Below are 144,179 nucleotides of genomic sequence, written 5' to 3'. Positions count from 1 at the left end.
TGGTGGGGCTACGACATAGCCCCTGGTATGTATACGACGCTTAGTGCCTTACATATGTTGATCTAAAAAAGGTCCCTCGTGTGACACGGAGAATCGCTAAAGATTCGAATAAGTCGTTAAGTGGTTGACCAGCTCTCGCCGCATCATGACAGTCAGTTTTCGGCTTTCTCTACTAAGGTGCTCATCCGGTCTAGGCCAGGGCACAATCGCAGTAGTTCTCCCTTTACTACCCTAGCCGATAGAGTGGAACGTAGGGTAGCAAGCACAAGAGCCGGGCAACCCAACTATTGACCAAAGACAATGATTCGGAGCTGATGCATATAAGGCCAAACTTGCGACGCCGAAGTACGCTATAGAGCTGTTCGAATTTTTACTGGCGGCTCGTTTGTTCCCATACCGGGCCCCTGGCAAGTTATGCCGAGGCGCGTCTTGTAAGGCTGCCGTTACGGCCGGACTCATTGTAGAAAGAGCATAAAAGATTAGTTCGGATAAAGTTTACTGGGAGCCGAGCAATATGCCAATGATAAATATATATATAAAGAGTAAAAACCATAACCCAGCTATTTGACATGCTCGGGGTTGGGAACAGAGGAAAAAGGGCATGGTACAGGCTCAAAAGAAAGAGTGCGGTCTACAAAAGCTTATTTTGGACCTCCTGTCGCACGTCTGCGCCGCCCGTCCTCGGGGAGGGGACTTGCTACCTCTTGAGCACTGCGTTGGTTTTCCCTTGAAGAGGAAAGGGTGATGTAGTAAAGCAGCGTAAGTATTTCCCTCAGTTTTTGAGAACCAAGGTATCAATCCAGTAGGAGACCACACACGAGTCCCTCGCACCTACACAAACAAATATATCCTTGCAACCAACGCAATAAAGGGGTTGTCAATCCCTTCACGGTCACTTACGAGAGTAAGATCTGATAGATATGATAAGATAATATTTTTGGTATTTTTATGATAAAGATGCAAAGTAAAATAAAAGGCAATAAAAATAGCTAAGTGTTGGAAGATTAATATGATGGAAAATAGACCCGGGGGCCATAGGTTTCACTAGTGGCTTCTCTCGAGAGCATAAGTATTACGGTGGGTGAACAAATTACTGTTGAGCAATTGACAGAATTGAGCATAGTTATGAGAATATCTAGGTATGATCATGTATATAGGCATCACGTCCGAGACAAGTAGACCAACTCCTTCCTGCATCTATTACTATTACTCCACACATCGACCGCTATCCAGCATGCATCTAGAGTATTAAGTTCATAAGAACAGAGTAACGCTTTCAGTAAGATGACATGATGTAGAGGGATAAACTCATGCAATATGATATAAACCCCATCTTGTTATCCTCGATGGCAACAATACAATACGTGCCTTGCTGCCCCTACTGTCACTGGGAAAGGACACCGCAAGATTGAACCCAAAGCTAAGCACTTCTCCCATTGCAAGAAAGATCAATCTAGTAGGCCAAACCAAACTGATAATTCGAAGAGACTTGCAAAGATAACCAATCATACATAAAAGAATTCAGAGAAGATTCAAATATTGTTCATAGATAAACTTGATCATAAACCCACAATTCATCGGTCTCAACAAACACACCGCAAAAGAAGATTACATCGAATAGATCTCCACAAGAGAGGGGGAGAACATTGTATTGAGATCCAAAAAGAGAGAAGAAGCCATCTAGCTAATAACTATGGACCCGAAGGTCTGAGGTAAACTACTCACACATCATCGGAGAGGCTATGGTGTTGATGTAGAAGCCCTCCGTGATCGATTCCCCCTCCAGCGGAGCTCCGGAAAAGGCCCCAAGATGGGATCTCACGGGTACAGAAGGTTGCGGCCGTGAAATTAGGTTTTTGGCTCCGTCTCTGGTAGTTTGGGGGTACGTAGGTATATATAGGAGGAAGAAGTACGTCGGTGGAGCAACATGGGGCCCACGAGGGTGGAGGGCGCGCCCAGGGGGGTAGGCGCGCCCCCTACCTCGTGCCTTCCTGGTTGATGTCTTGACGTAGGGTCCAAGTCCTCTGGATCACGTTCGTTCCGAAAATCACGTTCCCGAAGGTTTCATTCCGTTTGGACTCCATTTGATATTCTTTTTCTGCGAAACTCTGAAATAGGCAAAAAACAACAATTCTGGGCTGGGCCTCCGGTTAATAGGTTAGTCCCAAAAATAATATAAAAGTGTATAATAAAGCCCATTAATGTCCAAAACAAAATATAAGCATGGAACAATAAAAAATTATAGATACGTTGGAGACGTATCAAGCATCCCCAAGCTTAATTCCTGCTCGTCCTCGAGTAGGTAAATGATAAAAACAGAATTTTTGATGTGGAATGCTAGTTGGCATAATTTCAATGTAATTCTCTTAATTGTGGTATGAATATTCAGATCCGAAAGATTCAAGATAAAAGTTTAATATTGACATAAAAATAGTAATACTTCAAGCATACTAACTAAGCAATTATGCCCTCTCAAAATAACATGGCCAAAGAAAGTTCATCCCTACAAAATCATATAGTTTAGTCATGCTCCATTTTCGTCACACAAGAATGCTCTCATCATGCACAACCCCGATGACAAGCCAAGCAATTGTTTCATACTTTAGTAATCTCAAACTTTTTCAACCTCCACGCAATACATGAGCGTGAGCCATGGATATAGCACTATGGGTGGAATAGAATATAATGATGGGGGTTATGTGGAGAAGACAAAAAAGGAGAAAGTCTCACATCAACGCGGTTAATCAATGAGCTATGGAGATGCCCATCGATTGATGTTAATGCAAGGAGTAGCGATTGCCATGCAATGGATGCACTAGAGCTATAAATGCATGAAAGCTCAACAAAAGAAACTAAGTGGGTGTGCATCCAACTTGCTTGGTCACAAAGACCTAGGGCATTTGATGAAGCCCATTGTTGGAATATACAAGCCAAGTTCTATAATGAAAAATTCTCACTATTATATGAAAGTGACAAAACAAGAGACTCTCTATCATGAAGATCATGGTGTTACTTTGAAGCACAAGTGTGGAAAAAAGGATAGTAGCATTATCCCTTTTTATTTTCTTTTTTTGGGCCTTCTTTTTTTATTTGGCCTTTCTTTTTTTTCTTTTTCTTGGGACAATGCTCTATGAATGATGATAATCACACTTCTATTTATTTACAACTCAATTATTACAACTCGATACTAGAACAAAGTATGACTCTATATGAATGCCTCCGGCGGTATACCGGGATAGCAATGAATTAAGAGTGACATGTATGAAAAATTATGAACGGTGGCTTTGCCACAAATATGATGTCAACTACATGATCATGCAAAGCAATATGACAATGATGAGCGTGTCATAATAAATGGAACGGTGGAAAGTTGCATGGCAATATATCTCGGAATGGCTATGGAAATGCCATAATAGGTAGGTATGGTGGCTGTTTTGAGAAAGATATAAGGAGGTTTATGTGTGAAAGAGCGTATCATATCACGGGGTTTGGATGCACCGGCGAAGTTTGCACCAACTCTTAATGTGAGAAAGGGCAATGCACGGTACCGAAGAGGCTAGCAATGATGGAAGGGTAAGAGTGCGTATAATCCATGGACTCAACATTAGTCATAAAGAACTCACATACTTATTGCAAAAATCTACAAGTCATCAAAAACCAAGCACTACGCGCATGCTCCTAGGGGGATAGATTGGTAGGAAAAGACCATCGCTCGTCCCCGACCGCCACTCATAAGGAGGACAATCAAAGAACACCTCATGTTTCAAATTTGTTACATAACGTTTACCATACGTGCATGCTACGGGACTTGCAAACTTCAACACAAGTATTTCTCAAAGTCACAACTACTCAACTAGCACAACTTTAATATTACTACCTCCATATCTCAAAACAATCATCAAGCATCAAACTTCTCTTAGCATTCAACACACTCATAAGAAAGTTTTTTACTAGTCTTGAATACCTAACATATTAGGATCAATTCCCAATTTAAACAAATTACCATGCTGTTTAAGACTCTCAAAATAATATAAGTGAAGCATGAGAGAATAATAGTTTCTATAAAACAAAACCACCGCCGTGCTCTAAAAGATATAAGTGAAGCACTAGAGCAAAAACTATATAGCTCAAAAGATATAAGTGAAGCGCATAGAGTATTCTAATAAATTCCGAATCACGTGTGTCTCTCTCAAAAGGTGTGTACAGAAAAGATGATTGTGGTAAACTAAAAATCAAAGACTCAAATCATACAAGACGCTCCAAGCAAAACACATATCATGTGGTGAATAAAAATATAGCCCCAAGTGAAGTTACCGATGGAAGTAGACGAAAGAGGGGATGCCTTCCGGGGCATCCACAAGCTTTGGCTTTTTGGTGTCCTTAGATTATCTTGGGGTGCCATGGGCATCCCCAAGCTTAGGGTCTTGCCACTCCTTGTTCCATAATCCATCAAATCTTTAACCCAAAACTTGAAAACTTCACAACACAAAACTTAACAGAAAATCTCGTGAGCTCCGTTAGCGAAAGAAAACAAAACACCACTTCAAGGTACTGTAATGAACTCATTCTTTATTTATATTGGTGTTAAACCTACTGTATTACAACTTCTCTATGGCTTATAAACTATTTTACTAGCCATATATTCATCAAAATAAGCAAACAACACACGAAAAACAGAATCTGTCAAAAACAGAACAGCCTGTAGTAATCTGTAACTAACGCAAACTTCTGGAACTCCAAAAATTCAGCAAAAATAGGAAGACCTAGACAATTTGTTTATTGATCATCAGCAATTGGAATCAATATTTTACCACGTTCTGGTGATTTTTAACAATTATTTTCGTGAACAGAAAGTTTCTGGAATTTTCAGCAAGATCAAATAACTATCATCCAAGAAGATCCTATAGGTTTAACTTGGCACAAACACTAATTAAAACATAAAAACACATCTAACCAGAGGCTAGATCAAATATTTATTCCTCAACAGAAGCAAAAAGCAAAAAACTAAAAATAAAATTGGGTTGCCTCCCAACAAGCGTTATCGTTTAACGCCCCTAGCTAGGCATTGATAATTTCGATGATGCTCACATGAAAGACAAGAATTGATGCACAAAGAGAGCATCATAAAGCATATGCAAAACACATCTAAGTCTAACATAATTCCTATGCATAGGCATATTATAGGCAAACAAATTATCATAGCAAGCAAAAACTAACATATGCAAGGAAGAGGAAAGAAACAATAGCAATCTCAACATAACGAGAGGTAATTTAGCAACATGAAAATTTCTACAACCATATTTTCCTCTCTCATAATAATTAAATGTGGGATCATAAGCAAATTTAACAAAATAGCTATCACATAAAATATTTTCAACACGAGCCACATGCATGCGAAGTTGACACTCTTCCAAAATAGTGGGATCAACACTAACTAAAGGCATGACCTCTCCAAACCCACTTTTATCAAAAATTTCATAAGATTGAACATTTTACAAATATGTGGGATCTAAAGTTGACACTCTTCCAAACCCACTTTTAATAATATTGCAAACATTATTATCAATCTCATATTCATCATGGGGATTAAGTAAATTTTCAAGATCGTAAGAAGAATCACCCCAATCATGATCATTGCAACAAGTAGAGGACATAGCAAAACTAGCATCCCCAAGCTTAGGGTTTTGCATATTATTAGCACAATTGACATCAAGATAATTTATAGCAACATCATTGCAATAATGCTTTTCATCGAAGGAACTACCAAGTATGGGTGCAATAGCAACAATCTCATGTTTAACATATGGAACTATAGCAAATTCATCTTTATAAATATTGGCATCATGTCCACAAGAATAGCAAGCATCATGTTCATCAAGGGATATTTCAATCAAATCATCGGAATCATAATTATCTATAGATTCATGCATATCATTATTTTCTTCCTCCATGGACTCTTGCAAAATATTAGCCTCTTCTTGGACAGCGGAGGAGTCCTCAATATATGGTTTAACATAGGCATTGGAAGCATAATTATCATAACAATATTTAAGTATGGCAAAATTTTCCGATTTGTAAAGAGTAGCATCATACGTTTCAATCAAAGAAGCAATTTCATAAGCACCCTTAAAAGCAACAAATTCTTCAATTTGTTGAACATCGTAGTAATTATAAACACCCTTAGCATACGAAGATACAATTCCATTATCACTAAACTCACATTGATAGGGAAGGTGTTTCTTAAGGTTTTCAGAGCAGCAAGTAAAATCATAAATTTCACAAAGATTCCAAGCATAACACATCAATTTGCTTATTTGATTCCATAAGAGTCTCCCTTTTTCAGACAAACGATGACGCACAAAATGAGCATGCTCATCTAAAGATTTCCCATCAACTAGGCTAGTTGGGGTTTCAGCACGAGCGCATAAGGATCGAAGATGATCCAAGTAGAACATGTTAAGTGGATCCATAACAATAGATTTTTAGCAAGCAAAGATGCAAGCAAATAGAAGGCACATGGTAACACAAGCAAACAAGCAAAGAGGCAAACGGAAAGAGAGGGCGAATAAAACGGCAAGGGTGAAGTGGGGGAGGGGAAAACGAGAGGCAAATGGCAAATAATGTAATGCGGGAGATAAGGGTTTGTGATGGGTACTTGGTATGTTGACTTTTGCGTAGACTCCCCGGCAACGGCGCCAGAAATCCTTCTTGCTACCTCTTGAGCACTGCGTTGGTTTTCCCTTGAAGAGGAAAGGGTGATGTAGTAAAGCAGCGTAAGTATTTCCCTCAGTTTTTGAGAACCAAGGTATCAATCCAGTAGGAGGCCACGCACGAGTCCCTCGCACCTACACAAACAAATAAATCCTCGCAACCAACGCAATAAAGGGGTTGTCAATCCCTTCACGGTCACTTACGAGAGTGAGATATGATAGATATGATAAGATAATATTTTTGGTATTTTTATGATAAAGATGCAAAGTAAAATAAAAGGCAATAAAAATAGCTAAGTGTTGGAAGATAATATGATGGAAAATAGACCCGGGGGCCATAGGTTTCACTAGTGGCTTCTCTCGAGAGCATAAGTATTACGGTGGGTGAACAAATTACTGTTGAGCAATTGACAGAATTGAGCATAGTTATGAGAATATCTAGGTATGATCATGTATATAAGCATCACGTCCGAGACAAGTAGACCAACTCCTGCCTGCATCTACTACTATTACTCCACACATCGACCGCTATCCAGCATGCATCTAGAGTATTAAGTTCATAAGAACAGAGTAACGCTTTAAGTAAGATGACATGATGTAGAGGGATAAACTCATGCAATATGATATAAACCCCATCTTGTTATCCTCGATGGCAATAATACAATACGTGCCTTGTTGCCCCTACTGTCACTGGGAAAGGACACCGCAAGATTGAACCCAAAACTAAGCACTTCTCCCATTGCAAGAAAGATCAATCTAGTAGGCCAAACCAAACTGATAATTCGAAGCGACTTGCAAAGATAACCAATCATACATAAAAGAATTCAGAGAAGATTCAAATATTGTTCATAGATAAACTTGATCATAAACCCACAATTCATCGGTCTCAACAAACACACCGCAAAAGAAGATTACATCGAATAGATCTCCACAAGAGAGGGGAGAACATTGTATTGAGATCCAAAAAGAGAGAAGAAGCCATCTAGCTAATAACTATGGACCCGAAGGTCTGAGGTAAACTACTCACACATCATCGGAGAGGCTATGGTGTTGATGTAGAAGCCCTCCATGATTGATGCCCCTCCGCCGGAGCTCCGGAAAAGGCCCCAAGATGGGATCTCACAGGTAAAGAAGGCTGCAGCGGTGGAATTAGGATTTTGGCTCCGTCTCTGGTAGTTTGGGGGTACGTAGGTATATATAGGAGGAAGAAGTATGTCGGTGGAGCAACATGGGGCCCACGAGGGTGGAGGGCGCGCCCCCTACCTCGTGCGTTGCTGGTTGATGTCTTGACGTAGGGTCCAAGTCCTCTGGATCACGTTCGTTCCGAAAATCACGTTCCCGAAGGTTTCATTCCGTTTGGACTCTGTTTGATATTCTTTTTCTGCGAAACTCTGAAATAGGCAAAAAATAGCAATTCTGGGCTAGGCCTCCGGTTAATAGGTTAGTCCCAAAAATAATATAAAAGTGTATAATAAAGCCCATTAATGTCCAAAACAGAATATAATATTGCATGGAACAATAAAAAATTATAGATACGTTGGAGACGTATGAGGACTCCTTAACGGGAGTGGCCCCGTAGGTGAGTGTGCGGATCCGAACTTCAAGAGAGTCCGATGTAGATGCTGTCCTGATGGTCACCTGTTTTTAAGAAATGATACAGAAAAATAGGAAAGGCGGATAAGAACGTTACGGGGATTCTTGCAGGGTTGTCCATATTGTGCTTCCGCCGATGCCCATGGTATCTTGAGTGCATAGTGATGTATGCGTGGTGTGAACTTTGCCAGTACAGTAGGTGAGCGGCGGAAGCCGAACTGCTATTTCCATTCTGGGAGTGGTCGAACTTCAGAGGGAAAGTGTTTCTGGCCCTTGGTGTTCGGCTGGCGAGCCGATCCGTCGTCTCTATCGCCTGGTGGCCTCCTCCCCTTGTGATCGGCGTTGAGCTTGCCTGCCTGCTTGAGGACCCAACAGTTTCTGTTGGTATGATTAGCTGGCCTATGAGGGTGACCGTGAATCTGACAAGGTCGGTCCAATATCCTGTCAAGGGTGGATGGTCCATCCTAGTTTGCCTTTAGTGGCTTCTTTCGTTGACCGGGCTTCGGATTGTGAAATCCGGCTTTCACCGATGTGTCGCATATATTACTGCGACTGTTGTGTTCGGTTCATCGTGGCTTGCCGTTGCCGTCTCGAATTTCGGAAGTGACTGGGTCGCTGGCGTTGTTGCTTTTACGAGCAAGCCAGTTGTCTTCTCCCGCACAAAAGCGGGTCATTAGAGCGGTAAGGGCTGTCATGGACTTAGGTCCTTCCTGGCCGAGGTGACGCGCTAGCCATTCATCCCAGACGCCATGTTTGAAGGCTGCGAGGGCTTCTGCGTCTGGACAGTGGACAATTTGGTTCTTTTTGACTAAGAACCTAGTCCAGAGCTCCCTGGCTGACTCGCCGGGCTTCTGGACAACATGACTTAAGTCATCGGCATCTAGCAGCCGGACGTATGTTCCTTGGAAGTTGTCTCGAAAGGTGTCTTCCAAATCTTCCCAGCTACCAATAGAATTTTCTGGTAAACTGTTTAGCCAGTAGCGAGCTGGCCCTTTAAGCTTGAGAGGTATGTATTTAATGGCATGAAGGTCGTCTCCGCAAGCCATGTGAATATGGAGGAGGTAATCCTCAATCCATACCGCGGGATCTGTTTTTCCATCGTACGATTCGATGTTAATGGGTTTAAACCCGTCTGGAAATTCATGCTTCATTACATCGTCAGTGAAGCAGAGAGGGTGTGCGGCTCCTCTATGTTGAGCCACACTATGAAGCACTTTCGGCGGACTCCGTTTACGGAGTTCAGACCGGGCATGGTCGGCTCTGTAGTGTCCGAATGGGTGACCATCATCGTCGGTCGAGGTGTATCTCCGTGATCTGTACATCGATCTTGTGCACCCTGCTCTATCCTCCAGGTCTTGGTTGATGTCGCGAGTGTTCCCTCGAGCTGTTTTGCTCTTGATTTGACGCCCGGATGGGTTGGTATGTTGTTCTGCTTGGGCTACTGCTTTGTCTAGACCGAACTGTGGCCGGCCCGCCGCATTGTTCGATGGTGATGTGGGCCCCAATGTCCTGCCATCGTATCGAGTGAGCCACCTACTCTTGGGATGGCTTTCGTCTGGCCCGCTAAGGCCCTATTTCTTCGGCGGCCAGGACCTCAGTCCATCTGTCATTGAGCAAATCCTGGCTTGCTTGAAGCTTCAGCTGCTTCTTCCTTAGGCTCCTTGTAGTGGCTATAAGCCAGCGTTAAAAGCGTTCCTGCTCGAGAGGTTCCTTAGGCACGATAAAATCCTCGCTGCCGAGGATCTCCTCTTCCTCGGAGGGTGGGAGATAATTGCTGTCCTCTGAGTCTCCATATGTGGCCTATTCATCAGGCCTATCTGTCCCGCTTTCCTGTTCCTCCTGTTCGGATTCTACCTCAACAGGGTCTTCATTGTCCGGAGTGTTATATTTTCTGGTGCTAGCAGTGTTTTCTCTTGGGCGATGTGGCTTGGAGCGGCGCCGTGGGCGCCGCTGTTCGGACTGTGTACTAGGAGGTTTATTCTCGACTGGATCGTTCTCATCATCGGGTGTGTCTATCATACACACATCATACCAGGAAGTGGCCATCCCGTGTCTAGCGGGCAGCGAGCTCTGGCCCTGCCCCTTATCGTCGTCCATACCGGCGATTTCTTCGGAGCGGGGGTCAGGTGTGTTGGTTGGGTCTTCGACGGTGGCTATAAAGTGGGTGGTGGGTGGGAAGCAAAATTCTCCATCATCCGCCGTAAGTTCAAAACGAACATAGTTCGGCGATGAGCCATCTGCCAGGGATAGGTTTTTGAATGAGTTTAGTAGGTCGCCCATGGGCGAGTGTTGGAAGACATCTGCGGCGCTGAACTTGAATATCGATAACCGATCGAGTTCGGTATCCACGGGCTCGCAGGGTTCGGAACTCGATGCTGGAGAAGAGTCCGGGGTTCCGTTTATGTAGATGCCGTACGTAGTGGAATCTGTGAGCGGCTCCAATGCCGCAGAATTGGTATCCCCCGCGATGGGGTTATGCTTCCCATCTTCGGGGGACTTGATCTGCTCCGGATCTAAGGCCAGAGTTGCTGCAGGAGCTCTCTCCTGGATGCGGCCCGATGACAGGTTTAAGCCATGTCCATCGGGGCAGCGGGGAGAGATTGCCGCGGTCTCGAATCCATCGAAGATCAAGTACCCACGGGTGTCCGCAACGTAGTTCAAGCTTCCGAATCTGAACTGATGGCTAGGGGTGTAGCTGTCGATCTGCTCCAGACGGCCAAGCGAGTTGGCCCGCAGTACGAAGCCGCCGAACACGAAGATCTGTCCGGGGAGAAAGGTTTCCCCCTGGACAGCGTCATCATCGACGATTGAAGGGGCCATCAAACCTTTTGACGATGGCACAGTGGAACTCTCAATGAAAGCACCAATGTCGGTGTCAAAACCGGCGAATCTCGGGTAGGGGGTCCCGAACTGTGCGTCTAGGATCGATGGTAACAGGAGACGGGGGATACGATGTTTACCCAGGTTCGGGCCCTCTCTATGGAGGTAATACCCTACTTCCTGCTTGATTGATCTTGATGAATATGAGTGTTACAAGAGTTGATCTACCACGAGATCGTAATGGCTAAACCCTAGAAGTCTAGCCTATGTGTATATGGTAATGAATGTGTCCTATTCGGACTATGCTCTCCGGTTTATATCGACACCGGAGAGATCTAGGGTTACATGGAGCCAGTTACATAAGAAGGAATCTTCACAGCTGGTCGCCTAGCTTGCCTTCCACGCCAAGGAAAGTCCAATCCGGACATGAGTATGGTCTTCGGTCTTCATGTCTTCACAGGCCATCAGTCCGGCCCATGGATAGCAGGCCGGACGCCCGAGGACCCCTTAGTCCAGGACTCCCTCAATAGGGAATGACTTTCATTCTCTCTCTATCTTCTCCCGTGGTCGGGCTTTGAGTCTTACTCAACTTCACACCTTGTAATAGAGGCAAGAACCCTTTCTTAGACTGATTCCTTTTGAACTTCTTCAAAACTTTGCCAAGGTATGTGCTTTGTGTAAGTCCTATTAAGCGTCTCGATCTATCCCTATAGATCTTGACGCCCAATATGTAAGTAGCTTCACTGAGGTCTTTCATTGAAAAATTCTTATTCAAGTATCCTTTTATGCTATCCAGAAATTCTATATCATTTCCAATCAACAATATGTCATCCACATATAATATCAGAAATGCTACAGAGCTCCCAGCCACTTTCTTGTAAATACAGGCTTCATCGAAAGTCTGTATAGAACCATATGCTTTGATCACCTCATCAAAGCATATATTCCAACTTTGAGATGCTTGCACCAGTCCATAGATGGATTGCTGGAGCTTGCACACTTTGTTAGCACCTTTAGGATCGACAAAACCTTCTGGTTGCATCATATACAACTCTTATTTAAGAAATCCATTAAGGAATGCAGTTTTGACGTCCATTTGCCAGATTTCATAATCATAAAATGCGGCAATTGCTAACATGATTTAGACAGACTTAAGCATCGCTACGAGTGAGAAAGTCTCATTGTAGATAGTGAAATTACCATCAACGTCAGTCTTCTTCTTGAAGATCCATTTATTTTCTATGTCTTGCTGATCATCGGGCAAGTCCACCAAAGTCCATACTTCATTTTCATACATGGATCCTATCTCAGATTTCATGGCCTCAAGCCATCAGTCGGAATCTAGGCTCATCATAGCTTCTTCGTAGTTCATAGGTTCACCTTGGTCTAATAACATGACTTCCAGGACAGGATTACCGTACCACTCTGGTGCGGATCATGCTCTGGTTGATCTACGAGGTTCAGTAGCAACTTGATCTAAAGTTTCATGATCATTATCATTTGCTTCCTCTCTATTTGGTGTAGGCATCATGGGAACATATTTCTCTGATGTGCTACTTTCCAATTCGAGAGAAGGTACTACTGCCTCATCAAGTTCTACTTTCCTCCCACTCACTTCTTTCGAGAGAAACTCCTTCTCTAGAAAGGATCCATTCTTAGCAACAAAGATACTGCCTTTGGATCTGTGATAGAAGGTGTACCCAATTGTTTCCTTAGGGTATCCTATGAAGACGCACTTATCCAATTTGGGTTCGAGTTTATCAGGCTGAAGCCTTTTGACATAAGTGTCGCAACCCCAAACTTTAAGAAACGACAGCTTAGGTATCTTGCCAAACCATAGTTCATACGGTGTCGCCTCAACGGATTTAGATGATGCCCTATTTAACGTGAATGTGGCTGTCTCTAATGCATAAACCCAAAACGATAGTGGTAGATCGGTAAGAGACATCATAGAACGCACCATATCTAACAAAGTACAGTTACGACGTTCGGACACACCATTACGCTGTGGTGTTCCAGGTAGCGTGAGTTGTGAAATAATTCCACATTGTTTTAAATGAAGGCCAAACTCGTAACTCAAATATTCGCCTCCACGATTAGATCGTAGAAACTTTCTTTTCTTGTTACAATGATTCTCCACTTCCCTCTGAAATTCTTTGAATTTTTCAAATGTTTCAGACTTGTGTTTCATCAAGTAGATATACCCATACCTACTCAAATCATCTGTGAAGGTTAGAAAATAATGATACCCGCCGCGTGCCTCAACACTCATCGGACCGCATACATTGGTATGTATTATTTCCAGTAAGTCATTAGCTCGCTCCAGTGTTCCGATGAACAGAGTTTTAGTCATCTTGCCCATGAGGCATGGTTCGCAAGTATCAAATGATTCATAATCAAGTGATTCCAAAAGACCATCCGCATGGAGTTTCTTCATGCGCTTTACACCAATATGACCTAAACGGCAGTGCCACAAATATGTTGCACTATCATTATCAACTTTGCATATTTTGGCATCAATATTATGAATATGTGTATCACTACGATCGAGATTCAATAAAACATTTACATTGGGTGTATGACCATAGATGTTTTTATTCATGTAAACAGAACAACAATTATTCTCTGACTTAAATGAATATCCATATTGCAATAAACATGATCAAATCATATTCACGCTTAACGCAAACACCAAATAACATTTATTTAGGTTCAACACTAATCCTGTATGTAGAGGGAGTGTGCGATGGTGATCGTATCAACCTTGGAATCATTTCCAACACACATCGTCACCTCGCCCTTAACTAGTCTCTATTTATTCTGCAACTCCTGTTTCGAGTGACTAATCTTAGCAACTGAACCAGTATCAAATACCCAGGGGCTACTACGAATACTAGTAAGGTACACATCAATAACATGTATATCAAATATTCCTTTGTTCACTTTGCCATCCTTCTTATCTGTGGCACCCCGTCTCAGAGGAACCGGAACACCCCGCATTCCAGCCCAAAGATCAACTCTTCTGGAATATGGCACTACTTGACTTAGAACAAATCAGCTCCTATTACAAAGAATAAGGGATACAAAGGTCTGATCTTACAAAGGACCACATCAGCACAACGACACTACTCCTGCTAAAGTAGCTCTATGCTAGCAGCGAAACAACTCATGGCAGCAGAACAACGACAGCGGTGGAGAACTCCACCCTGCAGGGACTCTGGCTGGGACACGATCTAGCTCGCACGAACGGAAACCTCGACAAACAATCAATCACGGCATTGATACGTCTCCAACGTATCTATAATTTTTGATTGCTCCATGCTATTATATATTCTGTTTTGGATGTTTAATGGGCTTATTTATACACTTTTATATTATTTTTGGGACTAACCTATTAACCCAAGGCCCAGTGCAAATTGCTGTTTTTTGCCTATTTCAGTGTTTCGCAGAAAAGGAATATCAAACAGAGTCCAAACCGAATGAAACCTTCGGGAGCGTGATTTTTGGAACAAACGTGATCCAAAGGACTTGGAGTGGACGTCAAGCAATCAACAAGGAGGCCACGAGGCAGGGGGGCACACCTACCCCCTAGGCGCGCCCTCCACCCTCATGGGCCCCTCGTAGCTCCACCGACCTACTTCTTCCTCCTATATATACCTACGTACCCCGAAACCATCGAGGAGCACCACGAAAACCTAATTCCACCGCCGCAACCTTATGTACACGTGAGATCCCATCTTGGGGCCTTTTCCGGCGCTCTACCGGAGCGGGCATCGATCACGGAGGGCTTCTACATCAAAACCATAGCCTCTTCGATGATGTGTGAGTAGTTTACCACAGACCTTCGGGTCCATAGTTATTAGCTAGATGGCTTCTTCTCTCTCTTTGGATCTCAATACAAAGTTCTCCTCGATCTTCTTGGAGATCTATTTGATGTAACTCTTTTTGCGGTGTGTTTGTCGAGATCCGATGAATTGTGGGTTTATGATCAAGATTATCTATGAACAATATTTGAATCTTCTCTGAATTCTTTTATGTATGATTGGTTATCTTTGCAAGTCTCTTCGAATTATCAGTTTGGTTTGGCCTACTAGATTGATCTTTCTTGCAATGGGAGAAGTGCTTAGCTTTGGGTTCAATCATGCGGTGCTCGATCCCAGTGACAGTAGGGGAAACGACACGTATTGTATTGTTGCCATCGAGGATAAAAAGATGGGGTTTATATAATATTGCTTGAGTTTATCCCTCTACATCATGTCATCTTACCTAATGCGTTACTCTGTTCTTATGAACTTAATAATCTAGATGCATGCTGGATAGCGGTCGATGTGTGGAGTAATAGTAGTAGATGCAGGCAGGAGTCGGTCTACTTGTCGCGGACGTGATGCCTATATACATGATCATGCCTAGATATTCTCATAATTATGCACTTTTCTATCAATTGCTCGACAGTAATTTGTTCACCCACCGTAATACTTATGCTATCTCGAGAGAAGCCACTAGTGAAACCGATGGCCCCCGGGTCTATTTTCCATCATATTAATCTCCCGTCAATGAGCTATTTCTAGCACCGTTTATTTTGCAATCTTTACTTTTAATCTTTATCATAAAAATACCAAAAATATTATCTTATCATCTCTATCAGATCTCACTTTTGCAAGTGGTCGTGAAGGGATTGACAACCCCTTTATCGCGTTGGTTGCAAGGTTCTTATTTGTTTGTGTAGGTAGGAGGGACTTGCGTGTGGCCTCCTACTGGATTGATACCATGGTTCTCAAAAACTGAGGGCAATACTTACGCTACTTTGCTGCATCACCCTTTCCTCTTGAAGGGAAAACCAACGCAGTGCTCAAGAGGTAGCAAGAAGGATTTCTGGCGCCGTTGCAGGGGAGTCTACGCACAAGTGGAGACATACCAAGTACCCATCACAAACTCTTATCCCTCGCATTACATTATTTGCCATTTGCCTCTCGTTTTCCTCTCCCCCACTTCACCCTTGCCGTTTTATTCGCCCTCTTTTTCCGTTCACCTCTTTTTTGTTTGCCTCTTGTGTCCTGTGTGCCGTCATGGCTAGTCCTTTATCTACTCCTTTATCTCCCGAGAATGAAGTTCTTAATTTTAGACAAAGGGAGGGAGAAATTCTAAAAGATGCTTGGCACAGAATTTGCAATGCGCAAAATAGATCTACTAGGAAGCAATCTACTTCCGTTCTTCTTCGCAGTTTTTATGTAGGCATCACTCCTTGGAATAGATATATTCTTGATACCATTACCGGAGGGAATTTTTTGGGTAGCCATACTTTTGATTCTTACAATGCTATGATAGATTTGTTTGGGCCACCACCTCTTTTGGTTAATAGGACTATTTTAACTTTGGAACATGTGATGCAAAGGCTTGAAATTATTGAAAATAAAGTTGCCACCGTAGAGTTGATTGAAAATTTGGATAAAAAGATCCACAACCAATTTACCCAATATGGATCTAAGGTAGGAGTTGCTCTTAAAAATTTCAAAGAAAAGGAACCCGTGGTTAATGAAAAGATAGATCAAGATTCCACTCGAATCGATAAAATTGAGGATATTATTACCAACTTAGGGTCAGCCTTTTCTTCCGCGAAAAATACTCAAAAACCGCCTACTAAAATTTCCAAATTAATGTATGTTCCTAAAAATAAGGGTGAAACTTCTAGTAAGGAAGATGCGGATCTCAAATCCATAAGTGTTCACCCCAACTTTCTCGCTATCCTTAAGGAACCATTTGCTACAAATGATTTTCTCGATTTTATGCCTAGGAGTTTGATAATTAATAAAAATAAAGAAACTCCTAGGGGTTATAGGTGTCTTATTCAAGAATTGCCTACCAAAGATGGTAACACCTAGATCTATCCTTGCCTTTATGCCTAGCTAGGGGCGTTAAACGGTAGCGCTTGTTGGGAGGCAACCCAATTTTTTTAGTTTTTTGCTTTTTGGTCCTGTTTAGGAATAAATAATCCATCTAGCTTCTGTTTAGATGTGGTTTTGTGTTTTAATTATTGTTTGTGCCAAGTAGAACATTTGGGAAGACTTGGGGAAAGTCTTTGCGATCTTGCTGTAAAAAACACAAACTTTAGCGCTCACGAGATTAGCTACACCTTTTTACTGGAGAGTGATATTTAGTTGATTCTTTTTGCATATGATTAATAGATAAATGCCTCACGTCCAGCAATTTATTTTAGAATTTTTGGATTTCCAGAAGTTTGCGTTAGTTACATATTACTATAGACTGTTCTGTTTTTGACAGATTCTGTTTTTCGCGTGTTGTTTGCTTATTTTGATGAATCTATGGCTAGTAATGGAGTTTATGAACCATAGAAAAGTTGGAATACATTAGGTTTAACACCAATATAAATAAAGAATGATTTCATTACAGTACCTTGAAGTGGTGTTTTGTTTTCTTTCGCTAACGGAGCTCACGAGATTTTCTGTTAAGTTTTGTGTTGTGAAGTTTTCAAGTTTTGGGTAAAGATTTGATGGATTATGGGAAAAGGAGTGGAAAGATCCTAAGCTTGGGGATGCCCAAGGCATCCCAAGGTAAAATCTAAGGACAACCCAAAAAGCCTAAGCTTGGGGATGCCCCGGAAGGCATCCCCTCTTTTGTCTTCATCCATCGGTAACTTTACTTGGAGCTATATTTTTATTCACCACATGATATGTGTTTTGCTTGGAGCGTCTTGTATGATTTGAGTCTTTGCTTTTTAGTTCACCACAATCATCCTTTCTGTACACACCTTTTGAGAGAGACGCACATTATTCAGAATTTATTAGAATACTCTATGTGCTTCACTTATATCTTTTGAGCTAAACAATTTTGCTCTAGCGCTTCACTTATATCTTTTAGAGCATGGTGGTGGTTATATTTTATATAAATTATTGATCTCTCATGATTCACTTATATTATTTTGAGAGTCCTTTAGAACAACATGGTAATTTGCTTTGGTTATAAAATTAGTCCTAATATGATAGGCATCCAAGAGGGATAAAATAAAAACTTTCATATAAAGTGCGTTGAATACTATGAGAAGTTTGATTCCTTATGATCGTTTTGAGATATGAAGATGGTGATATTAGAGTCATGCTAGTGAGTAATTGTGAATTTGAGAAATACTTGTGTTAAAGTTTGTGATTCCTGTAGCATGCACGTATGGTGAATCGTTATGATGAAGTCGGAGCATGATTTATTTATTGATTGTCTTCCTTATGAGTGGCGGTCGGGGACGAGCGATGGTCTTTTCCTACCAATCTACCCCCTAGGAGCATGCACGTAGTACTTCATTTCGATAACTAAAATATTTTTGCAATAAGTATGTGAGTTCTTTATGACTAATGTTGAGTCCATGGATTATACGCACTCTCACCCTTCCACCATTGCTAGCCTCTCTAGTGCCGCGCAACTTTTGGTGGTACCATAAACCCACCATATACCTTCCTCAAAACAGCCACCATACCTACCTATTATGGCATTTCCATAGCCATTCCGAGATATATTGCCATGCAACTTTCCATCGCTCCGTTTATTATGACACACTTCATCATTGTCATATTGCTTTGCATGATCATGTAGTTGACATCGTATTTGTGGCAAAGCCACTGTTCATAATTCTTTCATACATGTCACTCTTGATTCATTGCACATCCCAGTACACCGCCGGAGGCATTCACATAGAGTCATATTTTGTTCTAAGTATCGGGTTGTAATTCTTGAGTTGTAAATAAATAAAAGTGTGATGATCTTCATTATTAGAGCATTGTCCCATGTGAGGAAAGGATGATGGAGACTATGATTCCCCCACAAGTCGGGATGAGACTCCGGACGAAAGAAAAGAGGCCAAAAAAATGAGAGAAGGCCCAAATAAAGAAATGAGAGAAAAGAGAGAAGGGGCAATGCTACTATCCTTTTACCACACTTATGCTTCAAAGTAGCACCATGATCTTCATGATAGAGAGTCTCCTATGCTATCACTTTCATATACTAGTGGGAATTTTCATTATAGAACTTGGCTTGTATATTCCAATGATGGGCTTCCTCAAATTGCCCTAGGTCTTCGTGAGCAAGCGAGTTGGATGCACACCCACTTAGCTTCTTTTTGAGCTTCCATAAACTTATAGCTCTAGTGCATCCGTTGCATGGCAATCCGTACTCACTCACATTGATATCTATTGATGGGCATCTCCATAGCCTTGTTGAGATGCCTAGTTGATCTGAACTATCTCCTTCATTTTGTCTTCTCCACAACCACCTTCAATTCCACCTATAGTGCTATGTCCATGGCTCACGCTCATGTATTGCGTGAAAGTTGAAAAAGTTTGAGAACATCAAAAGTATGAAACAATTGCTTGCCTTGTCATCGGGGTTGTGCATGATTTGAATATTTTGTGTGATGAAGATGGAGCATAGCCAGACTATATGATTTTGTAGGGATAAGCTTTCTTTGGCCATGTTATTTTGAGAAGACATAATTGCCTTGTTAGTATGCTTGAAGTATCATTGTTTTTATGTCAATATTAAACTTTTGTTTTGAATCTTACGGATCTGAACATTCATGCCACAATAAAGAAATTACATGGATAAATATGTTTGGTAGCATTCCACCTCAAAAATTATGTTTTAATCATTTACCTACTCGAGGATAAGCAGGAATTAAGCTTGGGGATGCTTGATATGTCTCCAATGTATCTATAATTTTTGATTGTTCCATGCTATTATATTATATGTTTTGGATGTTTATATGCATTAATATGCTATTTTATATTATTTCTGGGACTAACCTATTAACCTAGAGCCTAGTGCCAGTTCCTGTTTTTTTCCTTGTTTTTGAGTTTCGCAGAAAAGGAATACCGAACGGAGTCCAAATGGAATAAAACCTTCGTGATGATTTTTCTTGGACTAGAAGACAACCAGGAGACATGGAGATGAAGTCGGAGGAGCCACGAGGTGGTCACAAGGACGGAGGGCGCGCACAGGGAGTAGAGCGCGCCCCCACCCTTGTGGACCCCTCATGCACCTCCTGACCTAATTCTTTCGTCTATATATTCCCATATATCCCCAAACAACCAGAGGCATCCACGAAAACACTTTTCCACCGCTGCAACCTTCTGTACTCGTGAGATCCCATATAGGGACCTTTTTCGGCACCCTGCCGGAGGGGGATTCGATCACGGAGGGCTTCTACATCAACTCCATTGCCCTTCCGATGAAGCGTGAGTAGTGTACCACAGACCTACGGGTCAATAGCTAGTAGCTAGATGGCTTATTCTCTCTCTTTGATTCTCAATACCATGTTCTCCTTGATGTTCTTGGAGATCTATTCGATGTAATACTTTTTTGCGGTGTGTTTGCCGAGATCCGATGAATTGTGGATTTATGATCAGCTTATCTACGAATATTATTTGAATCTCCTCTAAATTCTTTTATGCATGATTTGATATCTTTGTAATTCTCTTTGAACTATCAGTTTGGTTTGGCCAACTAGATTGGTTTTTCTTGTAGTGGGAGAAGTGCTTAGCTTTGGGTTCAATCTTGCGGTGTCCTTTCCTAGTGATAGTAGGGGCAGCAAGGCACGTATTGTATTGTTGCTATCGAGGATAAAAAGATGGGGTTTTCATCATATTGCTTGAGTTAATTCCTCTACATCTTGTCATCTTGCTTAATGCGTTACTCTATTCTTTATGAACTTAATACTCTAGATGCATGCTGGATAGCGGTCGATGTGTGGAGTAATAGTAGTAGATGCACAATCATTTCGGCCTACTTGACACAAACGTGATGCCTATATTCATGATCATTGCCTTAGATATCGTCATAACTTTGCGCTTTTCTATCAATTGCTCGACAGTAATTTATTCACCCACCGTATTATTTTCTATCCTGAGAGAAGCCTCTAGTGAAACCTATGGCCCCCGGGTCTATTTTCCATCATATAAGTTTCCGATCTACAATATTAGTTTCCGATCTAATCTTTTTGCAATCTTTTACTTTCCGATCTATAAAGCAAAAATACCAAAAATATTTACTTTATCGTTTATCTATCTCTATCAGATCTCACTTTTGCAAGTAACCGTGAAGGGATTGACAACCCCTTTATCGCGTTGGGTGCAAGTTGTTTGATTGTTTGTGCAGGTATTCAGTGACTTGTGCATTGTCTCCTACTGGATTGATACCTTGGTTCTCAAATTGAGGGAAATACTTATCTCTACTTTGCTGCATCACCCTTTCCTCTTCAAGGGAAAAACCAACGCAAGGTCAAGAAGTAGCAGACACCATTCCAACTCGGGTATCCATACCCTTTGTATGTTGTTCCCTCAAGAATTTCATATGATTTTCTTACCTTGCTCTGGGGTGGTTTGCTTCACCTTTCCCAAATTCTGACAGGTTTTTGCTCATATACCAAACTCTCCTGCTGGCGTTGATTCTTTGATAGCTATGGTGATATCCAAGGGACCTAAGCATAAATTCACTTTTTGTCAAGAAAACTTTTGACTTCTACCATGGGGTTGCTCAGACAAACACATGTCTTTCGGGTTCAATCAATGCTGGGAATCATGGCCATTCTCCTGATGAGATCTGACTGCTCGTAGGTGGTATTGACTTATCTTGATTTGTTTCTTGGTCTCGAACAGGAGATACATACCAAAGATACGATTGCCTTCGTTAGTGAGCAATATAAACGGGTATGGACATATAGTTGTAGCATACCTCAAACATTAGCATCTTGAGACTGGTCTGAGAGGGGTGCTGACAGGAAGACACTTTTCATGACAAGCTATCCGTGTACTTGGTTCCGCCAGTGAGTATACCGGGTCTGAGCTGATTGTTCGACTTTTGACTTACCCATGTTGTCGGTATACCCATTTGTGGTAATAGGCTGTGAGATGCTTTACACTGTCTTTGAAGTCAGATTGTGGAGGTTGCAAAGAAATCTTGGATCCGACAGAACAGACTTGGATATTCCACACTAATCATCCTAGGCAAGTGCCATAGGACAAGCGGGTCGGCGGAATATGAAGTCCTTGAAGAATATAGCAGGCCTCTGAGAGTATGTCTTGGTGGATCCATAAGGAATAGTGGCCTCCGACTGACTTGGATATCCGGACCCTGATGGTCGCGCAAAAATCATCATACATTTGCGGTCAGTCTCATCCTTTGACGGTCATGATATTCTTTGTCAGTATACCTTACTGAAATAGCTTGGCCACATAGGTTCTTGATTCTTCGTACAACCATGGATGTCATTAGTGTAATATTTTTGGCATAATTCCTTGTGCTTGTTTTTCTGACCTGGGTCCGCACACATATGACATATGCTCTGGGCTTGTAGCTGTATAGAGCTCGCTGTTGAGGCTAATCGTACAAAAGGGTGACAAGAGTTCATGAGACCTCCTTGTCAAATGCAGAATATTGGCCTTAGTGACCATGGTCAAGACTGTTGATTCTGCGTTGTCAGCTCCCGAACTTGTCGATCCTTTCATTATATGAGGTGTATCTCTGCTTATCTTTATTTGCAAGACTCATGAGCTTGTTGGAGCCTTACCTTTCTTAGGTATATCTGCTTGATCGTTGTCGTATCTTCTATGAGCGACTAGTATGATCGGGGATGGATGCCCACCATATATATAAGAATCATATGCAACCGAACATTCGGTCTTTGCGGTAGGCATATGTCTTGACTGAATTGTAATTCTGACAATAATGTTGCGAGTCTGACCCTTGAGCTGCACTGTCATATACTGCCAACTTGTTGTGTCATATCTGTCTACTATGCGTAGTGTTGTACTGACGCAGGCTGGGTGTCTTATTGTTGGGGAACGTAGTAATTTCAAAAAAATTCCTACGCACACGCAAGATCATGGTCATGCATAGCAACGAGAGGGGAGAGTGTTGTCTACGTACCCTCGTAGGCCGTAAGCGGAAGCGTTTATCAATGCGGTTGATGTAGTCGTACACCTTCACGATCCGTCCCGATCAAGTACCGAACGTACGGCACCTCCGCGTTCAGCACACGTTCAGCTCAATGACGTCCTCGCCTTCTCGATCCAGCAAGAGGGGCGAAGTAGTAGATGAGTTCCGACAGCACAACGGCGTGGTGACGGTGTTGGTGAAGAACAATCTCCGCAGGGCTTCGCCTAAGCACTACGAGAACTATGACGGAGGATAAACTAGAGGGGACGGGGTTGCCGGCACACGGCTTGGTGTTTCTTGATGTGTCTTGGGTGCTACCCCTACCCCTCTATTTATATGTTGACCCTTGGGGTCGAAACTTGGAGTAAAAGCCTCCACAAAGTCGGTTTCACCCGAAAGGCAAGAGTCCTTATCGGACTCCAGGGCTAGACGCCAGGGTTCCCGGCGTCTGGACCCAGACGCCAGGGACCCCTGGACTCCGCAAAACTTCCTTTTGCGCTTTCCAAAAACCTTGTGGGCTTTCCCCTTTGGCCCAAATAAAGTGTTCTCGTTCCCAAACATTTCGGGAAACATCCGGAACCCTTCCGGAGACTAAACACTATTCTCCCATATATAATTCTTTATCTCTGGACCATTCCGGAGTTCCTAGTCATGTCCGTGATCTTATCTGGGACTCCGAACAACATTCGGTTGCCAACATACAAACTCATATAATACTATATCGTCAACGAACGTTAAGCGTGCGGACCCTACGGGTTCGAGAACTATGTAGACATGACCGAGACATCTCTCTGGTCAATAACCAATAGCGGAACCTGGATGCCCATATTGGCTCCTACATATTCTATGAAGATCTTTATCGGTCGAACCGCATAACAATATACGTTGTTCCCTTTGTCATCGGTATGTTACTTGCCCGAGATTCGATCGTCGGTATCTCAATACCTAGTTCAATCTCGTTACCGGCAAGTCTCTTTACTCGTTCTGTAATACATCATCCCGCAGCTAACTTATTAGTTACAATGCTTGCAAGGCCTATAGTGATGTGCATTACCGAGTGGGCCCAAAGATACCTCTCCGACAATCGGAGTGACAAATCCTAATCTCGAAATACGCCAACCCAACAAGTACCTTCGGAGACACCTGTAGAGCTCCTTTATAATCACCCAGTTACGTTGTGACGTTTGGTAGCACACAAAGTGTTCCTCCGGTAAATGGGAGTTGCATAATCTCATAGTCATAGGAACATGTATAAGTCATGAAGAAAGCAATAGCAGAATACTTAAACGATCAAGTGCTAAGCTAACGGAATGGGTCAAGTCAATCACATCATTCTCCTAATGATGTGATCCCGTTAATCAAATGACAACTCATGTCTATGGCCAGCAAACATAACCATCTTTGATGAACGAGCTAGTCAAGTAGAGGCATACTAGTGACACTCTATTTGTCTATGTATTCACACAAGTATTATGTTTTCGGTTAATACAATTCTAGCATGAATAATAAACATTTATCATGATATAAGGAAATAAATAATAACTTTATTATTGCCTCTAGGGCGTATTTCCTTCAGTCTCCCACTTGAACTAGAGTCAATAATCCAGATTACACAGTAATGATTCTAACACCCATGGAGCCTTGGTGCTGGTCATGTTTTGCTCGTGGAAGAGGCTTAGTCAATGGGTCTGCAACATTCAGATCCGTATGTATCTTGCAAATCTCTATGTCTCCCACCTGGACTTGATCCCGGATGGAGTTGAACCGCCTCTTGATGTGCTTGGTTCTCTTGTGAAATCTGGATTCCTTTGCAAAAGCAATTGCACCAGTATTGTCACAAAAGATTTTCATTGGACCCGATGCACTAGGTATAACACCTAGATCGGATATGAACTCCTTCATCCAGACTCCCTCATTTGCTGCTTCCGAAGCAGCTATGTACTCCGCTTCACATGTAGAACCCGTCACGACGCTTTGTTTAGAACTGCACCAACTGCCAGCTCCACCGTTCAATGTAAACACGTATCCAGTTTGTGATTTAGAATCGTCCAGATCAGTGTCAAAGCTTGCATCGACGTAACCATTTACGACTAGCTCTTTGTCACCTCCATAAACGAGAAACATATCCTTAGTCCTTTTCAGGTATTTTAGGATGTTCTTGATCGCTGTCCAGTGATCCACTCCTGGATTACTTTGGTACCTCCTTGCTAAACTTATAGCAAGGCACACATCAGGTCTGGTACACATCATTGCATACATGATAGAGCCTATGGCTGAAGCATAGGGAACATCTTTCATCTTCTCTCTATCTTCTGAAGTGGTTGGGCATTGAGTCTTACTCAACTTCACACCTTGCAACACAGGCAAGAACCCTTTCTTTGCCTAATCCATTTTGAACTTCTTCAAAACTTTATCAAGGTATGTGCTTTGTGAAAGTCCAATTAAGCGTCTTGATCTATCTCTATAGATCTTGATGCCCAATATATAAGCAGCTTCACCGAGGTCCTTCATTGAAAAACTCTTGTTCAAATATCCCTTTATACTATCCAGAAATTCTATATCATTTCCGATCAACAATATGTCATCCACATATAATATCAGAAATGCTACAGAGCTCCCACTCACTTTCTTGTAAATACATGCTTCTCCAAAAGTCTGTATAAATCCATATGCTTTGATCACACTATCAAAACGTTTATTCCATCTCCGAGAGGCCTGCACCAGTCCATAAATGGATCGCTGGAGCTTGCACACTTTGTTAGCTCCCTTTGGATCGACAAAACCTTCCGGTTGCATCATATACAACTCTTCTTCCAGAAATCCATTCAGGAATGCAGTTTTGACATCCATTTTCCAAATTTCATAATCATAAAATGCGGCAATTGCTAACATGATTCAGACAGATTTAACATCGCTATGGGTGAGAAAGTCTCATCGTAGTCAATCCCTTGAACTTGTCGAAAACCTTTTGCAACAGGTCAAGCTTTATAAACAGTAACATTACCGTCAGTGTCAGTCTTCTTCTTGAAGATCCATTTATTCTCAATGGCTTGCCGGTCATCGGGCAAGTCAACCAAAGTCCACACTTTGTTCTCATAGATGGATCCCATCTCAGATTTCATGGCTTCAAGCCATTTCGCAGAATCTGGGCTCACCACCGCTTCTTCATAGTTTGTAGGTTCATCATGGTCTAGTAACATAACCTCCAGAATAGGATTACCGTACCACTCGGGTGCGGATCTTACTCTGGTTGATCTATGAGGTTCAGTAGCAACTTGATCTGAAGTTTCATGATCATCATCATTAGCTTCCTCACTAATTGGTATAGATGTCACAAGAACCGGTTTCTGTGATGAACTACTTTCCAATAAGGGAGCAGGTACAGTTACATCATCAAGTTCTACTTTCCTCCCACTCACTTCTTTCGAGAGAAACTCCTTTTCTAGAAAGGATCCAAATTTAGCAACAAAAGTCTTGCCTTCGGATCTGTGATAGAAGGTGTACCCAACAGTCTCTTTTGGGTATCCTATGAAGACACATTTCTCCGATTTGGGTTCGAGCTTATCAGGTTGAAGCTTTTTCACATAAGCATCGCAGCCCCAAACTTTAAGAAACGACAACTTTGGTTTCTTGCCAAACCATAGTTCATAAGGCGTCGTCTCAACAGATTTCGATGGTGCCCTATTTAACGTGAATGTAGCTGTCTCTAGAGCATAACCCCAAAACGATAGCGGTAAATCAGTAAGAGACATCATAGATCGCACCATATCTAGTAAAGTACGATTACGACGTTCGGACACACCATTACACTGTGGTGTTCCAAGTGGCGTGAGTTGCGAAACTATTCCGCATTGTTTCAAATGTAGACCAAACTCGTAACTCAAATATTCTCCTCCACGGTCAGATCGTAGGAACTTTATTTTCTTGTTACGATGATTTTCAACTTCACTCTGAAATTCTTTGAACTTTTCAAATGTTCAGACTTATGTTTTATTAAGTAGATATACCCATATCTGCTTAAATCATCTGTGAAGGTGAGAAAATAACGATACCCGCCGCGAGCCTCAATATTCATCGGACCACATACATCTGTATGTATGATTTCCAACAAATCTGTTGCTCGCTCCATAGTTCCGGAGAACGGCGTTTTAGTCATCTTGCCCATGAGGCATGGTTCGCAAGTACCAAGTGAGTCATAATCAAGTGATTCGAAAATTCCATCGGAATGGAGTTTCTTCATGCGCTTTACACCAATATGACCTAAACGGCAGTGCCACAAAGAAGTTGCACTATCATTATCAACTCTGCATCTTTTGGCCTCAATATTATGAATATGTGTATCACTACTATCGAGATTTAATATAAATAGACCACTCCTCAAGGGTGCATGACCATAAAAGATATTACTCATATAAATAGAACAACCATTATTCTCTGATTTAAATGAATAACCGTCTCACATCAAACAAGATCCAGATATAATGTTGATGATCAACGCTGGCACCAAATAACAATTATTCAGGTCTAAAACTGATCCCGAAGGTAGATGTAGAGGTAGCGTGCCGACCGTGATCACATAGACTTTGGAACCATTTCCCACGCGCATCGTCACCTCGTCTGTTGAGGATATAGACTTTAGAGTCACCCGCCAGGAGGGGCCGGGTTACTCTAATAGTCATTACCAGAAGCCCGGCGCCAAGCTTGAAGATGGTGGGCCAGAGATGGGCTTAAGACCCGGATATGGCTTAAGGCCCGTAGCTACAATCATTATCATGGTAGAACTTGTAGTGCAAGGCAAGAATAGCTGAGAGTCCGAGCCGGACACTCTTATGAGCCGGCGAGGACTCTGAGAGCTGCTGGGCGTCAGCCTCCCTATATAAAGGGAGGACCCGGCAGCGGTTTAGGGACAAGAACAATCTCAACGAGAGCCGGGCATAGCAGTTTAGCTTCCTGGTGATCGTAACCCTAATCAATACCACCTCAAACTGGACGTAGGCTTTTACCTTCACCGTAAGGGGCCGAACCAGTATAAACCCTCGTGTTCCTTGTCCCACATTAACCCCTTCAAGCTTCCTAGCTGCGATGGCTCCACGACTAAGTCCTAGCTCGAGGACATCTGCCGTGACAATTCCACGACAGTTGGCGCCCACCATGGGGCCAGCGCACGGTGGATTTGAGTTCTTGAAGGGCAGCTTCGAAGGGCTCAAGGGATACGCTGTGGGCCGGATGACCAAGAGTCGTCGCGGCAAGCTCTACATCGACGATGCAAGCTGGGGCCCCGACGCCGGCTCAATTGAGTACGGGTACCAGGTCCCCTTCGGCGGAATTCATGTTTTCATTGGCAAGATTGGTGAGCCGGGCCCTGAGCCAGATCTCCGCGCCGATCTCATCGAGGTGGCCCAGCGTGCACGACCCGCCCGGGCCCGGCCTGCCTTAAGGCATGCTTTTGTGGGGTGTATCCATGGAGGACTCTCTGATCGATCTGGATCTGGTGATGAGACGGCCGCCGGCTCTGACGGCGAGTCGGCCACCGATGAGTCAAACTCGTTGTATCAACTTCAAGATGGCAGGCTCATGGGTTATTCCGATGGTGACAGTATTCCGGACCCGTTTGAGCCGCCAAGTCAGGTTGGGGTCTTTATGACCGGTGCACAGCTTGTTCAGAACCCTGCTGCTGGAGCGGGAAACCCGGTGCCCTCGCCGGCTCAGGTGCTAATGGATCTCACGAACAAGATGACGGCCCTGTTAACCGCCACGGTTGACCCGGCGGATCAAGCTCAGCATGATGCGGAGGTGGCACAGTTAAAATTGGATCTAGTGAAGGCTAAGGAGGATCTGGCAGCGGAAGGGATCAGGATGGCTACGGAGCGAGCGGCTCTCGATGCCCAAACCCAGTTAATTCAAGCGCAGTCCTTCCGGCTCACGATGGATCAAAACGCGGCCAATGAGGTCCTGAGAAGGAGGCATCAAAAGGCCCAATCTCGACTCCCTCCAGTTTACGATCCATGCAACCTCTTCAACACGCCAGGTGCAGGGTCTAGTAACCCGCTAGGGGTCATAGTACCCGGGTCGGGGACCCCTATTCAGCCACAAGTCATGGGGCCTCCCCAGATGCCCCCTGCCCCGCCTCAGTACGTGCCAATACCACCGGGTCATTATAATAACCCGCTGGAGAACATGGTTGCTGCGGCAGCACGGCTGGCAGCTCTCCCGGTCGACGGCGACTCTCCGACGGCTATTGAAACCCGCCGGGTCAGGGAACTCCTTCAGACGGCACTGGCACAGCAGTAGGCATACTCCTACAGCCGGGATAGGATCCACTCGACCCCTCGTCCGGGTCAGAGCCCGAGTTACAGCAGGCACATGGTCTCAGCGACCGGCTCAAGTAACGTCCGGCGCCATGACCCGCCCCCTGGCCATGGCCCGGTTCATAATGGAGCCTTCCACGCAGCAGACCAGGACAGAGCACGGCAAGAGGCGGAGCAGGTGCCTCAATTGACGGCTTACCAGACCCCCCCGGCTTATCCGACAACTTCCGTCGACGTGGGTATCCCTACCAGGACTGGGGGTGTCCCTTGTTTAGTGCCAGCTATCCGCAATGAGCGTCTACCCAAGGACTTCAAAGGCCCTAGGAAGGTGCCCAACTACACGGCTGACTTACAACCCGCAGCCTGAATCGAGAGTTACGAGATGGCCATGGAACTACTGGAGGTCAGTGAGGCGGCAATGGCCAAGTACTTCACCATGATGTTGGATGGGACTGCCCGCACTTGGTTAAAGGGGCTACCACCGAATTCCATCGGGTCTTGGGCTGAGCTGAAAGCCCAGTTCATCCAAAACTTCAAAGATACCTGTAGGCAGTCTATGTCAATTGTGGATTTGACTAACTGTAAGCAGCAGGAGGGTGAATCCACGACTCATTGGGTTCGCCGGGTCAAGGAGATCATACATTCATCAGATAAGATGGATGCCGGCTCTGCAGTCTTAATGTTGGAACAGAATTTTCGCTTCGTGCCCCTGAAGATGAAACTCGGGCGGCTTAAGCGCGACTGCAGTGATATGGGTACACTAATGGCGGCTCTTGTCAAGTATGCCGATTCTGATGGTACCAAGGATCCCCCTTCAGATGATGAAAGGACAGGGAAGGGAAAGAAGAACGGCAATGGCAAGGGTCCTCAGCATAACCCGGGGAACCAAGGAGGAGGCAAGCGCAAGGCCGACGGCAGCCTAGAGTTTGTGGCCAACGCCAGCTCACAAGGGAATAACCAGCGACGTAAGGGGAGGCCCCCTCCCCGAGGCGGCGGGTCAGGTCCGACGCTGGAGCAGCTGTTGAATGAGCCTTGTCCAAGGCATGGCTCTAGAGAGAAGCCAGCGACTCATCTGTGGAAAGATTGTGCAATCATGAAGGCCTTTAAGAATTACAATGGCCCGGGCGGCGGCTCAGGCGCCGGCGGCTTCCATGGCCCGGGCAACGGCTCAAATTCTAATCCTCAGAACGGTCAAGGGGGCTTTAATCAGCAGTCTGGCCAGGGTCATCAATAGCAGTAGGGGGGTTATCAGACCAACCCAAAGCAGCTTAGCGGTGGACAGTATCATGTGTTTACCACTAGTCTGTGCAAGCGAGATCAGAAGCTTCATAAGAGGGCTGTGAATGCTGTTGAGCCGGCGGTTCCACGCTACTTGCGGTGGTCTGAACAGCCTATAGTGTGGAGCAGGGAGGATCACCCTCCATGGGTGGATAATCCGGGTCACTTGGCCCTGGTGGTGGCTCCTCAGGTGGGAGGATATAAGTTCACTGAGGTACTCATGGATGGAGGCAACAGCATCAACATCCTCTATTATGAGACTTTTCGCCGTATGGGGTTGGTTGATAAGAACCTCAGCCAGTCAAACACTATCTTCCATGGTGTGGTACCTGGTAAGTCGGCTTATCCAGTCGGCAAGATCGAATTGGAAGTGGCCTTCGGAGATGAGAACAACTACAGGGTGGAAAAATTGACCTTTGAGGTGGTCAAGATAAGAAGTCCATACCATGCTATATTTGGACGGCCGGCTTACGCCAAGTTCATGGCACGGCCGTGTTATGTGTACTTACAACTCAAGATGCCAGGTCACAATGGGACCATTACGGTTCACGGCAGTCGGAAGGTGGCTCTGGAGTGTGAGGAAGGTGATGCGGCTTATGCAGAATCTGTTTGTGCAACAGAGGAGTTGAAGTTTTACAAAGACAATGTTGACCCAACAGATATGACCTCTCTGAAAAAGCCAACTACAGAGCATGAGCCGGCAATGAAATTTAAGTCGGCTGATGAGACTAAACTTGTTGATTTTGTTCCAGGTGACTCATCTCAGCAGTTTAGCATCAGTGCCAATCTGGATCCAAAATAGGAAAGCGCGCTCATCGAGTTCATCCGTGAGAATAGGGACATCTTCGCATGGAAACCTTCTGACATGCCAGGTGTACCTAGAGAACTCGCTGAGCACACTCTCAATGTTGATCCGAAATTTAAGCCGGTCAGGCAGTTCCTTCGGCGGTTTAATGAAGAGAGGCGGAAAGCTATTGGTGAAGAGGTGGCCCGGCTCTTGGCGGCCGGGTTTATTGTTGAAGTTTTTCACCCGGAGTGGTTGGCTAACCCGGTGCTCGTGCTCAAGAAGAACGGCACCTGGCGGATGTGTGTGGACTACACGGACTTAAATAAGGCGTGTCCGGCTGATCCTTTTGCCCTTCCCCGTATTGATCAAATTATTGATGCTACGGCTGGTTGTGCGCGCTTAAGTTTCTTGGACGCTTATTCTGGATATCATCAGATTAAAATGGCAGTTAAGGACCAGGAGAAGACGGCGTTCATCACTCCCTTTAGAGCCTTCTGCTATGTGTCTATGCCCTTTGGACTCAAGTGTGCACAGGCGACTTACCAGCATTGTGTACAGAACTGTCTTCATAAACAGATTGGGCGCAATGTTCATGCTTATGTGGACGATATTGTGGTTAAGTCCATAAAGGAGGAAACCCTGATAGATGATTTAAGGGAAACCTTTGATAATCTCCGGGTCTACAAGATGATGCTTAACCCGGCCAAGTGTGTTTTTGGTGTTCCTGCAGGCAAACTCTTGGGTTTTTTGGTTTCTGACAGAGGCATTGAAGCTAACCCGGAGAAGATCAAGGCCATCACCTCCCTGGCTAAGCCGGCGTGTATAAATGACGTTCAGCGCTTGGCGGGTCGCATCGCTGCTTTAAGCCGGTTTATAAGCCGTTTGGGTGAGAAGGCCATGCCATTATATCAGTTGATGAAGAAAACTGATAACTTTGTCTGGAATGATGCAGCTAATACTGCCTTTGAGGATTTGAAGAAGCAGCTGGCAGAGCCTCCAGTCCTTGCTGCTCCGGTTGATAAGGAGCCCTTATTATTATATGTGGCGGCAAACACACGAGCCGTCAGTGTGGCTATTGTGGTGGAGCGCAAGAAGGAGGGTAAGGAGCATCCGGTTCAGCGGCCGGTTTATTATGTCAGCGAGGTGCTCATTGAGTCCAAGCAGCGATACCCGCATTGGCAGAAGCTTGTTTATGGTGTGTTCATGGCGAGCCGGAAACTTAAGCATTATTTCCAGGGTCATCCCATAACTGTGGTCAGTTCTGCCCCTCTTGGTGATATCATTCAAAACAGAGAGGCCACAGGGAGAATTGCTAAGTGGGCTATAGAACTGGGGCCTCATGGTCTCAAGTACGTGCCACACACTGCTGTTAAATCTCAGGCCTTGGTGGATTTCATCAATGATTGGACAGAGTCACAAGTGCCCGAGCAAAAGCCGGATAACACGTATTGGACTATTCACTTCGATGGGTCCAGGCAGTTGGAGGGCTCGGGGGCTGGCGTTGTATTGGCTTCCCCTAAGGGTGACAAGTTCCATTATGTGCTACAGTTGATGCTTCCTTGCACTAACAATGCGGCTGAGTACGAGGCCTTGCTCCACGGTCTTCGGATGGCTAAGGAGATGAGCTTGAGCCGGGTAAGGTGTTTCGGTGACTCAGACTTGGTGGCTCAACAAGTATCAGGCAAGTGGGACTCTAAGGACCCTCTCATGGCGGCTTATCGCCGCGAAGTTGATGCCATTGCTGGGCACTTTCAGGGCTACCAAGTAGAGCACATTGATCGCAGGAAGAACGAGGCGGCTGATGCTCTAAGCCGGCTAGGCTCTCAGCGAAAGCCGGTGCCGCCCAACACTTTCCTGGACGTCCTGTATAGCCCTTCTGTTAAGTTGCCTACGGAGGAAGACTTGGCTGTCCCTGACCTGGAGGCACGACTGGTGGCGGCTCTCCATATCATACCAGACTGGACAATGCCGTATCTGGCTTACATGACCTGGGGCGAGTTGCCTGAGGATGAAACTTTGGCCAGGCAAATAACCCGGCGGGCTAAGTCAATGATCGTTATCGATGGCGAGTTGCATCATCGCAGTGTCACAGGGGCGTTTCAGCGTTGTGTCTCCCCTGAGGAAGGTCAAGAAATCTTGTGTGAGATCCATGAAGGGGATTGTGGCCATCACGCCGGCTCAAAGTCTCTTGTGGGCAAGGCCTTTCGTCATGGTTTCTATTGGTTGACGGCTCATGCTGATGCAGAGGACTTAGTCAGTAAGTGTGATGGTTGCCAAAGGTTCTCGCGACGGGCTCACGTACCGGCTCAAGAGCTGAGGATGATCCCAATTACATGGCCCTTTGCGGTCTGGGGGCTTGATATGGTTGGGCCTTTTAAAAGGTCCAAGGATAAGAAGACCCACCTTTTGGTGGCAGTTGACAAGTTCACAAAGTGGGTGGAAGCTGAGCCAGTTAGCAAGTGCGATGCCGCCACGGCGGTTCACTTTATGAAAAAGGTGATTTTCCGCTTTGGCTTCCCGCACAACATTATAACTGACAATGGCACCAATCTATCCAAAGGCGCCATGGAAGAGTTTTGTCAACGAGAGCATATCCGACTTGATGTCTCCTCACTTGCTCATCCTCAATCCAATGGTCAAGCTGAGAGAGCTAATCAGGAGATTCTGAAGGGCATCAAGCCCCGGCTTTTGGTCCCTTTGCAACGGACGCCGGGTTGTTGGGTGGAGGAGTTGCCCTCCGTGTTATGGAGCATCAACACTACTCCTAACAGGTCTACAGGCTTCACGCCTTTCTTCATGGTTTATGGGGCAGAGGCCGTCCTCCCCAGTGACATCCGTCATGACTCACCTCGAGTGGCGGCTTATGTTGAGGCGGATAATGAACAGGCGCGCCAAGATGCTCTTGACTTGTTGGACGAACAGCGTGATGTGGCAGCAGCCCGTTCAGCGATTTACCAACAAGACCTGCGCCGTTATCATAGCCGCCGGGTTAAATCCCGGGTCTTCCAGGAAGGCGATCTCGTGCTCCGGCTCATCCAGGATCAAACAGATGCACACAAGCTATCCCCGCCTTGGGAAGGGCCCTTTGTGGTCAGCAAGAACTTGCACAACGGGTCATATTACCTCATTGACATTCGGGAGCATAAAGATTCACGTAAGTCGGAGGAAGAGACCCGTCGGCCGTGGAACATAGCTCAGCTTCGGCCTTACTACACTTGAGCCACCGGCTCTCGTGATGTACATATTTCTCTAAGCCATGTATATATTATGATAAGCAATAAAGCAGGACCTCTGTCCTTTTTCTCCTCCAAATATGCACGTGTTGTTTTCATTGCAAGATTACATGATGACTTGAAGGAGGATCCGGCTTATGATCGTATTCGAATCTAGCCATAAGCAACAAGGTCACTTGGGGGCTTCCTGTTCAAACATGGGTCGTATTCGAACCAAAGAGAACATAGCTGTCGATACCCATTTGATTGGCAAAGTGCCGAGCTCATTGGGGAGTTTTCCTTGATCATATTTGAATCATGGTTTCACCCCTTTGGGAACCGACGTGGATCGTATTCGAATCAGCGTCATTAAACAATTCTTAAAATCACTTGGGGGCTTCCTGTTCAAACATGGGTCGTATTCGAACCAAAGAGAACATAGCTGTCGATACCCTCTTGATTGGCATCGCCACACCCGCCGGGGGCTATATGATCGTATTCGAATCTTAGCATAACCCCTTTGGGCCGGGTCTCTGGTCGTATTCGAACCGGAAGCCCCTAAGTTATTCCAGTTTATAGTCAGTTTTATCTGATTATTCCAAGTGTGTACGGCCGGGTCTTACTTTGCCGGCTTAACTTGGGTTTACAGTATTGCTGAACGCAATGGGTGTTATAAGACAGGTAAACTGGAGTTGTGGTACCAACCTTCTTATCCGGGTTATCTAACCCGGAAGTATGCTTGCAGGCGGTTAAGTATGTTCTTACGGCTGTATTCAGGATATTATTGAAGACAAGTCCTTTTTGATTCATATTCCGGGTTATCTAAAAACTTATGATTCTCAGGGCGGTAAGCCGCCTCGAGACTTGTGATTTGCCCTTCTATGCAGGATAATTAAAAGCACCTCTTTTGAGGCTAAGAAAAACAAAGGATTGATTATGACCCGGAGAAACATCAAAGAGAACTTCAAAAGACTTCAGCATTCAAGACGTGTGCGGTGACACGATAAAAATAAAGTGTTGGTCCTACTCTATTACAAGACTCGTTGAGTCCAAAAGAGTGAGGCATTGTTTGGTAAACCGCCCGCCGAGTTACGACACTTGCTGAGTTGAAGTCTCCGGCTCATTCCTGTCTTCTCCTCCGGCTGATCCCAAGACCTGGAAAGTTGATGACTTCCAGTCGATGCCGCTGAGCTTCGAATTGGGCTTCCTCGTCAATTAACCAGGCCGGGTCAATCTCCGGGGCGAAAGTGTTTTGACGAGCCGGCGGGATCAAGTTGAGGGCTTCATAGCGAGGGGTTGGAATCCTCTGATTCTCCGCATTGTAACCCGGCTGGTACTTGGTCAGATCTGTGTCGCTCCCGATAAGGGTGGCCACCGGGCGTACGGCCTTCACGCAAGCTGCGAAGTCCTTCTGATCAAAAGCTGAGCCGTCTTCCTTCAGGCTTGGATAGCCAAGGGCGATGTCCGCCGGGTCTAACTCCCGCAGGAATGCCTTGGCCCGGCTCAGCGCGGCGATCGCTCCGGCTCTTGCAGAGGCCCGTCGCAGCTCTTGGATCCGTTGAGGCAGTACAGCGAGCCGGCGAAGGACTTCTGCCAGGTGAGTCGGCACCTCGTTGGATAGGGCCACCACAGCTAAGGCACGCTGTGACCCGGTGTAGAGCTGCTCCACCAGGGTATACACGGCCTTCAGCTTGGTTACCACGCTCTGGTTGAGGTTGGCACTTCTGGGGCCTGTTTAACAGAGTCAGGTAAGCCGCCGACAAGGATGAAATTATGAGATATACACATTCTAAACTTGATGAAAGCCGGCGAGACGACTTACCGAAGACTGCGGCCACCATCTGGGACACTTGGCGCTTTAGGCCGGAGAGCTCGGCGGTCTTCTCGGAGAGAGCCTTCTCCGCCCGTTCAGCCCGGGTCACCAATGCGGCCTTTTCTTCGGCCCATGCCTTCCGCTCAGCATCGAACTCTGTCTTCAGCTTTTCTTGAGCGGCGATGCTGGACACGAACTTGGCGTTTGCCTTCCGGGTCTCCATTTCTTGCATCTTCAGCCGGCTCTTGACATCAGCAAGGTCAGCCTCAAGCTTTTTGCCAACAGCCTGTATAAACTTCCGGGTTATGGCATGAACAATTACTCTACAAATTTAAAGTCCCAAGCGCTTTCCAAGCAAAGACACTTGGCACTTGGGGGCTAATGCATATTGAACGTATCTATCTACAAGCTGCCGGCTCAATTGAGTAAGCCGGAACCTAAGTCTACAACATATTCAATCATAAGTCGTCGACTTGGGGGCTAGCATGGTAAAAGTAACTCTGCAGTAAGTAAGAGAACAGCAGAATAATACCTCAGACTTCTGCTGGATCTGGTTCACCATGGCAACCTCTGCGTCCCGGCTCTTGTGCACTTGGCTGATGTAGCCAGAGATGAGCTCTCCAATGCTCAGGTTGGTGTAGTCGGAGAGGGCCAGGTTCACCCGGTGGGGCTGCAGCAACTCCCCCTTAGCGGAGCACTTGGCCAGCACGGTAGGTCTCCCCGGCTCAACGAACTCCGTCCGGGTGATTACCACGTCCGGGTCGTCTGCTGGTGGAGCCGAGCTGGAGGCCTCCGGGTTAACAGAAGCTTCTGTAGTTGCCTTGGTAGTTGGGGCAGCGGCCTCAGGTGCCTTGTCGGTTGGAATGGTGGCTTCGGGGGCGGAGGCAGCTGGCGGTTCTTGAGCCGTCACCTCCGGTTCAGGTAAATCCGGCACTCCGGCTGACTTGGTCTTCTTCGCTCTCTTGGTGAGCTTTGCCTGGGCACTGAAAGGACAGAAACGTTAAGCACAAAAAGGGTAAGTACAGACAAGTATAATATGAGATGGTTGTCATTACCCGGGCGCGGTCTTGAAAGCCGGAAGACTCAACTGCATAGAGTCGCCCGAAGAGGGGGAGGTCTCCTGATAATTTGAATCAGAAGAATTGAGTGGCTGACGTATAACACCCGCCAACGGATGAAAAGGGTACAAGTGGGAAATAACCTCAGTTCGGCGCTTACTTGATGCGTCAGGTAACCCGGAGGAGAGATCGGTGTCCTTGCTGGTCCGGGTGTGACGCCGGCTCTCATGAACCTGTCGCTTCAAAATAAATTGGGGATCTTGATGAGCTAAAGGATGTGAAAAGCTTACTTTCCGGGTTACCCTTCAGACTTTCAGCCTTGGCAAGGGCTCCGAGTCGGAGGAAAGTGACATTACCTCTTCAACCACCGGGTTACTTGCGCCGGTGTCATCCTGTCAATGAACAAGTATTGATAAGGCGGATAGCAGCAAACAACAAATATAGCAAGGACTTAAAAGCTCAGGGGTTACCTCTGACTCGGAGATGTCGCTTAACTGCATCAGCTCTGAAGCAGTAGGCCTGCTTCCTTTCTTGCGAGGGGCGGCTTTCTTGGCGGCTTTCTTCGCCTTTCTGGCTTTCTTGGCCGCCTCATGGTCATATTTGACCCGCCAGAACTTATCATCAGCCTGAAAAATGCAATAAGGTTCTCTTAAAATGATTCAGATGAAAGTTATGTACAGATAAGATGTTCAGATCAGCGGCTTACCGCTGGGGCTGGGTTGGTCTTGCAGAAGGGGGCTAGCCCGGTCTTTCCACAGTCTGCCAGGTTCTCGTTCAAGAGAGCCTTGGTCATCTCCTCTGCGACGTCTTCAGGAAGATCGTTGCGGCTGTGTCTCTGAGGGTCGTCCTTTCGGCCTGTGTACTCACACATTAAGCCGGGGCGGCGGCTTAATGGGATCACCCGCCATGAGATCCAGACCCGGACCAGGTCGATCCCATTCAGACCATTGCCCAGGAGAGCCTTGATCTTGTTGATGGTGGGGAGCAGAGGTTGGCGCTCCGCTTGAGTCAGTTTGTCGGACAGTGGGTGAGTCGGCTCCAGACGCGAGGGGCGAAAGCTGGGCAATGGACTCTCATCAGCCGACGACGTGTCTTGGCAGTAAAACCACATCATATTCCAGTCCTTGGGGTGGCTGGGCGGCTCTGCGTAAGGGAAAAGGCAGTCCCTACGCCGCTGGATGGAGATGCCACCTAACTCCAGACTTGGCCCATTGGCGCACTCATTCTGACGATTCAAATAAAAAAGCTCTCTGAAGAGCAGCAGACTAGGTTCTTCTCCAAGGTAAACCTCGCAGAAGACTTGGAAGTTGCAGATGTTGGACACTGAGTTGGGTCCTATGTCCTGAGGCCGCAGATCGAAGAAGTTCAGAACGTCTCTGAAAAACTTTGAACCGGGCGGTGCGAAGCCCCGGCTCATATGATCCGCAAAAATCACTACCTCCCCGTCCTTTGGCTGTGGTCTCTCTTCTGACGGGTCAGGGGCACGGTAGGACATGACGTCCTTCTTGGGCAGATATTCAGACTTGACAAAATCTGCTAGGGTCTCATTGGTGACATTGGACCTCATCCAGTTGCAAGTAATGGGAGCTTTGGGAGGCATGGTGAAAGTCGGCAGTCTATGACAAAAAGGAAAAACGTCCGGGTTAATTATAAGCCGGAGGGGATCTACAGTTCAAGCTAAGGTGGCGGCTTATGAAGGGGACTAATGGTATATACCTAAGTACAACGGGTTATTTAAGCCGCAGGGGCATTCAGAATAAATTGATTATCTACGGCCTTATCACAGCTAAGCCGGAGGATTCTACGAAGCATGGTTTTCTTTAAGCCGGAAGGTTCTACGACGCGTGGTTTCTTTAAACCGGAAATGTAAACCGCCGAGGCTCAATGATTGCAGTTTTTTACTAAGTGTGGTAAAACAGGTTTCACACATCGCAGTAAATATTTTGGATCAAAATGGTCGGGTAAAAGAAAGGTTTCTAGACCTAGAAACAGACGCAGGGGAGTTCTTGAGCTCGAATGAGGCCTTTATGCAGTGAAAAGAGACCTACTGGCATTTGAAATGAGTGCTAAACAACCGCCGCACTAGTTCTATACAAGGCTAAGATTAAACAGGGGCAGTAACTATGAGAACTACCGAAGCTTGTGGGCGACGGCGACGAACACGGACGAACACGGATGAACCCTACTGCAAATCTGTTCTATGGGGTAGTGAGGACTTACCGGTGCTGAAGAGATGCGGGGGTCGCCGCCGTTTGTCTGGTCCGAGTCAGGGTGATGCAGCGGCCAAGGTTGACGAAGATCGGGGGCGAGGCGACGGCGGTAGAGTTCGAGCTCGGGTAGAGGGGCAGTGGCGCGAGGAGGAAGAAGGGTGACAGAGAAGCCCGTCGGGCCGGCCTATTTATAAGGGCGGGCTCATGAGTGGGCGCGAGGATTAAGGAGTCCACGGCGTGGTTATCTCCTCACGAAACGCCTCGATTTTCGGGATGACAGTAAATTCAAAGATCCGTTGCGGATCTGGCGGAGTAAAAAACGGGCTTAATGGAAGATGACGTCACGGCGGATTATCCGGAGTCCAGAGGATGACGTCACGCCGGGTTATGGCCTTCACACAATTGTAAGCCGGAGGTTTTCTGTCGAAGGAATGGAAGATTGACATGAGCCGGCTCAAATCAATCTGGGGCCTAATGTTGAGGATATAGACTTTAGAGTCACCCGCCAGGAGGGGCCGGTTTACTCTAATAGTCATTACCAGAAGCCCGGCGCCAAGCTTGAAGACGGTGGGCCAGAGATGGGCTTAAGACCCGGATATGGCTTAAGGCTCGTAGCTACAATCATTATCATGGTAGAACTTGTAGTGCAAGGCAAGAATAGCTGAGAGTCCGAGCCGGACACTCTTATGAGCCGGCGAGGACTCTGAGAGCTGCTGGGCGTCAGCCTCCCTATATAAAGGGAGGACCCGGCAGCGGTTTAGGGACAAGAACAATCTCAACGAGAGCCGGGCATAGCAGTTTAGCTTCCTGGTGATCGTAACCCTAATCAATACCACCTCAAACTGGACGTAGGCTTTTACCTTCACCGTAAGGGGCCGAACCAGTATAAACCCTCGTGTTCCTTGTCCCACATTAACCCCTTCAAGCTTCCTAGCTGCGATGGCTCCACGACTAAGTCCTAGCCAATCTTCGCTTAATCCGTAGTCCCTGTTTCGAGTTGCAAATATTAGCAACAAAACCAGTATCAAATACCCAGGTGCTACTGTGAGCATTAGTAAGGTACACATCAATAACATGTATATCACATATACCTTTGTTCACCTTTCCATCCTTCTTATCCGCCAAATACTTGGGGCAGTTCCGCTTCTAGTGACCAGTCTGTTTGCGGTAGAAGCACTCAGTCTCAGGCTTAGGTCCAAACTTGGGTTTCTTCTCCTGAGCAGCAACTTGTTTGTTGTTCTTCTTGAAGTTTCCCTTCTTCTTCCCTTTGCCCCTTTTCTTGAAACTGGTGGTCTTGTTGACCATCAACACTTGATGCTCCTTCTTGATTTCTACCTCCGCAGCCTTTAACATTGCGAAGAGCTCGGGAATCATCTTATCCATCCCTTGCATGTTATAGTTCATCACGAAGCTCTTATAGCTTGGTGGCAGTGATTGAAGAATTCTATCAATGACGCTATCATCCGGAAGATTAACTCCCAGTTGAATCAAGTGATTGTTATACCCAGACATTCTGAGTATATGCTCACTGACAGAACTATTCTCCTCCATCTTGCAGCTGTAGAACTTATTGGAGAATTCATATCCCTCAATCCGGGCATTTGCTTGAAATATTAACTTCAATTCCTGGAACATCTCATGTGCTCCATGATGTTCAAAACGTCGTTGAAGTCCCGGTTCTAAGCCGTAAAGCATGGCACACTGAACTATCGAGTAGTCATCAGCTTTGCTCTGCCAGACGTTCATAACATCTGGTGTTGCTCCTGCAGCAGGTCTGGCACCTAGCGGTGCTTCCAGGACATAATTATTCTGTGCAGCAATGAGGATAATCCTCAAGTTATGGACCCAGTCCGTGTAATTGCTACCATCATCTTTCAACTTTGCTTTCTCAAGGAACACATTAAAATTCAATGGAACAATAGCACGGGCCATCTATCTACAATAACATAGACAAGCAAAATACTATCAGGTACTAAGTTCATGATAAATTTAAGTTCAATTTAATCATATTACTTAAGAACTCCCACTTAGATAGACATCTCTATAATCATCTAAGTGATCACGTGATCCAAATCAACTAAACCGTGTCCGATCATCACATGAGATGGAGTAGTTTTCAATGGTGAACATCACTATGTTGATCATATCTACTATATGATTCACGCTCGACCTTTCGGTATCAGTGTTCCGAGGCCATATCTGCATATGCTAGGCTCGTCAAGTTTAACCTGAGTATTCCACATGTGCAACTATTTTGCGCCTGTTGTATTTGAACGTAGAGCCTATCACACCCGATCATCATGTGGTGTCTCAGCACGAAGAACTTTCGCAACGGTGCATACTCAGGGAGAACACTTATACCTTTGAAATTTAGTGAGAGGTCATCTTATAATGCTACCGTCGATCTAAGCAAAATAAGATGCATAGAAGATAAACATCACATGCAATCAATATAAGTGATATGATATGGCCATCATCATCTTGTGCTTGTGATCTCCATCTCCGAAGCACCGTCATGATCACCATCATCACCGTCGCGACACCTTGATCTCCATCGTAGCATCGTTGTCGTCTCGCCAAGTATTGCTTCTACGACTATCACTACCGCTTAGTGATAAAGTAAAGCAATTACAGGGCGATTGCATTGCATACAATAAAACGACAACCATATGGCTCCTGCTAGTTGCCGATAACTCGTTTACAAAACATGATCATCTCATACAATAAAATATAGCATCATGCCTTGACCATATCACATCACAACATGCCCTGCAAAAACAAGTTAGACCTCCTCTACTTTGTTGTTGCAAGTTTTACGTGGCTGCTACGGGTTGAGCAAGAACTGTTCTTACCTACGCATCAAAACCACAATGATAGTTCATCAAGTTAGTGCTGTTTTAACCTTCTCAAGGACCGGGCGTAGCCACACTCGGTTCAACTAAAGTTGGAGACACTGACACCCGCCAGCCACCTATGTGCAAAGCACATCGGTAGAACCAGTCTCGCGTAAGCGTACGCGTAATGTCGGTCCGGGCCGCTTCATCCAACAATACCGCCGAACCAAAGTATGACATGCTGGTAAGAAATATGACTTGTATCACCAATAACTCACTTGTGTTCTACTCGTGCATATAACATCTACGCATAAACCTGGCTCGGATGCCACTGTTGGGGAACGTAGTAATTTCAAAAAAATTCCTACGCACACGCCAGATCATGGTGATGCATAGCAATGAGAGGGGAGAGTGTTGTCTACGTACCCTCGTAGACCGTAAGCGGAAGCGTTTATCAACGCGGTTGATGTAGTCGTACACCTTCACGATCCATCCCGATCAAGTACCGAACGTACGGCACCTCTGCATTCAGCACACGTTTAGCTCGATGACGTCCTCACCTTCGCGATCCAGCAAGAGGGGCGAAGTAGTAGATGAGTTCCGACATCACGACGGCGTGGTGACGGTGTTGGTGAAGAACAATCTCCGCAGGGCTTTGCCTAAGCACTACGAAAACTATGACGGAGGATAAACTAGAGGGGATGGGGTTGCCGGCACATGGCTTGGTGTTTCTTGATGTGTCTTGGGTGCTAGCCCTACCCCTCTATTTATATGTTGAGCCTTGGGGTCAAAACTTGGAGTAAAAGCCTCCACAAAGCCGGTTTCACCCAAAAGGCAAGAGTCCTTCTCGGACTCCAGGGCCAGACGCCAGGGTTCCCGGTGTCTGGACCCAGACGCCACGGACCCTGGCGTCTGGCCCCTGGACTCCGCAAAACTTCCTTCTGCGCTTTCCAAAAACCTTGTGGGCTTTCCCCTTTGGCCCAAATAAAGTGTTCTCGTTCCCAAACATTTCGGGAAACATCCGGAACCTCTTCCGATGAATTCCGGAACCCTTCCGGAGACTAAACACTATTATCCCATGTATTAATCTTTATCTCCGGACCATTCCGGAGTTCCTCATCATGTCCGTAATCTCATCCGGGACTCCGAACAACATTCGGTTGCCAACATACATAACTCATATAATACTATATCGTCAACGAATGTTAAGCGTGCGGACCCTACGGGTTCGAGAACTATGTAGACATGACCGAGACATCTCTCTGGTCAATAACCAATAGCGGAACCTGGATCCCCATATTGGCTCCTACATATTCTACGAAGATCTTTATCGGTCGAACCGCATAACAATATACGTTGTTCCCTTTGTCATCGGTATGTTACTTTCCCAAGATTCGATCGTCGGTATCTCAATACCTAGTTCAATCTTGCAGCTGGCAAGTCTCTTTACTCGTTCAGTAATACATCATCCCGCACCTAACTTATTAGTTACAATGCTTGCAAGGCTTACAGTGATGTGCATTACCGAGTGGGCCCAGAGATACCTCTCCGATAATCGGAGTGACAAATCCTAATCTCGAAATGCGCCAACCCAACAAGTACCTTCGGAGACACCTGTAGAGCTCCTTTATAATCACCCAGTTCCGTTGTGACGTTTGGTAGCACACAAAGTGTTCCTCCAGTAAACCAGAGTTGCATAATCTCATAGTCATAGGAACATGTATAAGTCATGAAGAAAGCAATAGCAGAATACTTAAACGATCAAGTTCTAAGCTAACGGAATGGGTCAAGTCAATCACATCATTCTCCTAATGATGTGATCCCGTTAATCAAATGACAACTCATGTCTATGGCTAGGAAACATAACCATCTTTGATCAACGAGCTAGTCAAGTAGAGGCATACTAGTGACACTCTGTTTGTTTATGTATTCACACAAGTATTATGTTTCCGGTTAATACGATTCTAGCATGAATAAGAAACATTTATCATGATATAAGGAAATAAATAATAACTTTATTATTGCTTCTAGGGCATATTTCCTTCACTTATGTGGGAAGCCATCCGAGTAGCGTGCTGTGGAAGACTCGATAGCTTATACTCGAAGCTTTTGTTGCGGTGGCGTGCTGGAGAAGACTTGGTTCCATACATGAGAAGCTTCTCCTCTGGTTGCTTACTGAGAAATATTCAATTTCTTATGCCAGAAGCCTTTACTGAGGTATCTTGCTGTGGAAGACTGGGTATCTTGGACTAGAAACTGTCCACATATCGTCTGGAGGAAAATTGACGAGCCTTGCACCATAAGCTTCTTCCTATAGCGTGTGGAGGAAGACCGAGTTTCGCATACCCAAAGCTTCATACGTTGATATGCAAATTGAAAGTCATACACACACCCATAATATTTTGTGGTTGGTTATTTGCATGTGAAAGATTGTTCGACTATCTTCCTTGATCATAGCACATTATGGCTTTCTTTCGGAGTATAACATATTTCAAGTATCATTCATTGCTGAGCCAAAACTTCGTATATGGTCCATACCTTTGACTGAAAATATACCATTGATCTTGCACGTGACTTGTCTTCCTGCTGGCTTGACCATTACTGCTGTGAGGATTAAGCACTGATGTAGACTTGATGTGTTTAGCTGAGCTTCTTCCAAATATTTGAAATCCTTATTTCTTCTTCGAGTCCGGTGTCGGTTGATGAGAAACTAAGGGGAAAATAGGGTAACACCGAGGACCCAAAAAGAAAGGAGCAAAAGAAAACTTAACTAAACAAAAGCACATAAAAATAATCATGCACACACAAACAAAGTCACATATTACTGCTATTTCACACAATATGCATGCCTACTTAAGCACACAAATCTCGCGGGATCTCTGGTACTACGATCTAGCATGCTGTGACGGTGTGCACGAAGACAATCAATGCGTGGAAGAGTAGGTGTAAACAGTGCTACACCAAATGCTAGCTCAACAAGGTAGCATCCTTGACTGGCTCGGAGGCGTGTATGTACTTGGTAACCATGTAGAAGGACACGAATGTCACCACCATATCATCATCAAGCGGACGGAAGGGATCCGTACTCGTCCAAGGAATAGGATAGCGGGGAAAACTGAGTCTGCTGGCGTTGCCCTTTCTTGATGACTAATATCATTAAGGGTTGCCAACACGACAAGAGAAAAGCATGATCCGGGGTAGAAGTATGCCTACCACCGAAATGGTAGGTGTGGCTGGAAGGGAGAAGTCGGCGTGATACCTAAGCACCATTTCTGCAAACAGTGTCGGGATCACTTAGCATCACTCCGCTGGGACAGAAATGACACCAAACACCGAAGAAAAGGGAAACTGACGGGATGCAGTGCTGAGCTATAGTGGATCCGAACCGATGCCAGCTACACTCACAAGATAAACTGTTAGCAAAAAATACAGCAACCAAATGCAACCAACAAAACAGACTCTATACTACCTATTTCTACCGCTTGCGCTGACTAGGGCGTCCTACAGCCAGACCTGCTTTGATACCAAGCTCTGTGGCACCCCGGCTTAGAGGAACCAGAACACCCCGCATTCCAGCCCAGAGATCAAGTCTTCTGGAATACGACATTGCTTGACATGGAACAAATCAGCTCTTATTACAAAGAATAAGGGATACAAAGGTCTGATGTTACAAAGGATCACATCAGCACGGCGACACTACACCTACTAAAGTAGCTCTATGCTAGCAGCAAAACAACTCATGGCAGTGGAATACATCTAGCAGCGGAACATCGACGGTGGTGGAGAACTCCACTCCGCAGGGACTCTGGCTGGGACACGATCTAGCTCGCACGAACGGAAACCTTGACAAACAATCAATCACGACATCACTTGCAATCTTTCATGACACGCCAGGTCAATACATTGAGTGTACTTGCAAGCTCACAACAACCAAAAGCATCAAGGCAAGACAATAACATAGCATTTAACAAGTTAAGTTATCAACAGCTACTATGATGGAAGCAACTACTAATCATGATATGATACTACTAGAGTACTGATGAACCAACATCTCGAGAACCACATGAACCATCTCACACTTGGCTCTTCGGCCAAGTAATAAATCACCGTGATAAATACCTCCATGTGATCACCGCGTGACCACATCATGATCATCCTCAAGATCATCCCAATATCCTCATCATCATCCTGCCAAACTATACTGCTCAAATATATCAACATATAAGGCACCTATTCCGTCATGTGAGTGTTGATCGAACGGTGTGACCTAGTACGAACTTGTGCCCATGACCGAGGACGCGGCTATCGACAGATTAAATACACTCTGCAGAGGTTAGCACACTGTACCCACATCACAGAACCCATGGCCTCGTACTCCCATTCGGGTGGACCAACGACGTTCGGACAAAACTGATCTACTTCCATGACACTCTCCTGGCCACTTAGACCAACTACCCTTTAGGATCAGTCCTAGGTGGCCCTGATGTCACCTCATGACACCCAACGGCCATCGTCATGGCAAAACAAAAGCAATCCCAAACGAGGACAAGAGCGCTCAAACAAACCGGGCACACAAGGTTATTGCCGCCTACCGGGCCAGGGTAGCGCGCGCACCTAACCTTCCCTAGTTGAAGGCACCGGGAAGAGGCATAACAATAGACCACATTAGGGCCTTCCCATAAAGGCAAATGTGGTTGCACTGGAAAAGCCTGGTTCGGTGCCACCTGACCAACGAAATGATGGAATTTGTCCCCAAGATAGATCTGTGATAACTTATACTCCGATATCATCTACCAACCGGTGATCCAAGTCATAGCAATATCCAACAAATAATCCAGATAAAGTCATAACCTAATACTCCGAGGGTAGCATAACAACTAAGACCATGATGAATCCAAGAACCATGATACTACTAATCCAATAGCAAGATCAAAATATTAACCTAAGATCCTCATGATAACATCATATCCAAAATAATACTCCAAAGCATAATACCATCATGAAAATAATACAAGCCACTAATAATCCAATGGCACATGTCATCCTCATAAGCTGCAAAGTATTAGTCCTAGAACTCCAAGCAACATCATGGCAATAACAAGATCAAAATATTACTCCGAGAAATGCCATGAACAAGTCATATGTAGATAATAATTTTTGTAAGCAAGTTTAAATAAGTAAACCATGTCATTGCATTTCAATCATGCAAATGGAGGGTGCGGCTTGCCTGGGGTGGATGGATTCATCGGGAAGAAGTGTGAGAAGCTCGCGAAAAGAATCGCCGGAAAACGTTCTCTCCCGGAGGGGGCTGAATAAGGGCAAGGGCATAATGGGCATTTTCATAATATTAGCACATGGTGAAAATGATTCCATCGGAACGGGGCTCACCGAAACGAAGAAGTGGGCTTTGGAATCGCATGAATCAGAGTTGTCAGTAAAGAGTTATAAAGGTTTTTCTGCCGGGGACCTATCTGTAAATAAAATGCTCACAAACTGGCCACTGACTGAAAAACAGAAAACGCGTATCAGGAGTATGCTTTCCCGTGGAGAAAGCGTATTTTTGGCCGAAGAAGAAGTGGAGTACGCTTTCGGGAAGGGAGAGCGTATTCGGGCAAAACGCGCGTCCACTTATCCACGTCAGCGCCCGGGGTCTACTCCGAGTGCGACTGACGAGTAGGGCCGCGAGGCCCGCTGGCCAGCTAGCGGGGCGACGTCGTCTTCCTCGCGTCCGCCCGCGAAGCAGAGGGAGGCCGCCGGCGTCGGGCGGCAATTGCCGGTGCCATAGTGCACCTCTGGTGACGCTCTGGCTATGGATGAGCTCAGCGTCGCCAGGCGCATCCAACGGTGCCATCCACGGCCAGAGAGGTGGATCAAGGCGACGACGGCTTTGGCATCGACGGACGGTGGTGGTCGAGCGAGGATGGAGTCGAGGCTATGGTGCTTCGGCGGAGGAGGTGAAGGGCTGTGGAGCTCCGTCGTGGTTGAGGGAATGTGTTGGAGATGGAATGAGGAGGAGAGGAGGTCTGACTGGCTCGGATTTGAGTCGAGGCCGGTGGTGAGGTTTCGGCCATGGGAGGGGCAGTAGGAGCTCCGGAGATGATTTGAGAGGTCCGGGTGGCTACTGGGAGTGAGAGGGAGTGGCTAGTGAGGACGAGAGGGCTCAGGGAGGGCTTATATAGCCGAGGGGAGAGGTGTCGTGCTGGCGGCCGCCGCGGACGCGTGGGCACACACGCGAGCTCGGCGGTAGACGACGGGGGTGGAATAGGGAAGGTTCACGGGGCGGAGGACTACGCCAGGAAGCACGGGGAGGAAGAGACAAACGCGGACAGAGCCATGTCGGCCACTATGTGCTCGTGGCTGTCGCTTTGGCTCGGTCCAGCGAGAAGCTAGCAGGGGAAGGGGGTCCAGAGGAGTGCGGTGGAAGAAGGAGGAGGTGGTCGGCACCAGAGGACGCGCGAGGATCGCCGGAGAGAGGGGCACGGAGCAAACAACGTTCTGGACGCGGCCACAGCGAGCAGAGCGCATGCGTAGGCAAAATCCAACGCGGTCACCACGCAACGTGTCACGCATAGGAGGCAATGGGCTGGCAAACCTTGTCTGGTGGCTAGTCCTTGCTCCCCAAGGCTTCCCAGGCGTGAAATATCTAGAGGAGGAGCCAAGGAGAGATGTGAGGCTTCGAGTAAAGGTTGTTGTAGAAAACTTGGCTTCACACCTGTGATCAATAGAGAAGAGCTAAGGGCCAAACTAGATGTCTGGGGTGATTAGGTTAGGAAGGACTATGATCCTGTTAAGTTTTAGGAGAAATGGACCAATATAAATCATCATTGCTTTGTAACAGCAGAATTGGGCCAGAATCAAGATGTGGATGATGCACTCACATGGATTAGCCACTTGAGCTGAAATTTGGCATGGGATGATGATTTGGACATATAAGGATTCTGTAAAAGTTTCATACCAAATGGACTTGCCAAAATGGTACTTCCTTCACAGCTATCCTCCGTGTCCAGAAACTTGAAATAATTCTGGAGAGAAAATGGATTGCTTAAATGATCCCAAATTTTGTGGAGAGGAGTTATTTGGGTAGGAGCATGATCTGGTAAATTTTCAGGATTAATGAAGCAATATATAACATACTTGCTTCACAACCTAAAAATATTGCCAGAAACAAATATTTGAGGCTGCGCACACATAGATGATTGGATAGGGCATAAAATTGGAGGAGTGTGATAATATGAGCACATGAAGGAGTGTGCAAAATTTCAAGTCATTTGGGTAACCCTAGCTAGTACTTCCTTCACAAAGCCTCTATTAGGACAGAAACTTTGAAAAATCACTGAGGAAGATTCACTAGGAAAATGAAGTTGAATTTTGTCATGGGGCAATGATTTGGATGCAAAAGCATGCCCAAAAAGTTTGGGAGCAATCAAGAAAGGATAGGTGGCACTTCCTTCACAGAAGGCCACTCTGGACAGAAATGAAGAAATAAGGTTGAGAAATTATTTGGGGGCTAGGACAGGAAAGTTTGGACATATTTGGGGCTTATATGATCCAAACAAATTATGATAACTATTTGGGAATTTTGTAGAAGACAGAAATATAGGTTGTTTCACAACCTAGGTCAGACAGGGTTATTCCCTATAGAAAAAGGAATACTCCTGAGAAAAAGAATTTAGGGTTGGGCTAGAATGGAAAATGGCATGATCTTGGGAAAAATTTGGGAATGATAAACTACTTGGGAGAAGAAGTGATGATGACATCCCAGGTGGCAAGGCCACAGAACCACTCCAAAAATAAAACCAGGGCAAAAACCAAATAAATCAAAAAGAAAAGGAAAGGGCAAAAACCAGGGTGTTACATTATCCGCCAAGTATTTGGGGCAGTTCCGCTTCTAGTGACCATCCCCTTTGCAGTAGAGGCACTCAGTTTTAGGCTTAGGTCCAGCTTTGGGCTTCTTCATGGGAGTGGCAACTTGCTTGCCATTCTTCTTGAAGTTACCTTTCTTTCCCTTGCCCTTTTTCTTGAAACTAGTGGTCTTGATTTCTACCTTCACTAATTTCAGCATCATGAAGATCTCGGGAATCATTTTCGTCATCCCTTGCATATTATAGTTCATCACAAAGTTCTAGTAGCTTGGTGATAGTGACTAGAGAATTCTATCAATCACTATCTCATCTGGAAGATTAACTCCCACTTGATTCAAGCAATTGTAGTACCCAGACATTCTGAGCACATGCCCACTGGCTGAGCTATACTCCTACATCTTGTAGGCAAAGTACTTGTCAGAGGTCTCATACCTCCCGACATGGGCATGAGTCTGAAATACCAATTTCATCTCCTAGAACATCTCATATGTTCCGTGGCGTTCAAAACGTTTTTGAAGTCTAGGTTCTAAGTCGTAAAGCATGGCGCACTAAACTATTAAGTAGTCATCATATCGAACTTGCCAAACGTTCATAACGTCTAGATCTGCTCCTGCAATAGGTTTGTCACCTAGCGGTGCATCAAGGACATAATTCTTTTGTGCAGCAATGAGGATAATCCTCAGATCATGGACCCAGTCCGCATCATTGCTACTATCATCTTTCAACTTAGTTTTCTCTAGGAACATATCAAAAATAGGGGAGCTATATCGCGAGCTATTGATCTACAACATAGATATGCAAAAACTATTGAGACTAAGTTCATGATAAATTTAAGTTTGATTAATCAAATTACTAATGAACTCCCACTTAAATTAACATCCCTCAAGTTATTTAAGTGATACATGATCCAAATCAACTAACCCATGTCTGATCATCATGTGAGATTGGGTAGTCATCAATGGTGAACATCTCTATGTTGATCATATCTACTATATGACTCACGTTCGACCTTTCGGTCTCCAGTGTTCCGAGGCCATGTATGTACATGCTAGGCTCGTCAAGTTTAACCCAGGTATTCTGCATGTGCAAAACTGTCTTACACCCGTTGTATGTGAACGTAGAGTCTATCATACCCGATCATCACGTGGTGTCTCGAAACGACGAACTTTCACAACGGTGCATACTCGGGGAGTAACACTTATATCTTGAAATTTAGTGAAGGGATCATCTTATAATGCTAACATCGTTCTAAGCAAAATAAGATGCATAAAAGATAAACATCACATCCAATCAAAATATGTGACATGATTTGGCCATCATCATCTCGTGCTTTTGATCTCCATCTCCAAAGCATCGTCATGATCTCCATCGTCACCGACTCGACACCTTGATCTCCATCATTGCGTCGTGGTCGTCTCACCAACTATTGCTAACGCATAGCGATAAAGTAAAGCAATTACAGGGCGTCTGCATTTCATACAATAAAGATACAACCATATATAAGGCTCCTGCCGGTTGCCGATAAATTACAAAACATGATCATCTCATACAATAACGTATATCACATCATGTCTTGACCATATCACATCACAACATACCCTGCAAAAACAAGTTAGACGTCCTCTACTTTGTTGATGCAAGTTTTACGTGGCTGCTACGGGTTTCTAGCAAGAACCATTCTTACCTACGGCAAAAACCACAACGGTGATTTATGAAGTTTGCTGTTTTAACCTGCTTCAAGGACCGTCCGCAGTCAAATTTGATTCAACTAAAGTAGGAGAAACAGACATCCGCCAGCCACCTTTATGCAAAATTAGTTGCATCTCAGTCGGTGGAACCGGTCTCATGTGCATGGGAATGTAAGGTTGGTCCAGACCGCTTCATCCTACAATGCCACCGAATCAAAATAAGACGTTGGTGGTAAGCAGTATGAACATCACCGCCCACAACTTCTTTGTGTTCTACTCTTGCATATCATCTACGCGTAGACCTGGCTCTGATACCACTGTTGGGAATCGTTGAATGGAAAACACAAAAAAATTCTACGCACACGCAATGATCTATCCATGGAGATGCATAGCAACGAGGGGGAGAGTATGTCTACATACCCTCGTAGACCGTAAGCGGAAGCGTTTGACAACGCGGTTGATGTAGTCGAACTTTCTTCGCGATCCAACCGATCAAGTACCGAATGTACGACACCTCCGCGTGCAGCACACGTTCAGCTCGGTGAGGTCCGCGCCTTCTTGATCCAGCAAGACGGCGAGGTGGTGGATGAGTTCCGGCAGCACGACGGCGTGGTGATGGTGATGGTGAAGTTATCTTCATAGGGCTTCACCTAAGCATGACGAAAATATGACCGGGGGTGTAAGCGGTGGAGGGGGGCGCCGCACATGGCTAGGCAATTGTCTGTTGTGTGCTAGGCGCCCTTCCCACATATATATAGGTGGGAGGGAGGGAGGAGCAGCCAAAGGGGGCGCCCAAGTAGGAGGAATCCTACTTGGGGTCTCTCCCAAGGTGGCGCCCCCTGCTATGTATAGAAGCAGGGGAAAGGTAGCGGAGGGTGGCGCCCCCCCTTTTTCCTTTCTCCCATCAGAGGGAAAGGTAGGAGGGGCTAGCCCTCCCCCTTTCCTTCCCTAGGGTTGTTCGGCCAGGGAGAGGGGCGCACCAGCCCCCTATGGGCTGGTCTATCCCTCCCTTGGCCCATTAAGCCCATATACATGCCGGGGTGCTCGGAACCCCTTCTGGTGACCCGATTTCCTCCCGGTACGTCCCGAAACACTTTCGGTATCCAAATACCTGATAACCCACAAGTATAGGGGATCGCAACAGTTTTCGAGGGTAGAGTATTCAACCCAAATTTATTGATTCGACACAAGGGGAGCCAAAGAATATTCTCAAGTATTAGCAGCTGAATTATCAATTCAACCACACCTGAAAGACTTAATATCTGCAGCAAAGTATTTAGTAGCAAAGTAGTATGTAAGTAATGGTAACGGTGGCAAAAGTAATAATAGCAGTTTTGTAGCAATCGTAACAGTGGCAGCGGAAAAGTAACTAAGCAAAGATCAATATGTGAAAAGCTCGTAGGCAATGGATCAATGATGGATAATTATGTCGGATGGTATTCACCATGCAACAGTTATAACATAGGGTGACACAGAACTAGCTCCAGTTCATCAATATAATGTAGCCATGTATTCTGAATATAGTCATACGTGCTTATGGAAAAGAACTTGCATGACATATTTTGTCCTAGCCTCCCGTGGCAACGGGGTCCTATTGGAAACTAAGAGATATTAAGGCCTCCTTTTAATAGAGACCGGACCAAAGCATTAGCACTTAGTGAATACATGAACTCCTCAAACTACGGTGATCACCGGGAGTGGTCCCGATTATTGTCACTTCGGGGTTGCTGGATCATAACACGTAGTAGGTGACTATAACTTGCAACATAGGATCAATAACACTCATATATTCATGAAAACATAATAGGTTCAGATCTGAAATCATGGCACTCGGGCCCTAGTGTGAAGCATTAAGCATGGCAAAGTCATAGCAACATCAATCTTAGAACATAACGGATACTAGGGATCAAACCCTAACAAAACTAACTCGATTACATGGTAAATCTCATCCAACCCATCATCGCCCAGCAAGCCTACGATGGGATTACTCACGCACGACAGCGAGCATCATGAAATTGGTGATGGAGGATGGTTGATGATGACGATGGCGACGGATTCCCCTCTCCGGAGCCCCGAACGGACTCCAGATATGCCCTCCCGAGGAAGAATAGGGCTTGGCGGCGGCTCCGTATCGTAAAACATGATGAATCCTTCTCTCCTATTTTTGCTCCCTGAAGGTGAATATATGGAGTTAGAGTTGAGGTCGGTGGAGCTCTAGGGGGCCCACGAGGCAGGGGCGCGCCCAGGGGGTAGGGTGCGCCCCCACCCTCGTTGATAGGGTATGGGCCCCCTTCTGCTGATTTGTCGGATGTCGGGTTCCGGCAAAACCCTCAAGGTTCGAACACTGGGGTGCGCACGAAGATCTCCCACCTACCGATCCACGTCCTAGCTTTGCTACGATCTCAAGGGCTAACTCGACGAACTCGCAACACAAAGGACACAAGATTTATACTGGTTTGGGCCACCGTTGTGGTGTAATACCCTACTCCAGTGTGGTGGTGGTGGATTGCCTCTTGGGCTGAGGATGAACAGTACAAGGGGAGGAACAGCCTCCTGAGGTTGAGGTGTTCTTGTGTTCGGTGCGTGTGTGGATGAACTGAATGAGTTCGAGGCTAGTTCTAGTGGGGTGAGGTTTCGATGCCTCCTACTGTGGTGGCTAGCCCTATTTATATAGGCCCTGGTCCTCTCCCCAAATATTGAGCGGGAAGGGAGCCAACAACGGCCAATTTGAAAGGGGACAACTAGTACAGCTTATCCTGACAAAAGCAGTCTTCGCCTTCAAAAGGCTCTGGTGGTGACGCCGCCTTGGCTCCATGGTGACCTCTGTCTTGTCGTCCTCCTGGTCTTGGTCTCGTTGCGCTGATATGGAAACCTTTGCTTGACGCCTCGGTACTCCGCGCCTGCGCTTGCCTCCTTAGCACCAAAGAGGAAACAAGTACACTATGCGCGCTGGCGCCCGCCTGATCTTGATCGTCATGGCTCATGTCATGAGAACCTCGCGAGGTTTGCCTTGCCTTGATCTCTCCGCCCCTCGCGAGCCAGCCTGGCGAGGCCGCTCCTGAGGAGGTCTTGTGTCGTCCGCCTGGTGAGGCTTGGTCCCTCACGAGGGTCTTGAATGCCTTGTTGATGAAGATGGGCCGTACGGGCCTGCTAGCAGAGCGACGCCATGGGCCGCAGGCAGGCAAGTCTGGGGACCCCCATTCCTAGAACGGCGACAGTAGCCCCCGGGCCCAAGGCGCGCTCGGGCTTGGCTTCGAGGCGAAGCCAAAGGTCAAGTGCGGAGCGCGGCGGGCCCCAATAGCCTGCGGCCTTGGACGACGCGTGGCGGTTGATTGGACGTGGGCGTCTCCACTTCCCCATGCTGCCTTGGAACCCGCCTGGCTACCCGGCCACCGCAACCTACACTGTTATTCTTCCATTTCCCGCGCCATACTTCTCCAATTCCTCTGCTTCCCCGGGACTCCGCTCCTCTTTTCAATCTGACCTAAGCTCTACTCACTCCGTCGCCATGGCACCGAAACAAGCGGATAAGGGGAAGAAACCTCTGTCTTCGGTCAGTGCGCCTCTGGCCGTTGAGCCTACAGTTGGCCGATCGCTGGTGCTCAACGATGAGGCCATGGGCAAGGTGCGTCCCATGCTCGCCTCCAGTTTCAATGAGTGGGGAAAGACGGTGGCATGGCCTGCGTCTCGTGCTCGCATTGACCGGGCTGCCACCGAGGTCCCAATCTTCATCGATGCCCTTTGGGCTGGCCTGGTCCCTCCTTTCTCCGTCTTCTTCAACGCAGTGCTTGAACACTACCAGATCCATATGCTGCATCTTGATCCCCAATCCGTGACCCTTCTCGCCGTCTTCGCCTTCGTGTGTGAGGCCATGGTGGGCATTGCACCTTCTGTGGCCCTTCTTCGCCACTTCTTCTTGTTGCATCTGATTGACCCCCGGCAGAGCTCGGGATGCCTGGGCTTCCAGGCTGTGGCTGTGACGGCTGGCGCAGGGATCGACTTCAAGCTTCCTCCATCTGCGAGCGAGTTTCAGACATGGTGGGTATTTGTTGATGTTGGAGTGGTCAGCCCTCTGCTCCACTCTCCATCGGCGCCTGCCGTCCCCAACTCCGGTTGGGGCCACGAGAAGCTCGCAAACCCTTGCCTTGTCCCCGTCTGGCTCAGGCTGAAGTGGTTGAAGGGCCGTGGCGTAACTGTGCCCATGGTGGTGAAGGAGTTTGTCCGGCGTCGAGTTGCTCCGCTTCAGCGCCATTCTCAGCCGACGTGGGCCTTGTTCAATAGCAAGGACCATATGAGGCTTCAAGAGTCCGGGCTCCCTCTTGAGACGCAGCAGACAGTGCTTGGGGTCTTGGCGGGCGTTCCGTTGCCGGACGACATGCCTGGGAAGAGTTGTTTGTTGTACCGTTGCTCGAACAAGGAGGAATTCGTGGAGCACATGCCTTCCTTTGACGAGTGGGGGCTGCACCCAGACGGCCTGGTGGACTCCCGCGAGAACCCCGTCAACGTGGTTCCCCTCTTCGCAGCCGGCGCCGAGCTCACCCCGAGTGTGGATGCAGGGAGACGAGCACCGTCCGAGGCCGATGGCCCTAGTACCGGGGTGCTGATGCCGTCTGGGGCCCCCGAGGCGTCGTCCTCGGGAGCCTGTGATTCTTATCCTGACGCGGCAGCTGTGGGGGCGATGCAGCGCGCGACTTCTGAGGCCAAAGCTCCTGAGACCTCGCCAAGCCGCTGCATGATGGCGTCCGACGACTCCCCTCTGCTTGGCGTCCCTGAAGCGGTTCCTTCAAGCGCTTCCCCTGCTGCACCTCGTGCCGGCCTCCATGTCCAACACTTTGGTTGGCTCTGCGTGGACTTCGAGGAGCTCCGGAAGAGGAAGAGGTCCCCGAGCGGCAGCGATGGCATCTTCGGGCCGTTGAAGCAGAGGAAGTACATCGCTGTCGACGTGTAAGTACTGTATCCTTGTTGCTTCTTGAGTGCTGCTTTCCTCCCTGACGTTGGTTCTTCAGGGTCCCTTCCGCCGCAGCCGCCGAGTCTCCCCACAAGCAGTCTCCTCTCTCCTCGTCTCCCTCGCAGACCTTGAGCGCCCTGAGCCTGCACGCTACCCTTGGGGCGGGGTCGGTCGCAGGGGCGCGCTTGCCTCCATGGCATCTTGAGCTTACACCCCCGTCGTCCCTCCTTCACGGTAACGCCTGGAGCTCAGCGAGTGTGCTGAGGGCTCCTTCTCTTATCGTGGACGGCGGCTGGATGGCTTCGGTCCTGGGCGCCTCCTCAAGCAGCGAGCCCCGACTCGCCCGGGCCCTTCACGAGGTCTCGCTGGCCTCCAGGCACGCGCCAGCCCCCAGCCCCTTGTTGGGAGGGGGCGTGCCACTTCGGGCCCCGCCTGCAGCCCCCGTGGTGGAGGACAAGATGGGCCGTGCGCTCGAGTTCGAGCACAAACGGAGCATCGTTCGTCATGAGCTCTTCCGGGAGGCGATGGGCGCGATGACCCCGCTTGGTGAAGAGCTCGCGGGTGTCGATGCGTGCCTCGAGGCCGTGGGTCTTCGGTTGGCGGAGGAGCGACACAAGTTGAAGGTGGCCATCAACCTCGGGCGTCTCCAGCGCGAGCTTGATAACACGAAGGCTGAAGCTTCTATCGCGACCTCGCGTGAAGCCTGCTCCCAAGCCCTGGAGGAGGCCCGAGAAGTCGACCTCCGTCGCGAGTCCGCGGAGAAGCGCGCGTGGGAGCTCCAAGCCTAGAGCGCCTCCTTAGAGCGGCAAGTGGAGGCGCGCAGAGCCGCCCTTGCATCGCTGAGGGGGACGCTTGCCAAAGAAGAACAGATTCCGAGGCGCGAGGAGGCGTTGGCGCAGGAAGCTGTGGAGCGTAGCCTCGAGCTTGAGCGATTGGAGACGAGGGAGTGCCAAGTTGCCCAAGCGGAGGATGCCGTTGGTGCACGCGAGGCCAAAGCCCAGGAGGAGGTCGATCGCCGGGTGGCCGAGGTTCGCGCGGGTCTTGAGGGTAGGCATGACCTGAAGCTGAAGCTTGCGGAGATGGAGGCTGCAGGCAGGGCCGCTGCCCTTAGGCCCAGGCTAGCCGAGGTGGGGAGGCGCGAGGAGGCCACGGCAGCCGCCCTGGTCACGGCACAGGCGGAATTGGCCTCCGCCCGCGCCGAGCTGCTCTCTCTTCAGAAGCGGGTTGCTGACGCCGAGTCTGTTGCACTGCAGAACAGGGAGGAAGTGCTTCAGCGGCGGACGCTGGAGCGCGAGCACGCCCCCATGCTTCAGGACCTCAGGATCAGGGCCAACACGACGTTGGGCCATGTCTGTGACGAGAATGCTCCGCATCCCCACTCGAATGACTACGCCAGTCACCTTCGCTTCTTCTCTGACGTGGTGACGTGCCTGGAAGCTCGATCTGATAGAGCTCGCCAGCTCGTGGAAGAGAGAAGCCGCGGCTTGCTCGGGCGCGCGTTCTCCCGCGTCTTCAGCCATCTTCAGAACATCGACCCCAACTTTGACTTCAACGCTGCCATCGCCCCCGTACCCGCGGCCATCCAGGGCGACCTGGCGCGGTGGGTGGAGGACAACGTGGATGCGCTGGTCAGGGCCTTTGCTTCTGAGGACGACGCAGTGGTAGTCGCGGCAGACGAAGGCGACGTGGTTGACGACGGCGATGCCGGCGCCGGCGAAAGTGGAGGCGATGCCAGCGACGGAGACAACGACGCCAGCGGTGCGTCTGAAGATGACCTGGGGGACGCGACGAGCGACATATCCGGCTGATCCCATGTTTCCCTGCTATTTATCCTGTATGCAAAAACTTGGGCGCGGCCCCTAAAGATTGTAAGAGCATTTTGAGAGGGGGAGCCCCTCATGTAAACAAATCATAGCTTTTATTCTTCTATGCCAAGCTGGGTATGCTTCTTTGTAAGACCGTGAGTCCGATGGCGAGTTTTCGGTCGCGGCTTACCTTAGCCAGTGCAAGTCCCGAACTGGGCCGTGGGGTCGTGAGCTTCTTGGGCTCCTGAGAAGCCTGTCGATCCATCCGAGGGGGCCTCATGAGAGGTAAACATCAGTTGTGGCGCTGGCGCGCGCGCGGCACGCGTGCGCTACGCCCAGTCCCGCTCGCGAGGGGCTCGTGAGGGGGAGGCAACGGGCGTGAGCTCCGAAATAAGGCAAGAACCAGACAACAAGAAATCGCTCGAACGAGAAAAGGCACCCCCCGCGCGCATCAATGAAAATTTAACGTCAACTTAAATCCAAATCCAGAAGACAGAGCTACAGAAAAGAGATCAAAAGCAAACGGCCGTGTCCGGCGCCTAGTCTAGTCTTCATGTCTTCTCACTAGGACGTGGGAGGGAGCCCCCGAGGCCCGAGGGCGGCACTCCTGAGACTCCGGGGCGTGTACAGCCCCACTCGTTATTACATGAGTGTCACGGGCGGCAATCTTCACAGGCGTGAGCCTTACTTCATATCGCCAGACGAGGGCCCTACCTTGCGCCGCCCTCGACCACCATTGGGGGCGACCGGAAACCAGGACGACACCAAAGGGCAAAGGGGACGCTAGCGGCACCCTCAGCGACCACGGGTCCTCTGCCGGGGGTAGGCTTTCCAGCACCTCCCCGGCAGAGGGCCTACCTCCGAGGGATGCCTTGCTTCGTGCGGCGCGGGGAGGGGTCCGGCTCCCGACCTCTCTCCTGCAGCCCCCAGTGCGCTCCCCCTGGCGGAAGGGAGGTCGTCGAGCTGGGGCCGCCAGCCATTGTGGTGACCTGATCCCCCTACGACTCATGGTTAGCGTAAGCTTGCTCCTGAGGGATTAGTGGTACCCTGTAGCTGTCGTGGCCGGTGTGGTTGGTGAGGCTTCCGGATGGCTCTTGAAAGGTGCCGGCTTCCAGTGCCTCCTCCTCCCAGCCCGGCTCGAGGAACGAGCCAGGGTCGTCTTCCAGCATGTACTCCTGGTCCACCATGCGGGGCACGTAGGCCTCCGAGGCCGCCGCCTCGAAGACCTCGCCGTAGTGCCCCACGCTCCATGTCGCCCTTCCTAGCGTGCCGCCCCGAGGATGGTAGGGTTGCATCCCGCCCGGACAGTAGGTGGCGGCGCTCGTGCCCGCGCCCGACGGAGGTGGCACGGGCGCGAGCAGGCGTACAGCTCCGTGGGTTGCGCCGGTGTCGATGAAGCATGGTGGTGCGCCTGTGGGCACGCGGGCGCGGCGTGGTCCGCCGTGCGACCCGGCCGCAGCTTGTGGTGTGAGCGGAGTACAGAAGGGTGGCGCTCCTGAAGCCGCGGCGTCCAATAACTCGGCGACGTGCTCCAGCAAAGCATCCCGACCAGTCTCCATTAACCAGCATCGCAGCAGCTCTTGAGCCACCGTGAGCGCCGCCCTCATGTTTGCCTGCTCCCGCCGGGTGTGCGGCGCCGTGGCGGCAACGTGGCTTGAGGCCCTCGCGGCCGCTCGCACCTGTCGTGGAGTAAGAGCAGAGGGAGAGTGACCGCGCCGCCCGCGCCCCGTAGTGCTTGGCGGTGCGCGTGCCGCCTGAGGCGCGGGGTTGAGGTCTTCTTGGGCAGACGGCGCCGCCCGGGCCGGCCAGGCCGCCCAGCGGTCGGTGTTGGCTCTTGAGTTGCCGGACATCGGAGCCGCGGAGCGCCGAAGGGTCAACAAGCGGATCGACCGATGGAAAAAGAGCTCCGGCGCACCCCTACCTGGCGCGCCAAATGTCGGATGTCGGGTTCCGGCAAAACCCTCAAGGTTTGAACACTGGGGTGCGCACGAAGACCTCCCCCTACTGATCCACGTCCTAGCTTAGCTAAGATCTCAAGGGCTAACTCGACGAACTCGCAACACAAAGGACACAAGATTTATACTGGTTCGGGCCACCGTTGTGATGTAATACCCTACTCCAGTGTGGTGGTGGTGGATTGCCTCTTGGACTGAGGATGAACAGTACAAGGGGAAGAACATCCTCCTGAGGTTGAGGTGTTCTTGTGTTTGGTGTGTGTGTGGATGAACTGAATGAGTTCGAGGCTAGTTCTAGTGGGGTGAGGTTTTGATGCCACCTACTGTGGTGGCTAGCCCTATTTATATAGGCCCTGGTCCTCTCCCCAAATATTGAGCGGGAAGGGAGCCAACAACGGCCAATTTGAAAGGGGACAACTAGTACAGCTTATCCTGACAAAAGCAGTCTTCGCCTGCAAAAGGCTCTGGTGGTCACGCCACCTTGGGCTCCATGGTGACCTCCGTCTTGCCGTCCTACTGGTCTTGGTCTTGTTGCACTGATATGGAAACCTTTGCTTGACGCCTTGGTACTCCACGCCTGCGGTTGCCTCCTTAGCACCAAAGAGGAAACAAGGACACTGTGCGCGCTGGCGCCCGCCTGATCTTGATCGTCATGTCTCACCTCACGAGAACCTCGTGAGGTTTGCCATGCCTTGGTCTCTCCGCCCCTCGTGAGCCAGCCTGGCGAGGCCGCTCTTGAGGAGGTCTTGTGTCGTCCGCCTCGCGAGGCTTGGCCCCTCTCGAGGGTCTTGAATGCCTTGTTGATGAAGATGGGCTGTACGGGCCTGCTAGCAGAGCCACGCCGTGGGCCGCAGGCAGGCAAGTCTGGGGACCCCCGTTCCCAGAACATCGACATGATTCTTTCATCAATATTTTTTATGAATTCCAAAAAGTGACTCCGTGAAGTTTCAGGTCATTCCGAGAACTTTTATTTTTGCACAAAAATAACACCATGGCAATTCTGCTGAAAACATCGTCAGTCCGGGTTAGTTCCATCCAAATCATGCAAATTAGAGTCCAAAACAAGGGCAAAAGAGCATGGAAAAGTAGATACGTTGGAGACGTATCAACTCCCCCAAGCTTAAACCTTTGCTTGTCCTCAAGAAATTATGTTGACAAACTGAAAGTGATAAAGAAAATCTTTGACAAACACTGTTTGATCTTGTTTTTGCAAATATGTAAAGCCAGCATTCAAGTTTTTTCAGCAAAGATCATGAACTAAGCATATTCACAATAACATTTAGGTCTCACGTTTACTCATATCAATGGCATAATCAACTAGCCAGTAATAATAATAAATCTCGGATGCCAACACTTTCTCAAAATAATCATGATATCATATAACAAGATGGTATCTCGCTAGCCCTTTCTGAGACCACAAAACATAAATGCAGAGCACCCCTAAAGATCAAGGACTGACTAGACATTGTAATTCATGGTGATAGAGATCCAGTCACAATCATACTCAATATCAATTAATAACAATGCATACAAATAATAGTGGTGCTCTCTAACTGGTGCATTTTATAAGAGGATGATGACTCAGCATAAAAGTAAATAGATAGGCCCTTCGCAGAGGGAAGCAGGGATTTGCAGAGGTGCCAGAGCTTGAGTTTTGAAACAGAGATAAATAATATTTTGAGCGCCATACTTTCATTGTCAACATAACAACGAAGAGATCTTGATATCTTCCATGCTACATACATTATAGGCGGTTCCCAAACAGAATGGTAAAGTTTATACCCCCCACCACCAACAAGCACATTCCACGGCTGGTCCAAAACAACGGGTACCGTCCAACTAATAACAATCCTAGGGGAGTATTGTTCACAATTATTTTGATTTGATTTGAGCATGGGACTGGGTATCCCGGTTACCGGCCATTTTCTCGTGAATGATGAGCGGAGTCCACTCATCGTGAGAATAACCCACCTAGCATGGAAGATATAGACAGCCCTAGTTGATACATGAGCTATTCGAGCATACAAACATAATTTCATTTGAAGGTTTCGAGTTTGGCACATACAAATTTACTTGAAACGGCAGGTAAATACCGCATATAGGTAGGTATGGTGGACTCATATGGAACAACTTTGGGGTTTATGGAAGTGGATGCACAAGCAGTATTCCCGCTTAGTACAGGTGAAGGCTATAAAGAGACTGAGAAGCGAACAACTAGAGAGCGACACAGTCATAAACATGCATTAGAATTAACCAACAGTGAGTGCAAGCATGAGTAGGATATAAATCACCATGAACATAAATATCGTGGAGGCTATGTTGATTTTGTTTCAACTACATGCGTGAACATGTGCCAAGTGAAGCCACTCGAATCATTCAAAGGAGGATACCACCCTATCATACTACATCACAACCATTTTAATAGCATGTTGGCACGCAAGGTAAACCATTATAAACTCCTAGCTAATTAAGCATGGCATGAGTAACTATAATCTCTAATTGCCATTGCAAACATGTTTCATTCATAATAGGTTGAATCAGGAACGATGAGCTAATCATATTTACAAAAAAAAGATAGGCCAAGTTCATACCATCTTTTCCTCATCTCAATCATTTCATCATATATCGTCATTATTGCCTTTCACTTTCACGACCGAACGGTGTGGATAATAATAATAATAGTGCACGTGCATTGGACTAAGCTGGAATCTGCAAACATTTAATTTAAAGGAGAAGACAAGGTAATATGGGCTCTTTGTTAGATATGCAATAATGCATATGAGAGCCAATCAAGATTTTCATCGTGGTCTTCTCCTCTTGACCCCCAAAGAAAAGAAAAGAATTTCAAAGAAAGGGGAAAACTATTTACACGGGAAAGCTCCCAACAAGCAAAAGAAGAACGAGAAATCTTTTTTGGGTTTTCTTTAAAGCTACTACTACAAGCATGGAAAGTAAATTAGCTAAAAGCTATAACTAATTTTTTTTGGTTTTTCTCAAAGTTTTTCAAACACACAAGAAGAAAGCAGAAAAGGAAAATAAACTAACATGGATAATACAATGAAAAAGTATGAACACCGACAACTAGAGTGAGTGTGTGAACATGACTATAATGTCGGTGAGAAACACGTACTCCCCCAAGCTTAGGCTTTTGGCCTAAGTTGGTCTAAGCCCATGGATCAAAGTGGTCCTCTCCGATGTACTAAGGAGGATCCTCGGGGTTCCACTGGTTAGCGAGCTCCTGCGGATGCCACTTATAAATAGACTCCTAATATGGATCAGGAGATGGCTCAGGCTCAGGCTCTGGGGATCGTGTTCGCTCCCAGTATGCATAAATGTCATCGGGCAGGATGATGTATGTGCCTGAATGAATGTTAAACAAAGAAGGTGCAGGTAGGGTAATAATCTGACAAGTATCCTCCCTAAATACCAGGTTATAAATGAGTCTCTTCTCCTTATCATCGCAAATAAAATCATGTGCTACCATACTTTTATAGCCTAAGAAAATAGTGGGTAGCACCTTTTCTTCTTTCTCATAGTGTCTAATAGGTATCTCAAAATATTTAGCAAGACGTGAAGCAAAGATACCTCCAAAAATGGGGCCCTTTGTATGGTTTAGACTCAACCGTTTAGCAACCATAGCGCCTAAACTAAAAGCTCTGTCATGAAGTAAAGCATGGTGCAAAATGGCGAGGTCAGGAGCACTGAGGCCCCCACTGTTCCCGCGACCAATTAAACATCTACTAGCAAATATTGCATAGTAACATAGAACAGGAAAATGTATACTAGTAGTTCTTGCATCTGACACTTTTCTCTTCCCCCCTATAGTAATTTCATCAATAAATTCTGCCACATCACTAGGATGTGGTTCCTCCATGATGCCCTCAAAAGGCAACTTGCAAACCACACAAAAATCATAGAGTGGCATCTCCTTAAACTCATCATATAAATAAAATCCTACCAAAGGTGGTGATCTCCTAGCATGGAAATGAAAGTTTTGCATGAAAGTATTAGTGAGTAGGAGGTATTGATCACACTTATCGTGGATGAATTCGGTGATGCCTGCATTCTCAGCCAAGTAATAAAAGTCTTCATAAATTCCGACGGCCTTCAAGAATGCATCACAAGGCCATTCACACGGCTGAACCTCTGTGGTGTAAGGAAGGTTGTACTTGGGCTTTTCATTCTCTTTTCCCTTTGAACCCCAGCTTGAGGAGCCTCTCAACAATCTCTTCAACATTTTCTCCCTCTGAAATTTTCTGAAATTTTTAGTGACTCAAACTAAAAGTGAACCAAACTCAACAAGATGGATAGCAACTAATCCCACAAGTGCCTAGAGACTATATCATGCATTAAAACTACTTTGGACCATATAAATTTTACATGCAAGCTCAAGAACAGGGTCACCTCAGCAGCAAAAATTTGCAATAAATAAAGCACTAGAACAAAAACTAATTGGACCATTGGGGGAGTCACATACCAAAGAACAATCCCCCAAAGTAGTTTTGTGAATGGAGCTTTGAGCAAGGAGATCGAAAATGGCAGCAAAACAAGCAAGAACATGAGCTTGAGCTACATGATGATTTTTTCTGGAGGAAGACGAAGTGTGTGGGTGCTGGAATAAGTGGAGGGGGCCAGTGGGGCCCACGAGGCAGGGGGCGCGCCCTCCACCCTCGTGGCTAGATGGTGTGGCCCCCTGGTGTGTTCTAAGTGCCAGAAATTCTCAAATATTCTATAGAAAATCATACTAAATTTTCAGGGCATTTGGAGAACTTTTATTTTCGGGGTATTTTTTATTGCAAGGATAATTCAGAAAATAGACAGAAAATACTATTTTTGCTTTATTTATTCTAAATAACAGAAAGTAAAAGGAGGTTACAGAAGGTTGTGCTTTCTAACTTCATCCATCTCATGCTCATCAAAAGGAATCCACTAACAAGGTTGATCAAGTCTACAAACCTCTTTCGAATAACATGAAACCGGAGAATTTTCGAATAACACTAAGTTACCTCAATGGGGATATGCATGTCCCCAATAATAAGAATATCATATTTCTTTTTGACAGTAGGAAGAGGGAATTCAAAACCTCCAATAGTAATAGTTGAAATTTTTCCAATAGAATTGATACTATGAACTTGAGGTTGTTTCTTCGGAAAGTGTACTATATGTTCATTACCATTAACATGAAAAATGACATTTCCTTTGTTGCAATCAATAACAGTCCCTGCAGTATTCAGAAAAGGTCTACCAAGGATGATCGACATACTGTCATCCTCGGGAATATCAAGAATAACAAAGTCCGTTAAGATAGTAACGTTTGCAACCACAGCAGGCACATGCTCACAAATACCGATGGGTATAGCAGTTGATTTATCATCCATTTGCAAGATATTTCAGTAGGTGTCAACTTATTCAAATCAAGTCTACGATATAAAGAGAAGGCATAACACTAACACTGGCTCCAAGATCGCATAAAGCAGTTTTAACATAGTTTCCCATAATGGAGCATGGTATAGTTAGTACTCCTAGATCTCCTAGTTTCTTTGGTATTCCACCCTTAAAAGTATAATTGGCAAGCATGGTGGAAATTTCAGCTTCTGGTATCTTTCTTTTATTTGTAACAATATCTTTCATATACTTAGCATAAGGAGGCATTTTAAGCATATCAGTCAAACACATTAGGTCTAATCATTTCAGCAAAGCGCTCAAAATCCTCATCATCCTTTTTCTTGGATGGCTTAGGAGGAAAGGGCAAGGGTTTCTGAACCCATGGTTCTCTTTCTTTACCGTGCTTCCTAGCAATGAAGTCTCTCTTATCATAACGTTGGTTCTTTGATTGTGGGTTATCAAGATCAACAACAGGTTCAATCTCTACATCATTATTATTACTAGGTTGAGCATCAACATGAACATCATCATTAACATTATCACCAGGTTCATGTTCATTACCAGATTGTGTTTCAGCATCAGAAATAGAAATATCATTGGGATTCTCAGGTGTGCCAATAACAGGTTCACTAGAAGCATGCAAAGTCCTATCCTTATTCTTTTTCTTTTTATTAGAAGGACTAGGTGTATCAGTATTAATTCTCTGAGAATCTTGCTCAACTCTCTTAGGATGGCCCTCATGATACAAAGGTTCCTGGGTCATTTTACCACCTCTAGTCATAACTCTAACAACATTATCATTATTCTTATTATTCAACTCACTGAGCAAATCATCTTGTGCCTTAAGTACTTGTTCTACTTGAGTTGTAACCATGGAATCATGTTTACTAATAAGCTTAAGATCACTTTTAACTCTAGACATATAATCACTCAAGTGGTCAACCATATAAGTATTACGTTTCAATTGTCTACCAACATAAGCATTGAAGTTTTCTTGTTTAACAATAAAATTATCAAACTCATCTAAGCATTGACTAGCAGACTTATTATATGGGATATCACCTTCATCAAATCTATAGAGAGAATTTACCTTTACTACCTGTGTCGGGTTATCAAGACCATGTATCTCTTCAATAGGCGGTAAACTCTTAACATCTTCAGCTTTAATACCCTTTTCTTCATAGATTTCTTTGCCTCTTGCATATCTTCAGGCTGAGAAATAGAATACCCCTTTTTTCGGAGTTGTCTTAGGAGTTGGTTCAGGAAGTGTCCAATCATTATCATTACTCAATATATTATTCAATAGCAATTCAGCTTGCTCAACTGTTCTTTCCCTGAAAACACAACCATCACATCTATCCAGGTGGTCTCTGGAAGCCTCGGTTAGTCCATTATAAAAGATATCAAGTATTTCATTTTTCTTGAGAGGATGATCAGGCAAAGCATTAAGTAATTAGAGAAGCCTCCCCAAGCTTGTGGGAGACTCTCTTCTTTAATTTGCACAAAATTAAATATTCCCCTTAAGGCAACTTGTTTCTTATGAGCAGGAAAATATTTTGCAGAGAAGTAATAAATCATATCCTTGGGACTACGCACACAACCAGGAGCAAGAGAATTAAACCATATCTTAGCATCACCCTTTAACGAGAAAGGAAACAATTTAGGAATATAGTAATAGCGAATTTTTTCCTCATGAGTAAATAGGGTGGCTATATCATTTAGTTTAGTAAGATGTGCCACAACAGTTTCAGATTCATAACCATAGAAAGGATCAGATTCAACCAAAGTAATTAACTCAGGATCGACAGCGAATTCGTAATCCTTATCAGTAACACAAATAGGTGAAGTAGTAAACACAGGATCATATTTCGTTCTAGCATTCAAAGACTTTTCTTTCAGCTTAGCTAACAGTTTCTTAAGATCATATCTAGCATTGCAAGCAAAGAAGTCTCTAGCAGTTTCCTCATCCATAACATAACCTTCAGGTACAACAGGCAATTCATATCTAGGGGGGAATCCTCATCATCAAATTCATTAATATCATCAGTTTCAGTAATTTCATTCTCTCTAACCCTAGCAAGTTGTTCATCAAGAAATTCACCTAGTGGCACAGTGTTATCAAGCAGAGAAGTAGTATCATCATAAGCATCATGCATAGCAGAGGTGGCATCATCAATAACATGCTACATATCGGAATCAATAGCAAGTGTAGGTGTCGCAAGTTTACTCAAAACAGAAGGTGAATCAAGTGCAGAGCTAGATGGCAGTTCCTTACCTCCCCTCGTAGTTGATGGATAGATCTTGGTTCTTTGATCTTTCAAATTCCTCATAGTGATCAACAGATATAAATCCCAAGTGACTCAGAGAATAGAGCTATGCTCCCCGGCAACGGCGCCAGAAAAAGGTCTTGATAACCCACAAGTATAAGGGATCGCAACAGTTTTCGAGGGTAGAGTATTCAACCCAAATTTATTGATTCAACACAAGGGGAGCCAAAGAATATTCTAAAGTATTAGCAGCTGAGTTGTAAATTCAACCACACCTGAAAGACTTAATATCTGCAGCAAAGTATTTAGTAGCAAAGTAGTATGTAAGTAATGGTAACGGTGGCAAAAGTAATAATAGCAGTTTTGTAGCAATCGTAACAGTGGCAGCGGAAAAGTAAGTAAGCAAAGATCAATATGTGAAAAGCTCGTAGGCAATGGATCAATGATGGATAATTATGTCGGATGGTATTCACCATGCAACAGTTATAACATAGGGTGACACAGAACTAGCTCCAGTTCATCAATATAATGTAGGCCATGTATTCTGAATATAGTCATACGTGCTTATGGAAAAGAACTTGCATGACATATTTTGTCCTAGCCTCCCGTGGCAACGGGGTCCTATTGGAAACTAAGAGATATTAAGGCCTCCTTTTAATAGAGACCGGACCAAAGCATTAGCACTTAGTGAATACATGAACTCCTCAAACTACGGTGATCACCGGGAGTGGTCCCGATTATTGTCACTTCGGGGTTGCTGGATCATAACACGTAGTAGGTGACTATAACTTGCAACATAGGATCAATAACACTCATATATTCATGAAAACATAATAGGTTCAGATCTGAAATCATGGCACTCGGGCCCTAGTGTGAAGCATTAAGCATGGCAAAGTCATAGCAACATCAATCTTAGAACATAATGGATACTAGGGATCAAACCCTAACAAAACTAACTCGATTACATGGTAAATCTCATCCAACCCATCACCGTCCAGCAAGCCTACGATGGGATTACTCACGCACGGTTGTGAGCATCATGAAATTGGTGATGGAGGATGGTTGATGATGACGATGGCGACGGATTCCCCTCTCCGGAGCCCCGAACGGACTCCAGATCTGCCCTCCCGAGGAAGAACAGGGCTTGGCCGCGGCTCCGTATCGTAAAACGCGATGAATCCTTCTCTCCTATTTTTTTCTCCCCGGAGGTGAATATATGGAGTTGGAGTTGAGGTCGGTGGAGCTCCAGGGGGCCCACGAGGCAGGGGGCGCGCCCCCACCCTTGTGGATATGGTGTGGGCCCCTTCTGCTGATTCTTTCGCCAATATTTTTTATTAATTCCAAAAAGTGACCCCGTGAAGTTTCAGGTCATTCTAAGAACTTTTATTTCTGCACAAAAATAACACCATGGCAATTCTGCTGAAAACAACGTCAGTCCGGGTTAGTTCCATGCAAATCACGCAAATTAGAGTCCAAAACAAGGGCAAAAGAGTTTGGAAAAGTAGATACGTTGGAGACGTATCAATACCATCGTCCTATATATCAATCTTTACCTCTCGACAATTTCGAGACTCCTCATCATGTCCATGATCTCATCCGGGACTCCAAACAACATTCGGTCACCAAAACATATAACTCATATAACACTATATCATCAACGAACGTTAAGCGTGCGGACCCTACGGGTTCGAGAACTATGTAGACATGACCGAGACACCTCTCCGGTCAATAACCAATAGCGGAACCTGGATGCCCATATTGGCTCTTACATATTCTACGAAGATCTTTATCGGTCGAACCGTAATGACGACATACGTAATTCCTTTTGTACATTGGTATGTAACTTGCCCGAGATTTGATCGCCAGTATCTTCATTCCTAGTTCGATCTCGTTACTGGCAAGTCTCTTTACTCGTTCCGTAATACATCACACTACAAAAACAAGACACATCCGTGACATTTTGGGTCGAACAATTTTTTTTTCTGTTATGCTTATGACACTTCTATGACGATAATTGTGACAAAACCCGGTATCATCATAAATGTGGTGGGCTCCTACTTCTATGACAAAAAATCATGACAGAAAATGGGATTTTTGTCCTGGGCGGCCGAAGACGCAGCTGCATGACATTCTTTGGGCCGTCCATGACAGAAAAAACCATGGTAGAACCGAGGGCGAGGAAAATATCGGGGAGTTCCCGATTACGGTGGGTGGTCGGGGCCGAGCGATGCATGGAGGGATTGTGCGTTTCTCTCCTACACGTACATGCGTGGGTGCGAGGCATTGGGCTCTAACTGAACCCGAGCGAGGCATTCGCCTACTGAACCCGAGCGATTGCGCTGGCTATGCGTTACTGAACCCGAGCGATCGATCGATCCCTGGCTGTTAACTGAACCCGATCGAGCGATTCCTTCACTGCTGCTGCTAACTGAAGCCGATCGAACCTGCTGCCTCTTGATGAACAGTGAGCATGGTTGGGGGTTGGATGAACAGTTCCCGGTGGGGGTCGGATGAACAGGACCCCGTGGTAGTAGAGGTCGTTGCCGCTGGATGAACAGGACCCCGATCGAGCCGGTTGGGGGTGGTCGAACAAGACCCCATGGAGGGCTGGTTGAACAGTAGCCGGTGGAGGGCTGGATGAACATTAGCCCGTGGAGGGCTAGTTGAACAGTAGCCAGTGGAGGCTGGATGAACAGGAGTCCGTGGATGAACAGTAGCTGGTGGAGGCAGGAGGGAGACGCCGTGGATGAACAGTCGCATGTGGAGGCTGGAGAAGGTCGACAGTGGATGAACAGTAGCCCATGGAGGCTGGAGCGAGGCAGTAGATGGTGGATGAACAGTAGCCTGTGGAGTCCCATTTTACGGTACGCCACACCCCTCCCGATGAACAGGACCCCCGTTTCGACCGTAGGAGGTCGAAGAGAAGTTTGTTTCCTCCGTTTTGCGGTACGCCACACCCCTCCCGGTCAACAGGACCCTGTTTCGACCATAGGAGGTCGAAGAGAAGTCTGTTTCCTCTGTTTTGTGGTACGCCATATCCCTCCCGGTGAACAGGATCCCGTTTCGACCATAGACGGTCGAACAGAAGGCTGTTTCCTCTGTTCTGCGGTACGCTAGGCCTCGTTTCAGCAGTTCCGTCCAAGCAGGTTGGCTCCCGATGAACAGGACGCATTCCGTTGCCTCCCGATGAACATGACACAGTTTCTTCGTTCCTACCCAGCCGGTTGGCTGTTGATGAACAGGACGCCGCCGCTGTACGCATTCAAGATCCCACCCATATGTACGTACGAAGCCGTATTTACTTTCTTGTAGCGTGGCTATACATACATGTACACGATATAGAAGGGACTGCATGACATGCTACGTCTGTGCCCCTACTACGACACGTGCCGCTCCTTACTCGGTCATGGTTCATCACCGCATAGAGACCGATCGACCAGTATGTACGTACCACGTTCGCGACCAGACAAACAACCCTACGCACGGTTCGACCGGGTGGGTCCCAGCTGTTAGGGAGGATAAGGAGGCACTTCCTTGCATGCAAAGATATAGCTTGTGGGTCCCAGCTGCCAGGGGGAAGAATCAATTTTTTTCATAATATGGACACACTTCCTTGTGCGAAGATGTAGCTGGTGGGTCCCAGCTGTCAGTGGCAGGAATAAGGAGGCACTTCCTTCTGTGCGAAGATATACATGGTGGGTCCCAGCTTTCAGGGGGAGGAATAATTTTATTTTCGCGTAATAAGGAGGCCGTTGCATGCGTGCGTCCATGGACCTAGTGTGTCCCCACTGTCAGCCTCTCCACGTATAGTCCTCTTCCGATGACTCTCGTTTGTTGACCATGTTGACCATGCCGCACCGAGCGCATCCAAGGTGGTGGATGACGGCGAGGCCTCGGACAGCAACGAGCCGGAGATGGGAAGATGTGGGAGTGGAGTCACAGACAGAGAGGTGTACGAGGGTTAACTAGTTCTGGTGCGGCGTGGTTCGACAGTGAGTGGAGAAGAACAGGAGGTGCGGAGGGGTGAAAGGATGGCCTGGCCGGCGGTGGGGTAGCGCTTCACAAAGAAGCGTGCTAAGCAGAGCTGCTAGCAGCAGGAGGCGGGAGCAGGTGGTCCCGGTGGCGCTGGAGGAAGAAGACGAGAGATTGAAGATGGATGTCGGTCGTTGGATGTAAATCCAATGGCTATCGATGTCAGAATCATTTGTTGACTAAGTTGACAACGACTTGCGTTGGCTTCGATCTATTGGCCCACATTTCAGCCTCCAAAAATATGGCACATATTCAACCCATTTTTTCAGAATTTACAGTCCATTTGATCTTTTTTTTTGAAATTACAGTCCATTTGCTGGGCTGGGTGAACAAATAATGTAGCGTCTATGCGGCCCATTTTTTTAAACTACAGCCCATTTTTACTTTCTCGGAATACACGAATTTGTTGGGCTGGCTGAACAAATAATGTAGCGTCCATGCGACCCATTTATTTTTTCCTAAAAAATTACAGCCCATTTGCACTTTCTCGAAATACACGATTTTGCTGGGCCGGTTCTAATTATTATGTTGGGTTCGGCGCAGCAATGTTATCAAAAAATAAACAGGGGCTAATCATTTTGTTATAAATATATTTAAATAAGAAGTGCTTTATTATTACATAGGTCCTTAAATCTTACCAAGCTTTTGTACACAATCACCAGGATTTTCGTTGCCTTACTGTAAAAAAATCCAGGATTTTATTGTTAAAATTTTATTTTTATAAGTTAATAAGACATGGGATATTGTTTTCTTATATATGTAAGTATCTGTTAAAATATATGATGACAATAACAATAATATATAATAACATATAAAATAATAAAAATATATATAATATAGTTAGAAGGGAAACATAAGTTGGAGCTGACGTTCCTATTCTTATATAGAAAAAAAGAACAGACCTCTGTGTTTTCTTCAAAAAAAATACATAAGTTGGGCTGCAGATATTTCAGGAAAAATAAAACCTAGGATGAGAGGTCCATAGGCCGGTCGATACATGACGACCCTCAAGAAAATACAAACCGGCAATGTCGTGGGCTGCGCATGTTAAAAAAAAGCCTAGACGGGGTAGCCCACAACCCAGCTGATACTTGCTGGCCCACAGATAATAAATGATACCTGCCAGCTCTCCGGCTTCATTTTAAATTTACCTCCTTTAGTAACTACGTTGAAGCACCTCAAAAAAATGTAACTATCTTGCCCGTGGGCCCTAGCGTCAGTATAGCATCAGGAGGAAGTATTTTTTCAATGAGTCACTTGCTTGCGTACGGCCATAGACCTGGTGGGTCCCGACTGTCCGCCTCTCCACGTACAGTTCTCTCCAGATTCCTCTTGTTTGTTTAGCATGTTCACAACGGCAGACAGCGGCGCCACGGTGAGCGGACAAAGGCGGAGGACGAGAACGAACCGGAGCTAGGAAAGGCATGCTACAGTAATGGTAGATGATGTGCCTAATTTCTAGTGAAACTACTAAACTAGCCCAGTGGCCAAGTGACACTACCTGACCGCTGTTCCGCACGGGTTCGATTCCACCTGATGTAATGAAAATATCTCCAATATTTTTGCCTCTGCCATTATTGACATGTGGGTCCCCATTGTCATCTACACACACCACGTCCAACACTTGCCAAAACTTCGTCCCTCGTTTTCTCTGTTTTTCGCACCCTCAACATTGTGTGGGCATTTTGAAAACAACATATCTTTTTGACTGTGCATCATATGAAGATGTGCTATGCATGAATGTTGATTAGCATGATGTTAACTAGCTGGTAGTTCCATTTTCGACCATGAATAAAACTTCCAACGTGATGTTATCCCTGTTTGAAAAGGGTGTGTTAATATAAATGCTTTGCCTCTAAAGCTTGCAGTTTCTTATCTGAAACTGAAACTTGCAGTTTCTTCTTTGAGAATCACATTGTCTGCACTTTTATATGAAAGTAAATTTTTTTGAAGTGCTAAAAATAGATCTCTAGAATTCATAAAATACTTCATATGCTCAATACTGCAAATCTGAAATTCAAAAGACCTTCATATCTGAAAGTACTCTCAAAATACACAACACAAAACACAATTCACAACATGCAAATACTAACAACCCTAAGCTCCTCCTGACAATTCACAACCTGCCCGACTATTGGGTTGGGGGGGGGGGCAGTCCCCTCCTATTCCTCGGCGGCAGAGAGCCGCCCCGTGAGACAATGTGAACGGCAAGGGAGATGATGGCGGGGAAGCATCATCGGGCCAACTGCTTTCTCCTCTAGCAGTTGGGTTCGGTCGACGAAGACTCCACCGGCTCGCTCTGGCACATCACCCTCACAAACGGCACCCTGTAGATGCTCGATCCTTCGATCTCTGGTGGATGCTCCATCTTGGATTGATACTCCCACCACCACTGCCTCACGATCGGATTCGGTGAATCTGTTTGCTCCATGGCCTAGAGGAGCAACTCTATGTACTCCCGCGCGACTCCCTTCGGGAGTATCGCCGCCTTTTCACTTTGTTGCAGATATTTGGCCATGGATGTCACCATCGCCGCTAGTTGGTTCTTGTTGTCAAACCAAGACTATATCTCCAACATCGTAGGTAGCTTCATAGGGTCGCCGTCTGCGATCCTCACATATCGGTTGTACTCCTCCATCGGTCTACTTCTCCACAGCACCTTCACTCGCTGGCGGTGGTTTTTGAATGGAAGAGGAGAGGAGCGGTGCTGGTTTTGGATTAGAATGGGAGAGGAGCGGCGCTGGTTTTGGATTGGAATAGGAGAGGAGGGGCGGTGGTTTTGAAATGGAAGAGAAGAGAAGCGGCGCTGGATTTGGATTGGAACAGGAGAGGAGCGGCGGTGGTTTAAGAGGAGAAGAGCGGCGCTGGTCTTGGAAGTATTTTTTTTGTTTTGCGTATTTTGGGTCAAAGTTTGACCACGTACTGTATTTGACAAGCAAAATGTGAATACATGTCACCAAAATTTGTATCGTTTGGTTCGTATATGAATGTACTTTCAAATTATATTATTTTTGCAACGTATAACATATATTTTATTTGTGAAAATCATGGTCAATTATGACCCAGAATAAAAGGGAGACTAGTTCGCTTTCTTAATTGAAAGGTAAATTGATTTTGATTTTGATCCAGTCACAGCGCGCCAGCCCTCTCGTCCAATCATAAATCGATGTCGCACGCTCCTCTCCCTCTTCTCCATTACAAAACCACCTCCTCTCCTCTCCATCATCTCCATTCCAAAACCACCGTCTCGCCTCTCCCTCTTCTGCATTGCAAAACCACCCCCTCTCCTCTCCATCTTCTCCATTGTAAAACCACCGTCTCGCCTCTCCCTCTTCTCCATTGCAAGACCACCGTCTCGCCTCTCCCTCTTCTCCATTGCAAAACCACCCCTCTCCTCTCCATCTTCTCCATTGCAAAACCACCTTCTCGCCTTTCCCTCTTCTCCATTGCAAGACCACCGTTTCTCCTCCCATCTTCCAAAGCTAGCACCAGACCTCTCAGAAGGACATCTATGGGGAGGATGTAGCAGCAAATTGGGCAGATCGCCGGTGGTGACCAGGTGAAGTTAGCCAGGTTGAAGGAGATCCTTACTTGGTTTGACAACGAGTGGGAGATTTCGAGGATGGTGAGGGCCATGTGGCAATGTATGCGAAAGAGCAAGACGGCGGCGATGAGGGCGACGATGTACTCCTCGACGGCAGTCACGCCGTAGTCCTTCGAGTTCATCGAGTATCTCCTCTGGGCGATGGAGCAGATAGATTCTCCTGAGGAGAAAGTCAGGTGGGGGTGGTGGGCGTACAGGTCGAAGGTCGAGCATCCATAGGATAACAAATCGATCGAGTACGGTGTGCCTTTCGTGAGGGTGCAGGGCCAGCCGGAGCCACAGGATTATTCCTTCTCCCGCCGCAAGAGGAGGCTGGATGGCGCAACGTTGCTTCCCCGCCGTTCTCCACGGTTCCCTCGCCGCTCGCCTTGTTTCAACGGTGGCGTTAGGGTTTAAGGTAAGCTTCACACTAACCTAATCTTCCATCTGCTCATGCTTACAATCAGTGTGACAGCTACGCCAATCACCCTAAAATAGTTGTGGACCAAAAAAAAGTTGTGACACTGTGTACAAATAAAGAAAAATAGATTGGTGCTTCTTTCAGAAAAGAGTACCCCCTAGAAAAGGGCCAATATAAGCTACTAGTATTTGGTTAGAGGATTTGCTGCCGAGAAAGATCCGTCCACAGAGAGCGCCACACATCCCACTGCTGGTGGTGGATGCCAATGCTTAGATGGAGCATGGTTAGTGTCAGTAATTTTTACTTGGCACACTTCGCACTCTGCATATATGCCCGTTCCATCCATACATTTGTGCAGTTCCACCAAAATACAGCTGAATAACCCTGATTGCACAGATAATGAAAAAGCATGATTACATTATAGTGGCACTAGTTGATGAAACATACACTAATAAATAGAAGAAAAATATTGTGATAGTATCATAGTATGCCATGCTGCGAGGGCGAGATGGGCCCTGCGACGGCTCATACGGTAGGCCTTATACTGGAAATCGACCCAATTCTCCCCGATACACCTTCTGCCAGTGATGAACATCAGTGTACAACGGTAGTACAAGGAGGGGCCTTGAGACATTCCAATCTCTATTTTTGTGCAGATCAACTAAAATTAAGCACCCCAGTTTGCAGAAACACTTAAACATTAACAATGGGACTAGTTGATGAAACATATACTAACAAAGAGAAGCACTTTCTTTATCTACATTGGAAATGAAATGATAGAGAGGACACTCTCTCTATTTTAACTATATTATTACTTCATTTTATCAGTGGCACTAGGGGCGAGCAGGTGGCGACCGAGGTGTACCATGCGTCACAAGGATGGAGGCCGGGGGTGCTTAGACTAGGATGCTGAAGCTGGCTCTTTCAGTCCCTATCTTCCCCCTGAGGTTTCTGTGTTAGTATTTGGGTTGTAATCCAAACTTGGTCGAGCTGGTGCTGCGTCCCCTTACCTGCCTAGCTTATGTGACGAACTTGTCTCCTACTAGTACTCAGTCCGTTCTAGTAGTAGTTGCATAACTGCCCGTTTACACTGAGATGTTGTCGGATAATGGTTCTCTATGGTTGGGTTTCTTTAATGAAATCAGAGAAAACCCCCTCTTTCGATATATAAAAAAATCAGTGGCACTAGCGGTGCCAAAACATTGCCCCAAATTAATAGTGCCACTAGATTAAGGTGCAAAATAATAACATTACTGCTTTATCATGGCAGTGCCAAAACAGTAGCACAAGAGCAGACTCAACATGCAGGATCTTTGGCAAAGGATCGGACCAAAAAGGAACATACCGCGTGATGGGAACCATATCTGCAGTCAACGCCATCATAGAAGGATGACACCAGTCACCAACATTGATGATTCAATTCATGGGACCTTTTTGTGCAGTTCACCTAAAATGAAGCAATGTCCCATGAGCTAGCAGCTTCTTCATTAGTTGCAATAAAATTGAGCAACATCAAGGTTTGCGAAGCTCGTGGAATGTTCAACTATAATTTGGACATCATTTGTGCAGTTCAACTAAGATCAAGCGTGAAATGTATATCTATGTTTGCACAAAAAGGTGGAAAGGAGGGTGACTAACAAGTGATGAAACATACATCAAATGAAAACAAGCATGTTCCTTATCTGAATGGTGATCCTACAAGGACAAGCAATTTCTAAGTAACAGCATTGCTAGATATTAGTGTGGGCATCGGGATTAACTATGACAACCGTTAAATACGACATTACTTTAATGGTGTCATTGGTTCATTTTACCAGCAACATTACATTAACAGCTGCTAGAGAGTTGGTATTTGGGCACGGGAGAGTCGGTGGACTAGGACAGTTGCCTTTCTAACGAAAAGAAGCTACTTATCTTAATGGGAAATTTAGCAGGACATGAAAAACAGTGCCATTGATTCATATCACTGGAGGCATTACATTGAAAACAACATTGGTTTAACGTGTTCTTACTTTTAACAGTGCGACTGCTACATTTTACCAGTGGCATTACATAAGAGGGACTCGGGGCAACAAACATCAGAACAGAATATCTGGGCCAGTCCCATTTTTTTGGTATAGCCACCTTATACTATGTGAGGCTAGCAAATCTAGTGCTGGACATACTCTGTTGACTTGTCTCCCAGTCCCAACTTTCTTTCCTTTTTCAACCAATAGATCGGTTTATATCGAGTTTGTACTGCGTTTCCCTTTATTTCCCTATTAGACCAAGAGACCAGTTGGATAGCCAATCTCTGCTACTTTTCGCACCCATTATTTCCTCTTTCGACCAAGTCCTAGATTCAGGTAACAAATCTTCCCCCACCCCCACCCCCTTTCTTCCCTGTTTGAACCAAGTAGTACTAGATTCGACTGCATGAACTAGTTTTACCTCTTAACAATAAAAATTTAGGTGGCTTTCGAACAGCCGATCGATCCTATCTACAAGGGGGCTTGAGAAATAGTAAAAGATACAAATGCAGCGACGTCAGGAGCTGGGGAAGTAGAGCAAGGCCAAATTCGAAGGAAGTTATACCTGAGGGTCGCCGGGATGTCACTAGGTGGGCGGCAGGAGACCGGATCTGCCCACACTACGGCAACGAGGAAGAAGGGGTCGGAGGCCCTCCCTTGTCGGTGCTGCGTGGGAGAGAACGGCAAGGCACGCTGATCGGGACGCATCATCAGTGAGTAAGAGCCATCGCCGAGGACGACCGCGTGAACATTGCACCTTCTCACATTCCCCGACGGAGGGGATCCGGCTGGATCTATGACCAGCGGTGAGCAGAGAGAGAGAGTGTGGCCACCGCTGTCGTGTCTAGATCTGGAGAGGACGAGACAGTGTGAAGAGAGCAACACTAGTAAGCAAGCGCGGATGCTCCTGCCTATATAGTGGAGTAGTTTTCTTTTATCTACCGGAGCCGGCTTGACCTCGTCAAAGACTGTCGAGAAGTCTTCATGCACATGCCCCGGAGGCGCAGTTGTCGTCATTTTGATCAGAAGCACCGGATTAACATATAACACGAAAAAATGCCACATGACAAGAAACCATAACCTCACTGCCCCAAGGAGACAACATGAATCCCGACGGACAAACTAGACGAGGATCAAAGCTCAAATTAAAGATAATTAAATTCGTAGAAAAGGGGGTCCATCGATAGATGTCCTAATTAACATAGACGAGCAGGAATTAAGCTTGGGGATGCTTGATACGTCTCCAACGTATCTATAATTTTTGATTGCTCCATGCTATTATATATTCTGTTTTGGATGTTTAATGTGCTTATTTACACACTTTTATATTATTTTTGGGACTAACCTATTAACCCAAGGCCCAGTGCAAATTGCTGTTTTTTTTGCCTATTTCAGTGTTTCGCAGAAAAGGAATATCATACGGAGTCCAAACGGAATGAAACCTTCGGGAGCGTGATTTTTGGAACAAACGTGATCCAGAGGACTTGGAGTGGACGTCAAGCAATCAACGAGGAGGCCACGAGGCAGAGGGGCGCGCCCACCACCCTCGTGGGCCCCTCGTAGCTCCAGCAACCTACTTCTTCCTCCTATATATACCTATGTACCCCGAAACAATCGAGGAGCACCACAAAAACCTAATTCCACCGCCGCAACCTTCTGTACCCGTGAGATCCCATCTGGGGGCCTTTTCCGGCGCTCTTCCGGAGGGGGCATCGATCACGGAGGGCTTCTACGTCAACACCATAGCCTCTCCGATGATGTGTGAGTAGTTTACCATAGACCTTCGGGTCCATAGTTATTAGCTAGATGGCTTCTTCTCTCTCTTTGGATCTCAATACAAAGTTCTCCTCGATCTATTCGATGTAACCCTTTTTGCGGTGTGTTTGTCGAGATCTGATGAATTGTGGGTTTATGATCAAGATTATCTATGAACAATATTTGAATATTCCCTGAATTCTTTTATGTATGATTGGTTATCTTTGCAAGTCTCTTCGAATTATGAGTTTGGTTTGGCCTACTAGCTTGATATTTCTTGCAATGGGAGAAGTGCTTAGCTTTGGGTTCAACCATGCGGTGCTCGATCCCAGTGACAGTAGGGGAAACAACACATATTGTTGCCATCGAGGATAAAAAGATGGGGTTTATATCATATTGCTTGAGTTTATCCCTCTACATCATGTCATCTTACCTAATGTGTTACTCTATTCTTATGAACTTAATAATCTAGATGCATGCTGGATAGCGGTCGATGTGTGGACTAATAGTAGTAGATGCAGGCAGGAGTCGGTCTACTTGTCAAGGACGTGATGCCTATATACATGATCATGCCTAGATATTCTCATAATTATGCACTTTTCTATCAATTGCTCGACAGTAATTTGTTCACCCATCGTAATACTTATGCTATCTTGAGAGAAGCCACTAGTGAAACCTATGGCCCCCGGGTCTATTTTCCATCATATTAATCTCCCGTCAATGAGCTATTTCTGGCACCGTTTATTTTGCAATCTTTACTTTTAATCTTTATCATAAAAATACCAAAAATATTATCTTATCATCTCTATCAGATCTCACTTTTTCAAGTGGCCATGAAGGGATTGACAACCCCTTTATCGCGTTGGTTGCAAGGTTCTTATTTTTTTGTGTAGGTACGAGGGACTTGCGTGTGGCCTCCTACTGGATTGATACCTTGGTTCTCAAAAACTGAGGGAAATACTTATGCTACTTTGCTGCATCACCCTTTCCTCTTCAAGGGAAAACCAACACAGTGCTCAAGATGTAGCAAGAAGGATTTTTGGCACCGTTGCCGGGGAGTCTACGCACAAGTCAAGACATACCAAGTACCCATCACAAACTCTTCTCCCTCGCATTACATTATTTGCCATTTGCCTCTTGTTTTCCTCTCCCCCACTTCACCCTTGCCGTTTTATTCGCCCTGTCTTTCCGTTCGCCTCTTTTTCGCTTGCTTCTTGTTTGCTTGTGTGTTGGATTGCTTGCTTGTCACGATGGCTCAAGATAATACTAAATTGTGTGACTTTGCCAATACCAACAACAATGATTTTCTTAGCACTCCGATTGCTCCTCTTACCGATGCTGAATCTTGTGAAATTAATGATGCTTTGCTGAATCTTGTCATGAAAGATCAATTCGCCGGCCTTCCTAGTGAAGATGCCGCTACCCATCTAAATAGCTTTGTTGATTTGTGTGATATGCAAAATAAGAAAGATGTGGATAATGATATTTTTAAATTGAAGCTATTTCCTTTTTCGCTTAGAGATCGTGCTAAAACTTGGTTTTCGTCTTTGCCTAAAAATAGTATTGATTCTTGGAATAAGTGCAAAGATGCTTTTATCTCTAAGTATTTTCCTCCCGCTAAGATCATCTCTCTTAGAAATGATATTATGAAGTTTAAGCAACTTGATCATGAACATGTTGCACAAGCTTGGGAGAGAATGAAATTAATGATACGTAATTGCCCTACACATGGTTTGAATTTATGGATGATTGTACAAATTTTTTATGCCGGATTGAATTTTGCTTCTAGAAACCTTTTAGATTCGGCCACGGGAGGCACTTTTATGGAAATCACTTTAGGAGAAGCTACTAAACTCCTAGATAATATTATGGTTAATTATTCTCAATGGCACACTGAAAGATCTACTAGTAAAAAGGTGCATGCAATTGAAGAAATTAATGTTTTGAGTGGAAAGATGGATGAACTTGTGAAATTGTTTGCTAATAAGAGTGTTTCTTCTGATCCCACTGATATGCCTTTTGTCTACTTTGATTGAGAATAATAATGAATCTATGGATGTGAATTTTGTAGGTAGGAACAATTTTGGCAACAACGCTTATAGAGGAAACTTTAATCCTAGGCCGTATCCTAGTAATCCCTCTAATAATTATGGTAATTCCTACAACAACTCTTATGGAAATTTTAATAATATGCCCTCTGATTTTGAGACTAGTGTTAAAGAATTTATGATTTCTCAAAAGAATTTCAATGCTTTGCTTGAAGAAAAATTGCCTAAGATTGATGAATTGGCTAGGAACGTGGATAGAATTTCTCTTGATGTTGATTCTTTGAAACTTAGATCTATTCCACCTAAGCATGATATCAATGAGTCTCTCAAAGCCATGAGAATTTCCATTGATGAGTGGAAAGAAAGAACCGCTAGGATGCGTGCTAAGAAAGATTGCTTTGTAAAAGCGTGTTCTTCTAGTTTTCATGATAATAAGGATGAAGATCTAAAAGTAATTGATGTGTCCCCTATTAAATCTCTGTTTTGCAATATGAATCTTGATAATGATGGGACTGGAGATAAGTCAACTTTAGTTAAAAGGCGTCCCAATGATTCGGAGTGTTTAGATCTTGATGCAAAATTTGGTAAAAGTGGGATGGAAGAGGTCAAAACTTTAGATAGCAATGAACCCACTATCTTGGATTTCAAGGAATTTAATTATGATAATTGTTCTTTAATAGATTTTATTTCCTTGTTGCAAGCCGTGCTAAATTCTCCGCATGCTTATAGTCAAAATAAGGCTTTTACTAAACATATTGTTGATGCTTTAATGCAATCTTATGAAGAAAAGCTTGAATTGGAAGTTTCAATCCCTAGAAAACTTTATGATGAGTGGGAACCTACTATTAAAATTAAAATTAAGGATCGTGAATGCTATGCTTTGTGCGATTTGGGTGCTAGTGTTTCCACAATTCCAAAAACTTTGTGTGATTTGCTAGGTTTCCGTGAATTTTATGATTGTTCTTTAAACTTGCACCTTGCGGATTCCACCATTAAGAAACCTATGGGAAGAATTAATGATGTTCTTATTGATGTAAATAGGAATTATGTGCCCATAGATTTCATTGTTCTTGATATAGATTGCAATCCTTCATGTCCTATTAATCTTGGTAGACCTTTCCTTAGAACGATTGGTGCAATTATTGATATGAAGGAAGGAAATATTAGATTCCAATTTCCGTTAAGGAAAGGCATGGAACACTTTCCTAGAAATAAAATAAAATTACCTTATGAATCTATCATGAGAGCCACTTATGGATTGCATCCCAAAGATGGCAATACCTAGATCTATCATTGCCTTTATGCCTAGCTAGGGGCGTTAAACGATAGCGCTTGTTGGGAGGAAACCCAATTTTATTTTGGTTTTTTGCTTTTTGGTTCTGTTTAGGAATAAATAATCCATCTAGCTTCTGTTTAGATGTGGTTTTGTGTTTTAATTAGTGTTTGTGCCAAGTAGAACCTTTGGGAAGACTTGGGGAAAGTCTTTGCGATCTTGCTGTAAAAAACAGAAACTTTAGCGCTCACGAGATTAGCTACAACTTTTTACTGGAGAGTGCTATTTAGTTGATTATTTTTGCAGATGATTAATAGATAAATTCCTCACGTCCAGCAATTTATTTTAGAATTTTTGGAGTTCAAGAAGTTTGCGTTAGTTACAGATTACTACAGACTGTTCTGTTTTTGACAGATTCTGTTGTTCGCGTGTTGTTTGCTTATTTTGATGAATCTATGGCTAGTAATGGAGTTTATGAACCATAGAAAAGTTGGAATACAGTATGTTTAACACCAATATAAATAAATAATGAGTTCATTACAGTACCTTGAAGTGGTGTTTTGTTTTCTTTCGCTAACGGAGCTCACGAGATTTTCTGTTAAGTTTTGTATTGTGATGTTTTCAAGTTTTGGGTAAAGATTTGATGGATTATGGAACAAAGGAGTGGCAAGAGATGCCCCGGAAGGCATCCCCTCTTTTGTCTTCGTCCATCAGTAACTTTACTTGGACCTATATTTTTATTCACCACATGATATGTGTTTTCCTTGGAGCGTCTTTTATGATTTGAGTCTTTGCTTTTTAGTTCACCACAATCATCCTTGCTGTACACACCTTTTGAGAGAGACACACATTATTCGGAATTTATTAGAATACTCTATGTGCTTCACTTATATCTTTTGAGCTAAACAATTTTGCTCTAGCGCTTCACTTATATCTTTTAGAGCACGGTGGTGGTTATATTTTATAGAAATTATTGATCTCTCATGCTTCACTTGTATTATTTTGAGAGTCCTTTAGAACAGCATGGTAATTTGCTTTGGTCATAAAATTAGTCCTAATATGATAGGCATCCAAGATAAAAACTTCTAAGTGCATTGAATACTAAGAGAAGTTTGATACTTGATAATTTTTTTGAGATATAAAGGTGGTAATATTAAAGTTGTGCTAGTTGAGTAGTTGTGAATTTGAGAAATACTTGTATTGAAGTTTGCAAGTCCCGTAGCATGCACGTATGGTAAACGTTGTGTGACAAATTTGAAACATGAGGTGTTCTTTGATTGTCATCCTTATGAGTGGCGGTCGGGGATGAGCGATGGTCTTCTCCTACCAATCTATCCCCCTAGGAGCATGCGCGTACTGCTTGGTTTTTGATGACTTGTAGATTTTTGCAATAAGTATGTGAGTTCTTTATGACTAATGTTGAGTCCATGGATTATACGCACTCTCAACCTTCCTTCATTCCTAGCCTCTTCGGTATCGTGCATTGCCCTTTCTCACCTTGAGAATTGGTGCAAACTTCGCCGGTGCATATATTTCGGTACCGTGATATGATACGCTCTTTCACACATAAACCTCCTTATATCTTCCTCAAAACAGCCACCATACCTACCTATTATGGCATTTCCATAGCCATTCCGAGATATATTGCCATGCAACTTTCCACCGTTCCGTTTATTATGACACGCTTCATCATTGTCATATTGCCTTGCATGATCATGTAGTTGACATCGTATTTGTGGCAAAGCCACGATGCATATTATTTCATACATGTCACTCTTGATTCATTGCCCTTCCCGGTACACCGCCGGAGGCATTCATATAGAGTCATATTTTGTTCTAAGTATCGAGTTGTAAATAAATAGAAGTGTGATGATCATCATTAATAGAGCATTGTCCCCCAAAAAAGAGAAAGGCCAAATAAAAACAAGAAAGGCCAAAAAAATAAATAAAAAGGGACAATGCTACTATCCTTTTTCCACACTTGTGCTTCAAAGGAGCACCATGATCTTTATGATAGAGAGTCTCTTGTTTTGTCACTTTCATTTACTAGTGGGAATTTTTCATTATAGAACTTGGCTTGTATATTCCAACGATGGGCTTCCTCAAATGCCCTAAGTCTTCGTGAGCAAGCAAGTTGGATGCACACCCACTTAGTTTCTTTTGTTGAGCTTTCATACATTTATAGCTCTAGTGCATCCGTTGCATGGCAATCCCTACTCCTTGCATTGACATCAATTGATGGGCATCTCCCTAGCCCATTGATTAGCCGCGTTAATGTGAGACTTTCTCCTTTGTTGTCTTCTCCACACAACTGCCATCATCATCTTCTATTCCACCCATAGTGCTATATCCATGGCTCACGCTCATGTATTGCGTGAAAGTTGAAAGAAGTTTGAGATTACTAAAGTATGAAACAATTGCTTGGCTTGTCATCGGGGTTGTGTAAGATGAGAGCATCTTGTGTGACGAAAATGAAGCATGACCAAACTATATGATGTTGTAGGGATGAGCTTTCTTTGGCTATGTTATTTTGAGAAGACATAATTGCTTTGTTAGTATGCTTGAAGTATTATTATTTTTATGTCAATATTAAACTTCTATCTTGAATCTTTTCGGATCTGAACATTCATGCCATAATAAAGAGAAATACATTCAAGAATATGCTAAGTAGCATTCCACATCAAAAATTCTGTTTTTATCATTTACCTACTCGAGGACGAGCAGGAATTAAGCTTGGGGATGCTTGATACGTCCCCAACGTATCTATAATTTTTGCTTGCTCCATGCTATTATATATTCTGTTTTGGATGTTTAATGGGCTTATTTATACACTTTTATATTATTTTTGGGACTAACCTATTAACCCAAGGCCCAGTGCAAATTGTTGTTTCTTTTGCCTACTTCAGTGTTTCGCAGAAAAGGAATATCAAACGGAGTCCAATCGGAATGAAGCCTTCGGGAGCATGATTTTTGGAACAAACGTGATCCAAAGGACTTGGAGTGGACGTTAAGAAATCAACGAGGAGGCCACGAGGCTGGGGGCGCGCCTACCCCCCTGGGCGCGCCCTCCACCCTCGTGGGCCCCTCGTAGCTCCAGCAACCTACTTCTTCCTCCTATATACCTACGTACCCCGAAACCATCGAGGAGCACCACAAAAAACCTAATTCCACCGCTGCAACCTTCTGTACCCGTGAGATCCCATCTTGGGGCCTTTTCTGGCGCTCTGCCGGAGGGGGCATCGAGCACGGAGAGCTTCTACATCAACACCATAGCCTCTCCAATGATGTGTGAGTAGTTTACTACAGTCCTTCGGGTCCATAGTTATTAGCTAGATGGCTTCTTCTCTCTCTTTGGATCTCAATACAAAGTTCTCCTCGATCTTCTTGGAGATCTATTCAATGTAACTCTTTTTGCGGTGTGTTTGTCGAGATCTGATGAACTGTGGGTTTATGATCAAGATTATCTATGAACAATATTTGAATCTTCTCCGAATTCTTTTATGTATGATTGGTTATCTTTGCAAGTCTCTTCGAATTATCAGTTTGGTTTGGCCTACTAGATTGATCTTTCTTGCAATGGGAGAAGTGCTTAGCTTTGGGTTCAACCATGCGGTGCTCGATCCCAGTGACAGTAGGGGAAACGACACGTATTGTATTGTTGCCATCGAGGATAAAAAGATGGGGTTTATATCATATTTCTTGAGTTTATCCCTCTACATCATGTCATCTTACCTAATGCGTTACTCTATTCTTATAAACTTAATACTCTAGATGCATGCTGGATAGCGGTCGATGTGTGGAGTAATAGTAGTAGATGCAGGCAGGAGTCGGTCTACTTGTCACGGACGTGATGCCTATATACATGATCATGCCTAAATATTCTCATAATTATGCACTTTTCTATCAATTGCTCGACAGTAATTTGTTCACCCACCGTCGTGGAATTGTCACGGCAGATGTCCTTAGTGTCAGGACTTAGTCGCGAGGCCAACGCATCTATGTAGTAGCTTGAGAGGGGTTGAGCGGAATCGAAAGACGCAACACAAGACAAGGATTTAGACAGCTTCGGGCCCCGGGAAACATCATCCGGTAATAACCCTACATGATGTTTGTGGCTAGGTCTCATTATGCTCACGATGGAGTCGCCGTAAACTGGCTCTTGTGTCTAGCCCTAGAGATTGTTTCTTCTTCTCTTCCCTCTTGGGGTGCCCTGCCCCTCCTTATATAAGTTAGAGGGGCGGGTTACATATGGAGTCCTAGTAGGATTAGGACTAGTCTATCTTTCTTTACAAGTTGAATACTAGTTCGGGTCTTGCTTCCTTATAAAGGAAATAATCCTCACGCCTTTCATCTTAAGCCGGCCTACCAGAGTATAAGCTAGCCTGCTGGGCCTTGGGCCTTCTCGTCCGTCTGATCCGCCCGCCAGGTCTCGAGTGAGTCACAATGTCCAGGCGGGTTACCCTGTGAACCGCCATGTTTGGGCAGATCGCCAGTGAGTCGCCAAGCTCCAGCCAGGTCTCTGGTGAGTCGCCAAGTCCGGCCGGGTCATAACGCGGGGTATATCCCCGACATTAGCCCCCAGTTTATTTTGGATTTATCCATGTTAAACTGATCCTGCAAAATAACTCAAGAACAAATTTGACAGGTTGTGCTCCAGGTTAAATATTCTTGTAAGCTGGCACCTGATCATCCTTAAGCCCTAGACATTTTCTCCTCGAATATCCAGGTCAATAGGCCAGCTTCATAATCCATTTGCTGACATTGGCTCTTGTCAAGAAATATTATAAGAAATAATCCATTTGAGTCGGTTTCTAGAACTCCGGCTTAATAAACATCTTGGACTCAAGATTCATCTGGTGATCCGCCGGATTAAAGATGTAGAAGCTAGCTAGTTATAATTGCCAAAATTACCGGCTTGTAAATATTGATAACACCGGGTCATAACTGTTGCCGACGCCGGGTCATAATTATTGGTGACACCGGGTCATGATTGTTGCAAACACCGGGTCAATCTGGTCTGCTCCAAACTGAGCTTTTGAAGATTTTTTTCTCCCTTATATGCATATCACCTGTAGCCCCCAAGTCTTAAGAGGAGAACATAGTGATAACTTAAGACTTGCTTCAATATAAGTGTTGCAACCTTGAAGAAATCCGGGTTATTCATCTCAATCATTAGTCATAAACTGAATATTCCACATATGTAGCCCCCAAGTGCCGGGTTGTCATGCTTGCAGCAACCTGGGACTTGTAATTGCCTTATGCTCATAAAAACTTCAACCAGTGTAGCCCCCAAGGGCCAGGTCATTACGCTATAATGAGCAGGGACTTTGTAAATATGATCATGTAAACTTGACCAGCAACGTGTAGCCCCCAAGGGCCGGGTCAGTAAGATATTACCGAGCTGGGACTTTGTATATGATTCATTGATAATAACAGCATATGATGTAATCTCCACCATGGGGCTTGAACCCACGACCACAAGGTTAAGAGCCTTGTACTCTACCAACTGAGTAGTGGATCTTTCAATATAATGGATTAAGGCTTGTGTACCTTGAATTGTCGACAGGAGCAATTGGTAGCCCCCAAGGGCCGGCTCATCACAATGTGATGAGTCGGGTCTTCAATAAGTTGAGCAAAAAATGTCTTTACATTAGCCCCCAAGTGCCATGGTGCATGCTGGCAGTGACATGGGACTTGCATATTTGATGTGATCTCAATTTAAATAATGTAGCCCCCAAGTGCCGGGTCGTAAGCCTGCAGCGACTCGGGACTATTCTTTCCATTGTAGAATAAATCATATCCATTGATAAAATAATAGCCATTGCGCCAAAGCGACTTTGAATACCTCATCTGTTGATAAGTCAATTCGGAGTTTAAATACCCGGCGGCTCTTGGCCGATGGCGATTTAATACGCCTCCATTGTAAGACGGAATTTGTATAACCCGGCGGCTTATAGCCTTTGAGAAAATCAAGAATTGATAACCCTTTTGAGACACCAATTTCAATCTTTGATGATGGGCCTGAATTTAATCATTTATGTAAGTCATAGCTCTGTAAATCCTGCAAAGTTTAAACAACATATGCCCTGGCGACTTAACATCAAAAGTCAGGGCGGGTAACCACCCAAATGTAGTCTTATCCTGCACATAATTAGATCACAAGATCCCTTGGCAATTTACCGCAGGGCGGGTCATAATATCTCACATATAACCATTGATGTGTAATAAGGAGTCACAGATAAGCCTGTTATGAATCATAACTTTGAAACATAACTATAATAATAATATTATACCTGTGATATTGAATTTTCACTGCCGGTTTATGTGACCTACGCAGTAAGGGTGATAACCCAATCTTTAGAAATCAAGACTTCCAAATGTTTATGATTGTCATATGCTGGCGACTTATCATCCAAAATCAAGCCGGGTTAAATAGCAACCACTCATATACACCTTAGATATGATCAAAAGAGCTTCAAATAAAATCCAAAAATTGTTTGCAAAAAGAGACTTCAAAAATTTTCAGGCTTCTGATTCGAATACGATCAGAAAACCGTCCCAAAGGGGTTAAGCTAAGATTCGAATACGATCATATAGCCCCCAGTGGCTTTGGCGTTGCCGATCAAGAGGGTACCGACAGCTATGTTCTCTTTGGGTCGAATACGACCTATGTTTGAACAGGAAGCCCCCAAATGACCTTGAGAGTTGTTTAACGACGCTGATTCGAATACGATCCACGTCGGTTCCCAAAAGGGGTTGAGCTATGATTCGAATACGATCAAGAAGCCCCCTAGTGAGCTCGGCAGTGTGCCGATCAAGAGGGTACTGACAGCTATGTTCTCTTTGGTTTGAATACGACCTATGTTTGAACAGGAAGCCCCCTAGTGATCATGAGAATATTTAACGACTCTGATTCGAATACGATCAGGGTCACACCAAAAGAGTTAAGCTAAATTCGAATACGATCAGCTCCCAATGGTCATTAAAGCAGGGTACCTATGTTTGAGTTGTGCTTTGTAACAGACTCTCTTTGGTCTCTTTAATTTTTCCTGAGAACTCGAACTTTGCGAGAGATAAATTCTTTTTGAACCGGAAATTCTTAAACTGGATATTGAGAGATTCAAAGCTTGGTGATAGACAAATTTACCTTGAACCGGATTTTGAAATGGATTTGAGAGCTTCAAAGGTTTGTGGCAGATAAATTTCATTTGAACCGGATTTTAAACCGGATATTAAGAGCTTGAGTGCTTTGTGGGAGATGTCAAGTCTCTTGATCCGGATCTAAACCGGAATCCTTCTTTTTAAGCCGGAAATTTTCTGACGGCCTTTATATTTTCACCAATATGGCGGTAGCCTCCGGGACCGGGTTATCTTTTCCTCCAATGACCCGGAGTTCTTGAATGCATTGAAACCGACCAATGCTGCCAAGTCATATCATTGTAACCCCTGAGTCTCAAGATGACTCGAGAAGTTGGCTTTGAGATTCTCCATATTGACCATAGCATAAGGTGTATATCATTGGTGTTGATAGCGCGATGTGAACCCACAGAAGGTTGAGGTGACTGCGGCGGGTTATAAATGATCCTCTATGAGCCGTGTCAGCAACTCGGCCAATGGTCCCTTCCAACTGGATGTTTTGAAGTTAACCAAACTGTAGTGGCGGCGACTTGTGCGCATGCCCATTGAACCGTCTAGTGCCGACGGCGGCTGATAACACATGATAATTTTCCTCCAACTTGTTGGAAGAAAACTGGGCTTCCCAAGCAGCGACTTGCTCATATTCAATAATCCGCTCATGCAGACAGGTGCGGCCCGGTGTGTTGATGTAGACCAGGCCGCGAGAGACTGACGACAAAGATGACCGCGGCTTCAGACATGGCACAGACAGATGAGTCGGCCGCGGCGTTGTAAACCGGCGTAGGTGGGAGAATCGGCCGCGGGGGTGGACAATAAGTCAATCGCGTGTGTTGATGTAGCGGGGGTGGCAACCTGCGCAGGATGAGCGCTAGTGCAAAAATAATATTTGCTCACGCCCCTTTCGCAACACCTTTTGTAATAATGATCCTATGAAAAAATATCATAGACCAAGTAATTGTTCTTTGATAAAAACAATATGTGCCAAAAATAAACTTTAGATAGATTTCACCTGATATGTTAGGCCGAAAATTATCCGTCGCAGAAGTTGATGATCACCTTGGTGACGCTAAAACCAATCACGACCGAGTCGGCCATGAGAGCAGACAAATGAGCCGGTCGCGGTGTTGTAAACCGGTGCGGACGGGAGAGTCGGCAACAACGTCGTAAGCCGGTGCGGACCGGCGAGTCAACCGCGGGCGCGGTAAGCCGTGTGGGCGGGCGAGTGATCGTAAGCGTGGTAATCCGCTTGGTCGGGCGAGTTGATGTAGATTAAGCTGCACGGGCAGCGATTTGCGCACACATGTTCCATCACGGACGCCGGTGTGTGGTGATGCTGACGCATGCTTCATAAGCACAACATGGCTCCACCTTTTCTGCACATAAAAATATACAGACCAAAGTAATTGCTCTTCTTGATTAAAATATGTGCTAAAAGTAAATAGAAAAAATAGCACCTGGTCTATTTTATCAGATGAACACAAACGCTGGCATTGAATAATGCTGGACAGCGTCAGATGCAGTAGCACCCATGTGGCCTTTTTTTATATATCCCCTTGATTTCCTCAAAACTGAATCCTAGACCCATAGAAAATTCTTCTGAATCCAAGTCAATGTTTAGGGGCCGCCTCTTTATACTTAATCCTTCCTATGCGTGTATAGTGTCCGTACTATTTGATGTTTTCTTCACATGCAGGAGCTAAGGAATCCATCAGACTTGGACCCTTAATCCCTGTACGTACGCCAAGTTGACCCAGAGATTTCACGGGATTAGAAACTGACCAGCCCGGCATGGCTGAGGCCAGCTGAGACGCCCGGCAAGGGCAACTTTGCAGCAGAGCCGGAACGACTTGGAGCCAGACAGTATCATCGGTTCGAGACAGGCGGCGGCGGCCTCGGAAGTGAAGACGGCAGCCTGCAGCGGGGCCGTGTAGACGGCAGCTCAACAGTGGCCGGCTTGCCAGCGAGGCCGCGGCCGTCGGGGCGGAAGAGACCGGGTTGTCCAACAACAGGCGAGTCGCTGAGGCCTGGTCACAGAGAGGCACGGTGGTTCAACAAAAGGCGAGTCACAGGAGAAGACCGAGCCCATGGACCATCCGTGTCCGGGTCATGCTCAAAAAACTCCTTTGGTATTCGTATTGACCGAGGCTTGCGGGGTTTGCGCTGATAGTTTGCCTTTGATCGGATTCCTTTGGTATTATCATGCTAATCCCATGTAGTAACTTTTCTTTCCTTAATCCCTGAATTAGCTCCTAGTAGACTCCTCGTAGCCATCAGAGTTTGACCAAAGAAAATCGATTGGGCTTTAGATGAGCTTGCAGCAAATCAACTTCGTCTTCATGTGACGTACGTATGCGGCGTCGGCAACTCGGCGGATCTAAAAAATAGTCCCAACTTGGCGGATCGCAAATAACGTCCGCAATAGAAAACTCTGGTCCATCTCAGCGCCCCTGTACGCGGCGGCGGTGACTTGGTGAATCAGATCAAAATAACATAATTTGATGATTTTGATCCGTACTAATGGAAATCCTTCTGCTCTTGACTTCTCGCGGCGGTGCAGCAGAAAGTGATTTGGCCATGATGGATCGTCTGGCTGCGTGTGAAGGTGTACACAAACGCAATTCGACTCTCCTTCATCTGATCATCATGAACCTTTCGAAACCCTGGGAAAAGATCCCTCCAAGAACTCAACACCACTGTGCGCAGGCCCCACGGTGGGCGCCAACTGTCGTGGAATTGTCACGGCAGATGTACTTAGTGTCAGGACTTAGTCGCGAGGCCAACGCATCTATGTAGTAGCTTGAGAGGGGTTGAGCGGAATCGAAAGACGCAACACAAGACAAGGATTTAGACAGCTTCGGGCCCCGGGAAACATCATCCGGTAATAACCCTACATGATGTTTGTGGCTAGGTCTCATTATGCTCACGATGGAGTCGCCGTAAACCGGCTCTTTTGTCTAGCCCTAGAGATTGTTTCTTCTTCTCTTCCCTCTTGGGGTGCCCTGCCCCTCCTTATATAAGTTAGAGGGGCGGGTTACATATGGAGTCCTAGTAGGATTAGGACTAGTCTATCTTTCTTTACAAGTTGAATACAAGTTCGGGTCTTGCTTCCTTATAAAGGAAATAATCCTCACGCCTTTCATCTTAAGCCGGCCTACCAGAGTATAAGCCAGCCTGCTGGGCCTTGGGCCTTCTCGTCCGTCTGATCCGCCCGCCAGGTCTCCAGTGAGTCACAATGTCCAGGCGGGTTACCCTGTGAACCGCCATGTTCGGGCAGATCGCCAGTGAGTCGCCAAGCTCCAGCTAGGTCTCTGGTGAGTCGCCAAGTCCGGCTGGGTCATAACGCGGGGTATATCCCCGACACCCACCGTAATACTTATGCTATCTTGAGAGAAGCCACTAGTGAAACCTATGGCCCCCTGGGTCTATTTTCCATCATATTAATCTCCCGTCAACGAGCTATTTCTAGCACCGTTTATTTTGCAATCTTTACTTTTAATATTTATCATAAAAATACCAAAAATGTTATATTATCATCTCTATCAGATCTCACTTTTGCAAGTGGTCGTGAAGGGATTGACAACCCTTTTATCGCGTTGGTTGCAAGGTTCTTATTTGTTTGTGTAGGTACGAGGGACTTGCGTGTGGCCTCCTACTGGATTGATACCTTGGTTCTCAAAAACTGAGGGAAATACTTACGCTACTTTGCTGCATCACCCTTTCCTCTTCAAAGGAAAACCAACGCAGTGCTCAAGAGGTAGCAATATACATGTGCCAAGTACTGTACTCCTTACTCCTTTTGGCTAATGCAGTAAATACTATGAAGAAAGAGATAGAAAGAAGTAAAAAAATACTCTTATAGCCAACCTTACAGCTAACCTTGTTGTATGAGTGACTAAGTGATGACTATGTATGACATGCCAACATCAGATAGCCTAACGCACCTGGACGGAGGAAGTAGTTTCATGCATGCGAAGTAGGCCAAAAAATGCTCATTTATAGCCGTCTGAAATCTCCAAGGGAGCGACCACGTGAGCGAGGCGACGGTGTGGTAGGTGCGACCATGATACGGGCTGTTGACAGCCCTTGGATCTGAGATCGAACAGTCACATGCTAAGTTGCTGAAAATTTGCAGAATAACCCTCCAGGATAGGATATTCACCCATAGGTCTAGAATCACGCCATGCAGCCGTTCGATCTCAGATCCAAGGGCTCTCGAAAGCTTGTATCATGGGAGCATGGAAAGCTTCATATCACCTGTAATTTTCCTAACGCTTGACATGCGAACACGCAGATGCATGAAGCCATTTAATTGGGCGTCTAGTAGACATGACATCTAATTTGGGCCCCATAGTACTATGCATGAATCCATTTATCCACCGGGCAAGCCACTACCCTACCGTTCGCACGCCCCACTTAGCATTTTTTCAATCGGAAAACCGCTAGCAGTTCGCTCCTACTTGTCCCCGGCCGTCCTTTAACATTACGGCAGTTCGCTCCTAGTCACCCCGTCCTTTCACCTTACAGCAGTTCCACTAATCCTAACCCTCCTCCTAAATCTATGGTGTCCCAAATCTCCATGATCGACGGTGAGTACAAGGTTAGAACCATCATTGGCGATGAGTTCGACGTCATCTACACCCGTTCTTCCGTGACGGTGAAAGGATGCCTTGCTCGCTTCAGACACATGTTCGAAAAGTCAAAGGGTGATGAGTGGGTCACTGGGCTAGATGTTGTGTACACCATAGTCCTGGGGAAAGAGAAGAATCTAAAGGAGGAAGAGAAGAAGAAGCCCGCCATGATCCAGGTTTGCGTGCATAACTTGTGCTTGGTCTACCACATATACCATGCCGACGTTGAGTGTGAGGATTTTATGAATTCCTCGGGGGCGGCAAAGTCAAATTCGTTTCTGTAGACTTTACGAACGACAAAGAAGTCCTGGGTCAGATAGACCTCGTTGTAGGCCAGCCCTTCAACCTCCACAGGAATGTGCTGGTGTCCTCCTGTCAGCCTTCAATGCTGACCCTGGCAGCAGCCATGGTTGATCCTTCGTACGGTAAACTGACGAAGCCTCTGGCCAAGTTTCATCTTGCATGGCAGTGGGATGTACTAGATAGAGACCACATCAATTACGCTGCAATGGATGCCTACCTTTGTTTCAATATCTACAAGGGTTGGGTGAAGAGCGAGAGCCAAGTGTGCGGTTCAAGCAAAGAAGTATCGGCCAAGAGGAAGAGGGACAAGCATGAAGTCGAGCACGTGGACGAGGAGTCCGAGTAAGGTGGCAGTGTCGTTGCTCATGGTGGTTGTAATGCAGTGTCTACCGGATTAGTTGCTTAGTTTAATTTCAGGGTGCTTAGTTTTATTTGAGGGGTGTGTTGTGCTGAGCCCCCAGCAGAACTATGTTATGTTCCTTCTCATTACTTTAACTCTTCAGTACGTACATACTAGTATTTCTTATAGTTCATATTGTAGTTGGTAGTACAACCACTCGTTTCTTCGCATTATATACGTACAATATATATGGCCAACATCATATAGCCAGCAATTTAGTTGTCAAAGAATTAAGGGTTTTTATAATTTATGCCACCGGTTGTGTCCCACTATTCAGTTTTGCCACTAGGAATTTCAACCGCTCAAAAATGCCATCGCTTTGTTAGACACATGCTGAAAAATGCCACTGGACACCCTTATTGTGACTCAAATCTCTCTTGCCATGTTATAATGACATAAATACCTATGGACCAACATGGCAGCTCTCCCTCTATCTCACTACAATAAAGTGTTGGGCCTACTTGATCCCAACAGCGTTCTTATTTTCCTGTAAAATTATTCGCTTGGTTACTCCTGACAAGCGGGGCCACACTTATCATTGTGAGATAGAGAGAATCGACATGTGGCTCTAGGCTTATTTTTGTCATATAACATCACTGGTGCGCGTTGGTCCTAAACAAACGGTTTTTAACCCCATTCCGCGACGGCATTTGGAACCATCGCCAAGTGAGTGTGGGTGATAGGGGGGTCCTTCCCACACGACCCAGAAATCATCGGGGATAGGGCCCCTACAGTACTCCTACTCGTTTCTGCTCGCATTGCCATCACAGTCGGTATTCTGTGGTGCTACATTTACGATGTGAGGCCCATCACAAATGGTTCACTATTATAGAACGTGTATGATGCGCGGCCCATCGCAAACGGTTCACTGTTAAGAAGATTAGCTAATCGTCGTACGAGTGTCGGATAGGATTACAAAACGTCGTAACATCGTCGTACACGACAACTATCGCACACTCTATTCTTTGGTGCAACGTTTACGATGCATACTTCATCAGAAATAGTTCATGGTTGCGAATCGTGTACGATAAGGCAACTGACACAAACGTTTAGTTTGCCCGCACCGTTTGTGATATTGTCTAACATCGCACACGCTTTGCAAACGGCAACTGTGCGCATGCTTGCACACGTTTCCTCTTTGTGAACCATCTCGGATTATGGTGCATATCGCAAACGTTTGTGTTTTACCAACCGTGTGTGCCATAACAACCTGGAGAGCGTAATTTCACCATAATTTAATTGCTGCTTTTTCAAATTGTACCGGATTTGAATTTGAATGTATGCTACAACTTTATTCATATCCATAAGGTTCAAACAACCAATGCATTATCCGATTCATAGGTACATATGTTCAAGAGTTACATAAGAACCAAATAAAGAATGATGAACTACAGTTGTATACTAGTACTATTAAAGACGGTAAAGAAAGATGTGAAATATATTCTGGTTGCTGAACAAGGTGAAGCGGAATGCCCATATTGTGCCCTCTTCCATGCAGAAGGCACGCACGACTCTAGTCCAACCCCTTGTGATGGCCGACCGCCCATCCTTCACGATCTTCATGAAAACATCTAGATAATCATCGTGTTCTGGAAGAAATACTTTAACCTTTGCATGCCCACCAATCATGTAATTTGAGAGCTAATCTAGAGTAAACTACTTTGGCAACCACTACAAAGGAAAAAGATTAAGACATTGTCATCTAACACAACTCATTGTGGGCAGTAAAAAGAAGGCTGCAGAGTTCTTACTTACCATCCTGCAGTTCGCTGTTGTCTTGGATAAAGTGTAAACAAATAGTTTAATTGCCATCTTTGGACCCATTTTACTAACAATCTTTATCAGCTTCCTCCCTTGATGCTGGTTCATCGATATCTCATTGCCCCATACGCAGAAAGGGTCGAAGCGCGGATCTTTACCAATGACATATGTACCTAAAAGCACCAAGTTAATATTAGAAGCTAAACAGCAATTGCACAATGATGTAGTACAACATTCTTTTATAATATGTCTATACACATCCGTATGTGGTAGTCCATTTGAAATCTCTAAAAAGAAAAATATTTAGGAACAGAGGGAGTATCTTATAACATCCAATATACTCACATATCAGATGAATTAACATCTTATATTATGGGCCGGAAGGAGTTTAGTGCATTCTTACAAATTATCGGCTGATTAACTGCTGCTGTATCCATGGGTTATAGTTAGTTTGAGCTAGTTCAGGCTCAAATAGCCCTAAAGTATATCTAAACATGAGGGCTAGTTTGAGCTAGTTGCATCTATAACCCACCCAAAAAAACTATCCAACCCAAGAGGTGCTAATTGGAGCTAGTTCTCCTAGTGCATTTATTGTCAATCTAACCCTGCCATCGAAACAACTCTCTGGATGGAGTTAGTTCAGGGTTAGTCATGAGCTAGAAACTAACTCTAACCTCTAGCTAAGTTGAGTATCCAAACAGGGCTTTGTAGTTGTTGTTGTTGCTACTGCTCTTCTAGGTATATCTAGACATCATTAGAACATTAATGTAACACTCTTCCTTGTTGCTATGTAGCCTAGGATTGCATATTTAGACATTAAGTACAGTGCATGTTGCTATGTAGCCTCAAATATATTACATATGGCCCTAGTTAAGCTAACGAAAAATGGGTTGCAGATATATTCAGTAAAAAGTCCGATTCACCGATTAGTCCCTTATCGGCCGCCGGCCTATATGGTACAAGCTATCGATATCTTGAACAGTGAGCAGATATAAGCCATGGGATGAAACTAACCTCGATGGAAAACAGCAGCCATTCCCAAAATTGTCCTGTGTAGGTACATTGAGAAGCATGTTAAGCACAACAGGCTAAACATCAACCAAAATTATCCATGGCAGACAAAAAAAATCTCCAAAAGATAGCTTCAGTGTGCAGGTTTAAGCACGCTAGTAAAGCAAAACAAGTGGAAAGATGTGCTAACTGCAATAGGCCTAACATTTAACAACAAGTAAACATAGTCATTCAAACTGGTATTGTGCCAGTCTAAGTACACTGGTTATTGTTAAAAAATGGAAAGGCGTGTTAACTACAAGATGCAGCAACCAAATGAAGTCATTCATAGTGGTGTTGTTGAAACTGGTACTGATGAAATTGAACTGCACAGTTCATACTTGCACATATAGAACATCACGTTGTGAATAACTGGAATAAACAAGGCATACTACAAACAACCAAAGATAGCATTTGAAACTAGACATATGCTAACTATAAACAACCGAACAATAAAAAAAACTCTAAAAGAGGCATATGCTAGCTATAACAAGCTTAACAGCAAGCAAATATATGCATTCCTATCGGTATGTTTAAAACTGGATTGATGAAATGTACTGCACAGTAAATAATTGCACATATAGAGCATCACATTGTGAACAACTGAAATAAACAAGGCATACTGCAAACAACCAGATATAGCAATTAAAACTGGACATATTCTCACTACACTACAAAAGGGACTCGACAAAACAAATCATGGGTTTCCCCCTGTTAAGAGGCACGGCAAAATAAATCATGGGTTTCCTCACTTGTCACAGATGGGCTCGATCCCGTGGGAAGAGCACGGACCCTGGATGCGCTCCATGTTGTCCCAGATGGGTTCCTTCCCCTTGGAAGAGCACGGCTGTAGGGTGCTGCTACCTCTTGAGCATGAGTTGGTTCTCCCTTGAAGAGGAAAGGGTGATGCAACAAAATAGCGTAAGTATTTCCCTCAGTTTTTGAGAACAAAGGGGTGCAGCAGCGTCAGAGCACGGTAAAGGTGCTGACGGGTGGTGTACATCTCGTGGCGAAGAGCTCGGTTAGCTCGATCCAGCCCATCAGCATGCAGAACCAGGTGCTGATGGTAGAAGGGCTCCCGGGTGACAGTGGAGTAGGCAGCGGTATAGTATCCCTCCGCACCAACATCAGAGGCGATAGCAATGTGCCTGAAAGGGGAGGTGTCCAACTCCCGATACTCTCCACGAAGACGTGTCAGAGCAGCATAGGCTGCATCGTGGACAGCCATATCGATGGTCACACCAACACCATGTGCGGTGTGCAGCACAGTAGTGGAGTCGTACTCCCGAGAGTAGAGGTGGACGATGGCACGGTACTGCTCCTGGTTAAAGTCCTGGTACTCCTCGTAGACGGTGAACTCAGGGTGCCAGGGATAACCCAGATAGGTCATCATCTCAGCTAGCACCGCAGGTGATCCCGAGGCACCAATGGCCATCGTGTGGCGAACAACCTGCCTCGTGGGTTCCATCTGAAAGCAAAGACGTTTCAAAGGAGTCAAATGACAGTGTGTGAATTGTTCAAAATACTATTCTAAGAAACAACTATGGCTTATCCATCTTTGGGGTGAACGCGGTCACGGGATCCTAGTGTTAGAGTTAGTAAATTCGTTTAACCCGAGTAGAAGAGAGTTCAGAGTCCCAGTGTAAAGGTCGAGGAGTAAAAGATCCTAGTACCACCCAATGGCGACGTGGGCCCGTAAGCCGCACAGCCATGTTAGTAAAAGTTTTGCAATGACTAGACTCGACTTCGGCCAAGGAGTGTGGAAGGGGGTTCCTACAGGCAGTCGGCTCTGATACCAACTTGTGACGCCCTCGATTTGACCGTACACTAATCATGCACGCAAATGTGTACGACCAAGATCAGGGACTCACGGGAAGATATCACAACACAACTCTAAAACATAAATAAGTCATACAAGCATTATAATACAAGCCAGGGGCCTCGAGGGCTCGAATACAAGTGCTCGATCATAGACGAGTCAGCGGAAGCAACAATATCTGAGTACAGACATAAGTTAAACAAGTTTGCCTTAAGAAGGCTAGCACAAAGTAGCAACGATCGAAAAGGCAAGGCCTCCTGCCTGGGACCTCCTAACTACTCCTGGTCGTCGTCAGCGGCCTGCACGTAGTAGTAGGCACCTCCAGTGTCGTAGGTGTCGTCGTCGACGGTGGCGTCTGGCTCCTGAACTCCAGCATCTGGTTGCGACAATCCGGTATAGAAAGGGGAAAAGAGGGAGAAAAGCAACCGTGAGTACTCATCCAAAGTACTCGCAAGCAAGGAGCTACACTACATATGCATGGGTATATGTGTAAAGAGGCATATCAGTGGACTGAACTGCAGAATGCCGAATAAGAGGGGGATAGCTAGTCCTGTCGAAGACTACGCTTCTGGACATCTCCATCTTGCAGCATGTAGAAGAGAGTAGATTGAAGTCCTCCAAGTAGCATCGCATAGCATAATCCTACCCGGCAATCCCCTCCTCGTCGCCCTGTTAGAGAGCGATCACCGGGTTGTATCTGGCACTTGGAAGGGTGTATTTTATTCAGTATCCAGTTCTAGTTGTCATAAGCTCAAGGTACAACTCCGGGTCGTCCTTTTACCGAGGGACACGGCTATTCGAATAGATAAACTTCCCTGCAGGGGTGCACCACATAACCCAACACGCTCGATCCCATTTGGCCGGACACACTTTTCTGGGTCATGCCCGGCCTCGTAAGATCAACACGTCGCAGCCCCACCTAGGCTCAACAGAGAGGCCAGCACGCCGGTCTAAACCTATGCGCGCAGGGGTCTGGGCCCATCGCCCTATGCACACCTGCACGTTGCGAACGCGGCCGCGAGCAGACCTAGCAACCCACACGATCACGGCGGTTACGTCAAAGCGGTCCAACACGGCGCGCGCCACTCAGTCGCTGACGTCAAAAGAGCTTCGGCTGATACCACGACGTCGGGATACCCATAACTACTCCCACGTAGATGGTTAGTGCGTATAGACCAAATGGCCAGACTCAGATCAAATACCAAGATCTCGTTAAACGTGTTAAGTATCCGCGAACGCCGACCAGGGCCAGGCCCACCTCTCACCTAGGCGGTCTCAACCCGCCCTGTCGCTCCGCCACAAAGATCCACTTGCGGGTACTCCTACGAGCCGACCCGACTTTAGTCATCACATGTGTCATGTATATAGTATATAAGTATATGCCCGTGATCACCGCCCAGGTGATCACGGCCCGATAGTATAGCACAGCAGACGGACAAGAATGTAGGGCCACTGATGGAAATCTAGCATCCTAGACTAAGCATGTAGGATTGCAGGTAAAGGTATCAACAGTAGTAGCAAGGATAGGCTATGCATCAGAATAGGATATCGAAAAGCAGTAACATGCTACACTACTCTAATGCAAGCAGTAGAGATTAGAGTAGGCGATATCTAATGATCAAAGGGGGGGCTTGCCTGATTGCCCTGGCAAGTAGGAGGGGTCGTCGACTCCGTAGTTGAACTGGGCAGCAGCAGTGTCGGTCTCGTAGTCTACCGGAGAGAAGAGGGGGAAGAAACAGTAAATACAATGCAAACATAAGCATGACGATGCGTGACATGACAATGAGCGGTGCTAGGGGTGTCCTAACGCGACAGTAGGTGGTACCGGTGAAGGGGGGGAACATCCGGGAGGTATGCCCGATGTTTCGCGTTTCGGACAGACGGATCGGAGGGGGAAAGTTGCTAGTTCGATAGGTTAGGGAGGTGCGGTGGATGAATGGACTGCGTAGTCGGATTCGTCTCGTCGTTCTGAGCAACTTTCATATAGAAAACATTTTCATCCGGGTTACGGTTTAAAAGATATGAATTTTCAAAGTTTATTTGAATTTCTGGAATTATTTAATTAACAGAAAAAGGGATATGACGTCAGCATGACGTAGGAGTGACGTCAGCGGTCAACAGTCCGGGTTGACTGGTCAAACTGACAAGGGGGACCCACCTGTCATAGACAGTGGGTTAACAGAGGATTAAACTAATTAATTTTTAGTTAATTAACTACTGGGCCCACCTGTCAGTGAGAGATTAATTAAACTAATTATTTTTATTTATAAAACATTTTCTTTTTCTTTTCTTTTTTTTTAATTTTTGCGGTGGGGCCCGCATGTCAGTGACTGGGCCTGCCCAGTCAGCAGTTGACTGGGTCAACCCAGTCAACTGGGCCCGTGGGGGCCACTGGCAGTGACCCAGGGGTGGCCCCAGGTGTGCCACGTCGGCGGCCGGCGCCGGCGCAACTCCGGCGACCAAAACCGCGGCGGTCCCTCGCCGGAGTTGGCCGGATTCGCGCTACGGGGCTCGGGGAGGAACGGGGCTAGGCCCATTCGAAAGAGCTCGCAGCGCCGCATCCAGGGGTGGCCGGGGTTTCGCCGGACTCGGCCGGAATCAGCGCCGGCGAGCGGCGGAGGCGGCGGCGCGCACGGGTGCTCGACGGGGACATGGCTACGGCGGGCTATCGAAAAAGCGGAGGGGCTGGGGAGCTTCTACGTGCGGTGGGGAGCGCTGTGGGCTTGAGCCCGTGACCATTTGGTCACCGGAGACACGCCGGCGGCGAGCTCCGCGGCGTGGCGTTCGGGCGCGCGCGGGGAAGCAGCTACGGAGCGCGAGCGAGCTAGCGGAGAGGGGGAGGAGGTAGAGGAGCTCACCGCGCGGCGCAAGAAAGGCCCGTGGGTGCTTAGGAGCAGCAGATCGTCGCCGGGGAAGAAGGGGGTCGCCGGTGTCCGAAGATGAAGGCGAGCTCGGGGAGGCCGATGCAGTGGCTCCGAGCTTCGGCGGAGAGGCGGAGGGGATGTAGTCGAGGGCGGCGACGTCGTACGGCACGGCGAGGTGGCGAGTGGGGCACGGTGGCCGCGTGAACGACGGGAACGGCGGCGAGCGCGTCGGGCGTGGGGAAGAGGGGAGTGGCGCGGATCCGGGGGAGGGAAGAGGAAGGCGCGGGGGCCGAGAGGGAGAGCGGTGTGAGTGGGAGAGAGGCCCGAGGGAGCGGGGGCCGCTGGCGCCCTTATCCTCTCGCGGGGTTCACCGCCGGCGAGGGGGTTCGGCGGCGACGCTCCCCTGTTCCGACCCGGTCGGGGGAACAGGAAGGGGACGCGGGGGGGGGGGGGAGGTGGGCTGGGCCGGGGCGCGGCTGCGGGTGGCGGCCCAGCTTGGGCCGGGGGGGTTTGGGCCGCGGGTCCAGTGGGGGGGGAGCGGGCCCTTTTCCCTTTGCTTTCCTTTTCTGTTTTGTTTTCTGTTTTCTCTTATTTGTTTATTTCCTTTTCTGTTTTATTTCATTTAAAAGTATTTAGACATTTTATAAAAATGTGTTTTCTCCACCATAATTACCAGTGTATTATTTAGAACCCACTGAACATTTTTGTTTGAATTTTTGAAAACTTTTATTTTCCACTTTAATTATATTTGAAGTTTGAACTAGGAGTTTGACAAGGGTGTGGTTCAAATGTGATCTAGCCCTGTTTAGCAACATGATTAGCTTAATCACAGGGGGTTACTGTAGCATGATTCTCAGGGTGTTACAGCATCCAACTCGCTTGCTCACGAAGACCTAGGGCATTTTGAGGAAGCCCATCATTGGAATATACGAGCCAAGTTCTATAATGTAAAATTCCCACTAGTATATGAAAGTGACAACATAGGAGACTCTCTATCATAAATATCATGGTGCTACTTTGAAGCACAAGTGTGGCAAAAGGATAGTAACATTGTCCCTTCTCTCTTTTTCTCTCATTCATTTTTTTTATTTGGGCCTTTCTCTTTTTTTTGGCCTCTCTTTTTTTTCTTTCTTTTTTTTTCTTTCGTCCGGAGTCTCATCCCGACTTGTGGGGGAATCATAGTCTCCATCATCCTTTCCGCACATGGGATAATGCTCTAATAATGATGATCACCACACTTTTATTTACTTACAACTCAAGAATTACAACTCGATACTTAGAACAAAATATGACTCCATGTGAATGCCTCCGGTGGTGTACCGGGATATGCAATGAATCAAGAGTGACATGTATGAAAGAATTATAAAGGTGGATTTGCCACAGATACGATGTCAACTACATGATCATGCAAAGCAATATGACAATGATGAAACGTGTCATAATAAATGGAACGGTGGTAAGTTGCATGGCAATATATCTCGGAATGGCTATGGAAATGCCATAATAGGTAGGTATGGTGGCTGATTTGAGGAAGGTATGTGGTGGGTGTGTGATACCGGCGAAAGGTGCGCGGTATTAGAGAGGCTAACAATGGTGGAAGGATGAGAGTGTGTATAATCCATGGACTCAACATTAGTCATAAAGAACTCACATACTTATTGCAAAAATCTATTAGTTATCAAAACAAAGTACTACGCGCATGCTCCTAGGGGGATAGATTGGTAGGAAAAGACCATCGCTCATCCCCGACCACCACTCATAAGGAAGACAATCAATAAATAAATCATGCTCCGACTTCATCACATAACGGTTCACCATACGTGCATGCTACGGGAATCACAAACTTTAGAACAAGTATTTCTCAAATTCACAACTACTCAACTAGCATGACTCAAATATCACCATCTTCATATCTCAAAACAATCATCAAGTATCTAACTTTTCTTAGTATTCAATGCACTTATATGGAAGTTTTTATTATATCCAACTTGGATGCCTATCATATTAGGACTAATTTTATAACCAAGGCAAATTACCATGCTGTTCTAAAGGACTCTCAAAATAATATAAGTGAAGCATGAGAGATCAATAATTTCTATAAAACAAAACCACCACCGTGCTCTAAAAGATATAAGTGAAGCACTAGAGCAAAATTGTTTATCTCAAAAGATATAAGTGAAGCACATAGAGTATTCTAATAAATTCCGATTAACGTGTGTCTCTCTCAAAAGGTGTGTACAACAAGGATGATTGTGGTGAACTAAAAAGCAAATACTCAAATCATAAAAGACGCTCCAAGCAAAACACATATCATGTGGTGAATAAAAATATAGCTCCAAGTAAAGTTACCAATGGAAGAAGAAAAAAGAGGGGATGCCTTCCGGGGCATCCCCAAGCTTAGGCTTTTGGTTGTCCTTAGATTTTACCTTGGGGTTCCTTGGGCATCCCCAAGCTTAGGCTCTTGCCACTCCTTGTTCCATAATCCATCAAATCTTTACCCAAAACTTGAAAACTTCACAACACAAAACTTAACAGAAAATCTCGTGAGCTCCATTAGCGAAAGAAAACAAAACACCACTTCAAGGTACTGATACGTCTCCAACGTATCTATAATTTTTTATTGTTCCATGCTATTATATTATCCATCTAGGATGTTTTATGGGCTTTATTATACACTTTTATATTATTTTTGGGACTAACCTATTAACCGGACGCCCAGCCCAAAATGTTGTTTTCTTGCCTATTTCAGTGTTTTGCAGAAAAGGAATATCAAACGGAGTCCAAACGGAATGAAACCTTCGGGAGAGTTATTTTTGGAACGGAAGCAATCCAGGAGACTTGGAGTAGACACCAGGGAAGCTTCGAGGAAGCCACGAGGCAGGGAGGCACGCCCTACCCCCTGGGCGCGCCCCCCACCCTCGTGGGCCCCTCGTGGCTCCCATGACCGTTTTCTTTCGCCTATATATATCCATATACCCTAAAAACATAGGGGAGCAGAATAGATCGGGAGTTCCGCCGCCGCAAGCCTCTGTAGCCACCAAAAACCAATTGGGACCCTGTTCAGGTACCCTGCCAGAGGGGGGAACCCTCATCGGTGGCCATCTTCATCATCCCTACGATCTCCATGACGAGGATGGAGTAGTTCACCCTCGGGGCTAAGGGTATGTACCAGTAGCTATGTGTTTGATCTCTCTCTCTCGTGTTCTTGAGATGGTACGATCTTGATGTATCGCGAGCTTTGCTATTATAGTTGGATCTTATGATGTTTCTCCCCCTCTACTCTCTTGTAATGGATTGAGTTTTCCCTTCGAAGTTATCTTATCGGATTGAGTCTTTAAGGATTTGAGAACACTTGATGTATGTGTTGCCATGCTTATCTGTGGTGACAATGGGATATCACGTGATTCACTTGATGTATGTTTTGGTGATCAACTCGCGGGTTCCGCCCTTGAACCTATGCATAGGGGTTGGCACACGTTTTCGTCTTGACTCTCCGGTAGAAACTTTGGGGCACTCTTTGAAGTTCTATGTGTTGGTTGAATAGATGAATCTGAGATTGTTTGATGCATATCGTATAATCATACCCACGGATACTTGAGGTGACATTGGAGTATCTAGGTAAGATTAGGGTTTTGATTGATTTGTGTCTTAAGGTGTTATTCCAGTACGAACTCTATGATAGATCGATCCGAAAGAATAACTTTGAGGTGGTTTCGTACCCTACAATAATCTCTTCGTTTGTTCTCCGCTATTAGTGACTTTGGAGTGACTCTTTGTTGCATGTTGAGGGATAGTTATATGATCCAATTACGTTATTATTGTTGAGAGAACTTGCACTAGTGAAATTATGAACCCTAGGCCTTGTTTCCTAGCATTGCAATATCGTTTGTGCTCACTTTTATCACTTGCTACCTTGCTGTTTTTACATTTTCAGATTACAAAAACCTATATCTACCATCCATATTGCACTTGTATCACCATCTCTTCGCCGAACTAGTGCACCTATACAATTTACCATTGTATTGGGTGTGTTGGGGACACAAGAGACTCTTTGTTATTTGGTTGCAAGGTTGTTTGAGAGAGACCATCTTCATCCTACGCCTTCCACGGATTGATAAACCTTAGGTCATCCACTTGAGGGAAATTGCTACTGTCCTACAAACATCTGCACTTGGAGGCCCAACAATGTCTACAAGAAGAAGGTTGTGTAGTAGACATCAAGCAGTTTCTGGCGCCGTTGCCGGGGAGGTGAATGCTTGAAAGTATATCTTTAGATCTTGCAATCGAATCTTTTAGTTTCTTGTTTTATCACTAGTTTAGTTTATAAAATAAAACTACAAAAACATGGAATTGAGGGTGCCTCATATGCTTCATCTTTTTAATATCTTTCATGAGAATAAGGATTCCGATAACTGTGCTCAATTGCTAGAGGAAGAATGCATTGGAATGTTTGGCACTAAATCTCTTAATGATGAGCATGACTGCAATGTTGTTAGTATGAACTCTTTGAATATCCATAGTACTAATGATGATTGCACTAGTCATGATGAAAATGTCTCTTATAAGCATGTCAATTTCTGTGGAGTGCATAGAGCTTGCAAGTACACACCAAATAGGGAAAAAAGATTTTGCAAGAGGCATAAGTATTTGGAAACTAAATGGTTGCAAGAAAGGCTAGATGTTTCTGCTGAGAATTTAAACTTTCTTTGCCATCCTTGTGAACTTTGCAATGAACGTGATCATTTCAATACCCAATGCAAATTGTTTCATGATCGTATCGTGTCCAAAAATTGTGATGACTTGATTTCCCTTGCACATCATAATGAACTTAGTTTGCTTTTGGGTTATGAAGAAATGAAACGTATAACTAAGGATCTTCCAGAATTTGTCCTTGATAAAGTTCTTGATTTTGATCTAGAAGAAATTTTTATGTATTGTGCGGTGAATTGCATTGAAAATCCTTATATTGCCAATTACATAGAGACAAGAAAACAAATAGAAGATGAAGAGAATACTAATGAAAGGGAATAGGCTTCCCAATATCCTCCTATTATTTCTTATGATGAATCAGGTAACGAGGAGGAGCCTTCTATTCAACCAATCTCATTAATAAGGAGCTCAAAAAAGAGGGTTAAACCCACACATGATGTGAACAAGAAAAAGAAAAGACGGAGGAGCAAAGGTAGAAAGGTATCCCTCCCAAATGATGTTGCTCCTATTACTCATTGTGATGATGATAATTGCTATACTATTGGTGCTATCCATACTATTAATGATGAGAGTGATTATGCTTATGATATGAAAAGGCCCAAGCTTGGGTATGCTATGTTTGATGAGAATGACATGTTTGAGAATATATTTGCTGCAATTAATGTTTGTCCCAAGCTTGGGGATGCTATGTTTAATGAAGATGATATTTTTAGCCTCCCAAGTTTTGATATGCAAATTTGTTATGATGATAGCATGCCTCCTACTTATGATGATTATATTGACGAAAGTGGGTTTGGAAGAGTGTCAACTTTAGGAAGTAATGATCCCATTATTTTGGAGGATGTTGAATCTTATTGTGATAATTATGAAAGTGGATTTGGAGAGGTCATGACTTTATTTAGTAATGATTCCACTATCTTGGAAGATGTTTCAATTGATTATGATGAGAACAAAGTTGCTACTTATGATGATTATTGTGATGATACTTATGCTATAAAGGTAGTGATGATTATATTTATAAAACTTGTCATGATTATGATTACCCTTTTTCTGAACATTACTCCTTTATGTGGAAACAATTTATAGTATTCGAGTTTCCTATGATACTCCCACTATTCCGAATGAAAAGAATTTTGCTTATGTGGAGAGTAATAAAATTTCTATGCTTGTAGATCATGAAAAGAATGCTTTAGGTGCTGGTTATATTGTTGAATTCATTCATGATTCTACTGAAAATTATTATGAGGGAGGAATATCTGCTTGTAGGAATTGCAATAATACCAAGTTTCCTCTCTATGTGCTTAAAGTTCTGAAGTTATGCTTGTTTTGCCTTCCTATGGTAGTTGATTATTGTTCCCATAAGTTGTTTGATCACAAAATCCCTATGCATAGGAAGTGGGTTAGACTTAAATGTGCTAGTCATATTCTTCATGATGCTCCCTCTATGTTTCAATTCTTATCTTTTTTGTGAGCATCATTGAAATCATCATGCCAAGCTAGGGGCGTTAAACATTAGCGCTTGTTGGGAGGCAACCCAATTTTATTTTTGTCCCTTGCTTTTTGCTCCTGTTTAGTAATAAATAATTCATCTAGCCTCTGGTTTGATGTGTTTTCATGTTTTAATTAGTGTTTGTGCCAAGTAGAACTTTGGGAAGACTTGGGTGAAGTCTTTATGATCATGCTGTAAAAAACAGAAACTTTAGCGCTCACGAGATGTGCTGCCATGTTTTACTGGAGAGTGATTTTAGGTTTATTCTTTTTGCAGATGATTAATAGACAAATTACTCAGGTCCGCCAATTTATTTCAGAATTTGTGGAGTTCCAGAAGTATACATTTGATACAGATTACTACAGACTGTTCTGTTTTTGACAGATTCTGTTTTCTATGTGTTGTTTGCTTATTTTGATGGATCTATGAGTATTCTCGGAGGGTATGAACCATAGATAAGTTGGAATACAGTAGGTATTACACAAATATGAATTTAGAATGAGTTCACAACAGTACCTAAGTGGTGATTTATTTTCTTATACTAACGGAGCTTACGAGTTTTCTGTTGAGTTTTGTGTTGTGAAGTTTTCAAGTTTTGGGTGAAGATTCGATGGACTATGGAATAAGGAGTGGCAAGAGCCTAAGATTGGGGATGCCCAAGGCACCCCAAGGTAATATTCAAGGACAACCAAGAGCCTAAGCTTGGGGATGCCCCGGAAGTCATCCCCTCTTTCGTCTTCGTTCATCGGTAACTTTACTTGGAGCTATATTTTTATTCACCACATGATATGTGTTTTGCTTGGAGCGTCATTTTATTTTCTTTTGTTTTGCTTGATGTTTGAATAAAATACCAAGATCTTAAATTCTTAAATGTTAGAGAGTCTTCACATAGTTACATAATATTCAACTACTCATTGATCTTCACTTATATCTTTTGGAGTAGTTTGTCGTTTGCTCAAGTGCTTCACTTATATCTTTTTAGAGCACGATGGTGGTTTTATTTTGAAGAATTAGTTGAATCTCATGCTTCACTTATATTATTTTGAGAGTCTTTAGAACAGCATGGTAATTTGCTGTGGTCATGAATTTGGTCCTAATATGATGGGCATCCAAGTTGGGTATAATAAAAACTCTCATATAAAGTGCATTGAATACTATGAGAAGTTTGATTCCTTCTGATTGTTTTGAGATATGAAGATGGTGATATTAGAGTCATGCTAGTTGAGTAGTTGTAAATTTGAGAAATACTTGTGTTGAAGTTTGTGATTCACGTAGCATGCACGTATGGTGAACCGTTATGTGATGAAGTCGGAGCATGATTTATTGATTGATTGTCTTCCTTATGAGTGGCGGTCGGGGACGAGCGATGGTCTTTTCCTACAAATCTATCCCCCTAGGAGCATGCGCGTAGTACTTCGTTTCGATAACTAATAGATTTTTGCAATAAGTATGTGAGTTCTTTATGACTAATGTTGAGTCCATGGATTATACGCACTCTCACCCTTCCACCATTGCTAGCCTCTCCAATACCGCGCACCTTTTGCCCGTATCATACACCCACCATATACCTTCCTCAAAACAGCCACCATACCTACCTATTATGGCATTTTCACAGCCATTCCGAGATATATTGCCATGCAACTTACCACCGTTCCGTTTGTTATGACACGTTTCATCATTGTCATATTGCTTTGCATGATCATGTAGTTGACATCGTATTTGTGGCAAAGCCACCTTTATAATTCTTTCATACATGTCACTCATGAGTCATTGCACAATCCGGTACACCGCCGGAGGCATTCATATAGAGTCATATTGTGTTCTAAGTATCGAGTTGTAATTCATGAGTTGTAAGTAAATAAAAGTGTGATGATCATCATTATTAGAGCATTGTCCCAGTGAGGAAAGGATGATGGAGATTATGATTCCCCCACAAGTCGGGATGAGACTCCGGACGAAAATAAATAAATAAAAGAGGCCAAAGAAGCCCCAAAAAAAGAGGCCACAAAAAAAAGAGAAGCCCCAAAAAAACAAAAAAATGATGAGAGAAAAAGAGAGAAGGGGCAATGCTACTATCCTTTTTACCACACTAGTGCTTCAAAGTAGCACCATGATCTTCATGATAGAGAGTCTCCTATGTTGTCACTTTCATATACTAGTGGGAATCTTTCATTATAGAACTTGGCTTGTATATTCCAATGATGGGCTTCCTCAAAATGCCCTAGGTCTTCGTGAGCAAGCGAGTTGGATGCACACCCACTTAGTTTCTTTTTGAGCTTTCATACACTTATAGCTCTAGTGCATCCGTTGCATGGCAATCCCTACTCACTCACATTGATATCTATTGATGGGCATCTCCATAGCCCATTGATACGCCTAGTTGATGTGAGACTATCTTCTCCTTTTTGTCTTCTCTACAACCACCATTCTATTCCACCTATAGTGCTATGTCCATGGCTCACGCTCATGTATTGCGTGAAGATTGAAAAAGTTTGAGAATACTAAAAGTATGAAACAATTGCTTGGCTTGTCATCGGGGTTGTGCATGATTAAATACATTGTGTGATGAAGATAGAGCATAGCCAGACTATATGATTTTGTAGGGATAACTTTCTTTGGCCATGTTATTTTTAGAAGACATGATTGCTTTGTTAGTATGCTTGAAGTATTATTATTTTCATGTCAATATTAAACTTTTATCTTGAATCATTTGGATCTAAACATTCATGCCACAATAAAGAAAATTACATTGAGAAATATGCTAGGTAGCATTCCACATCAAAAATTCTGTTTTTATCATTTACCTACTCGAGGACGAGCAGGAATTAAGCTTGGGGTGCTTGATACGTCTCCAACGTATCTATAATTTTTTATTGTTCCATGCTATTATATTATCCATCTAGGTTGTTTTATGGGCTTTATTATACACTTTTATATTATTTTTGGGACTAACCTATTAACCGGAGGCCCAGCCCAAAATGCGGTTTTCTTGCCTATTTCAGTGTTTCGCAGAAAAGGAATATCAAACGGAGTCCAAACGGAATGAAACCTTTGGGAGAGTTATTTTTGGAACGGAAGCAATCCAGGATACTCGTAGTAGACGTCAGGGAAGCTTCGAGGAAGCCACGAGGCAGGGAGGCGCGCCCTACCCCCTGGGCGCGCCCCCCCACCCTTGTGGGCCCCTCGTGGCTCCCCTGACCGACTTCTTTCACCTATATATATCCATATACCCTAAAACATTGGGGAGCAGAATAGATCGGGAGTTCCGCCGCCGCAAGCCTCTGTAGTCAACAAAAACCAATCGGGACCCTGTTCAGGCACCCTGCCGGAGGGGGAACCCTCATCGGTGGCCATCTTCATCATCCCGACGATCTCCATGACGAGGAGGGAGTAGTTCACCCTCGGGGCTGAGGGTATGTACCAGTAGCTATGTGTTTGATCTCTCTCTCTCTCTCTCTCTCTCTCGTGTTCTTGAGATGGTACGATCTTGATGTATCGCGAGCTTCGCTGTTATAGTTGGATCTTATGATGTTTCTCCCCCTCTACTCTCTTGTAATGGATTGAGTTTTCCCTTCGAAGTTATCTTATCGGATTGAGTCTTTAAGGATTTGAGAACACTTGATGTATGTCTTGCATGTGCTTATCTGTGGTGACAATGGGATATCACGTGATCTACTTGATGTATGTTTTGGTGATCAACTTGCGGGTTACGCTCGTGAACTTATTGTAACACCCCGGATGTAACTTTCCATATTTGCAACTCCAACTCTTGCCATTTTCGGCTATGTGTTATGATATTCCCTCCGTGGTCGGGTTTTGTCTTTCGTTTTTGCATTTTGTTCATGTCATGCATCTCATATCATGTCATCATGTGCATCTCATTTGCATACGTGTTTGTCTCATGCATCCGAGCATTTTCCCCGTTGTCTGTTTTGCAATCCGGCACTCCCACGTGCACCGGCGCACCCCTCTTGTTTATTTTCGTGAGCGGGTGTTGAACGTTCTCGGAATGGACTGAGTCTTGTCAAGTGGCCTTGGTATACCACCGGTAGACCACCTGTCAAGTTTCGTTCCATTTGGAGGTCGTTTGACGCTCCAACGGTTAACTGGGTAACCGCAAAGTCATTTTGTGTGTTGCAGAAAAAAACCCCTCCAAACAGCCCAAAAACCCTCTAAGTCACCTCCATGCTCTCGGTCGTTCAATTACGATCGCGTGGGCGAACACTGCACTCCATTTGGAGCCTCCTAGCTCCCTCTACCTATATATATGTGCACACCTCCTCCAAATCCCGGATGAAACCCTAGAAGTTTTCCCTCTCCGCCGCCGGACGAAACCCCCCCCCCCCCACCGACGGACACGTCCGCCGGCGATCCCCCGTCCAGCCACGCGCCGCCACGTGGCAGCCGCGCCCACATCGCCGCCGGCCCGCCGGGGCCCAGGAGGGGCCCTCCCGGCCCGCGTGCTCCGCCGCCGGTCCTCCGCCCGAGCCCGAGCCCCGCGCCCTGCGCCGGCGCCTGGCGCCGCCCGCCTCCGCCGGCGGCCGCAACTCCAGCGACTTCGCCCGCCGGCGTGGCCGCCCGCAGCCGCCCGCGCCAGCGACCGCGCCCCGCGCTACGCCGCCGGCGATCGCGCCTCCCCCCGAGCCCTCCAACTCCGACCGCCTCTCCCTCCTCTCCACGCCGGCTGCCGCTGCTTCTCCGGCGAGCGCTCCGTCTCCAGCGAGCAGCGAGCCCGAGCCGCGCCAGATCTGGATCCACAGGAGGTTGACTTCTCCCCTCCCCCGAAATCTTCCAAGTCCTGAAATATTTGCATTATATGCTCCTGTTTATCGCATCATAACTCTCTGCATACTGCTTCGTTTCGTGCGTGTAATATATCGAAATGTTTGCCTCAAGATGCTGTTCATTTTGTTCCATTATGCCATGTTCATTTGAGTCAATCTTGATGCCCAAATCTCTGGTGCAAGAGTGCTATATGCTGTTAACTGCTGGTACTTATCAGAACTTGAGTATTTGTTATTTTTGTTGCATTTCATGTGTGCATATTATGGGCATGAGTTCTACATGTATTTTTATATATGCCATGCCATCTTTACAGAGGTGTATGCCATGTATTTTTGTGATCTATGTGGTGACTAGCACATGCATGCAAACTAGGCTTCGTGATGTTTCTGTTTTCAGGGACTTAGTAATTTCACTGTCTGTTTCTGCTGTTATTTTGTTGCCATGTATCCATGTGTCTACAGTGAGATCCATGCTCCTTTTGGTGATGTTCAATAAGTATGTTTTGTAGATATAGTTGTGCTATATCCATCCATGCCACTGGTTGCAATTATAGAGTGCCCTAGCATGTCTCTATCTTACTCTACTTTTGCTATAAAATGTTACTGACAGATTGTTTACGTGTTATTCAATTTTGCCAAGCTTGTTGTAGTTGATCCTTTCATGCTATGTTTTTTCTATTGCCATGGATAGCTTCATAAACATGCCATCTTGCTGTAGGTATGCTTGTTTTGTCCTTAATTGCTTTGAGATGAGTGAATCAAGCTCACCAAGATGCCCTCTTAATGTCTGTTACTGCCATGCTCTGTTTTCTGCTAAGTCTGAAACCTGTTAACGAAACTTGCTATGTTTGCATGAGTGCCATCATATCTTCTGATCCTTTTTGGCTTATGGTCAGTAAGGGACTTTTGTTCTATGCATTTAGTAGATTCATGTCATGCCTTGTTTTGCTATGTTAAGTTCCTGTAGCATATGGATCGCTTGCTCTGAACATTGCTACCTGATGCTGTTTCAGACATGTCCAGTAATTTCACTAAGTCTGTGAACCTGATATCTTTTGCACTTTTGCCATGCTTGTTTGAGCATGTTATGTTGTGACCTAGCCGTATCTCAGTGTTCATCTTTTGTCAAGAATCTCCTGTAGATTGCTGCCATATGCTTTGTTGCTATGTTGGAGTGCTGTAGCATAGTTACTTATTGTATTCTAAGTGCTATCATGCTGTTAATCGCAGATTTATGTCATTCTTGTTTTGCTTGCCATTTGCAAACCGTGCATCCGTTTCCGGTGATCTTTATATCGATTTCGACCGAAATCATCTCATCTTTCCAGTGGCATGCTTGGTTTGCCAAGTTACTGCCTTGTTCATCATTTTTCTTCCGGAGCACACATATGCATCGCATACCACATCTCGCATATCATACATGTTTTGCATCATGTTGCTTGTGCATTTCCCGTGATTGATTATGGTTCCATTGCTTGTGTTCTTGATGTGGGTAGAGCCGGGAGACAAGTTTGTGAATGAGGAACCTGTTGAGTACGCTTACGAGGATCAAGCTTTCGACAACTCTGAGAACCTTGCAGGCAAGATGACCATACCCTCGAAATCACTTCTATCTATTCTTTGCTAGTTGTTCGTTCTACTGCCATGCTGCGCTACCTATCACTTGCTATATCATGCCTCCCATATTGCCATGTCAAGCCTCTAACCATCCTTTCCTAGCAAACCGTTGTTTGGCTAAGTTACCGCTTTTGCTCAGCCTTTCTTATAGCGTTGTTAGTTGCAGGTGAAGGTGAAGTTGGTTCCATGTTGGAACATGGATATTTTGGAATATCACAATATATCTTATTTAATTAATGCATCTATATATTTGGTAAAGGGTGGAAGACTTGGCCTTATGCCTGGTGTTTTGTTCCACTCTTGCCGCCCCTAGTTTCCGTCATACCGGTATTATGTTCCTTGAGTTTGCGTTCCTTACGCGGTTGGGTGATTTATGGGACCCCCTTGACAGTTTGCTTGGAATAAAACTCCTCCAGCAAGGCCCAACCTTGGTTTTACCATTTGCCACCTAAGCCTTTTCCCTTGGGTTTTCGCGAGCCCGAGGGTCATCTTTATTTAAACCCCCGGGCCAGTGCTCCTCCGAGTGTTGGTCCAAACTAGAGCACCGTGCGGGGCCGTCCCTTGGCAACTTGGGTTACGTCTGTACCTGTATGCTTAGCTTATCCGGTGTGCCCTGAGAACGAGATATGTGCAGCTCCTATCGGGATTTGTCGGCACAGCGGGTGGTCTTGCTGGTCTTGTTTTACCATTCTCGAAATGTCTTGTAAACCGGGATTCCGAGACTGATCGGGTCTTCCCGGGATAAGGTTTATCCTTCGTTGCCGTGAGAGCTTATAATGGCTAAGTTGGGACACCCCTGCAGGGTATTATCTTTCGAAAGCCGTGCCCGCGGTTATGAGGCAGATGGGAATTTGTTAATGTCCGGTTGTAGAGAACTTGTCACTTGACCCAAGTAAAATACACCAACCGTGTGTGTAGCCGTGATGGTCTCTTCTCGGTGGAGTCCGGGAAGTGAACACGGTTTGAGTTATGCATAAATGTAAGTAGTTTCAGGATCACTTCTTGATCATTTCTAGCTTCGCGACCGTTGCGTTGCTTCTCTTCTCGCTCTCACTTGCGTATGTTAGCCACCATATATGCTTAGTGCCTGCTGCAGCTCCACCTCATTACACCATTCTTTCCTATAAGCTTAAATAGTCTTGATCTCGCGGGTGTGAGATTGCTGAGTCCTCGTGACTCACAGATTCTACCAAAACAGTTGCAGGTGCCGAGGATACCAGTGCAGATGACGCAACCGAGCTCAAGTGGGAGTTCGACGAGGAACGTGGTCATTACTATGTTTCTTTTCCTGATGATTAGTAGTGGAGCCTAGTTGGGACGATCGGGGATCTAGCATTTGGGGTTATCTTCTTTTCATTTGGATTGGACCGTAGTCGGTCTATGTGTGGATTTTGGATGATGTATGAATTATATTTATGTATTGTGTGAAGTGGCGATTGTAAGCCAACTCTCGTTATCCCATTCTTGTTCATTACATGGGATTGTGTGAAGATAACCCTTCTTGCGACAATACCACAATGCGGTTATGCCTCTAAGTCGTGCCTCGACACGTGGGAGATATAGCCGCATCGTGGGCGTTACAAGTTGGTAATCAGAGCCATCCCCGACTTAGGAGCCCCCCTGCTTGATCGAATCGCTGGCGTTGTTGAGTCTAGAACAAAAATGTTTTGAGTCTTAGGATTATATATATCGGAGAGTAGGATTCTTTTTACTCCTCAGTCCCTTCGTCGCTCTAGTGAGGCCTCCTGACGTAGAAGTTTTGACTCTTCTCTCCTCAAATTTCACTAAAACAATTTTAGGATCACGCGGGTATCTTAGAATCGTTCTGATGGTTTTGTGACGAGAACATTGTTCTTGGTGCCTCCTGACATTTTGGGGTTGTGGCAGTGTCCCGGGGAGTTGAGCTCCGAGGTGTTGTCATCACAATTTTATCGTTGCAGTTCTGGAATACCTGAGTTTCGCCGACATCGAAATTCTCTTTTATGCAGTTGTTGGTGAGATCACATCGACGCCACCCAGTACTGGGGCGGGAGTTCGGGAGTATTGCCATAACTCGTATAATGGATGCTTTTCGAAGGTTGAGGTACACGATTTCTGAAGGTTTCTTGGTTATGTGTTGACGGATGGATACAGCTGGATCTAGGGATTGCTAGTTTGGGTGATATATTTTGTGTCCCCTGTATCCCCAACACCAGATTGCATAACCAGGAAGTTTCGGGAGTTTATAGGTGGGATTCAAGTAGCTCTTAGCATTTCTTCCCGCAGATATTTGGTTTGTGATTGGGTAATCCTTACCACTTATTTGTTCCACTCGTACCTTTTTATTTTATTCATCAATCTCTTATCAAGTGGCTTCTCACCTTAATGGAAGTGTGATGATTTGCTATGGAATTCATTCGTTCATCCTCGTTCGAATGTTTATTGTGAAGACTATATGTTGCAATTTCTATCCGTTGATTCTACTTGTCTATTTGTCTATCAAGATGCTAACGGATGTCACCCTCTTCAGGATGGCTCCGCCAACGCGTCAGAATCCGGAACGCAATGAAGGGAGTCAGGCGAACCCTCCGCCACCACCTCCGCCTCCGGAGGCATGGCAAGCTATCATGGCAGCCACCAACGCCAATGCTCAGATGATTTTGCAACTCTTGCAAGAACGCAACCAAGGGCAAGGCAATCAAGGAAATCAAGGTCAAGGCAACAATCAGCCTCACTTCGCTACTCTCAATCAGTTCCTCGCAAATCAGCCCAAGTCTTTCAGCTACTGTGCCGAGGCCACAGATGCCGATGATTGGCTCGTGGACATCAACAAGCATTTTGAATGTAGCAATGTCAGGCCTGAGGACTTTGTCAAGTTCGCTTCTTTTCAACTCAAGGATCAAGCTGCCGAGTGGTATCAACAATGCAAAGATTCCAGAGGAGGTCGTGTGATTACCTGGGATGATTTCCGCCGAGACTTCAAAGCTCACCACATTCCACAAAGTGTTGTTGAGAGTAAGCGTGAGGAGTTCCGCAATCTCAAGCAAGGCAGCATGTCCGTGTATCAATACAATACTCAGTTTCAGAAACTCGCTCGCTTCGCTAAGCAAGACGTTCCTGATGAAAAGAGCATGATCTATCAATTCAGAGGTGGCCTCAGAGAAGATCTGCAATTACCTCTCGTGCTTTTTGAGCCGACCAAGTATGATGATTTCTACAATATGGCACTGAAGCAAGAGGCTGCTCAGCTCTGTGAGGCTTCTAAGAAGAGAGTCAGGGACGCAGTTCAGTCTTCTTCTTCCGCACTAGTGGCTGCTAAGCAACGGAAGTTCTGGTTGCCTCCTCCTCCTCCGTTTCGTCAGCCTTACCAGCAGAAGAACAAAGGTGGCCATGGATCTTCCCACTCATCCAACTCTGGCTATCAGAACAAGTCTCAGAATCAAGCTCCAAAGTTCAATGCTCCTTATCATCGTCCACTCTCAGAGGTGACTTGCAACAAGTGTCAGCAGAAAGGTCACTATGCTAACAAATGCTTCAACCAAAGGCGCCTTCCACCTCCTCCTCCTGTGAGATCTTCCAGCAATGCAGTGGTCAAGCATAATCCCAAGTCTGCTAAGGTCAACATGATGAATGCAGCTCAAGCGGAGGAATCTACTGATGTGATAATGGTTAATCTTCCTGTTAATGACTTTCCTGCAAAAGTTCTTTTTGACACTGGTGCATCGCATTGTTTCATGTCAAGATCATTTGTTGAAAAGCATGATTTCATTTCGGAAATGTTGGAAAAACCCATGGGAGTTGTTTCTCCGGGCTCTTCTATGAGGGCTGCCACAATGTTTCCGGATGTTTCTATCAAGATGGGAAACTATAAATTTCTGTCTAAACCTTTTGTCCTTGGTGACTCGGATATTGATCTAATTCTCGGGATGGACTGGCTTTCTAAGCACAAGGCTCAACTTGATTGTGCTGCCAGGGAAATTCAATTGACACACTCTTCTGAGGATGTTATCAGTTATGCCGCTCGTGATGAAACCATTCGGTTATTTTCTCTCAATGAGAAGGGCGAGTTGAATGCCATCTCTCAGATTCCAGTCGTTTGTGAGTATCAAGATGTCTTTCCAGAAGAGCTTCTGGGTATGCCTCCTCACCGGCCAGTTGAGTTTGTTATCGATCTTGAGCCTGGCACTGAACCCGTTTGCAAGCGTCCTTACAAGCTTGGACCCAAGGAGCTGAAGGAATTGAAGAAACAGCTTGATGAACAAGAGTGTCTGGGTTTGATCAGACCGAGTTCATCTCCATGGGGTTGTGGTGTTCTTTTTGTCCAGAAGAAGGATGGCATGGACTGACTTTGTGTCGACTACCGTCCATTGAACAAGAAGACAATCAAGAACAAGTATCCACTTCCCAACATCAATGAGCTATTCGAGCAACTTAAGGGTGCTAAAGTATTCTCCAAGCTGGACCTTCGAATGGGTTATCATCAGATTCGCATTCGTGAAGAAGATATTCCCAAGACAGCATTCAGAACAAGCTTTGGTTCTTATGAATATACTGTCATGTCTTTCGGTCTTGTCAATGCTCCTCCAACATTCTCTCGGATGATGAATTTGATCTTCAACCCCTATACCAATGAATTCGTCCTGGTGTATCTCGATGATATCTTGGTCTTCTCCAAGAATAAGAAGGATCATGCCAAACATTTGCGATTGGTGCTCGACAAGCTCAGGGAGTATCAATTCTATGCGAAGTTTTCCAAATGTGAGTTTTGGCTTGATGAAGTTCTTTACCTTGGTCATATCATCTCTGCCAAGGGCATCGCTGTTAATCCCGAGAAGGTGTCTGCAATTGTGAATTGGGAACCTCCTCAGAATGTCAAGCAGCTTCGCAGTTTTCCTTGTTCTTGCAAGCTATTGCCGAAGATTCGTTGAGAATTTCTCTAAGACTGCAAAGCCTCTTTCCAACCTCCTCCAGAAGCATGTGAAGTACGTCTGGTCTCCTGAGTGTGACGTTGCTTTCAACACTCTTAAAGAGAAACTCATCACAGCTCCTGTCTTAACTCCTCCTGACGAATCCAAGCCATTCGAAGTTTTCTGTGATGCTTCTCTTCAAGGTCTCGATGCTGTGTTAATGCAAGAGAAGAAAGTTGTGGCCTATACCTCTCGCCAGTTGAAGCCCAACGAAAAGAACTACCCCACTCACGATCTTGAGTTGGCGACAGTTGTCCATGCATTAATAACATGGAGACATCTCTTGTTGGGAAGAAAAGTGGACATATTCACCGATCACAAGAGTCTCAAGTACATCTTCACTCAGCCCAACCTCAACCTCAGGCAGACTCGATGGGTCGAAATGATTCAAGAGTACAATCCAAGTATTGAATATACTCCAGGCAAGGCCAATGTCATTGCAGATGCTTTGAGCAGGAAGGCTTATTGCAACAGCTTAATTCTCAAGCCTTTCCAACCGGATCTTTGTGAAGCTTTCCGCAAGCTGAATCTCCAAGTTGTTCCTCAAGGCTTTCTTGCCAACCTCATAGTCTCTCCTACTTTGGAAGATCAAATTCGTGAGGCACAACTCCTGGATACCATGGTGAAGAAGGTGAAACGTGGTATCGACAAGGGTCTTTCCAAATACAAGTGCTATCGCATTGATAACAGAGACACTTTATTCTTCGAGGACCGGATTGTGGTTCCTAAAGGTGATCTAAGGAAAGTCATTATGAACGAGGCGCACAATTCTCTTCTTTCCATTCATCCTGGAAGTACGAAGATGTACCATGACCTCAAGCAGTCGTATTGGTGGACTCGAATGAAGCGAGAAATCGCCCAATTCATGAACGAATGTGATGTCTGTCGAAGAGTGAAAGCAGAACACCAACGACCAGCTGGTCTCCTCCAACCTCTTGCTATCCCAGAATGGAAGTTTGATCATATCGAAATGGACTTCGTGACTGGTTTTCCCAAGTCCAAGCGTGGAAATGATGCTATCTTCGTTGTCATTGACAAGCTTTCTAAAGTGGCTCATTTCCTTCCAATCAAACAATCTATCACAGCAGCTTAGTTGGCAGAGCTATACACCTCCAGGATTGTCTCCTTGCACGGCATTCCACAATTGATATCTTCAGATCGTGGAAGCATCTTCACTTCTAAGTTCTGGGACTCCTTCCAGAAGGCCATGGGCACCAACATTCGCTTCAGCACATCTTTCCATCCTCAAACTAGTGGCCAAGTCGAGCGAGTCAATCAAATTCTTGAAGATATGCTCAGGCCTTGTGTCATTTCCTTTGGCATGTAATGGGAAGATTGTCTTCCATATGCCGAATTCTCCTACAACAACAGCTTCCAAGCGAGTTCGGGCAAGGCCCCATTCGAGATTCTCTATGGCAGAAAGTGTCGTACTCCTCTAAATTGGTCAGAGACTGGTGAACGCCAACTTCTTGGTAATGACTTAATCACAGAGGCTGAAGAAATGTGTAAAGTCATCCGTGAAAATCTCAAAGCCGCGCAATCGCGCCAGAAGAGTTATTATGATAGTAAGCACTGTGATGTGGCTTTCGAGATCGGAGACCATGTCTACCTCCGTGTCTTTCCTATGAAAGGCACTCGTCGCTTCGGTATCAAAGGGAAGCTTGCCCCTAGATACGTGGGTCCTTTCAAGATCATTGGCAAAAGAGGCGACCTCGCCTATCAACTTGAGCTTCCCTCCAACTTCGCGAACGTGCACGATGTGTTCCACGTGTCACAACTTCGCAAGTGCTTCAAGACTCCTGAGCGCACCATCAACTTCGAAGAGATTGATCTCCAAGAAGATCTGTCTTATCATGAGCACCCCATTGCCATTCTTGAAGAAACTGAGCGCAAGACTCGCAACAAGTCAATCAAATTCCTGAAAGTGAAGTGGTCGCACCATTCCGACCAACAAGCCACCTGGGAACGCGAGGAGCATCTCCGTTCCGAATATCCAGAGTTCTTTCAGTCCTAGATCTTGGGACAAGATCCTCTCGTAGTGGTGGAGTGTTGTAACACCCCGGATGTAACTTTCCATATTTGCAACTCCAACTCTTGCCATTTTCGGCTATGTGTTATGATATTCCCTCCGTGGTCGGGTTTTGTCTTCCGTTTTTGCATTTTGTTCATGTCATGCATCTCATATCATGTCATCATGTGCATCTCATTTGCATACGTGTTCGTCTCATGCATCCGAGCATTTTCCCCGTTGTCCGTTTTGCAATCCGGCACTCCCACGTGCACCGGCGCACCCCTCTTGTTTCTTTTCGTGAGCGGGTGTTGAACGTTCTCGGAATGGACCGAGTCTTGTCAAGTGGCCTTGGTATACCACCGGTAGACCACCTGTCAAGTTTCGTTCCATTTGGAGGTCGTTTGACGCTCCAACGGTTAACCGGGTAACCGCAAAGTCCTTTTGTGTGTTGCAGCAAAACCCCCCTCCAAACAGCCCAAAAACCCCTCTAAGTCACCTCCATGCTCTCGGTCGTTCGATCATGATCGCGTGGGCGAAAACCGCACTCCATTTGGAGCCTCCTAGCTCCCTCTACCTATAGATATGTGCACACCTCCTCCAAATCTCAGATGAAACCCTAGAAGTTTTCCCTCTCCGCCGCCGGACGAAACCCCCCCACCGACGGACACGTCCGCCGGCGATCCCCCGTCCAGCCGCGCGCCGCCACGTGGCAGCCGCGCCCACATCGCGGCCGACCCGCCGGGGCCCCGGAGAGGCCCTCCCGGCCCGCGTGCTCCGCCGCCCGTCCTCCGCCTGAGCCCGAGCCCCGCCCCCCGCGCCGGCGCCCGGCGCCGCCCGCCTCCGCCGGCCGCCGCAACTCCGGCGACTTCGCCCGCCGGCGCCGGCGACCGCGCCTCCCCCCGAGCCCTCCAACTCCGGCCGCCTCTCCCTCCTCTCCACGCCGGCCGCCGCCGCTTCTCCGGCGAGCGCCCCGTCTCCGGCGAGCAGCGAGCCCGAGCCGCGCCAGATCTGGATCCACCGGAGGTTGACTTCTCCCCTCCCCCGAAATCTTCCAAGTCCTGAAATATTTGCATTATATGCTCCTGTTCATCGCATCATAACTCTCTGCATACTGCTCCGTTTCATGCGTGTAATATATCGAAATGTTCGCCTCGAGATTCTCTTCATTTTGTTCCATTATGCCGTGTTCATTTGAGTTAATCTTGACGCCCAAATCTCTGATGCAAGAGTGCTATATGCTGTTAACTGCTGTTACTTATCAGAACTTGAGGATTTGTTATTTTTGTTGCATTTGATGTATGCATCTTATGGGCATGAGCTCTACATGTATTTTGATCTATGTCATGCCATCTTTACAGAGGTGTATGCCATGTATTTTTGTGATTTATGTGGTGACTAGCACAAGCATGCAAACTAGGCTTCGTGATGTTTCTGTTTCCAGGGACTGTAATTTCACCAAGTCTGTTTCTACTGTTATTTCGTTGCCATGTATCCATGTGTCTACTGTGAGATCCATGCTCCTTTTGGTGATGTTCAGTGAGGATGTTTTGTAGATATAGTTGTGCTCTATCCATCCATGCCACTGGTTGCAATTATGGAGTGCCCTAGCACGTCTTAATCTTGCTCTACTTTTGCTATAAAATGTTCCTGGCAGATTGTTTACGTGTTATTCAATTTTGCCAAGCTTGTTGTAGTTGATCCTTTCATGCTATGTTTTTTCTCTTGCCATTGATAGCTTCATAAACATGCCATATTGCTGTAGGTATGCTTGTTTTGTCATGCATTGCTTCGAGATGAGTGAATCAGGCTTACCAAGATGCCCTCTTAATGTATGTTACTGCCATGCTCTGTTTTCTGCTAAGTCTGGAACCTGTTAACGAAACTTGCTGTGTTTACATGAGTACCATCATATCTTCTGATCCTTTTTGGATTATGGTCAGTAAGGGACTTTCGTTCTATGCATTTAGTAGATTCATTCCATTCCTTGTTTTGCTATGTTAAGTTCCTGTAGCATGTTGATTGCTTGCTCTGAACATTGCTGCCTGATGCTGTTTCAGACATGTCCAGTAATTTCACTAAGTCTGTGAACCTGATATCTTTTGCACTTTTGCCATGCTTGTTTGAGCCTGTTATGTTGTGATCTAGACGTAGCTCAGTGTTTATCTTTTGTCAAGCATCTCCTGTAGCATAGTTACTTTTTGTATTCTAAGTGCTATCATGATGTTAATCGCAGATTTATGTCATTCTTGTTTTGCTTGGCATTTGCAAACCGTGCATCCGTTTCCGGTGATCTTTATATCGATTTCGACCGAAATCATATCATCTTTCCAGTGGCATGCTTGGTTTGCCAAGTTACTGCCTTGTTCATAATTTTTCTTCCGGAGCATGCATATGCATCGCATACCACATCTCGCATATCATACATGTTTTGCATCATGTTGCTTGTGCATTTCTCGTGATTGATTGTGGTTCCATTGCTTGTGTTCTTGCTGTGGGTAGAGCCGGGAGATGAGTTCGTCAACGAGGAACCTATTGAGTACGCTTACGAGGATCAAGCTTTCGACAACTCTGAGAACCTTGCAGGCAAGATGACCATACCCTCGAACTCACTTCTATCTTTGCTTTGCTAGTTGTTCGTTCTACTGCCATGCTGCGCTACCTATCACTTGCTATATCATGCCTCCCATATTGCCATGTCAAGCCTCTAACCATCCTTTCCTAGCAAACCGTTGTTTGGCTAAGTTACCGCTTTTGCTCAGCCTTTCTTATAGCGTTGTTAGTTGCAGGTGAAGGTGAAGTTGGTTCCATGTTGGAACATGGATATTTTGGAATATCACAATATCTCTTATTTAATTAATGCATCTATATATTTGGTAAAGGGTGGAAGGCTCAGCCTTATGCCTGGTGTTTTGTTCCACTCTTGCCGCCCCTAGTTTCTGTCATACCGGTATTATGTTCCTTGAGTTTGCATTCCTTACGCGGTTGGGTGATTTATGGGACGCCCTTGACAGTTCGCCTTGAATAAAACTCCTCCAGCAAGGCCCAACCTTGGTTTTACCATTTGCCACCTAAGCCTTTTCCCTTGGGTTTTCGCGAGCCCGAGGGTCATCTTTATTTAAACCCCCGGGCCAGTGCTCCTCCGAGTGTTGGTCCAAACTAGAGGACCGTGCGGGGCCGTCCCTTGGCAACTTGGGTTACGTTGGTACCTGTACGCTTAGCTTATCCGGTGTGCCCTGAGAACGAGATATGTGCAGCTCCTATCGGGATTTGTCGGCACAGCGGGTGGTCTTGCTGGTCTTGTTTTACCATTGTCGAAATGTCTTATAAACCGGGATTCTGAGACTGATCGGGTCTTCCCGGGAGAAGGTTTATCCTTCGTTGACCGTGAGAGCTTATGATGGGCTAAGTTGGGACACCCCTGCAGGGTATTATCTTTCGAAAGCCGTGCCCGCGGTTATGAGGCGGATGGGAATTTGTTAATGTCCGGTTGTAGAGAACTTGTCACTTGACCCAAGTAAAATACACCAACCGTGTGTGTAGCCGTGATGGTCTCTTCTCGGTGGAGTCCGGGAAGTGAACACGGTTTGAGTTATGCATGAACGTAAGTAGTTTCAGGATCACTTCTTGATCATTTCTAGCTTCGCGACCGTTGCGTTGCTTCTCTTCTCGCTCTCACTTGCGTATGTTAGCCACCATATATGCTTAGTGCCTGCTGCAGCTCCACCTCACTACACCATTCTTTCCTATAAGCTTAAATAGTCTTGATCTTGCGGGTGTGAGATTGCTGAGTCCTCGTGACTCACAGATTCTACCAAAACAGTTGCAGGTGCCGACGATACCAGTGCAGATGACGCAACCGAGCTCAAGTGGGAGTTCGACAAGGAACGTGGTCGTTACTATGTTTCTTTTCCTGATGATCAGTAGTGGAGCCTAGTTGGGACGATCGGGGATCTAGCATTTGGGGTTATCTTATTTTCATTTGGATTTGACCGTAGTCGGTCTATGTGTGGATTTTGGATGATGTATGAATTATATTTATGTATTGTGTGAAGTGGCGATTGTAAGACAACTCTCGTTATCCCATTCTTGTTCATTACATGGGATTGTGTGAAGATAACCCTTCTTGCGACAATACCACAATGTGGTTATGCCTCTAAGTCATGCCTCGACACGTGGGAGATATAGCCGCATCGTGGGCGTTACACTTATGCATAGGGGTTGGCACACGTTTTCGTCTTGACTCTCCGGTAGAAACTTTGGCGCACTCTTTGAAGTTCTATGTGTTGGTTGAATAGATGAATCTGAGATTGTTTGATGCATATCGTATAATCATGTAACATCCCAAATTTCCAATTTGGAATGTTATACATAGGTCATTCATGCATATCATATTTTCATTGCATTTCATTTCGCGGTCCTCGAAATTCTAAGCAACTCAAGGACCCTCGGAGAGAGTTGGGGATTTCACTGTTTTCATATTTGAATTTTTAACAAATATTGAAGCGAGGATTATTTGTTTTAATTATTTTTCTCTCCGAAAATATTTCATATTAAAAAAATATGAGAAGGGATAATATGACTTCCCTAAAAATATCTGAAATATTGGAGGAAAAGTATTAAAAACAAATAAACATTCTTATTTGAATTTTACTGCTATTTTATTTGCATAGGAAAAATATGTATTTTTCAAAATTGCATTTTAGGCCCAAATAAATGTTCATCTTGTCCGGCATATTTTTAGAGGACGGGGAAAATTTATTTCGGGATTTTTGGAGTCTGTTTAGTATTTATTTTCTTTCTTTTTCTGCACGTCAGATTTTTTTTAGAAAAAAATCAACCGACCTAACCGGGCCGTGTCCGTCTAGGACTCCTGGCCCGGCCGGCCCTTATAAGCCGGGGGCCCGAGACCCCAGCCCAGCCGCCCCGCCTCCCGAAACCCTAGCCCCACCGCCCGAGCGCCGTCGCCGCCCGCACAGCCGCCACCTCGCTAGCGCCGCCGCCGCCCCGTTCCGCCGCCCCGCCGCCGGATCTGCTCGCCGCTGCCGACGCCGACTCGCCGGAGTCGCGCCGCCGCCCGCCGGACCCAAGGTAGCCGCCGGTTTTTCTGTTAAAACCGTTCGATTTTTTTATATAAACACTATTTTCGGCTTATTTATTTATTATTAGATCGGTTTTTTGGTTCGGTTAAATAGCGGACGTTCGTCCGTACGTTCGTTTTAACGAACGGTTTTCGCCCGTTAGTCACAGACAACGAACGCTCGTTCGTTAGCCTGTTCGTCCGTTTTTCTTTTTCTCGGGTTTTTTGCGATTATTTTCGATCGCGATTTCTGATCCGATTTTTCGTTTTATTTTATCTTTTCGCTCGTTTATCGGAATCAGGTGATTCAAGCGCCTAGATATTTGTCTCGAAACCCTCTTTCTGTTTAACCAACTTGAACAAGATTTTGGTACTGTAAAATTTGACTTTAGTCCAGATTAGTAATCGGATCTTGTTTCTTTCGTAGTTCAAGTTTCGTTGCTCCGTTTGATTTGATTCTTTTTGCAAACCGGAGTTCTTAATTTGAACTTTCTGGTTAGATCTTCTTATTTGAGTTTTACCCGTGCATCTTTGATTGATTGCTTATGTATGCTATTGCTTGTTTGCGATAGAATTCCCGGAGTGCAAAGCGTGCTACTACGAGTCCCTAGGTTTTGCGGATCGTCAGCAAGGCAAGTAACACATTGATCATACTCTTTTCATACCCAGTTTTTATGCATTAGTTCCAATCCTCAAACACTGCATGATTAGGATGTGATTAACATTGTGGGATTGGGAAGTAGTTGATGAGGTAGAACCTATTGCCTTGTTTTGTTATCAAACCCTGGGAGTTACTTCTACGTTATGCTTATATTGCTATGCTATGCTCGTAGACGTGGATTGGGTTTGAGTGTATCCATGACAGATGTGAGATTGTTAATTAATGGTTCAACTTAAGGTAACAACTTTAATACACATCTGGGTGGATTGCTTGTTTGGGCACGTGGAGAATCCAGTGTTGTCCTAGGATATCCCGGAGTACCCGTGTGATTTTCCTACGGTCCGCCACCTAGGCTCAAAGGGATCTTAAGATTATTCATGCTAGAAACTTCCGTGTGCAGCCACAAGCCATTATGGGCTCTGGCATAGTTTGAGTAAGTTGTGTGATCTCTTTCAGTGGTGGGCTAGCAGATGTAGAGGGAAAGTAGGTGTAACTGTCCACCCAGAGTAAAGAGTTAATGCTTATGAAAGACTGTGTCTCGGTCATCCGTTTCTCAAACATCATGTAGTGCAAGAAATCCAACGAAGGAGATCGAGTCTTGTAGGGAAAGTGTGCAAACCTCTGCAGAGTGTACAATCTAATCATGGTTAGCCGTGTCTCCGGTTATGGACATCTTGAGTATCTAGTACTTGGATTATCCTATTGTATCTCATCACTCTAACTTAATTTGATGGGTTAATGAATTACTTTAATTGGGATTGAGTTGGAGGAACCTTCTCAATGATGTTTCAACTACCATGATAGTTAAAAAAAACTAGATACCTGAACATTGGAATAGCAAGCTTCACCGGGACCTACAACGCCACATTACCAGAAGAGGAGCGCTGGATGATTCGAGTTCAAGTTCCAGGAAGGACGTTCACGCCAGTCACAGAGCCCATAGAGTTTTCCTTTGATGCACCAACCTGGAGTCTAGGAAAGAGCATGGCAGCTCACATCGCCATGGGACGCATCGGCGAAGTTTACCACAAGGACCTCAAGGACACCATCTACCAGATATGTGCGCGCCGAGATGAGTAATGGGAGATAGTCAGCACCAGGAAGGACAAGTCCATTGCAGCTTTCATCCAGGAGTTAAACCAGCACATTCGACGCCAGGAAAACCAGATGTGCACAGACATGATAGATTTGAAGAAGGCAAAGATAAGGATCGCCGAGCTTGAAGAGGAACTCAAGTCTACACGCGATGGATATGAAGAAGAAATCACAACACTATTGGAGAAGAACGATCACCTGATAAAGAAGATCGGAGTATTCATGGGAGGCCCCTCGCCAGGAGGAGAAGATGATGATTCCACTTGTCCGGAGAACTACATCATCATCGACGACACCGACTCCGACCCCGACGACACTGATGATGACTTTGAAGACGAAGCTGGAGCAGACATCATGGAGTCTTCCACCGATCAAAATTTCTAGATGACCACCAAATGATTAGTAGTATTCCACCATGTATATAGTAGTAGTCCGAGCACTTTTGCGATTTTCTAGACCGCTTGTATGCCCTTGCTTGATTGATTGAGTGATATGATTGTGTTTGTCTCATGTGCATATGGGTAGTGTTTTCTCACTATACCCCTTTTTCTATTCTAATCTCTCCCCTCTAAACCCACCAGATGCCTCCGAGACGTGACACCGGATTTGTTTTTCCACCGGAGATCACCCAGTTGATCCAGCAGCAGAATGCCTTGATGCAGATATTAGTCCAAAACCAAGGCAACAACAACGACAACAACCCTCCTCCAGTTGACAACTTAGCCCGTTTTCTGAGGTTACAGCCGCCGGTGTTTTCCAGTAGCACCGAGCCAATAGTTACGGATGACTGGCTACGCAGGATTGGAAGGGAGTTGACCACCGCAGGTTGCACGGATGCAGAAAAGGTGTGTTTTGCCGCACATCAGTTGGATGGACCGGCAGCCTCATGGTGGGAGAATTACACAGCCACCTTTCCCATAGCCAATGTTACTTGGGATCAGTTTCAGCAAGCATTTCGCATAGCCCACGTCTCAACTGGATCTATGAGCATGAAGAAGCGTGAGTTTCGCAACTTACGCCAAGGGAACCGTACTGTGGGGCAGTATGTGGATGAATTTAGTAAGTTATCTCGTTATGCCCCAGATGATGTTGCCACAGATGCCGCAAAGCAGGAGAAGTTTATGGAAGGGCTGAATGATGAGATGAGCATGCAGTCGATGGTGGCAACATTCAACAACTACCAGGAGTTGGTAGACAAGGCTCTTATGATTGAAGGGAAGCAGCAGCAGATTGAGAGCCGCAAAAGGAAGTATGGACAAGGAAGGTACAGCTCAGGGGCTCAGCAAAAGCCTCGTTTAACCCCGAACTCGGGAGGACTTGTCCATAACCATGGAGGTCACACCCACAATGGAGGGAGTTCTCACAACCACAGTGGCCCCAAGAATGGAAACGGGAACGGAGCAGGTAGTAATCAGAACCGCTCTAACCCAGCCACACCCGCCAAGAAGGACCTAAGTCACATTACTTGTTTCAAGTGCGGGAAGACTGGACACTACGCCACTGAGTGCCCTGAAGCGAAGAATGGGAATGGCAATGGAAGCGTTGGGAAGAAGCCCAACCCTTTCAATAGGGGACAAGTGAACCACGCGAACGTGGAGGAGGTTGAGGAGCAGCCTGATGCCGTTATCGGTAAGTTTTTGGTTAAGTCATTTACTGCAATCGTTCTTTTTGATACTGGTGCATCACATTCATACATATCAAGGGGATTCGTGGATAAGTATAAACTGCCCACTAAGGTACTTAGGACACGCATGTTAGTAAGTTCACCAGGAGCTGAGTATATGGCAAGCCAAGGATGTTTTCAGATGCCATTGACCATTGGAAGCCATGTTTTCCCCTCAGACCTGATAATTTTGGAGTCACAAGGATTGGATGTGATACTAGGAATGGATTGGCTATCGATGTATGGGGGAAACATTGATTGCGCGAGTAAGTCGATTTTGCTCACCACCCCGGAGGGAAAAAGGATCAAGTATGTATCTAGGCATGCGCCTAGGAGGAGCCAAGTAAATTCCCTCATGGGAGTTGTTCAGGAGGAAGTGCCTGTAGTGAAGGATTACCCAGATGTTTTTCTAGAGGAGTTGCCAGGCATGCCGCTGGATCGAGACATCGAGTTTTTGATAGAGCTATTGCCAAGCACCGGGCCAATATCAAAGAGACCCTACCGGATGCCCGCAAATGATCTAGAAGAGATCAAGAAGCAGATTAAGGAGTTGTTGGAGAAAGGTTACATCCGACGAAGTTCATCACCATGGGGAGCACCAGTACTCCTGGTTGAGAAGAAGGATGGATCGTTAAGAATGGTGGTTGATTATCGTGCGTTGAATGAAGTGACGATCAAGAACAAGTACCCACTGCCGATGATCAATGATTTATTTGACCAGTTGACAGGAGCTAAAGTGTTTTCGAAGATCGATCTGCGATCAGGATATCACCAGCTAAAGATTCGAGAGAAGGATATACCTAAGACAGCTTTCACCACAAGGTACGGGCTGTATGAGTATACAGTCATGTCTTTTGGACTGACTAACGCCCCTGCCTATTTCATGAGTATGATGAACAAGGTGTTCATGGATTTCTTGGATAAGTTCGTTGTGGTGTTCATTGATGATATCTTGGTATACTCGAAGAATGAAGAGGAGCACAATGAGCATCTACGTATGGTTCTGGAGAAGCTCAGGGAACATCAGTTGTATGCCAAGTTCAGCAAATGTGAGTTTTGGTTGAAGGAAGTTGGATTTCTTGGACATGTTATATCAGGAGAAGGTATAGCAGTGGACCCTACAAAGGTTCAGTCAGTCACTGAGTGGTTGGCACCCACCTCAGTTGGAGAGATCCGCAGTTTTCTTGGACTTGCGGGGTATTATCGGAGATTTATTGAGAATTTCTCTAAGATTGCAAAGCCTATGACGGCATTGTTGAAGAAGGACACTAAGTTCCATTGGACTGATGAATGCGAAGCAAGTTTTCAGGAGTTGAAGAAACGTTTGACTACAACCCCAGTGCTGATTCTGCCGGATATACGCAAGGACTTCCAAGTGTATTGCGATGCTTCACGCTTAGGACTTGGAGGAGCACTGATGCAAGACAGAAGAGTTGTTTCGTATGCCTCACGACAACTGAAACCGCATGAGTTAAATTATGCCACGCATGATTTGGAGTTAGCAGTTGTGGTACATGCGCTCAAGACCTGGAGACATTTTCTCATTGGAAACCGTTGCGATGTATACACGGATCACAAGAGTTTGAAGTACATCTTCACACAGAAGGAGCTTAACCTCAGGCAGAGGAGATGGTTGGAGCTCATAAAGGATTATGATATGAAGCTGCATTATCATCCAGGAAAGGCCAATGTCGTAGCAGACGCTTTGAGCCGTAAGAGTTATGTTAACACCCTCGTAAGCGGAGGGATGCCAAAAGAGTTAGCCGAGGATCTCAGGGGACTTCGATTGGAGATAGTTCCTAAAGGTTTTGTGGCAACATTGGAGGTTCAGTCAACATTATTGGAAAAGATTCGAGAAGCTCAGAAGGATGACAAAGAGATCGCTGAGGTAAAGGAGAAGATGAGTGAAGGGAAAGCCAAAGGATTTTCATGAGGATGAGCACGACACCTTATGGTTTGAGGACCGTATATGTGTGCCAAATAATGCGGAGCTCAGAAGGTTGATTCTACAGGAAGCTCATGACTCGCCATACTCGATACACCCCGGAAACACCAAGATGTATTTGGATTTGAAGGAGCGTTTCTGGTGGACTGGTATGAAGAAGGATATTGCCGAGTATGTAGCTGTATGTGATGTATGTCAGAGAGTGAAGGCAGAACATCAGAAGCCAGCAGGATTGCTACAGCCTATGCCGATACCCGAATGGAAGTGGGATAAGCTTGGCATGGATTTTATCACCGGATTGCCTAGGACCAAATCAGAATATGATTCTATATGGGTAGTAGTAGATCGCTTGACCAAAGTGGCTCACTTTATCCCAGTGAAAACCACGTATACAAGTGTGAAGTTGGCCAAGATATACATGACCAGGATCGTATGTCTGCATGGAGTTCCGAGGACCATTGTATTAGATAGAGGAACGCAGTTTACTTCAAAATTTTGGCATCAGTTGCGCCAGGCCTTGGGTACCAGACTGGAGTTCAGTACAGCTTTTCAGCCGCAGACAGATGGACAGACTAAGAGAGTCAATCAGATTCTGGAGGACATGTTGAGAGCTTGTGCACTAGACTACGGATCTAGTTGGGATGACAACTTGCCCTACGCAGAGTTCTCATACAACAACAGTTACCATGCCAGTTTGAAGATGGCACTGTTCGAAGCCTTGTATGGGAGAAGATGCCGAACACCGTTGATGTGGGGAGAAGTTGGAGACCGCCAGTTGTTTGGACCGGACTTGATTAAGGAATCTGAAGAGAAGGTTAAATTGATTTGAGTTAGACTGAAGGTAGCTCAGTCAAGGCAGAAGAGTTATGCAGATTCAAAATGCAAGGAGGTAGTCTATGAAATCGGAGACAGAGTGTATCTGCGAGTTTCGCCTTTGCGAGGTGTTAAATGTTTTGGAGTTAAGGGAAAGTTAGCCCCGAGATTTGTGGGACCATACCGTGTTTTGGAACGCATGGGAGAGGTTGCCTACGAGTTGGAATTACCTGAAGGACTGTCAGGAGTTCATGATGTGTTTCACATTTCCCAGTTGAAGAAGTGTCCTGCTGAGATGGCCGATATACCGCTGAGAGATACAGTACCCCTGGAGGCAATTCAGTTCGACAGTGATTTGACATATGAAGAGAAACCAGTCAAAATTCTTAAGTTTGCCAGCCGAGTCACTCGCAGCAAGGTTATCAAGTTTTGCAAGGTTCAATGGAGCCACCATACCGAGGATGAAGCCACCTGGGAACGAGAGGATGATCTTCGCAAAGACCACCCACACCTATTTTCTAGCCAACCCGAATCTCGAGGGCGAGATTCATCTTAAGGGGCGTAGGTTTGTAACATCCCAAATTTCTAATTTGGAATGTTATACATAGGTCATTCATGCATATCATATTTTCATTGCATTTCGTCTCGCGGTCCTCGAAATTCTAAGCAACTCAAGGACCCTTGAAGAGAGTTGGGGATTTCACTATTTTCATATTTGAATTTTTAACAAATATTGAAGCGAGGATTATTTGTTTTAATTATTTTTCTCTCTGAAAATATTTCATATTAAAAAAATATGAGAAGGGATAATATGACTTCCCTAAAAATATCTGAAATATTGGAGGAAAAATATTAAAAACAAATAAACATTCTTATTTGGATTTTATTGCTATTTTATTTACATAGGAAAAATATGTGTCTTTCAAAATTGCATTTTAGGCCCAAATAAATGTTCATCTTGTCTAGCATATTTTTAGAGGACGGGGAAAATTTATTTTGGTATTTTTAGAGTCCGTTTAGTACATCTTTTCTTTCTTTTTCTACACGTCAGAATTTTTAAAAAAAAAATCAACCGACCTAACCGGGCCGTGTCCATCTAGGACTCCTGGCCCGGCCGGCCCTTATAAGCAGGGGGCCCGAGACCCCAGCCCAGCCGCCCCGCCGCTCGAGTGCCGCCGCCGCCAGCCTCGCGCCGCCCTGCCGCGCCGCCGTTTCGCTAGCGCCGCCGCCGCCCCGTTCCGCCTCCCCGCCGCCGGATCTGCTCGCCGCCGCCGATGCCGACTCGCCGGAGCCGTGCCGCCGCCCCCCGGACGCGAGGTAGCCATCGGTTTTTCTGTTAAAACCGTTCGGTTTTTTTATATAAACCCTAGTTTCGGTATATTTATTTATTATTAGATAGGTTTTTTCGGTTCGGTTAAATAGCGGACGTTCGTCCGTACGTTCGTTTTAACGAACGGTTTTAGCTCGTTAGTCACAGACAACGAACGTTCGTTCGTTAGCCTGTTCGTCCGTTTTTCTTTTTCTCGGGTTTTTCGCGATTATTTTCGATCGCGATTTCTGATCCGATTTTTCGTTTTAGTTTATCTTTTCGCTCGTTTATCGGAATCAGGTGATTCAAGCGCCTAGATCTTCGTCTTGAAACCCTCTTTCTGTTTAACCAACTTGAACAAGATTTTGGTACTGTAAAATTTGACTTTAGTCCAGATTAGTAATCGGATATTGTTTCTTTCGCAGTTCGAGTTTATCCATGACAGATGTGAGATTGTTAATTAATGGTTCAACTTAAGGTGGCAACTTTAATACACATCTGGGTGGATTGCTTGTTTGGGCACCTTGAGAATCCAGTGTTATCCTAGGATATCCCGGAGTACCCGTGATTTTCCTATGGTCCACCACCCAGGCTCAAAGGGATCTTAAGATTATTCATGCTAGAAACTTCCATGTGCAGCCACAAGCCATTATGGGCTCTGGCATAGTTTGAGTAAGTTGTGTGATCCCTTTCAGTGGTGGGCTAGTAGATGTAGAGGGAAAGTAGGTGTAACTGTCCACCCAAAGTAAAGAGTTAATGCTTCCGAAAGACTGTGTCTCGGTCATCCGTTGCTCAAACATCATGTAGTGCGAGAAATCCAACGGAGGAGATCGAGTCTTGTGGGGAAAAGTGCACAAACCTCTGCAGAGTGTACAATCTAATCATGGTTAGCCGTGTCCCCGGTTATGGACATCTTGAGTATCTAGTACTTGGATTATACTATTGTATCTCATCACTCTAATTTAATTTGATGGGTTAATGAATTACTTTAATTGGGATTGAGTTGGAGGAACCTTCTCAATGATGTTTCAACTACCATGATAGTTAAAATAAAACTTATTCCTTTGTTGTAGGAAAAAATTGGCTTTTCGCAAAAACACATAACCATAGAGCCTCCACCAGCCATATATGCATATAGTGATAGCATTATTCTGTTCATTGCTCTACTGTGTTACATTGCCAGCATATTCCATGTGCTGGCCCATTTTCGGGCTGCAACGTATCATGTTGCAGACTTTTCAGACGAGGAGTAAGGATCGCTAGGTCGTTGCCGTGCAGCTCAGCTATGCCGTTGGAGTTGATGGACTCACTTTATCTTCCAAGCCTTCCGATGTTATCCTATTAGATGGCCTTAAGCCATATTTATTGTAATAAGTTCTCTTTTGAGACATTCGATGTAATAAGTGTGTGATTGCCACTCTGTTATAAATCCTTCGAGTACTATGTGTGTCAGCATTACCGATCCAGGGATAACACTGAAGCACAGAGACTTGACCGTTTGAGGTCGGGTCGCTACAAATCATACCCACGGATACTTGAGGTGACATTGGAGTATCTAGGTGACATTAGGGTTTTGATTGATTTGTGTCTTAAGGTGTTATTCTAGTACGAACTCTATGATAGATCGATCCGAAAGAATAACTTTGAGGTGGTTTTGTACCCTACAATAATCTCTTCGTTTGTTCTCCGCTATTAGTGACTTTGGAGTGACTCTTTGTTGCATGTTGAGGGATAGTTATATGATCCAATTATGTTATTATTGTTGAGAGAACTTGCACTAGTGAAAGTATGAACCCTAGGCCTTGTTTCCTAGCATTGGAATATCGTTTGTGCTCACTTTTATCACTTGCTACCTTGCTGTTTTTATATTTTCAGATTACAAAAACCTATATCTACCATCCATATTGCACTTGTATCACCATCTCTTCGCCGAACTAGTGCACCTATACAATTTACCATTGTATTGGTTGTGTTGGGGACACAAGAGACTCTTTGTTATTTGGTTGCAGGGTTGTTTGAGAGAGACCATCTTCATCCTACGCCTCCCACGGATTGATAAACCTTAGGTCATCCACTTGAGGGAAATTTGCTACTGTCCTACAAACCTCTGCACTTGGAGGCCCAACAACGTCTACAAAAAGAAGGTTGTGTAGTAGACATCAGGTAATGTAAAGAACTCATTCTTTATTTATATTGGTGTTAAACCTACTGTATTACAACTTCTCTATGGTTCATAAACTCCATTACTAGCCATAGATTCATCAAAATAAGCAAACAACACACGAAAAACAGAATCTGTCAGAAACAGAACAGTCTGTAGTAATCTGTAACTAACGCAAACTTCTGGAACTCCAAAAATTATAAAATAAATTGCTGGACGTGAGGAATCTATCTATTAATCATCTGCAAAAATAATCAACTCAATAGCACTCTCCAGTAAAAAGTGGTAGCTAATCTCGTGAGCGCTAAAGTTTTTGTTTTTTACAGCAAGATGGCAAAGATTTTCCCCAAGTCTTCCCAAAGGTTCTACTTGGCACAAACACTAAATAAAACACAAACCCACATATAAACAGAAGCTAGATGGATTATTTATTCCTAAACAGAACCAAAAAGCAAGAAACAAAAATAAAATTGGGTTGCCTCCCAACAAGTGCTATCGTTTAACGCCCCTAGCTAGGCATAAAGGCAAGGATAGATCTAGGTATTGCCATCTTTGGCAGGAAATCCATAAGTGGCTCTCATAATAGATTCATAAGGTAATTTAATTTTATTTCTAGGAAAGTGTTCCATGCCTTTCCTTAACGGAAATTGTAATCTAATATTCCCTTCCTTCATATCAATAATTGCACCAATCGTTCTAAGGAAAGGTCTACCAAGAATAATAGGACATACAGGATTGCAATCTATATCAAGAACAATGAAATCTACGGGCACGTAATTCCTATTTGCAACAATAAGAACATCATTAATTCTTCCCATAGGTTTCTTAATGGTGGAATCCGCAAGGTGCAAGTTTAAAGAACAATCATCAAATTCACGAAAACCCAACAAATCACACAAAGTTTTTGGAATAGTGGAAACACTAGCACCCAAATCACACAAAGCATAGCATTCATGATCTTTAATTTTAATTTTAATAGTAGGTTCCCACTCATCATAAAGTTTTCTAGGGATAGAAACTTCCAATTCAAGCTTTTCTTCATAAGATTGCATTAAAGCATCAACGATATGTTTAGTAAAAGCTTTATTTTGACTATAAGCATGCGGAGAAATTAGCATGGATTGCAATAAGGAAATACAATCTATTAAAGAACAATTATCATAATTAAATTCCTTGAAATCCAAGATAGTGGGTTCATTGCTATCTAAAGTTTTGACCTCTTCAATCCCACTTTTACCAAATTTTGCATCAAGATCTAAAAACTCCGAATCATTGGGACGCCTTTTAACTAAAGTTGACTCATCTCAAGTCCCATCATTATCAAGATTCATATTGCAAAACAAAGATTCAATAGGGGACACATCAATTACTTTTAGATCTTCATCCTTATTGTCATGAAAACTAGAAGAACACGCTTTTACAAAGCAATCTTTCCTAGCACGCATCCTAGCGGTTCTTTCTTTGCACTCATCAATGGAAATTCTCATAGCCTTGAGAGACTCATTGATATCATGCTTAGGTGGAATAGATCTAAGTTTCAAAGAATCAACATCAAGAGAAATTATATCCACGTTCCTAGCCAATTCATCAATCTTAGGCAATTTTCTTCAAGCAAAGCATTGAAATTCTTTTGAGAAATCATAAATTCTTTAACACTAGTCTCAAAATCAGAGGGCATCTTATTAAAATTTCCATAAGAGTTGTTGTAAGAATTACCATAATTATTAGAGGAATTACTAGGATACGGCCTAGGATTAAAGTTTCCTCTATAAGCGTTGTTACCAAAATTGTTCCTACCAACAAAATTCACATCCATAGATTCATTATTATTCTCAATCAAAGTAGACAAAGGCATATCATTGGGATCAGAAGAAACACTCTTATTAGCAAATAATTTCATAAGTTCATCCATCTTTCCACTCAAAACATTAATCTCTTCAATTGTATGCACCTTTTTACTAGTAGATCTTTCAGTGTGCCATTGAGAATAATTGACCATAATATTATCTAGGAGTTTAGTAGCTTCTCCTAAAGTGATTTCCACAAAAGTGCCTCCCGCGGCCGAATCTAAAAGATTTCTAGAAGCAAAATTCAATCCGGCATAAAAAATTTGTATAATCATCCATAAATTCAAACCATGTGTAGGGCAATTATATATCATTAATTTCATTCTCTCCCAAGCTTGTGCAACATGTTCATGATCAAGTTGCTTAAAATTCATAATATCGTTTCTAAGAGAGATGATCTTAGCGGGAGGAAAATACTTAGAGATAAAAGCAAATTTGCACTTATTCCAAGAATCAATACTATTTTTAGGCAAAGACGAAAACTAAGTTTTAGCACGATCTCTAAGCAAAAAAGGAAATAGCTTCAATTTAAAAATATCATTGTCCACATCTTTCTTCTTTTGCATATCACACAGATCAACAAAGCATTTAGATGGGTAGCGGCATCTTCACTAGGAAGGTCGGTGAATTGATCTTTCATGACAAGATTCAGCAAAGCAGCATTAATTTCACAAGATTCAACATCGGTAAGAGGAGCAATAGGAGTTCTAAGAAAATCATTGTTGTTGGTATTGGCAAAGTCACACAATTTAGTATTATCTTCAGCCATCATGACAAGCAAGCAATCCAACACACAAGCAAACAAGAAGCAAGCGAAAAAGAGGCGAACGGAAAGAGAGGGTGAATAAAACGGCAAGGGTGAAGTGGGGGAGAGGAAAACGAGAGGCAAATGGCAAATAATGTAATGCGACGGATAAGAGTTTGTGATGGGTACTTGGTATGTCTTGACTTGTGCGTAGACTCCCCGGCAACGGCGCCAGAAATCCTTCTTGCTACCTCTTGAGCATGCATTGTTTTTTTCCTTGAAGAGGAAAGGGTGATGCAACAAAGTAGCGTAAGTATTTCCCTCAGTTTTTGAGAACCAAGGTATCAATCCAGTAGGAGGCCACACGCAAGTCCCTCGTACCTACACAAACAAATAAGAACCGTGCAACCAACGCGATAAAGGGGTTGTCAATCCCTTCACGGCTACTTGCAAAAGTGAGATCTGATAGAGATGATAAGATAATATTTTTGGTATTTTATGATAAAGACTAAAAGTAAAGAAAGCAAAATAAAAGGCGATAGAAATAGCTTGTTGACGGGAGATTAATATGATGGAGAATAGACCCGGGGGCCATAGGTTTCACTAGTGGCTTCTCTCAAGATAGCATAAGTATTACGGTGGGTGAACAAATTACTGTCGAGCAATTGATAGAAAAGTGCATAATTATGAGAATATCTAGGCATGATCATGTATATAGGCATCACGTCCATGACAAGTAGACCGACTCCTGCCTGCATCTACTACTATTACTCCACACATCGACCCAGCATGCATCTAGAGTATTAAGTTCATAAGAACAGAGTAACGCATTAGGTAAGATGACATGATGTAGAGGGATAAAGTCAAGCAATATGATATAAACCCCATCTTTTTATCCTCGATGGCAACAATACAATACATGTCGTTTCCCCTACTGTCACTGGGATCGAGCACCGCATGATTGAACCCAAAGCTAAGCACTTCTCCCATTGCAAGAAAGATCAATCTAGTGGGCCAAACCAAACTGATAATTCGAAGAGACTTGCAAAGATAACCAATCATACATAAAAGAATTCATAGAATATTCAAATATTGTTCATAGATAATCTTGATCATAAACCCACAATTCATCGGATCTTGACAAACGCACCGCAAAAAGAGTTACATCGAATAGATCTCCAAGAAGATCGAGGAGAACTTTGTATTGAGATCCAAAGAGAGGGAAGAAGCCATCTAGCTAATAACTATTGACCCGAAGGTCTGTGGTAAACTACTCACACATCATCGGAGAGGCTATGGTGTTTATGTAGAAGCCCTCCGTGATCGATTCCCCCTCCGGTGGAGCGCCGGAAAAGGCCCCAAGAAGGGATCTCACGGGTACAGAAGGTTGCGGTGGTGGAATTAGGTTTTCGTGGTGCTCCTCGATGGTTTCGGGGTACGTAGGTATATATAGGAGGAAGAAGTAGGTCAGTGGAGCCACGAGGGGCCCACGAGGGTGGAGGGCGTGCCTAGGGGGGGTAGGCGTGCCCCCTGCCTCGTGGCCTCCTTGATGATTTCTTGACGTCCACTCCAAGTCCTCTGGAGAACGTTTGTTCCAAAAATAACTCTCCCGAAGGTTTCATTCCGTTTGGACTCCGTTTGATATTCCTTTTCTGCGAAACACTGAAATAGGCAAAAAAAACAGCAATTTGCACTGGGCCTTGGGTTAATAGGTTAGTCCCAAAAATAATATAAAAGTGTATAAATAAGCCCATTAAACATCCAAAACAGAATATATAATAGCATGGAACAATCAAAAATTATCGATACGTTGGAGACGTATCAGGTGCCCTCCCTGATGTCGCAGACGGGCGCTTTCCCCTTGGAAGAGCATATGGGCTTTTCCCCCTTGGAAGAGCCGGAGAGGGTGCCCTCCTCGTGGTCGCCGTCGATGAGGTCTGACTTGGAAGCTGTGGATCCCAAGCCAGCGTCACAGAATGTGCCCTTCAGAAATGACAAATTGTTGACAGCGAGCCAGAGGAGATCAGCGGCGGGGCCATGGATGAGATCGACGGTAGTTGAACCCGAGGGGTTGGGGGTGGGCCACTTAACTTGTGACATAGCCCGCCTCAGGCCATCGCTGTCGATGACCTCGATGTCATAGCCGGCAGGCGAGACATGCTCGCATACTCTAGCCCGCTGCTTGAGTGCCTGCCGCAAGTAATGGTCGTCAGCTTCCTCGGCGACGTCGGGCGAAGAGACCGCTATACACCTCTTTTGGGCCAGTCGCTCCTCGAGCTCCACGGGAAGCGTAGCCGGGCTTAGGCTGCGACGCTCTGGAGTGGGGATGGGGATGGGGATCTATGGGAAAGGGGGTGTTTGGCAAGCATCATCTAAGAAACTCAGGGCGGCCTGGGTATGGAGATCGGTGAGTAAGATGCACGGGCAAACCGATAGATGTTGACAATGGAGGCGGCGGCGGCAGCGGCGGCGGGGACCTTGCTAGGGTTTCGAGCGAGGGAGGGGGTGTGTGCGTGTGCACGCACGCCCGAGGAGGTTTTGGTGTATGTGTGTGTGTGTGTGTGTGTGTGTGTGTGTGTGTGGAGGGGGGCGCGGGGTGTTTGAGGAAATGACGCGGTTACTGAAAATTTTACTACGCGGGAGTGAAATACCGGGCTATTGAAAATTTTGATGATAGTGCATCACACACGGTCCGGAGATAGCAACCATGTGTTATGAAAACAGAAAAACCCTTGAGGCGGGCAGATATTTTCTAGTGATGCAGGCAGGATTGGGAGCAAGAAACACCGCACACGGTCCGGAGATAACAACCGTGTGTTATGAAATAGAAAAACCCTCGAGGCGGGTAGATATTTTCTAGGCATGCAGGCAGGATTGGGAACAAGAAACATCGCACACGGTCCGGAGATAACAACGTGTGTTATGAAACAGAAAAACCCTCGAGGCGGGCAGATATTTTTGAGAGGGGGAGCCTCGTGGAGCCCAATGTACTGTGCGGATGTGTGCGTGACAGGGGCACCGGCGTGGCACACGGTTAGTTTGAGTGAACCGTGTCTGTTGCGTCATCCGACTTGTCTAATGTTCATAAATTTGGCGAAAAATGACGCGGGAGAGGGTCAGAACACGAACACACTTGCATGTGGACCAAATTTATGTATCAAAAGGGTGGTTTGATTTTCAAATACCAAATGCAACTTCAATGTGGCACCTCTCTCGCAAAGCGCACGGTATTTCTTGCCCCCACCCCGTCGTGTCGGCACGAAGGGAATCCTAAGCTATGAATGCATGCCCCCTCCCCCCCAACAGAGGTTCACCTAGCAAAGTGCGAAGTAGCTAGCAGCCCCCCTCCTCCCTCGTGTCGGCACGAAGGGAATCCTAAGCTATGAATTCATGCCCCCCAACCGAGGTTCATTCACCAAGCAAAGTGCGAAGTAGCTAGCAGCCCCCCTCCCTCATGTCGGCACGAAGGGAATCCTAGGCTATGAATTGCTTGCCCCCCCCCCAACCGAGGTTCACCCTAGCAAAGTGTGAAGTAGCTAGCAGCCCCCCTCCCTCGTGTCTGCACGAAGGAAATCCTAAGCTATGAATGCAAGCCCCCCCAACCGAGGTTCACCCTAGCTAGCAAAGTGCGAAGTAACTAGCAGCCCCCCTCCCTCGTGTCGGCACGAAGGGAATCCTAAGCTATGAATGCATGACCCCCCCCCCAATCGAGGTTCACCTAGCAAAGTGCGAAGTAGCTAGTAGCCCCCCTCCCTC

This window comes from Triticum aestivum, chromosome 5D (genome assembly GCF_018294505.1).
Source record: "Triticum aestivum cultivar Chinese Spring chromosome 5D, IWGSC CS RefSeq v2.1, whole genome shotgun sequence".
Classification (NCBI taxonomy): domain Eukaryota; kingdom Viridiplantae; phylum Streptophyta; class Magnoliopsida; order Poales; family Poaceae; genus Triticum; species Triticum aestivum.
Note: the sequence above shows the minus strand (reverse complement) of the source record.